The sequence below is a fragment of the Salmo salar genome, chromosome ssa08 (genome assembly GCF_905237065.1).
Source record: "Salmo salar chromosome ssa08, Ssal_v3.1, whole genome shotgun sequence".
In the NCBI taxonomy this organism is placed as follows: Eukaryota; Metazoa; Chordata; class Actinopteri; order Salmoniformes; family Salmonidae; genus Salmo; species Salmo salar.
In genome coordinates this window covers 5,744,459-5,888,637 of record NC_059449.1, presented here as the reverse complement: position 1 = coordinate 5,888,637, position 144,179 = coordinate 5,744,459, and the positions used below count along the sequence as shown (strand labels likewise).

Genomic DNA, 144,179 nt, shown 5'->3' with positions numbered 1-144,179 from the left:
AAAATATACATTTTATCCAATTTAAATTCAGGCTGTAACACAACATGTAAGCTACACATTTTTAAGTAAATAGCTGTATTAGACTGAAAATACTTGTGAGGCTCTCCATGCTCATTAAATGCTTAAACATATTTTCTGCTACTTCACACAAACCCGTTTTAAATGTCTCCCTTTCTAACTGTTTTACACTCCCTGAGACCAATCAGAAATGTTACCTTTCCCAGATTTTCATAAAACATCTACACATTTGGTCTCCTGTTTCTGCATGACCACATTTTGCGCCAGGCAAAGGATTCGCCTATAGGCCCGCTTCAATTCGTTCGGTGCAGCAGAAGGGGGATTTGGTGGGGGGAGGGGTGTGGTGTGGTGCCCACAAAAATTATTCATGTAGGCTACACTGTCCCGCAAAATCATCCCTTTGTCCTGCATTTGGGTATTTTAAATCACCCTAGTAGCCAGTGAACCCACAGCACTAAGTGAGCCAACCGGGCCTGATGTAAGCGTGACATATCCAAACTCCACGGTATGTCCCCAGGTTACTCTTAGACGGCCAGTCGAGTTAGAGTGAGAGAAATGAACAAGACAAGTGCGGGAAAGGAGAGAGGGAAACAGAGAAAAGAGAGGGAGAGAGATTTGCATAAAGAAGACTATGAACGGGGGGCTACTAAGGAGAAGGCGACACAGGGAGGAGGCACAGGGCTTGCAATTGCTGTTGTAACCAGCCGGCGCAGGTCCAGAGGTCTGTGACGTGTTTCGAGACGTTTTGCAGTGTTCTAATTTTTTTATTCTAATGCCTCTTAAGGAAAAAGCAATCCAAAAGTTACTGAATATAATCCGATTGCGTTACTGAGTTTGGGTAATCCAAAATTGACATTACTGATTACAATTTTGGACAGGTAACTAGTAACTGTAATGGATTACATTTAGAAAGTAATCTACCCAACCCTGTTGGTAAGTGACTGGCGGCGGCAAGCTGGCAGGTATTTATAGAATGCAATATATATTTTATATTACAGTTTTCCACAATTGTTTACACACGTTTGCTGACTCTTTGGCCCATTTTCCCAAAACTCTAAACACAAAACCACAAACAAAACTCTACAAATCTCTGGCAAAAGCAAACACTGCATTCAAAACTGTTTTATCTCTTTCCAAAATGTTTTTTTTTTGCATCAAAATTACACACACGCATCATATGAATAGATCTGTCTACCAACCAACAACACACTGATGTAATCAACACAAAACATTACTATGAATATCCCATCAGTAGGTTTATGCCTTTTGCATTTTCAGTGTTACATTGTAGCCGGTTGTAAAATACTGTTACAGTAATATATACCTACTCAAATATACATAAACACACACAAATGTAATACAGTAACAAAAACTTTTTCATTTATTTCCAAAATGCAGTATTTTTCATCACTTGTGTCTTGTATATAACACTTTACACCCAACAGGAGAAAACCAGGAAAAACATTCAGTAAGATAAAGGGTTTTCTGTACAAAAAAAAAATGCAAATGGCTCATTCTTTCAAAACTCTAAACACAAAAAGACAAAAACACCTGCAAAATGTAAGAAAAAAAGACATTAGGCTGCATCCTGCCTCCTATTTTGGTCTGGCCACAGCACCTCCTCTACATTACAAGCGATATTCTCCCTGGCTAAACAGCGGGGCCATGCCGAAAAAAATATTCAATTGGGTTTAGGAATGGGGAATATGGTGGGAGGTATAGAACAATAATTTGTAGGTGGTCGATGAACCAGTTGCGGACGAGTCCCCCCCTCTGCTCTGGTCCCCCCCTCTGCTCGGCTGGAATGAGGATACCATGTAGTGTGTTCAGGAATGTGATGTGAAGGGCGGTGTTTTAGGGACCTAGGTTGGCATGGTGATGCAGGACACCTTGCTGGATAACGGCTGCGCACATGGTGATATTCCCTCCACGCTGTCCAGGGTCCAACACATTGGCATGGTGGCCAATAATGTTCCATCCCCTTCTTTTGACTACGTTGAAGCCAACCTCAATGTAAAAACAGTTGAAGTCATAGTTTACATACACTTAGGTTGGAGTCATTAAAACTCGTTTTTCAACCACTCCACAAATTTCTTGTAAACAAACTATAGTTTTGGCAAGTCGGTTAGAACATCTACTTTGTGCATGACAGAAGTAATTTTTCCAACAATTGTTTACAGACAGATTACTTCACTTATAATTCACTGTATCACAGAAAATTCCAGAAAATGATGTCATGGCTTTAGAAGCTTCTGATAGGCTGATTGACATCATTTGAGTCAATAGGAGGTGTACCTGTGGATGTATTTCAAGGCCTACCTTCAAACTCAGTGCCTCTTTGCTTGACATCATGGGAAAATCAAAAGAAATCAGCCAAGACCTCAGAAAACAAATTGTAGACCTCCCCAAGTCTGGTTCAGCAATTTCCAAACGCCTGAAGGTACTACCTTCATCTGTACAAACAATAGTACGCAAGTATAAACACCATGGGACCACGCAGCCGTCATACTGCTCAGGAAGGAGATGCGTTTTGTATCCCAAAGCTGAACATACTTTGGCGCGAAAGGTTCAAATCAATTCCAGAACAACAGCAAATGACCTTGTGAAGATGGAAAGGACCTGGAAGAAACATGTACAAAAATATCTATATCCACAGTAACTCGAGTCCTATATCGACATAACCTTAAAGGCCGCTTAACAAGGAAGAAGCCACTGCTCCAAAACCGCCATAAAAAAGTCAGACTATGGTTTGCAGCTGCACATGGAGACAAAGATTGTACTTTTTTGAGAAATATCCTCTGGTCTGATGAAACCAAAATAGAACTGTTTGGCCATAATGACCATCGTTATGTTTGGAAGAAAAAGGGGAAAGCTTGCAAGCCGAAGAACACCATCCAAACTATGATGCACGGGGGTGCTTTGCTGCAGGAGGCACTGGTGCACTTCACAAAATAGATTGCATCATGAGGCAGGAAAATTATGTGGATATATTGAAGCAACATGATATTGTGACACAAAATCACAACCTGTGTTATGGCTCGATCACAGACTCTGTAAAATCCCAGCTTCTCCTGTGCTTTATAGCCAGGAATTATGGGAGGTAAAATATTTTTGTAGAGCAGGGTATCCCCTCAAGTTAACCCCAGAACATATCACTATTAATTAACACTGTTTTGTTAACTGTGGAATGTAAGAGGGTTAAAGGCGTTGAACAACTCTTCTATTCTATCCTATGTGATGAAGTGCCACAAATTAAAGGGGAACTGGAGAATAAGTCACAGGGGTAACAGTATGATGCGGCTCAAATATCACCCTATCCCCATAGTGCACTACTTTTGGCCAGAGCCCTATGGGCATCTCCCACTGCTCCTTACCAGTGGCAAGGCTAATATTGGACACATTGTCATGAGGTTATATTTGCCTGTGGGCTCTGAGGACAGTTCTTTGACCTTTCTGTCTAACAAAGATGGACGTAAAAGACAGTAGGATCCACGTGGTAGCGTGACCTTTGAAATGCCAAACGGAGTACCGCTCCATTCGTATACGATGCCTGGTGATAGTACAGAGTTCTATGATAAACTGGTTGGGATTGCGTGTGGTAGTGTGTATTTGTGTTTGATTCATGTGTTTTTGGGAGGGGGGGCATGTGCATTTGTGTGTGCGTGTCCTTGCATGGGTTTGTGTGTCCGTACACATGCTCTACCAATGTACCTTTGTGCTTTTATTGTATCAGTCCATTTGTCATAATGAAAAATAGAAAAGACTGATGACACACTGTGTTTTTATGACATTTAAATAGCAATTGTTAAGGAACTTGCTCTGACAAATAGTGCTCCCTCACCACACTGAGCTCCCGGTCTGTGAAATGTATGGCCACATGTACTGTATACACACACAGAATAATGCAATTCTCCATATGGACTTCCAAGAGTAAGCAGGGTCATCTCCATGCTCTCAAATTACAACAGTACCCTGGTTAGGTGTGGTGTGTGTGTGTGTACCCATCTATGTCAGTCCACTCTGTAATTTCAGCTTCTTTCTCCCATCCAATGAAAATGTTTGCAACATTTAACGATGGCACTAAACCACCCATCTGTGTCACACAGACACACATAATTGTCTAACAGATATCCCACTAGGCTCAGAAGTAATTTCAACTATGTGTGTGCCAACATGGCCATGCTCGTATTCGTAATCGTATCCGTAAATTGCCAGTTGACAGTCGGATGGGATGACTCTCGTGATTGGAAAAAACTGAAGAGTTTTAATAGGCGCAAGTAGATGTTGGCAAAATACCTCCCTGCATGTTCTCATTTCAAAAAGCTGCTGATTAGGTGCAGCGCACGGAGGGGTGTGTCTGTGTCTCCGCTCGGCTTGCAGCAGGCAGCCAAGTCTGCTGTCACTCAGTCAGAATGCGCATCAGAGTTTAATATTTTTTTCCCTACCCTTGTCCCACTTGTTATTATTATGCACATTGATAGCTTGCTAGAAAACGTCCTCGCCGTGTGATGTATCATAGCAGCAGACAGCAGCAATCTAAATGTTCAGCCTGACAACATGCGAGGGAAATTAGGAAATGTGATTGGGTGAAATTATGAAGTGAGTAGATAGAGTGAAGCTGTAGCTTATTTCTCCATCTAATCAAACCTGCAGGGTCAATGTACAGCGCCCTTGCCTTTACAGACAGGCAAACTAGCCAGTTGAGTTACTTAGACTGCATAGAACGTCGCACATGACTGACTGACATAAGAAAGATGGGCGCTGGCACACTTTTTGATTTTTTTAGGACGGATAATTAAAATAAATACTCTGATCATAATCGGATCCAGAAAATTGCCCATATCCATTACGATACTCGTTTTCTTCGACTACTCGGCACACCCCTAATTTTAAATGATAGTTTTGACGTTTGGTTGCGTTATCAACTAATGTGAATTCAACATGAAATCAACAAACAATGTCACCATGTAATTGGATTTAGGTTACAAGTTGGGTGCAAAATTCCCTTACGTTGATGACGTATTTCAAATCCAATCAGCTTTCCACATTGATTCAACGTCATCATATTATATTTTTTGGGTTGAATTGAGGTGGAATCAAACATTGATTCTACCAGTTCAACACCTAGCCCCATTCCACTGTAACTCTATTGCCCCATCGCGACACAAACATGGCAATGGCTGCTGTCAAAACAAACTTTGACAATGATGTACAATGCAGAGGGGATTTTTGGCAACATGGCAACACACATCCCATATCAGTCATTGTCAAAGTTTGTTTTGACAGTAGCCGTCCCCATGTTTGTGTGGCGATAGGGCAATAGAGTTACAGTGGAATGCAGAGTAGGTCATTGGGCCATTAGGTTATGCAGTGATCTGTTGGGGCTTCTTAGGTGGGGAGTTACTTGACCTTGGTGTTTGTTGGAGATGGTGGTTGTCCAGAAACAAAACCTAGCCCCTACACTAATGCAGTTGTGTAGATTTGTAAGAATTTCATTAGTTTGGCAAATAGTACATCTCTATCAGAGGGCAAGATGGAGCTACTAAATAATGCATTGAAATACTTAGATTGGGTCCATAACGAAAGACGGAGAGTACAAAAGACACACACACACACACACACACACACACTTCTTTACCAGTTGCCCGGTAGTCCTGCGAGCGCTTGTTGCTGTCAGGTCATTTCATTAGACATCTGTCAAGATGTCGTTGATTCATGTTTAATTTCATTCAAAGTATCGGTGTGGCGAACAGAACAGAACACAACCATCATTAGATTGAGAGAGGGAAAACATAATTCAGGTCATGGTGAATTGATAACACCCACTGTGTGTGCGTGCGTGCACATGAATGCGTGTTTGGGGGATAGGGAGTTGAAAAACTTAGCGGGGAGAAGCCCCGTGTGACTTTGGTCTGGAGAGTCTACTCCAGTTGGTTCTGAGAGAGGTTGGTTTGCCCATTAGGATTTCTCATGGCTGAAGTGGGATTATTTCACTGGAGAGTGGTGGTCCTGAGGACCTGGCTCTCATCTTTAGTGCTGATGTCTGGGTCTGACCACACACACACACACGCACACGCACACGCACACGCGCACACACATAGATTAGCAAGCATTCAACTTTTATATTACTCGAATTGCTCAGACACGACTCCCAAAATGCCATGCTACAAATGAGAGCCTTTACGCTTTCTCAATTTCCACACTTTGACATTCAGGAGGCAATTTCATTACTCTGTGACGAGAGTCTCAATTATCGGCTCCCTGTCTCCAGCAAGATTGTTTGGGTAAACATTGCTATTAAACGCATTTACATGCAGCTTTGTCACTTTGGGGTTATTTGTTTTTATTGCTCATTTTGTGTTCACCGTTTTCATATTGTTTGGTAAAAATAATACAGTTTGTTTTGATGAATGTGAAATCAATGGCTGACTGAACAAAAAACATCAAAACATTACAATACTATATACACGGTATATCACCATATATATTTAGGCCTTTCAAATGATCATGAACATATTGTATTGATTGCCATGAGAAAAGCCCTTTTGATTGACTTAGTGGACCACGTGTCCATATAGATATCGGCCACAGTATTGAATAGGATCGCCATCGCCATTTTAGGCATGATCTCCCATGCATTAAAACACATAGGCCCTTAGAGCCACAGATGTGCTCAACCTCCACAAGACATGTGACCATCATGCCAATACCAAAGATGGATGAGTTTCGAATGAGGATGGATCACTTAAAGCACCTTCCCAAGTGCTCAAAGCACTTTATAGACCTATTATAAACTGGTGACCTCATGCTAATGTTGAGCATCGGATGCTATGGTAGCCATTTTATGCTATAATGCTCACCACCCATCAGCTATAATAGTGAAGGATACCCCCCACTTTTGCTCCAACCATATTTACTGAGTACACCAAACATTAGGAACACCTTCCTAATTTTGAGTTGTGCCCCTCCCATGTTGACTCCAATGGTTCCCACAGTTGTGTCAAGTTGGCTGGATGTCCTTTGGGTGGTGGACCATTCTTGATACACACAGGAAAATGTTCAGTGTGAAAAACCCAGCAGCGTTGCGGCTCTTGACACAAAACGCTGCGCCTGGCACTTACTATCGTACCCCATTCAAAGGCACTTATATTTTGTGTCTTGCCCATTCACCCATTGAATGGCACACATACACAATCCATGTCTCAATTGTCTCAAGGCTTAAAAAATCCTTCATCTACACTGATTGAAGTGAATTTAACAAGTGACATCAATAGCGGATCATAGCTTTCACCTGGATTCACCTGGTCAGTCTGTCATGGAAAGAACAGGTGTTCTTAATGTTTTGTATACTCAGTGTATATTATTTTTGCATCACCGTGGCAGTATTCAAAGTCGAGGTAAAATTGGGAAACTGGGAGTGCTGTCGAATCTCCATTTTTTTTTATTGAATTAATTTACCTGACTTGTTCCTTATCTGTAGGCTAGCAGTCAGAACATTTTCACTCACTTCGAGACCTTACAGAGATACCCTTTTTGTGTGCGTTTCCACCCCAATTTCTATGCTAAATGAATCAATGATTTTGAGACTCATCTGAACCAGCACGTGAGTAATATGCTGTAGCTCATGTGTGACTCTATTGGTTAATAACGGCTGGATAAGCTAGAGAGAATAAAAAAGTACTGAACATTATACAACAGTGTCAAATGGTGTGTCTAGTCAAATGAATTGTGAGCAGATATGTTTGAGGAAACTGTTGGTATGATTGATCTTTGACTCAAAATGGCCACCAGAGTGTGTTGGACATGGTTTCTGATGCCCTGTTCAGAAACTACCTCTAAACCAATCAAGCACCTACCCCTTATGGAGCCACACATGTCCTGGTCTCTTCCTAGTCTCTTTGATCATCTTCTTTATGTAATTCTAGCCAGGTTCAAATGTACTTCTTGCTACTATAGGGCAGACCTGGGTTCAAATAAAATCGTAATTTCAAATACTTAATTGCCTGATGCAATGGGATCAAAAGACTCGTCACAAAAGTGCAAACCCCGTCCACCTGGTACTCCAGGCCAGCTAAAGTGACCGCTCAAAGTATTTAAAAACATTATTCAAATAGTATTTGTACCCAGGGGTATCTGTGTGGGACTTAATACATTAAAAAAGCCTACAGGTTTATTTCTGACACTTGTGAAATAAGGATGGGCTCAATAAGCACTGAATGAGCACTTCTGGGGGGGGGGACTCTAAATCAATGAACACCTCATTCATATTTCACTCAGAGATCAATACAGAAAAAGGCCTTGCAGAACCCTCTCAAGTCATCTGTCAAAATATTCTGCCACCAAAGTTTGCGAGCAGCACCTTGAGAAGTTACTATATCAATCGTCATGTTTATTTTGGAATGGAAAGGAGGGTAAAAAAAAGAGGGTGGGGGGGAGAGGATGGTTAAGAGTGATTTGGGAGATGATTGATCTCTCTCGCTCTGTGCCTCGCAGGCCCCGGAGGGTTTTTGCGGGGAGAGGGCGGTAGAGGAGCGTTTGATGAACTTCTCGCTCTTTGAGGTGTACCACTTAAGACCTCTCTGCATTAACGGGGGCACTCACGACACTGCATGACCATCCATACTCCTACAGTAGGCCACAGAAAGAAAAACATATAATAGATACGCGTAGGATTCAATCCGATCGTGCTTTGTTGGCTGTCCGCCATTTAAAGGTCATTCCCGATTTGAGTTGATATATGCGGTGTTTACTGTGAATGCCGTCTCTGCGAATGTGGGAGCATTGCCTTTGAAAAGTGCCTAGCCGACAAAGCGTGATGATTCAATGCAAGGTGTAGCTCAGTGCTCTATACAGCCAACAATGTGCCTTTTAAAGGCATTTTCACAGGTGTTCGCAGTGATCTAATTTGTGGTAAATGCTGGGCATGTTGGCTCAAGCATAAATGACCTTTTAACGTGTGATATAGTGCGCAGAGCTTTAACATGCCTTGAATTGAACCTCTGTCATAGGGAGAGTGATCGCAATGACACACAACACAGTATTTTTCAGTTCTCATTGTTTTTATTAGTAATCAGTATGACATCACCATTTGGCAGATTTCACCCTTTTCATCATTGAGCATCTCAAAGGTTTAAAATGATTCCCTCTCCTATATCATCACTGCTCTGAAACCACAAGATAGCCGGTATATGGCCTTGACCTATCTGCTTTCACCAGTCCAGTTCTTACGTATCAGTACAGACGGCAGAAAGGAGACAAGGACAGGAAGCACCTTAAGCCTATTGAGATGCAGCCTTCCAGTTGCCCTCACATGGGGAAGAGCAGGAATTCACTGAAGAAACCGTGGTTGTTTACACTATCGTATAGTACGTAGCCTTCTGTGAGATTCACGTGCACCACATCACCCTCCTCCAGCTCTACAGTAAGGCCATTGGCTAAATAACTATGACCTAGATGATCATTCCATTCTATGTTAAACATTATAAACTGAGTGGTTCGAGCCCTGAATGCTGATTGGCTGACAGCTATGGTATATCAGACCGTAAACCACTGGTATCACAAAACATTTATTTTTAATATAGAAGTTGCCCCTAATAACTGATATTTTGTCATCACCATAATGGTTATGCTCAGGACTGGGGTTACCTAATCTGATCCCAGATCTGTGGTTTAAAACCCAGCTTACCCTTTTTCCCCCTTTCACCAAGCTGTGTGGGCAGAATGTAGCCTCGAGGTTAGAGCGTTGGGCCAGTAACTGAAAGGTCTCTGGTTTAAAAACCGGAGCTGACAAGGTGAAAAATCTGTCGCTGTGCCCCTGAGCAAGGAACTTAATAGTAATTGCTCCAGGGGCGCTGTACAATGGTGACACTGGCCGTGACCACGCTCCCTGCGAGTGTGTCAGAGGGAGTTGGGATATGCAAAAAAATAACACCCAAAAATCCAGAACACACTTGTGTAAAAGGACATATAAGCACCCCCCAAATTATTATCATGGTTGTGTGATTACCCATGATCCTTCATATCACTGTGCCACATAGGTCTGCGAACGCTTTGCAAGTTTCCATCAGTAGCCTCGACAAACTGTTTTGATCCCGCCGACCGCCTAACTTTCGCAAATAGCCTCGCCATTTTGAATAAAGGGAATAACGAATGGCACTGGATTGTTTAGGAAGCGCACTCACCCTGGAGTGATGAGGAGAAAACGGTCTGGAATTTCCAAGCGCTCGTGGGCAGTTACCAAGTGTTACATGCTTACATTTGCAGCCACGGCCTGCAGTTTTTTTTTTTTTTTTACAATTTAACTGTGAGATTAAGTTTAAGCCAACTTCAAAAGGTGGTTGGGCATGCATGGCATCGGACCACCGAGTTTGGAAAACTGTGCCTTAAGCCACATACGGGACATGTGCGCTGTGAGTGGCAGTTGAGATGACGTTCAAAAAGCATTGGGTGTTCACAGTGGGGGCCAACTGGCTATCCTTCAGGAGACTTGGACAGATTTTTTTCCACTCAATTTCACAAATGATGAGTTCTCTTGCTGCCACTGCTAGCAAGCTCTAGTAGGTGAGAATATACCTGTGATCGCTCTCTAAGGGGCTTTATTGGCATGGGAAATATATGTTAACATTGCCAAAGCAAGTGAAGTAGATAATATACAAAAGTGAAATAAACAATTAAAATGAACAATAAACATTACTCACAGAAGTTCCAAAAGAATAGACATTTCAAATGTCATAATATGTATATATGTATTCAGTGTTGTAACGATGTGCAAATAGAAGTACAAAAGGGAAAATAAATTAACATAAATATGGGTTGTACTTACAATGGTGTTTGTTCTTCACTGGTTACCCTTTTCTTGTGGCAACAGGTCACACATCTTGCTGCTGTGATGGCACACTGTGGTATTTCACCCAGCAGATATGGGAGTTGATCAAAATCGGGTTTGTTACGAATTCTTTGTCGATCTGTATAATCTGATGGAAATGTGTCTCTAATATGGTCTCTCGCTCGCTCTCTCAAATATGCAGCAGCTCAGTGCATCGAACACTATACCTGGGCTGTGTTTAGACAGGCAGCACAATTCTGATCTTTTGTCCACTAAATTGGTCTTTTGACCAATCATATCTTTTCACATCAGATCTTTTTCAGAGCTGATCTGATTGGTCAAAACACCAATTAGTGCAAAAAAATATCAGTATTGGGCTGCCTGTCTAAACACAGCCCAGGTGGCACACAACAACTAGAGTCAGATAGATCCAGGGATGCTGTCACTTTGCATGCCCCAGCTCTGCACACTAAAAGTCAGCATGCCTCCCTCCAATAGTGGGTGAATGAAGATCCACATGCCATAAGAAATGCTCTATATCCCCTTGCATTTGTCTATAGAAGCTGCAAATTCAAGTAATTTGTCTGTACAGCACATCATGTAGATGGGTTTATCTGATAGTGGGTGTTATTGTCAAGACAATTCATGTGGTGTAGATGTTAGTGGATCAGGGCATATGGGCAGCCAGAGGTGTCTTGCATGAACACTTTTTGAATGGATACTGATGACCATATGCTATATCTTTGCATTCATTTGGTGTTATTCAATCACCTGTAATGCTGGTCGAACAAGCCAATTATTTATGTGTGAAGTTCACACAGCGCAGGCAGTTCATAAAACTGGGTGATAACATGAAATAATACCAATAAAAACTAAAATGCCCATAAGGCCTTGCTGTGTGGGGGCGTAGCTATCCCAATTAAACAGACTAAATTAAGATATATGAGCCACACAGCCAACGATGGCCATGCAGCAAACAAAGAGAAGCTAACTTTCTATTTATCAAACTTTTCTATACGTCGCAGAGACACCGCCCTCGGCAACTTTCGTCTACAGTCTGCTTCGTTAGCCTTACTGCTCGAACACACCCAGTGTAATGGACACATTCCCCTGCTCAGATGTTGTTGCATGCATCAACCAATGGTTGAATGCCAGGTCATCGACTGTGCAGTCGGGCACCAGATCACTATACAAAACGATGTGGTTAGGTGATACCTAAAATACCTATCCAGGCATTGTAAGATATGGCATGTGTCAGCAACATCTGAGCAGGGGAGCATGGCCTACATCTCTGCTTTGTGTGTTTACCTGATGTAAGTATTTGGCTGGTCAACTTAATATTAAAGAAATACTTAATTAGTCTCTGTGTTAATGGTCCATGTTTAGGCCCAAGCCATGGTTGTTTATTGGCACACTAGTTTTCACGCTCTCCGGAGCCGATGTGAGCAAGACCTTCAAACAGGTCAACATTCACAAGCACGCGGGGCCAGACAGATTACCAGGACGTGTACTCAGAGCATGCGCTGACTAAACGGGCAAGTGTCTTCACTGACATTTTCAACCTCTCCCTGACCAAGTCTGTAATACATGTTGCAAGCAATTTACCATAGTCCCTGTGCCCAAGAAAGAGAAGGTAACCTGCATAAATGACTACCGCCCCGTAACACTCACGTCGGTAGCCATGAATTGCTTTGAAAGGCTGATCATGACTGACATCAACACCATCATCCCGGATACCCTAGACCCACTCCCATTCGCATACCTCACCAACAGATCCACAGATGACGCAATGTCAATCGCACTTCACGCTCAGCACTAAGGACTCGGGGACTAAACACCTCCCTCTGCAACTGGATTCAGGACTTCCTGACGAGCCAACTCCAGGTGGTAAGGGTAACCAACAACACATCTGCCACGCTGATCCTCAACACTGGGGCCCCTCAGGGGTGCATGCTTAGTCCCCTCCTGTACTCCCTGTTCACCCACGACTGGGTGGCCAAGCATGACTCCAACAAGTTTGCTGATGACACAACAGTGGTAGGCCTGTTCACCGACAACGATGAGACAGCCTATAGGGAGGAGGTCAGAGACCTGGCAGTGTGGTGCCAGGACAACCACCTCTCCCTCAATGCAAGCAAGACAAAGAAACTGATGGTCCAAACACACCAAGACAGTCGTGAAGAGGGCACAACAACATATTTTTCCCCTCAGGAGACTGAAAAGATTTTGCACGGTTCCCCAGATCCTCAAAAACTTATACAGCTGAACCATCGAGAGCATCCTGACCGGTTACATCACCGCCTGGTATGGCAACTGCTAAGCACCCGACCATAAGGCGCTACAGAGGGTGGTGCGTACAGCCCAGTACATCACTGGGGCCAAGTTTCCTGCCATCCAGGACCTACAGTGGGGAGAACAAGTATTTGATACACTGCCGATTTTGCAGGTTTTCCTACTTACAAAGCATGTAGAGGTCTGTAATTTTTATCATAGGTACACTTCAACTGTGAGAGACGGAATCTAAAACAAAAATCCAGAAAATCACATTGTATGGTTTTTAAGTAATTAATTTGCATTTTATTGCATGACATAAGTATTTGATACATCAGAAAAGCAGAACTTAATATTTGGTACAGAAACCTTTGTTTGCAATTACAGAGATCATACGTTTCCTATAGTTCTTGACCAGGTTTGCACACACTGCAGCGGGGATTTTGGCCCACTCCTCCATACAGACCTTCTCCAGATACTTCAGGTTTCGGGGCTGTCGCTGGGCAATACGGACTTTCAGCTCCCTCCAAAGATTTTCTATTCGGCTCAGGTCTGGAGACTGGCTAGGCCACTTCAGGACCTTGAGATGCTTCTTACGGAGCCACTCCTTAGTTGCCTGGCTGTGTGTTTTGGGTCGTTGTCATGCTGGAAGACCCAGCCACGACCCATCTTCAATGCTCTTACTGAGGGAAGGAGGTTGTTGGCCAAGATCTCGCAATACATGGCCCCATCCATCCTCCCCTCAATACAGTGCAGTCGTCCTGTCCCCTTTGCAGAAAAGCATCCCCAAAGAATGATGTTTCCACCTCCATGCTTCACGGTTGGGATGGTGTTCTTGGGGTTGTACTCATCCTTCTTTTTCCTCCAAACACGGCGAGTGGAGTTTAGACCAAAAATATATATTTTTGTCTCATCAGACCACATGACCTTCTCCCATTCCTCCTCTGGATCATCCAGATGGTCATTGGCAAACTTCAGACGGGCCTGGACATGCGCTGGCTTGAGCAGGGGGACCTTGCGTGCGCTGTAGGATTTTAACCTCTATGGGCTAGGCGGGACGAATTCGTCCCACCTACGTAACAGCCACTTGAAGCCTGTGGCGCGATTTTCAAAACCTTAAAAATCCTATTACTTCAATTTCTCAAACATATGACTATTTTACAGCTATTTAACCTCTATGGGCTAGGTGGGACGCTAGCGTGCCACCCGTGGTGCACTCCATCAACAGCAGGTGCATTTCAAGAGCGGCAAATTTGAATCCAAATAAATGTCAAAATTCAAATTTTTCAAAAATACAACTATTTTACACCATTTGAAAGATAAACATCTCCTTAATCTAACCACGTTTTACGATTTCAAAAAGGTTTTACGGCGAAAGCATAAATTTAGAGTATGTTAGGACAGTACATTTACAAGAGTTGTGTGTAATGTTTTGTCAAGTCAAAGACAGGGTCAACAAAACCATAAAACCAGCTAAAATGATGCACTAACCTTTTACAATCTCCATCAGATGACACTCCTAGGACATTATGTTAGACAATGCATGCATTTTTAGTTCTATCAAGTTCATATTTATATCCAAAAACAGCGTTTTACTATGGCATTGATGTTGAGGAAATCGTTTCCCTCCAATAACCGGCAGTCAAGTCAGCGTCACAAATTAAATAATTAAAATTAGAAAACATTGGTAAAATATTATATTGTCATTTAAAGAATTATAGATTTACATCTCTTGAACGCAATCAACTTGCCAGATTTAAAAATAACCTTACTGGGAAATCACACTTTGCAATAATCTGAGCACTGCGCCCAGAAAAATACGCGTTGCGATACAGACTAGACGTCATGTTGGGGAGATCTAAAATCGAAAATACTATGTAAATAATCCATTACCTTTGATTCTCTTCATCAGATGTCACTTCCAGGTATCACAGGTCCATAACGAATGTAGTTTTGTTCAAAAAAGCTCATCATTTATGTCCAAAAATCTCCGTCTTGTTAGCACATGATCTAAGCCAGCCGGACTTCTCGTCATGAACGAGGGGAAAAAATATATTTACGTTCGTTCAAACATGTCAAACGTTGTATAGCATAAATCATTAGGGCCTTTTTAACCAGAACATGAATAATATTCAAGGTGGACGAATGCATACTCTTTTATAACGTATTGGAACGAGGGTACCCAACATGAACTCGCGCGCCAGGTGTCTAATGGGAAATCATCGTTCCATGGCTCTTGTTCGGTCAGATCTCCCTCCAGAAGACTCAAAACACTTTGTAAAGGCTGGTGACATCTAGTGGAAGCAATAGGAAGTGCCAAAATATTCCTCAGCCCCTGTGTTTTTCAATGGGATAGGTTTAAAGTCAATACAACACATCAGGTATCCACTTCCTGTCAGAAAATGTCTCAGGGTTTTGCCTGCCAAATGAGTTCTGTTATACTCACAGACACCATTCAAACAGTTTTAGAAACTTTAGAGTGTTTTCTATCCATATATAATAAGTATATGCATATTCTAGTTACTGGGTAGGATTAGTAACCAGATTAAATCCGGGTACATTTTTTTATCCAGACGTGCAAATGCTGCCCCCTAGCCCTAACAGGTTAAATACAAGACTCTCGTTAATCTAACCACACTGTCCGATTTCAAAAAGGCTTTACAACGAAAGCAAAACATTAGATTATGTCAGCAGAGTACCAAGCCAGAAATAATCAGACACCCATTTTTCAAGCTAGCATATAATGTCACAAAAACCCAGAAGACAGCTAAATGCAACACTAACCTTTGATGATCTTCATCAGATGACAACCCTAGGACATTATGTTATACAATACATGCATGTTTTGTTCAATCAAGTTCATATTTATATCAAAAAACAGCTTTTTACATTAGCATGTGATGTTCAGAACTAGCATACCCCCGCAAACTTCCGGGGAATTCGCTAACATTTTACTAAATTACTCACGATAAACGTTCACAAAAAGCATAACAATTATTTTAAGAATTATAGATACAGACCTCCTCTATGCACTCGATATGTCCGATTTTAAAATAGCTTTTTGGTGAAAGCACATTTTGCAATATTCTAAGTACATAGCCCAGGCATCACGGGCTAGCTATTTAGACACCCGGCAAGTTTAGCACTCACCATAATCATATTTACTATTATAAAAGTTTGATTACCTTTTGTTGTCTTCGTCAGAATGCACTCCCAGGACTGCTACTTCAATAACAAATGTTGGTTTGGTCCAAAATAATCCATTGTTTTGTTCGTGCGTTCCAGACACTATCCGAAATGGTAAAGAAGTGTCGTGCGAATGGCGCAATTCGTGACAAAAAAATTCTAAATATTCCATTACTGTACTTCGAAGCATGTCAACCGCTGTTTAAAATCAATTTTTATGCCATTTTTCTCGTAAAAAAGCGATAATATTCCGACCGGGAATCTGCGTTTAGGTAAACAGAGGAAAGAAAACAAAGCATTCTGTCAACGCGGGCACGCGCCTGAGTCTCACAGTACTGTAACCAGCCACTACCCAAACGCGCTACTTTTTTTCAACCAGAGCCTGCAAAGCCACGATTCAGCTTTTTGCCGCCTTCTGAGAGCTCATGGGAGCCGTAGGAAGTGTCACGTAACAGCAGAGATCCTCTGTAATGGATAGAGATGGCAAAGAAGGCCGAGAAATGGTCAGACAGGGTACTTCCTGTACAGAATCTTCTCAGGTTTTGGCCTGCCAAATGAGTTCTGTTATACACACAGACACCATTCAAACAGTTTTAGAAATGTTGGAGTGTTTTCTATCCAAAGCTAATAATTATATGCATATTCTAGTTTCTGGGCAGGAGTAATAATCAGATTAAATCGGGTACGTTTTTTATCTGGCTGTGAAAATACTGCCCCCTATCCATAACAGCTTAACCATTCGTGATGTCCGGCTTACACTGTCCGTCTGCTTGTTCTTGTAGTGGTCTCAAGGTTAATTATTCAGGTTCAGGCTCCCGACCACTTTACACACCAGCAGCAACCCGGCATGTTTTGGTCTAATGTACATTTCGTTACCAAGGCTTTTATCTTCAAGTAAAAAGGGGGCGTTCCATCATGCCGACACAACGTCTGTGCTCTCTTGGGCCTGGTTACTGACTGGGCACAAGTTTATATGAAAAACAATTATCTAATTTAGAAGGCAACGGTATTCTGTAGACAAAGGCCTTTCTTTGGTGGATACTGAAAGTCAGAGAGGGAAAGTTCCCTCCTACTTAAATTTACGACCCAGTGTTAAGGTGTCGAGACTGGCACAGCCCCCCTTCCCCTCTTCTGTGGGAGAGAGGGGGTCTGGCTATCTTCAAATATTTGCCTAGCTGATGGGTCCTTTGATCCACTGTCAGGAGAGTCATGACACTGTTAAGGAGTGTAAGGTGGACAACACCCATTAACCCCTAGTTAACTTGTCATTTCAAACAGGCTTGACGAAGCTAATAAATACCAGTGTTTAGGGAGGCGGTGAAGCAAGGCTATAAACAAGGACAGTTGAATATGGTATATATCCAGATTTATAAAAAGTATTTTTGCCTGTAAGGGATAGTGTGGTAAGTTGAGTCAAATATTTACTTGAGTCACTCTTGTTTCTAGGAAACCATACACAAAACTAATCTTGTGACCAAATATTTAGGAAGAGGAAGGGTAGGGTAAGTGATATTGAACAGAGATCTATATCTCAATGTAGGCATACATTTAAGATATACAATATACAACATTCCATGAATGAAAGTTTGACCTACCATCACCCACTTACGCTGTCCCAATGCTCAACTTACCCCATACCGGGGGAGAGTTGTGCCAAACAAAACACCACTTTCTTTTGGAGAAGCTATATTTTCTTAACTGTTATGCTTACACTAATTCTGGTTATTTCCAGGGATACACAAAACCCTGAAATAAATGTAGACGTATCTTTGTTAGAAAGAATACTTTATTTCCCTTTATGTAGTGATACTGAATGTAATAAAAAACGTCTCAACTAACACCACTCTCCCCTGCATCATTCACTGACAACATTTTTATTTTTTTTTTAGAGATAGTGGTCTGAAAGACTAGTGATGATGTGAAGTTTAAAACTCCAGATGAAAGTTTAGAATAACTTTGTTATCCCAATCTAAACCTATGAATGTGAGGTTCCAACCTTATTGTTTTGTTTCAGCTTGAGGCAGCGATTCAGGAACGTGTAGGTATGACATCATCTGTAGAACATTAGTGGGCTGTTGTATCATCACTCAGTTAGCGGAGCATAACTACAAACACATATTCACCACCTGTGAATGTGTGATTACTGCAGGCTTAGTGGTGACTGCCCTCTAGTGCAGAAAAAGCATAACACAATCTGACACTGGCACAGTCTTGAAATAATACACACTGATTCTATGTGATGCTTGCATGTGGTGATTCAAAATGAATTTATCATCAACTCAGCATGCACACACACATACAAACACAGCAGCAGACCACGCAGCAGCAGATCATCAATACTATATTTACTCATCACAAAAACATGAGCTTTTCCTGATCTGGCCTTTCCGGGTCTTACTTTGAGGATTGGAAGTAAAAGAAATGTATAACCTCTACTAAAGCACCCAGTAACACACAGTGAATACTACACAGATACCTGCATACATCATAATTTAGAATATATATTTTAGAGGACAACTCACCCATAATGTCCTAAGGCCCTATCAATATCACTTAAACAATTGAATGTATGCTGTCAATAGTAATTGTCAAGTGTCAATGGGATTTGTTAAACACCGCCATCTGGTGGGGTTTCAGTGCTACTACAACAACAAGCTGATCCAGTGACTAACCACTGCACTCGAGGCAGAAACGCAGCCTACTCCAAACTTCACTCAGTAATTCCTGATCCTATAAATGATGTTCCTCATTAATTATTTAAAGTCTTAGATAATTAACCCTTTAAGTATAAAACAAATATATATAAAAAAAATGTTTGATAAAATATTGATTTTGGCCTTTACTACTAAAGCCCATAGAAAAGCATTGAATAACAGATTGACAAAAAAAGGACAGTAAAATAATGAATCATAAGAAACAAAGTCTTGAAGTGTCTATCCTAAATCTAGGAGATATAAGATAACTTTTGTTCGTTTTTTTACACATATTTACTGTGTAAAAAAAAAAAAAACTTTTATACTTCATACCTGAACAAAACTACCTTCATACTTACATTCGTTTTTTTAAATTGGTATCGGTTACCTTCAGACGAGTCCCGTGACACTTGTGGGGGTTGTTAAGTGAAACGGAATCTCCCCCGGAATCTGCCCTTTCCCATTAGTTTATAGGTCAAACCGTTCGGCTGCTACAGACGTTTTCATGAGAAGACCGATTTTCGGGATGTCTCATGGTCTGACAAACACTGCTTTGTCACCTTTTACCGCCAATGCGGAAGTGTGACACTGGCGGATGCGGTGGATTGAGACACATAAAATGCAAAAAAAAAAAAAAGATATCTCTATTTTAAATTGACAGACTTTGAATGAGATTCTTATGTAATTTAGATTGACGCACCGGTTCGTCAATTGACTCCAGGGTTAAACATTTTAAGCAATTATAGTCGCGACTTTGTTTATTAGAAAGAGCCCCACATGCCATTTAGGAATTAAATTGGATCTGTGGAGTTTAAGATTAAGGGAAGGCATGAATGATTGTGAAATAGCTAGACTATAAACGGTCCCCAACCTCTGTTCCAGGCACAGCTATTTTTTAATCCCACTAATGATTAAGGTTAGGATTAAGATTAGTAATCTGATTCTAGATCTGTGATTAAGGGAACATCTACCTCAGCTATATATTCTCACCCTATGTGTCACCGAGCAGCGATTTTTTTTTTTTACTCATCATTCTTAACCACGCTACAGTTGAGACAGGTCAGGGTAGGAGAATGGGTCTCAATTGAGAAAAAGCATAATCCCAAAAGACACACAAAAGGTGGTGTTGCACCATATATGTAACAGCCATTCTGTCATATGCTTCTTCTATTTTAAATCATGAAGAAATGTAAACCAAATAAAAAACGTCAACATATTTTTGTCAAGTTGGACCAAATCATTGCAACAATTATTTGTATTGTGCAGAAATGTCATTTTTTTTTTTACATAACATGGAAAGCTGGTTAAGACATTTGACGAAACAGAGCCCTTGGTTTCAAATATCTACAATTTCCACTCACCTGAGAATAACTATAACAAAAAGTATTTATAAACACACAACTTTAATTTGCATTTGTTTGATACCGTTCCATTTATTCATTCCAGGAATTTCAATGAGCCAGTCCTCCACATTTCTCCCTGTTCCAGCCTCCACTAATATATATTAAAAAAATGGCATTAAGTTACATCTTCCATATGAAATTGGCCAGACTGTGCTCCTAAGAGTTTTCAAAGTGTTTTCCCCACACATTTCTGTTGATAAATGACGTGATTCAAACTCTAATAATTCATTAGGATGGCGGGGCAGACATTTTAGAAGTTCTGGAGGAGTCTGCTCAAGCAGGAAATGAAGGCCCACAGGGGACCATGATGTGCAAAAAAGTGAATTAAATGGGCACAACTTTTCCCCATTTATTTATTTTGTCATTTTTCAGGTACGACCATTAAGATGTCTCTGTCTGACAGGCGATAATACACCATGTCAAAGTTTACGGATTGTTTAACAATTCTAATTCTGTCACCGAGGGAAAACAAATGTTATATTGATTTTGTTGACATATGGGTGGACTGAGTTTGCCCCTAGAATGCCTTACTTACAAAAGAACAGGTCTGAATAGGCAGCAGCCAAATCACAAAGGGTTTCTGAGAAGAAAAAGCTCCCAAACATTCAATTTCACACCTTGAATAAGGCCAATTCTAACTCTAATTGATATCATCAGGCCAAAAGTAACTCTAACTCACCGTTTCCCAAACTCGGTCCTGGGGTCCCCAAGGGGTGCGCATTAGTTTTTTTGCCCTAGCACTACACAGCTGATTCAAATAATCAAAGCTAGATGATTAGTTGATTATTTGAATTAGCTAGCTGTGTAGTGCTAGTGCAAACATCTAAACGTGCACCCCCTGGGGTCCCCAGGACCGAGTTTGGGAAACCCTGCTCTAACTGATAACATCAAGCAGTTACGTAATTATATGATTCATAAAAGTAACTCATTAACAATCTTGCACTGTACATTTAAAGGATGGGTAACAAATAAATGTATGTAATTAATTAACTCATTCATTCATCCTTTCATAAATACATCTATAGTACAGTACTACTGACACAAAGGCCGGTTTGGCCCAATAAAGGGTTAAATATACTGGAAACACAATATTCAACATCTGCTCAAAGCCTTTTTTAAGGACATTTGTAAGACTCTTCCTGTGCAATAAGAGGTGACTTTTAAGTGAACCGAATAGATGTGTTGCATCCCAAATGGCATCCTATTCCCTATATAGTGCACTTATTTTTACCATGGTCCATAGGGCTCTGGTCTAAAGTAGCGCACTATATAGGGAATAGGTTTCAATTTGGGATGTAACCATGAACTCATCAGCTCTTTGAGAGCTAGCTAGCTAAGTGAGGCTCTTTCAATGAAAATGTGTTATTGATGTGTATGACCTGATGTTGCATGTGATGTGTCATGGAAACTCTCTATAAGGGCTGAGACATCAATCAGGTGTAAACAAAAGATCTTTTTGAAGAATGTGTATGTTTTTCCGATTTCTTTAAAAGACTGGACCACTAATGAGAGCTAATGTAAAGTGAACCCATTCTATAAGACTGGGGGAGTGTTTCCAGTGTATGTGTGTCAAATCAAATTGTATTAGTCACATGCGCCGAATACAACAGTGAAATGCTTACTTACGAGCCCCTAACCAATAATACAGTTTAAAAAAAATACAGATAAGAACAAGAGATAATAGTAACAAGTAATTAAAGAGCAGCAGTAAAATAACAATAGCAAGACTATATACAGGGGGGTACCGATACAGAGTCAATGAGCAGGGGCACCAGTTTGTTGAGGTAGTATGTACATGTAGGTAGAGTTATTAAAGTGACTATGCATTGAATGGGGGGGGGGGCACTGCAAATAGTCAGGGTAGCCATTTGACTAGCTGTTCAGGAGTCTTATGGCTTGGGGGTAGAAGCTGATTAGAAGCCTCTTGGACCTAGACTTGGCGCTCCGGTAGCACTTGCCATGTGGTAGCAGAGAGAACAGTCTATGACTAGGGTGGCTGTTTGCACTACCCTCTGTAGTGCCTTGCAGTCGGAGGTCAAGCAGTTGCCATTCCAGGCAGTGATGCAACCAATAGGTTTGGTCGTGCCATTTTCAGGACGGTCTTGGAGTGCTTGGACCATGTTAGTTTGTTGGTGTGGACACCAAGGAACTTGAAGCTCTCAACCTGCTCCACTGTAGCCCCATCAATGAGAATAGGGGAGCGCTCTGTCCTCTTTTTCCTGTAGTCCATAATCATCTCCTTTGTCTTGATCATGTTGAGAGAGAAGTTGTTGTTGTCCTGGCACCACACGGCTAGGTCTTTGACCCCCTCCCTATAGGCTGTCTCATTGTTGTCGGTGATCAGGCCTACCACTGTTGTGTCATCTGCAAATTTAATGATGGTGTTGGAGTCGTGCCTGGCGGTACAGTCATGAGTGAACAGGGAGTACAGGAGGGGACTGATCACGCACCCCTGAGGGGCCCCTGTGTTGAGGATCAGTGTGGCGGACGTGTTGTTACCTACCGTTACCACCTGGGGCGGCCCATCAGGAAGTCCAGGATCCAGTTGCAAAGGGAGGTGTTTAGTCCCAGGGTCCTTAGCTTATTTATGAGCTTTGAGGGCACTATGGTGTTGAATGCTGAGCTGTAGTCAATGAATAGCATAGCTGTTCCTTCTGTCCAGGTGGGAAAGGGCAGTGTGGAGTGCAATAGAGATTGCATCATCTGTAGATCTGTTGGGGCAATATGCAAATTGGAGTGGGTCTAGGGTTTCTGGGATGATGATGTTGATGTGAGCCATGGCCAGCCTTTCAAAGCACTTCATGGCTACCGACATGAGTGCTACGGGTCGGTAGTCATTTAGGCAGGTTACCTTAGTCCCTGTGCCCAAACTATGGTGGTCTGCTTAAACATGTTGGTATTACAGACTCGGACAGGGAGAGTTTGAAAATGTCAGGGAAGACACTTGCCAGTTGGTCAGCGCACGCTCGCAGTACACATCCTGGTAATCCGTCTGGCCCTGCGGCCTTGTAAAGGTTGACCTGTTTAAAGGTCTTACTCACATCGGCTGCCGGAGAGCGGGATCACACAATCTTCTGGAACAGCTGGTGCTCTCATGCATGTTTCACATTTATTTGCCTCGAAGCGAGCATAAAAGTAGTTTAGTTCGTCTGGTAGGCTTGTGTCACTGCGCAGCTCTTGGCTGTGCTTCCCTTTGTAGTCTGTAATTGTTAGCAAGCCCTGCCACATCCAACGAGCGTCAGAGTCGGTGTAGTATGACTCGATTTTAGTCCTGTATTGACGCTTTGCCTGTTTGATGGTTCGTCGGAGGGCATAGCGGGATTTCTTATAAGCTTCCGGGTTGGAGTCCCGCTCCTTGAAAGCGGATGCTCTAGCCTTTAGCTCAGTGAGGAGGCTGCCTGTAATCCATTGTTTCTGATTTGGGTATGTATGTACGGTCACTGTGGGGATGACGTCATCGATGCACTTATTGATGAAGCCAATGACTGATGTGGTGTACTCCTCAATGCCTTGGAAAAATCCCAAAACATATTCCAGTCTGTGCTAGCAAAACAGTCCTGTACCTTAGTGTCTGCTTCCTCTGGCCACTTTTTTATTGATCTAGTCACTTGTGCTACCTACTTTAACCTGTTAGGGCTAGGGGGCAGTATTGACACGGCTGGATAAAAAACATACCCGATTTAATCTGGTTACCACTCCTACCCAGTAACTACAATATGCATATACTTATTACATATGGATAGAAAACACCCTACATTTTCTAAAACTGTTTGAATGGTGTCTGTGAGTATAACAGAACTCAAATGGCAGGTCAAAACCTGAGAGATTCCTTTACAGGAAGTGGCCTGTCTGACCATTTCTTGAACTTCTTTTCCATCTCTATCATTTACTAAGGATCTCTGCTCTAACGTGACAGTTCCCACGTCGTCCATAGGCGCTCAGAGCCCGGGAAAAAACAGAATGTCGTCATTCCAGCCCCAGGCTGAAACACATTATCGCCTTTCTCAAGTGGCCGATCAAGGGACACTGGGCTTATGCGCGTGACCCCGACCGCCCCCGCCTTTGGGATTTTTTCCTCTGTTTGCCGAAAAGGAGATTCCCTGTCGGAATATTATCGCTTTTATACGAGAAAAGTGTCGTAAAAATTGATTTTAAACAGCGGTTGACATGCTTCGAAGTACGGTAATGGAATATTTAGAATTTTATTGTCACGAATTGCGCCATGCGCGCGACACTTCTTTACTATTTCGGATAGTGTCTGGAACGCACAAACAAAACGCCGCTATTCGGATATAACGATGGATTATTTTGGACCAAACCAACATTTGTTATTGAAGTAGCAGTCCTGGGTGTGCATTCTGACGAAGACAACAAAAGGTAATCAAACTTTTATAATAGTAAATATGATTATGGTGAGTGCTAAACTTGCCGGGTGTCTAAATAGCGAGCCCGTGATGCCTGGGCTATGTACTTAGAATATTGCAAAATGTGCTTTCACCAAAAAGCTATTTTAAAATCGGACATATCGAGTGCATAGAGGAGGTCTGTATCTATAATTCTTAAAATAATTGTTATGCTTTTTGTGAACGTTTATCGTGAGTAATTTAGTAAAATGTTAGCGAATTCCCCGGAAGTTTGCGGGGGTATGCTAGTTCTGAACGTCACATGCTAATGTAAAAAGCTGGTTTTTGATATAAATATGAACTTGATTGAACAAAACATGCATGTATTGTATAACATAATGTCCTAGGGTTGTCATCTGATGAAGATCATCAAAGGTGAGTGCTGCATTTAGCTGTCTTCTGGGTTTTGGTGACATTATATGCTGGCTTGAAAAATGGGTGTCTGATTATTTCTGGCTTGGTACTCTGCTGACATAATCTAATGTTTTGCTTTCGTTGTAAAGCCTTTTTGAAATCGGACAGTGTGGTTAGATTAACGAGAGTCTTGTCTTTAAATGGCTGTAAAATAGTCATATGTTTGAGAAATTGAAGTAATAGGATTTTTAAGGTTTTGAAAATCGCGCCACAGGCTGGCAGTGGCTGTTACGTAGGTGGGACGCAAGCGTCCCACCTAGCCCATAGAGGTTAATTTTAGCTTGTAAGCAGGAATCAGGAGGATAGAATTATGGTCAGATTTGCCAAATGCAGGGCGAGGGAGAGCTTTGTATGCATCTCTGTGTGCGGAGTATAGGTGGTCCAGAGTTCTTTTTTCTCTGGTTGCACATTTAACATGCTGATAGAAATTTGGTAAAATGGATTTAAGTTTCCCTGCATTAAAGTCCTCGGCTACTAGGAGCGCCACCTCTGGGTGAGCGTTATCTTGTTTGCTTATGACGGAATACAGCTCATTCAATGCTGTCTTAGTGTCAGCCTCTGACTGTGGTGGTATGTAAACAGCTAGAAAGAATACAGATAAACTCTCTCAGTAGTGTGGTCTACAGCTTATCATGAGATACACTACCTCAGGCGAGCAATATCTCGAGACTTCCTTAGATATCGTGCACCAGCTGTTGTTTACAAAAATACATAGACCGCCTCCCCTTGTACTATCCTGCCGGTTCATCGTATAACCAGCCAGCTGTATGTTGATAATGTCATCGTTCAGCCACGACTCCGTGAAGCATAAGATGTTACAGTTTTTAATGTCCCGTTGGTAGTTTAGTCTTCCGCGTAACTTGTCGATTTTATTCTCCAAATATTGCACGTTTGCTAGCTGAATGGAGGGAAGTTGGGGTTTATTCGATCGCCTATGAATTTTCAGAAGGCAGCCCGACCTTCGGCCACTCTTTCTCCACCTCCTCTTCATGCAGATCACGTATATCCTTTGCGTCTGGCTCGTCAGTGTCAAAAAAAGGAATTCTGCTAGTCCGTGGTGAGTAATCGCAGTCCTGATATCCAGAAGTTATTTTCGGTCATAAGAGACGGTAGCAGCAACATTATGTACAAAATAAGTTATGAACAACACAAATAAACTAACAAAAAAACACAATTGGCTGGGGGCATGTAAAACGTCTGCCTTCTTCTCGGGCGCCATCTTCACCTGTGTGTGTGTGTGTTCACGTGCGAATGTATGAGTTAACTGCCAGAGCCAATGCTATCTGATTTTATCAAGAGATGCATTGAACCTAACCAGACACACAGGTCCAGACACAAATGAACATTAAAAACCCCAATCTATCCCTCGGTCTTATACTCATATGTGCCTCTTAATCTATAGGGTGATTGCAACAACAAAAAAATCCCCCTTCTCTTAGAACATCTTGATTCAACAGTGCATTCCATTTTATATGAAACACAAAATAAAATACAAGGAAGTAGTCAGGCACTTTTTCTTGCATGACAATGTACTTTTCAGACAAATAGCTCACTAATAACCCGGTTCATAATACACCCAAAACAAACAGTTTTTCCTACAGTGTGGTAACGCACGGTTTTCCTCATTCCAGCAAAGAGTATGTTTTAATTTTTTGGTTGACTGTTGGTTAAAGAGCAACATAATGCGAAAAACTACTTCTCTGGTTGAAAACTACCTATGTGGCATTGATATAGTGAACGTAAGACACTGGCCCTGTTCGAAAGCATCAAATCCATGATGCACTGTGGGTAAAGGGTGACTGACTGACTGATCTACAAATAATAATGAGTAGTTATTTATGGTCCAAGGTGATTTATAGATCAGTCAGCCGGCCGTCACCTGCTCTGACGGCTGCAATGTCGAACAAGCCTACCCACATTGAAACACACACCCAAGACCCAAGTCTCGCTTTTGTTAATGAGTACCAAAAGAGCCGAGATGGAATCGGTAAATTCAGCCCTTCTTTAAATTCATCCTTCCCTATCACTGCAAAAGGAAATACACGGATAACTGAGTAACACCATTTACTAATTTATAAGGGCTCAATTCAATCAAACCCACTCAAACCATAATACTTGAAATCTTTCTGTGTTAGATTTAGCCTACCTGAAGTGCCAGGTTTGCACTTTAGGGACTTTTCTGTTGGTTCCATTGCAACAGACAAGCTCAGTCAAGCACATCTGAAGTGAAATTATTTAAAATATTATTGAACCCACAACAGTTTGATTGGATTCATTCAAGACAAGGACTGACTAGTTTGTGACCTTCCACTGTTCAGAGCCTCAATCAGAGATAAAGCAGAAACATACTATGGCTTCACTCTGAATGTTTATCAGAGACGTTAATTATCTGAAAGTTGTTCCTCTCACTGGCATTGTCATTGAATATTGACGTCAAACCACACCTGCATAAAGCATAATCATTCTGAGTGAGTCTGTGGTGCGGTGATCCTTTATCTGCAACTGATTGAATTGGGGCCTTGTACATTTTCAGTTGTAAAGCTTTTCTTTGATCCAAAAAGTACTAGAAGGAAATAGCAGCAACATTTGTCCATGGTCAATATGTACAGTTCATGACAAAATGCAGTAGCTACTGGATATTTTTGCCAGAAAAGAAGGGGAAGAAGAAAGTTCATAAAATCTATTGTATGAGACCTGTCTGCCCTTGACCAGCACAAAAACATCCTGTGGCGTTCTGCATTAGCATCGAATTGCCCCGTGATATGCAACTTTTCATGGAAGTTAGGAACAAATATACACAAGCAGTTAGAAAAGCTAAGGCTAGCTTTTTCAAACAGAAATTTAAAACCTGTAGTACTAACTCAAAGAAGTTCTGTAAAGTCCATGGAGAATAACAGCACCTCCTCCCAGCTGCCAACTGCTCTGAGGCTAGGAAACACTGTTACCAACGATAAATCCACGATAATTGAGAATTTCAATAAGTATTTCTCTATGGCTGGCCATGCTTTCCACCTGGCTACCCCAACCCCGGTCAACTGCCCGGGCACCCTCCACAGCAACCCGCCAAAGCCCCCACCATTTCTCCTTCACCCAAATCCAGATAGCTGATGTTCTGAAAGCGCTGCAAAATCTGGACCCATACAAATCAGTCAGGCTAGACAATCTGGACCCTCTCTTTCTAAAATTATCTGCCGAAATTGTTGCAACCCCTATTAAGCTGTTGGGGCTAGGGGGCAGTATTTTCACAGCTGGATAAAAAAACGTACCCGATTTAACCTGTTAGGGCTAGGGGGCAGCATTTGCACGTCTGGATAAAAAGAATGTACCCGATTTAATCTGGTTACTAATCCTACCCAGTAACTAGAATATGCATATACTTATTATATATGGATAGAAAACACTCTAAAGTTTCTAAAACTGTTTGAATGGTGTCTGTGAGTATAACAGAACTCATTTGGCAGGCAAAACCCTGAGACATTTTCTGACAGGAAGTGGATACCTGATGTGTTGTATTACATTTAAACCTATCCCATTGAAAAACACAGGGGCTGAGGAATATTTTGGCACTTCCTATTGCTTCCACTAGATGTCACCAGCCTTTACAAAGTGTTTTGAGTCTTCTGGAGGGAGATCTGACCGAACAAGAGCCATGGAACGATGATGGCCCATTAGACACCTGGCGCGCGAGTTCATGTTGGGTACCCTCGTTCCAATACGTTATAAAAGAGTATGCATTCGTCCACCTTGAATATTATTCATGTTCTGGTTAAAAAGGCCCTAATGATTTATGCTATACAACGTTTGACATGTTTGAACGAACGTAAATATATTTTTTCCCCTCGTTCATGACGAGAAGTCCGGCTGGCTTAGATCATGTGCTAACAAGACGGAGATGTTTGGACATAAATGATGAGCTTTTTTGAACAAAACTACATTCGTTATGGACCTGTGATACCTGGAAGTGACATCTGATGAAGAGAATCAAAGGTAATGGATTATTTACATAGTATTTTCGATCTCCCCAACATGACGTCTAGTCTGTATCGCAACGCGTATTTTTCTGGGCGCAGTGCTCAGATTATTGCAAAGTGTGATTTCCCAGTAAGGTTATTTTTAAATCTGGCAAGTTGATTGCGTTCAAGAGATGTAAATCTATAATTCTTTAAATGACAATATAATATTTTACCAATGTTTTCTAATTTTAATTATTTAATTTGTGACGCTGACTTGACTGCCGGTTATTGGAGGGAAACGATTTCCTCAACATCAATGCCATAGTAAAACGCTGTTTTTGGATATAAATATGAACTTGATAGAACTAAAAATGCATGCATTGTCTAACATAATGTCCTAGGAGTGTCATCTGATGGAGATTGTAAAAGGTTAGTGCATCATTTTAGCTGGTTTTATGGTTTTGGTTACCCTGTCTTTGAATTGACAAAACATTACACACAACTCTTGTAAATGTACTGTCCTAACATACTCTAAATTTATGCTTTCGCCGTAAAACCTTTTTGAAATCGTAAAACGTGGTTAGATTAAGGAGATGTTTATCTTTCAAAGGGTGTAAAATAGTTGTATGTTTGAAAAATTTGAATTTTGACATTTATTTGGATTCAAATTTGCCGCTCTTGAAATGCACCTGCTGTTGATGGAGTGCACCACGGGTGGCACGCTAGCGTCCCACCTAGCCCATAGAGGTTAATCTGGTTACTAATCCTACCCAGTAACTAGAATATGCATATACTTATTATATATGGATAGAAAACACCCTAAAGTTTCTAAAACTGTTTGAATGGTGTCTGTGAGTATAACACAACTCATTTGGCAGGCAAAACCCTGAGACATTTTCTGACAGGAAGTGGATACCTGATGTGTTGAATTACCTTTAAGCCTATGCCATTGAAACACACAGGGGTTGATTAATGTTTTGGCACTTCCTATTGCTTCCACTAGATGTCACCAGCCTTTACAAAGTGTTTTGAGTCTTTTACTGTGAGATCTGACCGACAAGAGCTTTGGAACGGTGATGGCCGATTAGACTCTGGCGCGCGAGGTCATGTTGGGTACCCTCGTTCCAATACGTTATAAAAGAGAATGCATTCGTCCACCTTGAATATTATTCATGTTCTGGTTAAAAAAGGCACTAATGATTTATGCTATACAACGTTTGACATGTTTGAACGAACGTAAATATATTTTTTCCCCTCGTTCATGACGAGAAGTCCGGCTGGCTTAGATCATGTGCTAACAACACGGAGCTTTTTGGACATAAATGATGAGCTTTTTTGAACAAAACTACATTCGTTATGGACCTGGGATTCCTGGAAGTGACATCTGATGAAGAGAATCAAAGGTAATGGATTATTTACATAGTATTTTCGATTTTAGATCTCTCCAACATGGCCGTTTGTCTGTATAGCAAAGCGTATTTTTCTGGGCGCAGTGCTCAGATTATTGCAAAGTGTGATTTCCCAGTAAGGTTATTTTTAAATCTGGCAAGTTGATTGCGTTCAAAGAGATGTAAATCTATAATTCTTTAAATGACAATATAATATTTTACCAATGTTTTCTAATTTTAATTATTTAATTTGTGGTGCTGACTTGACTGCCGGTTATTGGAGGGAAACGATTTCCTGAACATCAATCCCATAATAAACCGCTGTTTTTGGATATAAATATGAACTTGATAGAACTAAAAATGCATTTATTGTCTAACATAATGTCCTAGGAGTGTCATCTGATGGAGATTGTTAAAGGTTAGTGCATCATTTTTGCTGGTTTTATGGTTTTGGTGACGCCTGTCTTTGAATTGACAAAACATTACACACAGCTATTGTCAATGTACTCTCCTAACATAATCTAACTTTATGCTTTCGCCGTAAAACCTTTTTGAAATCGGACAACGTGGTTAGATTAAGGAGATGTTTATCTTTCAAAGGGTGTAAGATAGTTGTATGTTTGAAAAATTTGAATTTTGACATTTATTTGGTTTCAAATTTGCCGCTCTTGAAATGCACCTGCTGTTGATAGGGTGCACCACGGGTGGCACGCTAGCGTCCCACATAGCCCCAAGAAGTTAATAGCCGGTTCAACCTCTCTTTCGTATCGTCTAAGATTCCCAAAGATTGGAAAGCTGCTGCGGTCATCCCCCTCTTCAAAGGGGGTGACACTCTAGATCCAAACTGCTACAGACCTATATCTATCCTACCCTGCCTTTCTAAGGTCTTCGAAAGCCAAGTTAACAAACAGAGTACCGACCATTTCGAATCCCACCGTTCCTTCTCCGCTATGCAATCTGGTTTCAGAGCTGGTCATTGGTGCACCTCAGCCACGTTCAAGGTCCTAAACGACATCATAACCGCCATCGATAAGAGACATTACTGTGCAGCCGTATTCATCGTCCTGGCCAAGGCTTTCGACTCTGTCAATCACCACATTCTTATTGGCAGACTCGACAGCCTTGGTTTCTCAAATGATTGCATCGCCTGGTTTACCAACTACTTCTCTGACAGAGTTCAGTGTGTCAAATCGGAGTGCCTGTTGTCCGGACCTCTGGCAGTCTCTATGGGTGTGCCACAGGGTTCAATTCTCGGGCCGACTCTCTTCTCTGTATACATCAATGATGTCGCTCTTGCTGCTGGTGATTCTCTGATCCGCCTCTACGCAGACGACACCATTGTGTTAACTAAGCTTCAATGCCATACAACTCTCTTTCCGTGGCCTCCAACTGCTCTTAAACGCAGGTAAAACTAAATGCATGCTATTCAATCGATCACAGCCCGCACCTGCTCGCCCGTCCAGCATCACCACTCTGGACGGCTCTGACTTAGAATACGTGGACAACTACAAATACCTGGGTGTCTGGCACCTCCAATCCAAAATTAAATCTAGAATCGGCTTCCTATTTCGCAACAAAGCATCCTTCACTTATGCTGCCAAACATACCCTCGTAAAACTGACCATCCTACCGATCCTCGACTTCGGTGATGTCATCTATAAAATAGCCTTCAACACTCTACTCAACAAACTGCATGCAGTCTATCACAGTGCCATTCGTTTTGTCACCAAAGCCCCATACACTACCCACCATTGCGACCTGTACGCTCTCGTTGGTTGGCCCTCGCTTCATACTCGTCGCCAAACCCACTGGCTACAGGTTATCTACAAGTCTCTGCTAGGTAAAGCCCCGCCTTAGCTCACTGGTCACCATAGCAGCACCCACTATCTCACTTGTCACACCCCAAAGCCAATTCCTCCTTTGGCCGCCTTTCCTTCCAGTTCTCTGCTGCCAATGACTGGAACGAACTGCAAAAATCTGACGCTGGAGACTCATATCCCCCTCACTAGCTTTAAGCACCAGCTGCCAGAGCAGCTCACAGATCACCGCTCCTGTACATAGCCCATCTATCTACCTACCTCATCCCCATACTGTATTTATTTATTTATCTTGCTCCTTTGCACCCCAGTATCTCTAATTGCACATTCATCTTCTGCACATCTACCATTCCAGTGTTTAATTGCTATATTGTAATTACTTCGCCACCATGGCCTATTTATTGCCTTAACTTACCTCATTTGCACTCACTGTATATAGACTTTTTGTTTTCTTTTGTTCTACTGCATTATTAACTGTATGTTTTGTTTATTCCATGTGTAACTCTGTGTTGTTGTATGTGTCAAATTGCTGCGCTTTATCTTGGCCAGGTCACAGTTGCAAATGAGAACTTGTTCTCGACTAGCCTACCTGGTTAAATAAAGGCGAAATAAAAAAATACATTTAAAAAAAAAAATGAGCACCTGCGAAACCAATAACTGTTATCAATAGGCAATCCCCCTTGATCAATAGATGTGACCCGATAACACTCCAGACATCAGCAGTCCACACACAGAATTGCCCTCAGCATGGTATGTTTGCACAATGGGTATGAATTAATATAAATACACCAAATCTCTTAGTAGCAAGATATACTGCGAAAAGACAGCTTAAAGAGCAGGTAAGATGCTAATTTCTGTACTATATCCTTACTACAGTACATGGTACACATACTGCTGATGTCTTTATGATATACACATTACTGTATCAGAAAAGTGGTTGAGCTTTCTAAAAGTTATACTTTATGTTTTATTCATTTTCTTTGTTCCCTCCTGCTCCTCTTTCTGTCCACTGCCTCTACATTTCCTACCATTGATACAATCAGGGATCTGAGAGGCATATGGTACAGCAACATCTTCCCACGACATGGTCTCCGTCTACTTTAGAGGTTTGTTGACCAATCAGAGATCGACAACAACCATGACATCATCCAAACCCATTTCGATCCAGCCAGAGGTGACTATTGCTTTGGTTACTTCAATAATAATGAGTTTCCTCCCAGCTCTGACCGATCCAAAGAGGCAAGCTTACTACGCAATGGGGGATATCAGTAAGGCTAACTCTTGGACCTTGCCTGAGTATATCACTCAAAGCTACTACAACTCACTGAAGTCAGGGAACAGAAACAGGGACAGGATTATTGTCAGGGTTGTCCGGGCCAATGGGTCAAATCAGTTCAGCTTGGACGAGGTCTTTGTCACTCAAATGTATCCGCTCAATGACAACCAAGCAAAGTCCTTTGATCCAAATCACACAAATAGCATTGGCTTCGACCTCTTACGAGAAATTCATATGTTACAGATGGTCAGAGGGAGGAACAACACATTGGCCGGTTTGGAGGCATTTCTGATGCAATCAGGATATCAAATGTGCCCGACACCTGAATTTCAAGTCTGTTCCGCAGTCGGTCCGATTCCAAAGGCTTCAGATGGTGGAAATCAAGACAGAGGATGATTGTCACTTGATCAAACTTGAAGTCAAACCTGCCGAGAACGGCTACCTGAAAATGAGTTGGAGCAACCTACCAAAGTCCATCATGGACCGTTACATGGTGGTGTGACTTTTCAAGGATGATGCTAGTCCGACCAAACTAGCTGAGTCCCCTGTCGGCAACAACACATCCTGAACCTCTGACGTTTCCTTGGCCCTGAACCCCGGTCTTCAGGTCAGGCTGCATAAACAGAAATCTCTCTGGAACATGACTGACATGGAAGTCTGGCGTGGTGCTGAATTTGACAATGCGGACGGGTTGATTCCCATTGTTGTGAAAGGCTATGACACTAGTCTGCAGCTCTACATTAAAAACGGCTACGCCTGCGCTTGCCTGTTTCTGAAGACGTCCTTCGCTGACTGGAAGGAGGTGTTTAATTACTCGTGGGTAGGGTACTACTCTGCGAACAGCGTCAACAACAACGAGCAGCAAACCTACCAGTGGGCAGTGTATTTTACTACGAGACTTCCTTAGAGGAGATACCAGCATATGATGTTTATTTTTACGAGTTCAGCATGGCCATTTCTCCAGGTTCCCAGGCTCGAATCATGCTGTTGAACAACAATGAAGTAGCACGTATGGTAGCCTGGGAAAGTCGACCTTAAAAACCAAAGCCCACGATGAAATGTTTTATGCTATGATAATGTTGGGGTCTTTGAAGCAAATCTTTATATAAAAAAGTATTTAACCGTTGAATCATTGTTGACATGTAACTTTAATCAGACAATAAATGTACTTTTTCAAGGAAACATGAATTTGAATCTTGAGTCTGATTACAAATCACCTGTTTTTATTTGGCACCCTTGTTTCATGAATAATTCTGACCTCATTTTCTAAATAAAATGCAATAGTAATCAACTGTACTAAATAAGCTATATCTATCATTAACGTGTTCATAATGTTGAAGTTGATGAATATCTGAACATTGCAAGAATACATTTATCAGTATGCAGTCATGTTGAAGTATATGCATTCAACTTTTACAATACACTTGAATTTCAATTGGATCTTTAAATAAATGTAATACCTATTAGAGTTGTAGTTTCACAGTTTTTTATAGAGTGGTGCATGTGGTGAGTGTGAATGCCCCAGATGATCTGTTTATAGATAAATAGTTAAGTCTGTTAAGACCAATGTTTGAAGTCCATGACCTGAAGCAGCAATGTAGCATTATGCCAAGTTGAAGCTAAACTGCAATATCATGATTAACGAGGAATCTCAATAACTCAAACATGGTGAATTTTGATTAATGAACCTCGTTTGTGGGTGGTAACCAAGATGTAATGCGACTCAGTTTCAATGTTAATATGATAATAGGGAATATGTGTTACTGCATCGGCCTAACACGCTGACTACACCTATGCAGGCTAGACAATTTCCTGATTATGTCACTCGAGACCATTCCAGAACAATAGGTGGCACTGAGCGTTATCGAGACAGGATTGTTGTTAGAGTTGTCTGTAGAGATTTGACGAGAATTTACCATATTTTTATTATACATCACCTTCCATTTCAGTGCAATCAGCCAAATATGGATTATGATCAGACAAATACCTTTGTGATACACATCAACCTTATTAGACAGATCTGAAATTCGAAATATGATATAACTTCTGAATTAAGCAGGATACAAAATTAACACATACATGCACAGTGAAGCCAAGGAATACAGTTATAATGAAACCTCAAGCTGCGAAAACACATGAGGTTGTTGATTGCTGGTATGAAGTTTGAGGTCAATAGTTTAGGGTGGGGGAATGCCGGAATTAGATGGAGCGACCTAAGCGCAGAAGGTTATGGACTTGGGGGTGAAGGTAGCACTTTTTGAAGACAACAACGGTCAGACTCAGTCAACATCTACCTCAGTCTCCACAGTCAATGGAGTCTATGACACTTGGGTGATTCTAAACCCCGGTCTTCAGGTCAGGCTCCTCACAAGTAAACCATGGTGGTCCAGTGATGGAAATCTGGAGGGGCTCTGAGTTTGACGATGGCAATGCAGAGATGTCTGTTCAGATTTGAGTGTTCGACACCAGTCTACAGTTCTACACTAAAAAACAGCGCCCGCAAGGTCCCCCTGCTCAAGAATACATATACATGCCCGTCGGAAGTTTGCCAGTGAACATCTGAATGATTCAGAGGACAACTGGGTGAAAGTGTTGTGGTCAGATGAGACCAAAATGGAGCTCTTTGGCATCAACTCAACTTGCCGTGTTTGGAGGAGGAGGAATGCTGCCTATGACCCCAAGATCACCATCTCCACCGTCAAACATGGAGGTGGAAACATTATGCTTTGGGGGTGTTTTTCTGCTAAGGGGACAGGACAACTTCACCGCATCATTTGACGGGGCCATGTACTGTCAAATCTTGGGTGAGAACCTCCTTCCCTCAGCCAGGGCATTGAAAATGGGTCGTGGATGGGTATTCCAGCATGACAATGACCCAAAACACACGGCCAAGGCAACAAAGGAGTGGCTCAAGAAGAAGCACATTAAGGTCCTGGAGTGGCCTAGCCAGTCTCCAGACCTTAATCCCATAGAAAATCTGTGGAGGGAGCTGAAGGTTCGAGTTGCCAAACGTCAGCCTCGAAACCTTAATGACTTGGAGAAGATCTGCAAAGAGGAGTGGGACAAAATCCCTCCTGAGATGTGTGCAAACCTGGTGGCCAACTACAAGAAACGTCTGACCTCTGATTGCCAACAAGGGTTTTTCCACCAAGTACTAAGTCATGTTTTGCAGAGGTGTCAAATACTTATTTCCCTCATTAAAATGCAAATCAATTTATAACATTTTTGACATGCGTTTTTCTGGATTTTTTTGTTGTTATTCTGCATCTCACTGTTCATATAAACCGACCATTAAAATGATAGACTGATCATTTCTTTGTAAGTGGGCAAAAGTACAAAATCAGCAGGGGATCAAATCCTTTATCCCCCCACTGTATATGACACAGTTCTGAGAAAATTATCAAAAACTGAGTGGCAATATGTGGTAAATAAAGAAGCATTCTTCTTGAGGTCGTTTCATGCTGTATAAATAGTGAGGAAAAAGCAATCACTGAAACTTGGAAGGGAACAAATGATCAACAAAATAAACAACATTAAATTAAATAGAATCACACATAATTGAGGTTAAATCACAATTCAACTTGTACATACAGTATATTACTCTTTGCTCCTTTTTGTGTTTGAGTCGATTTGATTCCAGCTCATCACAAATCAATTCCAGCTTGCTTTTGCAACTTGGTGATGGTGTGTCGTGACAATTGCATGGTGTGGGTTTTTAACATTAATATGGTGGTGTGTAAATGTATGTAACCTGATCTGTGCTGTGTGTGTGTGTGCTTTGATTGAGGCCAAGGTGGTGTGATCGTTTATAATGTACAAGGTTGATGAATGGCTGAACATTGTGAAAATACATCAGTATGCAGTAGACTTGAATTTCAACTGTCTTTACACTTACGAGCTTGATGACATTTAACTTTGATAGGGAGGTTTATCTAACAGAACTCTTAATGGTTTTGTTATTGAGATCACTTGTCAAATATGAGAAGCTGATTGGCAATCAATTTCAGCCATCATTGCAAAACAATTGATTTGGAAAAAATGGACAGATGAAGTCGGAAGTTTACATACACCTTAGCCAAATACATTTAAACTCAGTTTTTTTAATTCCTGACATTTAATCCTAGTAAAAATTCCCTGTCTTAGGTCAGTTAGGATCACCGCTTTATTTTAAGAAGGTGAAAAGTCAGAATAATAGTAGAGAGAATGATTTAATTCAGCTTTTATTTCTTTCATCACATTCCCAGTGGGTCAGAAGTTTACATACACTCAATTAGTATTTGGAAGCATTGCCTTTAAATTGTTTAACATGGGTCAAACGTTTCGGGTAGCCTTCCACAAGCTTCCCACAATAAATTGGGTGAATTTTGGCCAATTCCTCCTGAAAGAGCTGATGTAACTGAGTCAGGTTTGTAGGCCTCCTTGCTTACACACGCTTTTACAGTTCTGCCCACACATTTTCTATAGAATTGAGGTCAGGGCTTTGTGATGGCCTCTCCAATACCTTGACTTTGTTGTCCTTAAGCCATTTTGCCACAACTTTTGAAGTATGCTTGAGGTCATTGTCCATTTGGAAGACCCATTTGCGACCAAGCTTTAAATTCCTGACTGATGTCTTGAGATGTTGCTTCAATATATCCACATACATTTCCTTCCTCATGAAGCCATCTATTTTGTGAAGTGCACAAGTCCCTCCTGCAGCAAAGCACCCCCCACAACATGATGCTGCCACCCCCGTGCTTCACGGTTGGGATGGTGTTCTTTGGCTTGCAAGCATCCCCCTTTTTCCTCCAAACATACCGATGGTCATTATGGCCAAACAGTTCTATTTTTGTTTCATCAGACCAGAGGACATTTCTCCAAAAGAGTACTATCTTTGTCCCCATGTGCAGTTGCAAACCGTAGTCTGGCTTTTTTTAATGGCGGTTTTGGAGCAGTGGCTTCTTCCTTGCTGAGCAGTCTTTCAGGTTATGTCAATATAGGACTCGTTTTACTGTGGATATATATATACATTTGTATCTGTTTCCTCCATCATCTTCACAAGATCCTTTTCTGTTGTTCTGGGATTGATTTGCACTTTTCACACCAAAGTACGTTCATCTCTAGGAGACAGAACACATCTCATTCCTGAGCGGTATGACGGCTGCATGGTCCCATGGCATTTATACTTGCGTACTATTGTTTGTGCAGATGAACGTGGTACCTTCAGGCGTTTGGAAATTGCTCCCAAGGATGAACCAAACTTGTGGAGGTCTACAATTTGTTTTCTGAGGTCTTGGCTGATTTCTTTTGAAATCATGATGTCAAGCAAAGAGGCACTGAGTTTGAAGGGAGACCTTGAAATACATCCACAGGTACACCTCCAATTGACTCAAATTATGTCAATTAGCCTATCAGAAGCTTCTAAAGCCATGATATCATTTTCTGGAATTTTCCAAGTTGTTTAAAGGCACATTCAACTTAGCGTTTGTAAACTTCAGACCCACTGGAATTGTGACACAGTGAATTATAAGTGAAATAATCTGTCTGTAAACAATTGTTGGAAAAATGACTTGTGTCATGCACAAAGTAGATGTCCTAACCAACTTGCCAAAAGTATAGTTTGTTAACAAGAAATTTGTGGAGTGGTTGAAAAATGAGTTTTAATGACTCAAACCTAATAAGTGTATGTAAACTTCCGACTTCAACTGTATGTTATACACATGATATTTCTACAGTTGACTTTGATGTTTACCCTGACTTGCTTTACTTAATTGCCCCTAAATAAAGTTGGATGAATAACATTGTATCGAATTGAATTAAATGAAACACCAGAAACAAATAAAAAACACAAGGCACCGAAATGTTTTTTTTTATTAATAATTTATTGCCAGTAGGAAAGCGTGAGCTAATGGCAGTATTCAATAAAAACCTTAACAAGACCATAGCACTGCTCACACCCACATAGACATCTGAAAAAGTCAAGTGTCTATGGATAACTTTGCACTATAAATATATTGGGTCCCATTTTCGTGGTGGAAAAATAAAGAGGTTCCAAAGTCGCCATGTACAAACAAACAAATAAAAAATAGAACAACACAAGAATATGCAGTCGCTCATCGAAGACCCTTTTTGAAATGAGCAGGAGACGATCAATTTTCAACAGATACATCGTGTTTTGGAAAAGCAGAGCTCTTCTCTTTTGTTAAACAAGTTTCAGTTTTTTCTTCTTGTGAATGAAGGAACAGTAAGGCTGATAATGTAGCACACCATTTAACTTGTGTTTTTTTGGGAAAACAAAAGCATAAAATATCTACAAAACCTAGTAAACCTTGAAATCAAAACTGTACATTTAAATTTACATTGAAAATGAACAAGGATTTGTATCAAAAATCAGTTTGCACGGTTTTACCTCTACAAATACAGATATCACCTTGAATTCTGTTTTATTTATCATAATCGTTATTGTGTCAATGGTTTTCTTTTTTTCTTTGTAGTTGTACATCAATGTATTTTTCCGTCAGACATTTCTTGTGCATAATTGACATTTACCTAAAGCAATGGCACAGCCAACTCAAACACGGGTATTTTTCCAGTACTGCAGGAGTTGGACAGAGTAGATAGAGGAGGCTACGGGGTCCAGTGCTGAATGATATCTCCTTGAAGACACTGCCGCCCAGCCAAGCAGCCAGTAGTAAGACCAGTCCCAATTACTCCTGTTTTGGTGAACAAATTCATTGCTCTGTGTGTATACAGTGCCTTGCGAAAGTATTCACCCCCCTTCACATTTTTCCTATTTTGTTGCCTTACAACCTGGAATTAAAATAGATTGTTTGGTGGTTTGTATCATTTGATTTACACAACATGCCTACCACTTTCTAGATGCAAAATATTTGTATTGTTAAAGAAATAAGACAAACTGAAAACTTGAGTGTGCATAACTATTCACCCCCCCTCCTAAGGGCAATACTTTGTAGAGCCACTTTTTGCAGCAATTACAGCTGCAAGTCTCTTGGGATATGTCTCTATAAGCTTGGCACATCTAACCACTGGGATTTTGCCCATTCTTATAGGCAAAACTGCTCCAGCTCCTTCAAGTTGGATGGGTTCCGCTGGTATACAGCAATCTTTAAGTCATACCACAGATTCTCAATTGGATTGAGGTCTGGGCTTTGACTAGGCCATTGCAAGACTTCTAAATGTTTCCCCTTAAACCACTCGAGTGTTGCTTTAGCAGTATGCTTAGGGTCATTGTCCTGCTGGAAGGTGAACTTCTGTCCCAGTCTCAAATCTCTGGAAGACTGAAACAGGTTTCCCTCAAGAATTTCCCTGTATTTAGCGCCATCCATCATTCCTTCAATTCTGACCAGTTTCCCAGTCCCTGCCTATTAAAAACATCCCCAAAGCATGATGCTGGACATCATCCCCACAGGATGATGTTCTCAGGGTGATGAGAGGTGTTGGGTTTGTGCCAGACATAGCGTTTTTCTTGATGGCCAAAAAGCTCAATTTTAGTCTCATCTTACCAGAGTCTCACAAATGCCTTATTTTTTTTCTATAAGAAATTGCTTTTTTCTGACCACTCTTCCGTAAAGCCCAGCTCTGTGGAGTGTATGGCTTAAAGTGATCCTATGGACAGATACTCCAATCTCCGTTGTGGAGCTTTGCAGCTCCTTCAGGGTTATCTTTGGTCTCTTTGTTGCCTCTCTGATTAATGCCCTCCTTTCCTGGTCCGTGAGTTTTGGTGGGCAACCCTCTCTTGGCAGGTTTGTTGTGGTGCCATATTCTTTCAATTTTTTAATAATGGTTTTAATGGTGCTCTGTGGGACGTTCAAAGTTTAGGATATTTTTTTATAACCCAACCCTGATCTGTACTTCTCCACTCCCTGACCTGTTTGGAGAGCTCCTTGGTCTTCATGGTGCCGTTTGCTTGGTGGTTCCCCTTGCTTAGTGGTGTTGCAGACTCTGTGGCCTTTCAGAACAGGTGTATATATACACTGAGATCGTGTGACACATCACGTGACACTTAGATTTCACACAGGTGGACTTTATTTAATTAATTATGTGACTTCTGAAGGTAATTGGTTGCACCAGATCTTATTTAGGGTCTTCATAGCAAAGGGGGTGAAGACATATGCACACACCACTTTTCCGTTTGTAATTTTAATTTTGTTTTTGAAACAAGTAATTTTTTTTCTTTTCACTTCACCAATTTGGACTTTTTTGGGGAAGTCCATTACATGAAATACAAATAAAAAACAATTTAAATTACAGGTTGTAATGCAACAAAATAGGAAAAAACGCCAAGGGGGGTGAATACTTTTGCAAGGCACTGTATGTATAAGTGTGTATGTGTCAGTGTAGTGTCTCTTTGTGTTGTGTGTAGTTGTAGTGTGTACATACACGGGTAGAGGGGGTTAACATAAGGTAGAGATGGAGGGGTGGGGGGGTGAGGGGCTTCAGGCACTTTTGTTTGGATCCAGTGTCAGACTTCAGTGTGCTGTTGGGAGTCCAGTGCGGGGATGGCCAGCCGCTCAAAGTGTCCCTCGTCACCGCTCTCATAGTCGCTCATCATGACCTCTGACTCCTCGCAGCACGCCGACATGTCCGAGCAGGAGGCCGTGGATGTGTACAGGGACATGGACATGTTGTCCAGCGCCGGCGCCTCAAAGTCCCCCCGCCCGTACCCCATGGGGTAGCCGCCCCGGTAGCTGCTGGCGCCTCCCATGGTGGAGGTCGGGGTGGAGTTGGTGGCGGCCGTGGAGCTGCCGCGGCCCAGGCTGCCCTCAGCGTCGCTGGGGTAGTGGTGGTGCGGTAGGTACCGGTTAAGGCTATAGAGCTGGGGTAGTGGTGGGCGGTGGCGCACCCCCGAGGCCGAACTCGAACCTGGGCTGCCAGGAGGCGCCAGGTCCCTCCGGGGTGGTTCCAGGGTGGCGTAGCGGTCGCCATACTCGGGTAGCGGCGGCGGGGGCAGGTCCTCGTGGGTGGGGAAGTCCTCTGGCGGCAGTGGGAAGTCGCTCTCGATGTCGTAGCCGCCGGGGTAGTAGTCAGTATCGATGGCGTTCGGGTCACTGTACAGGGGGGCCGGGGACTCCACGACCTCATACTGCGGGAACTCCTGGATTCCAGGAAGTTGAACACTTGGCATCCAATCAGATGTGTCCCAGTGATAGCCTGTTGGACAGGATGCAAATAATTAGATACCACAGGTCCCACCACCCTACACCTCAAAGCACACACACACACTCGCACAGATCAGATTACATACATTTACACAACAGCAGCATGTTAGTGTTAAAAACCCACACCATGCAATTTTCATGACACACCAACTCATTCAGTTGGATGTGTTAAAAAATAAACAAAAATCACAAAACAGTTTAAAATGCACACACATTCTTTGCAAATACACACGTACACTCACATAGTATAAACAAATACTGATTAAGATACACTTGAAACAGACACTTTTACTGCATTTATGGAGTGGTTTATGCTGATATCATTTCAAAATGGGGGTGAATACGATTAGTGTTTTTCAAAGCAACGTTTCAAACATTGTCTTTAAAGTTGGCTCTAAGTTTTTTAGCATCAGACATCAAAGGAATCTGACTGCTATTAATAACTTCATTCAACGTGGGACTGTTATAGTTACTGGGGGAAAGTGGGGACACAAAACTCATTTTAGGGTCTACGTGAAGGATTTGAATTGAAGTACTGTGACAAAATTAGTTTCCATGTTTAGTTTATAACTATCGATATGATGTTGTTTCGACCAAATAATGCTTACACATTTCCAGTTATATTTCCTCACAGCATCTACGTCATGCAAAGGATTGTTTTGTTGGTTGACAGTAAGGGGGGTGAACACCACTGGGCTTCAGGCCAAAAAATGACAAAACAGTCACCTCTTGGGTTCTTGAGATCATGAGCCAAAAAAGACTCTTTAGACGAGGCGAGACGGGAGAAGAGAGAGGGAAAACAAGTCAAGTTAAGAACCTGAGAGAGAGAGAAGCCCAGAACAAGAATGAAACATGAAAAAAACACCTTCTGCTCTGAGTAAAGATACACGCTTACAATACAAAACAACAGTAGTGCCATTTTCTTAAACAGTCAATCGAGGGGCGAGGGAAATTAACCTAGGACCTTCCAAATGACACTTTTGCTGCTCTGTTAATTGGCCAATCGTGTGAGACATTTCAATTTTGAGACTCAAATTAGGCAGCGCGATTCAAATTACAATAATTTGGATGACAATGAGATGAGGCATATCATTGGATAAGGAAATGGCATCTCGGAAGCCTAACTCATCATCCTGACACTGAGGACGGAGCACGAATCTACCAGACTTGGGTTAAAATAGCATTCAAAATCATTTTAAACGGTGCTTACCTGTTGCAATGGAACCAATAGAAATGTGTTTTTAAAGTGCAAACTCCGCCCACCTGCTACTCCAGGCAGGCGGAAGCAAACACTCAATGTACTTGAAAGATTTCAAATAGTATTTGAACCCAGGTCTGGAAACTATGGAACGCCACCACACAGAACCACCACAGACGACTAACAAGTATTGAGGTGATAGTAGTAAAAAAGTACCTTCTTCCACCGAGTCAATAACAGAGTTGACAAGGTGGATAACCGTCACTATGGAGGCTTGTGAAAGGTAAGGGAAAGGAGCAGATGAGGAATATTTTTACATTAGTACAAATTATTTGGGAAAAGAAACCAAACAAAAATGGAAGAGCACGTTTGCGTCGAGAAACGTTTCCCTACAAAAACATTTTTTTCCCCTGTGTTGCTCTGAAACGTATGGAGTTTTTGGTTGGGGGGGGTAGGACAAAGGCGGGAGGGTAAGACTTTGACTACATGATGTTGAAGGATGTCTAAATTGGATGTTTGGGTTTCAATGGTTGGTCACAAACACAGATGTGGAACGGGACACGGTGGAGAGGGAGTTTGGTCTTTGTGCAAGAAAACACATAGCAACAACATACGGAGATGCTAGGGGTGCCATTGACAGTATGGAAGGAAGGATCAGAGAAATTCTCAAGGATAAAAATGCCTCTCCAGCCCTAAAATAGCTAAGACTATATTTTGTCCAAATACAATCTAAAAAAATTACAAATAATACTTCACAAAGAAGTTGAAATATTTTCTATATAGATATACTGTAAAGATATCTATGATTAATACATTAGATCTATGTATCAGAAATCCAGCAGGTTTTCATGGTCAGGTTAAGGGTAAGTACAGATGAAGGTTGTGGTGATTGATGGCAAACACATTCCCCACAACCCAATGTGAAATGAGGGCAGATATGGGAGAAGAACCATCATATGTACTTTATACCCTTGCTTAATTCTCTTCGCTGTCTTCTTCAAACATCCATCCGTGGCTAGATTTTGTTTTAAAAGAAACACATGCGAAAAGAGAGACAAACAAAAAAAGGGCCATACAAGTAAATAAAAGGAAATAACTTAAAATCATGTTTTGATGCTAATTTGCTAACTTCCTTGGCTAATGCTAATTTCCCCTCTTGCCACTTCAGTGGGGAAGCCTGTACAAGCAAGCCTGTTTTGCGGCTAGGGCTGAGTAGAGGGCGAGAGAGAAAAAAGAAAGAGACCGACAACAGAAAGGCTTTTTTATTCCTGGAGAATCTGGCAAAAACAAAAAATCTCTTTGATCGCTTCCTTCTGAACCGAGGTGATTGAGGACTTACAAGCTGACCCCTAGTTAAAACCGTGTTCTGGGTCTGTGGACCGATTTGATCCAAATGGGAACTGAAGCCCCGCAGCAAAGAGGGAGAGAAAAGAACACATGACCCCACAGAGCCACCACTGCAGCCAATCACGGCATGCAAAGAGCGATGATTAGCATGTAGCATGTATACAAGTCAACTACAGCCAAGGGGCCACTCTACAAAAAACTGCAGTCATACAAGAACCAGACAAGTTTTCCATAAGCATCCCCACGTGTGCTTTCCACTGCAAACATGCAAGAGTCTGATGTACTGCTTCGGAATTCATAATTATACAACCAAAGTAAAAGTACATATTTAGATCTATATTAAGAACAAATATGGGTCTGTAAGACGACCAACCTTCCTTGGTTCACTTCGGGTATAAATCAATCTAGTCAATACATTAGGACATTTATCAATGAAAAGAGGTTGACCATTTCTGTTCAGATACATACCGTTATCGTCACAGGACTCGGACTGGAAGGAGCTGAGGGACTGGACCTCAGACATACTGCTCCTGGTGTTGTAGTGACAGGCACTGTCCTCCACTGGCTTCTTGGTCAAACAGTGATCCAAGTCTACTACCTTAGCTGGAGTACAGAAGCACATACACACAGACAAACAGAGATGTAAGTTTGTGAAGTAGTATGTCCGGAAGAGACTACACGCAGGGATTTGCTACATTTCTACTGTGATCAAGTTAGAGGGTTTTTGTACTTTGGATTTAGTATTGGACACGAGGGTTGAGAGATATTTGCCCCTTTAATGACTAGATAGATAATTCCAGACTGTACAATTGATGTCCTTATTTATAATATTATTGTCACATTCTCATAAAAAAATCTCAGTATGGCGGAAAAATAAGGCTTTGTTAATTCATTTAGACATATTGATACAGCCTAACTGATAGAACTGCACAGTTTTGATTTGTAAAGTTCAAAAAGAGTATAGTCTGGCATATTATGATATACCGTCTCTTGCACTTCAAGATAATATCAAATATCACGATAGTCGATTTTATCATATATCGGCCCAACCCCATTGGACACACCATGAATGATGTGAAGGTAATTCCACCAATGAGCCTGACAAATCTATAGTAGGGAATCCACAAATATGAATCAACAATAATCGACTGAAGTAAAGGAGCTTTACCGTCATACTCGTAGTCCCAGCTGGGCTTCTGGATGGAGTCGCTGTCGGAGACCGAGTTGGAGGGCGGCGGCGGAGGAAGGTTGGGCGCCACGCTGCACACGGCAACCGTCTTGCGGTGTCCGTGCATCGTGTCCGGGTTGAACGTGCTGAACTCGGGGTGCTCGGGGATGGCCGAGCCCTCAAACGAGTTGCGGTCCAGATTGTTGCGCGAATCGCTGGGGATGCTGGGTGTGTACGAGCTGGGCCGAACAGGCACCTGCGGCGGAATGTCAGAGTAAATGTTCTTACAGAGCTTTGCGTCAAAGTAGGGCCGCTGGAGGAAGGAGTGCGGCGCTCCTAAACCTCCCGGGCTGCGCATGTCGTCGTCAGACTTGGACTTTCTTCGGCACGCCCTCTTGCGGATGACCACGAAGAGGACGACCAGGAGGAAAATGGAGGCCACAAAGACCACAATACCGATGACTTCTTCAAGGCCGATGTTCCAGGAGGTGGAGATGAACTCGTTACGGACCTCGGAGCGGAGTTCGCATAGCCATCCAATGTAGCCCAGGGAGCAGTTGCAGGTGTACGAGCCGTAGGTGTTCTGGCATTGGCCACCGTTGGAGCATGGGTTCTTCAGGCACTCGTCCACATCACTGAGGCACCTGCACCGCGACAAAAAGGACAGGGAGGATCAGGAGACAGTAAAAGATAGTAGTTTGGCAAATCTCCTACTGGAAAAACTGTGGCTTTGAGAAGTAAGATGGCCGCCCTTTGTGCACACATACCTGTCACCCTGGAATCCCTGTTCACACTCACACACAGGACCATCCAGGCTGTCAATGCACTTCCCACTGTTTTTACAGGGGTTGTCTGTGCAGTATGGCCCCACCTGGCACCTGTAGCGAAAGATACGTATTCAATACAGCAGCCTAGACCAAAGAGTAATGAGAAATAACCGTATTATTTCCTGACAGTCACTGATCCAATGCTTAATCCTAGTATTTTAGAAAAGTATCTATACGTGTGTATGTGATTTCAGCTCTGCGGAAACGCTCAATGCCATTTCCTACAGAGCAACGCTTCCGTTTTTTATCAACATGAGCTTAGGCTCGATTTTCATTTCAGATTGAGCGAATGGAGTGCTAACATATGTTACTCTTGATGGAGAATACTGAGCTCTGGATAGGAGCAACAAAAAAATTACGGGACGATGGATTTGGGAACGCAGATAAGCTGAGATTGTTTCCTCCGCCAAATATTTATACAACACATGCCAAAACAGAATATTTTTTAGAAAATGTTATCCAAACATTGAAATTGGTAAGAGGGCATCATTTTTAATACCATGCTTATAACAAGTATTAAATCATTATATCTGTCAGCAAAAGTCAGGAAAAATGGCTCGTCTGAGCTCCCAAATCTATAATTCCATTTTAACCCTTAAACAGTCACTATGTTAATAAAAGTATCATATCTATACGAAAGAGACAGATTCATACCGTTGTCCTGAGTACTGCCCTCTGCACTGGCAGTAGAGGTCGTCGCCGCGTGGCACACAGGTTCCCCCGTACAGGCAGGGGTTGGAGGCACATGGGCTGATGCCAATCTCACAGTGAGTACCCATGAATGAAGCCTTGCACTTACAGAAGTAACCTGGTGAAACAGCAGAGAAGGCATAAGAAAAAGGTTGGACATTTCATTGTAATTGTGTGTTCACAGGGCTGTAGGGAAAACAGGTATGGATTGAGGAATGAGGATTCCAGCTGTATACTTCAACTTTGGGTTCAGAAACACACATTCGGATGATAAAGAAATCATCTTCAAATAATCAAATATTGGGCATTATAAGCAGACTAGGTTGAGGAGCATAACTAAGCAACTTGAATAAACACGACACCAAGCAACAAAAACCACAACGGGAGCTTCGTACCTCCGTTGGCCAGTGAGGAGCAGCTGCCCCCGTTAGTACAGGGGTTGCTGGAGCAGCCCTCGGTGGCGGGCGCCAGCACGCACCCGGGCGCCACGTCCACCACGTCCTCCAGCACGGCGTGGGCACCACGCGCCTTGGTGTTGAGCGGCAGCTCTTGGCCGTTGAGCACGATGGCTTCCACGCAGCCTCGGAGCCCATTGGTGACGGGCAAACTGCGACCGTGGCGCCCGGCTGTGGAAGAGGGGTGCTGGCGCACATGCCCGCCAAAGTAGACACTGTTGTCCAGGTTGAGTGTGCGCAGAGTACCAGGCGCTGTGCCCGAGGCGGCGTGCACGCGGTCCAGGACTAGCTTGGCGTAGTTGCCATCCACCTCAAGGGTGACCGTGTGCCAGTCGCCGTCGTTGACCTGGGTGCTGTGTACAGAGACGATTCCAGGGCCGCTGCCGCAGTCAAACTTGTACTGCAGGCGGCCATTCACAATCTGACGGAAGGAGAAAGGGAGAGAGAAGTTATGCCCTGTCCAGATAGAACCGCTAGTACCTACCCACCATAGGAACTTCTGTAGCTCTAACCAGACTGAATAAGTATCAGCAATATGGCAAAATGTTCACATAGCCAAGGCGGGACTACCATAATTAACCAATAAGGAACGAGGGGGTGTGGTATATGGCCAATATACTACTGCTAAGGGCTGTTCTTAACTGGTTACAAACGTAATCAGAGCAGTAAAAAGAAATGTTCCAGCAGGGCAGAAATTTGACGAACTGACTTGTTGGAATGGTGGCATTCTATGACGGTGCCACGCTGAAAGTCACTGAGCTCTTCAGTAAGGCCATTCTACTGCCAATGTTTGTCTATGGAGATTGCATGGCTGTGTGCTCGATTTTATACACCTTATACACCAGCAACGGGTGTGACTGAAATTAGTCGAATCCACTAATTTGAAGGGCTGTCCACATACTTTTGTATATATAACGTATCTTACCGTATGACATTGTCTTGTGATATCATGTCATATTCAAATCAGTAGGCTAACTCCCTTGGAGCACTAGGCAGTGTCCCAAATGGCACCCTATTTCTTCTATAATGCACTACTTTTGACCAGAACCCTATGGGCCCTGCTCAAAAGTAGTGCACTACGTAGTGAATAGCTGATCCTCTGGCACCCAGACAGTACCCCGGTGAGGAATGTGTGAGAAAGTGCTTTCCGCTTCCCTCTCAGCATTCCCTGAAAATAGCACGGCTGTGTGTGTTGTTCTACATGCAGCCCCACCACCGCATTCCCAGAGCCCTTTCACGTGAGGATCATAAAAGACAACCAGCACACCGCATGGCGGCCCCCCAAGGGGAGGTCCTGGCAGCTAGCGATTATCAGGCCGTTATCCTACACAGGATAACATGGGCTAATACGGGGATTGGGCATGGGACTTGGAGCTGGAGCAGCAGACTCAGAATAAATAGGACAGTACCCACAGCACAGACAAGAAAGTGGTTTGTTTACTGTGATTTCATGCCCAAGCTGGGAAAAATACTACGGTGGACTTGAAATGGTGTGGGAAGGAGATTTTTTTTCTTGTAATCTGTAGCTGGTAGCTAGAATCTGGCGTTTTCTCACATGGACACGCGCACACCGTGTTTGACCTTTGACCCACCTCCAGGATGCTGTAGTCGGTTCCCTTGGCATACATGACGGTGGCGTGGCTGGAGAAGGTCCTCAGCCTGAGGGACAGCTTCATCTCCTCCTTGTTCTCATTCTCCATCAGACGGTACTTGACATAGCCCGTCCCGCTGAACGTCAGGGACTGGCCGTCTGGGGGGGGGGGTAAAGATAAGTATGGGGGGAGAGATAAGAGGAGGGAGAGACCGATAACTAGACAGTGAATACAGAGACAAAACAAACAAACAATAGGTTCATATATACTCATTTGACAGCTTCATATCAGTGGGAGAGAGATAGGGAGAGAGGGGTAGTAGAGAGAGATATGGAGAGTGGGGGAGAGAGAGAGAGTCAGATAGGATGAGAGGTGTGTCTGCTCTTACCGGAGCACTTGCCCTGCTTGGCACCATCTGGACACACACAGCTATACTTGGCCTCCTTCCGGTCTGCCACACACTCCATGCCCTCTGGGCAGGGGTTGGCATCACACAGCTTGTTCGCCGTGGGGCATTTGCCACCTGGAACAACAATGTACACGGGTTAAGAGCATGATGAAGCCAGAATGGGGTCAGGGGGTAAGGGGGGTGTGTGTGGGGGGATGTGGTGGTTTAGGTGTATGTGTGTGTGATGGGGTGGGAGGGGTAAAGGTGTGTTTGTGTGTGTGTCTATTTATGCACATCTATGCCTATGTATGTGTGTGTGTGTGTGTGTGTGTGTGTGTGTGTGTGTGTGTGTGTGTGTGTGTTTGTTTAGGGCCATGTATGTATTGGTGCGTGTCTGTCAGTACCTTCACATTGACAGGTAGCCGTGCGCTGGTGTCGTGGCGTGACGAAGCTGAGGCGGGCCGTGCTATAGGTGGACATGGTGGTCTTGTCCAGGCTGATGACCTCGTCGCAGAAGTGCAGTGGGCAGTCCAGGCCGGCGCACAGCTTCTTGATCACGCGCACGAGGCGCACGCCCGTCATTTCCTCGATGACCGCCGCAGACGAGTTGAGCTTGCGGAAGACCACCTGGAGGAGCAATAGTGAAGACGTTAAAAAGACTGAAAGATCAACTTGGAAGTCCTTAAACAGACACATTCATTGAAATGTTCATTGAAATGCAGCGAATTCGGGGTGGGGGGGTTCCCGGGACTCTAATTCGGGACCAGCAACCTTCAACACTTTAGCCAATAGACCAAGAGATCTACTAAAGTTGATACACGTTCTTTTGATGTGTACTGCCTTACGATTGCATTTGACTATTCTTCATGATGAATTCTAGAGTTTTGATTCTATTTCACAACTGTAAATACAATCTGTCAATTTCCATGGTTGCCCGTCTTCTATTCTTACTTTTATGTTAGTGGAAGACAGACCACCATTTTAAAAGCTATTCATACATTGTGTGCCATATTATATGTTATGCTAAAGCTAATATCCCTATCATCATTATTACAAGCATTATATTGCGTTAAATTACTACATATGTTATTGGTATTATTATCAGTATCATAACCGCATTGGCTAGTAAACAAAGTAAGTGCTGATCTAGAATCAGTTTTGCCTTTCAGATCACAATTAATAGGATGATATGGACAGGGGGAGGACCTGATCCTAGATCAGCACTCCTACTCTGAGACATTTGGTGAATACGAGCCGTGGTCATGGTTCTTACCTCCTGTGGTTGGTAGGGACTCCCGGACTTCTCCAGAGCCAGTAGAACATCCAGGTCTCCTGTCCCCTGCTCGGAGGGCTGCAGACTAACCAGCTGTGCCTCGCTGCGTCTCACCCCCGCTATATTCCTCAACGCCCGCTGGAACGTGCGCCAGTAGTCCCCGATGAACTCCTCGGGCGCGATGCCGGCGAAACGCACGGCGATGGAGTTGTCCAGCGCCTGGCGAGTCGCTTGGCGCACGTGCACGTTCACGTCGGCTGTCGCCGAAAAGCGCCCGTCTGTGACGGTGATGTTGAGCGGGTAGTGGCCCACGTAGAGCGGGCGCCGGGCTATGACTTTGCCGTCCGCGGCGGAGACGGTGAACAGAGCGTCTTCGGCGTTATCCGTGGATGATGGAGGTGCGAGACTGTAAGTTAGCGTGTCGTAAATGTCCTGGTCGGTGGCGTGGATTTTGCCGAGCACGCCGCCAGGGTATTCCTCGCCGGCGACAGAGATGTAGATGTCCAACGGGAAGACGGCGGGCGGGTAGACGCTCTCGTCGATAACCCGGATGCTGATGTAGGCCGTGGAGAGGAGCTGGGGCTTGCCGTTGTCAGCCACCTAGAGGAAGAAAATGGAGGAGAGAGGGATAAGTCACACGTTGTGTCTGGAGAGAGAGAGAGAGAGAGAGAGAGAGAGAGAGATTGTGCGGTGACCCAACTAAAGCTTTCATATTGATTATCAAAAACTTAGGCCTAGTTATAAAATGTCTCCAAAACTTCGACACAATTCACTTATTTTACTGCTTTCATTCATCAAGTTAACAAAAGTACTTCTAATAGAGGTCGACCGATTAATCGGAATGGACGATTAATTAGGGCCGATTTCAAGTTTTCATAACAATCGGTAATCTGTATTTTTGGACACCGATTTGCCGATATTTTAACTAGGCAAGTCAGATTAAGAACACAATCTTATTTTCAATGACGGCCTAGGAACGGGGGTTAACTGCCTTGTTCAGGGGCAGAACAACAGATTTTTACCTAGTCACCTCGGGGATTCGTCTTTGCAACCTTCCGGTTACTAGTCCAATGCTCTAACCACCTGCCTTACATTGCACTCCACGAGGAGCCTGCGTGGCAGGCTGACTACCTGTTACGCGAGGGCAGCAAGAAGCCAAGGTAAGTTGCTAGCTAGCATTAAACTTATCTTATAAAAAACTATCAACCTTAACATAATCACTAGTTAACCTGTTGGGGATAGGGGCAGTATTGACACGGCTGGATAAAAAACATACCCGATTTAATCTGGTTACTACTCCTGCCCAGTAACTAGAATATGCATATAATTATTGGCTTTGGATAGAAAACACCCTAAAGTTTCTAAAACTGTTTGAATGGTGTCTGTGAGTATAACAGAACTCCTATGGCAGGCCAAAACCTGAGAAGATTTCAAGCAGGAAGTGGCCTGTCTGAGAAGTAGTGTTTCATCTTGGCTCTTTTTATTGAAGACTCAGGATCTGTGCAATAACGTGACACTTCCTACGTCTTCCATAGGGTCTCAGAGCCCGGGAAAACGTTGAACGATATCGAGGCAGGCTTTGGCTGAAACACTTTATCGCTTTTGGCAAGTGGCCACTCAGAGTACTATGGGCTTAGGCGCGTGCCCGCTTCGACCGAATGCTTTGTTTTCCTTTGTCTGTTTATCTAAACGCAGATTCCCGGTCGGAATATTATCGCTTTTTTATGAGAAAAATGGCATAAAAATTGATTTTAAACAGCGGTTGACATGCTTCGAAGTACGGTAATGGAATATTTAGAATTCTTTTGTCACGAATTGCGCCATGCTCGTCACCCTTATTTAGCCTTTAGGATAGTGTCTAGAACGCACAAACAAAACGCCGCTGTTTGGATATAACGATGGATTATTTTGGACCAAACCAACATTTGTTATTGAAGTAGAAGTCCTGGGAGTGCATTCTGACGAAGACAACAAAGGCAAGAACATTTTTCTTATAGTAAATCTGACTTTGATGAGTGCTAAACCTGCTGGGTGTCTAAATAGCTAGCCCTGTGATGCCGGGCTATCTACTGAGAATATTGCAAAATGTGCTTTCACCGAAAAGCTATTTTAAAATCGGACATATCGAGTGCATAGAGGAGTTCTGTATCTATAATTCTTAAAATAATTGTTCTGCTTTTTGTGAACGTTTATCGTGAGTAATTTAGTAAATTCACCGGCAGTGTTCGGTGGGAATGCTAGTCACATGCTAGTCACATGCTAATGTAAAAAGCTGGTTTTTGATATAAATATGAACTTGATTGAACAAAACATGCATGTATTGTATAACATAATGTCCTAGGGTTGTCATCTGATGAAGATCATCAAAGGTTAGTGCTACATTTAGCTGTGGTTTGGGTTTATGTGACATTATATGCTAGCTTGAAAAATGGGTGTCTGATTATTTCTGGCTGGGTACTCTGCTGACATAATCTAATGTTTTGCTTTCGTTGTAAAGCCTTTTTGAAATCGGACAGTGTGGTTAGATTAACGAGAGTCTTATCTTTAAAATGGTGTAAAATAGTCATATTTTTGAAAAATTGAAGTAATAACATATCTAAGGATTTGAATAACGCGCCACAGGATTCAACTGGCTGTTGAGTAGGTGGGACGCAAGCGCATAGAGGTTAACTACACATGGTTGACGATATTACTAGTTTATCTAACGTGTCCTGCGTTGCATATAATCGATGCGGTGCCTGTTAATTTCTCATCGAATCACAACCTACTTCGACAAACGGGTGATGATTTAACATGCGCATTTGTGAAAAAAGCACTGTCGTTGCACAGGAATATTTAGACTTAGGGATGCCACCCATTAGATAAAATATGGAACGGTTCCGTATTTCACTGAAATAATAAACGTTTCGTTTTCGAAATGATAGTTTCCGGATTTGACCATATTAATGACCAAAGGCTCGTATTTCTGTGTGTTATGTTATAATTAAGTCTATGATTTGAAAGAGCAGTCTGACTGAGCAATGGTAGGCAGCAGCAGGCTCGTAAGCATTCATTCAAACAGCACCTTCGTGCGTTTGCCAGCAGCTCTTTGCAATTCTTCAAGCATTTCGCTGTTTATGACTTCAACCCTATCAACTCCCGAGATTGGGCTGGTGTAACCGAAGTGAAATGGCTAGCTAGTTAGCGGGGTGCGCGCTAATAGTGTTTCAAACGTCACTCGCTCTGAGACTTGGGAGTGGTTGTTCCCCTTGCTCTGCATGGGTAACGCTGCTTCGAGGGTGGCTGTTGTCGATGTGTTCCAACGTTCGAGCCCAGGTAGGAGCGAGGAGAGGGACGGAAGCTATACTGTTACACTGGCAATACTAAAGTGCCTATAAGAACATTCAATAGTCAAAGGTATATGAAATACAAATCGTATAGAGAGAAATAGTCCTATAATTCCTATAATAACTACAATCTAAAACTTCTTACCTGGGAATATTGAAGACTCATGTTAAAAGGAACCACCAGCTTTCATATCTTCTCATGTTCTGAGCAAGGAACTTAAACGTTAGCTTTTTTACATGGCACATATTGCACTTTTACTTTCTTCTCCAACACTTTGTTTTTGCATTATTTAAACCAAATTGAACATATTTCATTATTTATTTGAGGCTAAATTGATTTTATTGATGTATTATATTAAGTTAAAATAAGTGTTCATTCAGTATTGTTGTAATTGTCATTATTACAAATAAATAAATGTAAAAAGAAATCGGCCGATTAATCGGTATCGGCTTTGAAAAATCATAAATCGGTCGACCTCTAATTTCTAACAATGTATGAGCCCAAATAACTGCCACTATTTCGGCAATAATGTTAAAGCAGACTGACCCAACTATCACTCTGCAATCCCCATATCACCCCTACACGGGTAATAACGGGTAATAACATAACTATGCTAGACCTATGATTGACTATCACTTCTTCAGTTGCATGTTAGTTTGCTTGTTTATTATACTCTAGTATAGCCAAATCATTGGCTTATCTTCCAAGAGTGCTTAGCCTGTTAGGGCTAGGGGGCAGTATTTGCACGGCTGGATAAAAAAAATGTACCCGATTTAATCTGGTTACTAATCCTACCCAGTAACTAGAATATGCATATACTTATTATATATGGATAGAAAACACTCTAAAGTTTCTAAAACTGTTTGAATGGTGTCTGTGAGTATAACAGAACTCATTTGGCAGGCAAAACCCTGAGACATTTTCTGACAGGAAGTGGATACCTGATGTGTTGTATTACCTTTAAACCTATCCCATTGAAAAACACAGGGGCTGAGGAATATTTTGGCACTTCGTATTGCTTCCACTAGATGTCACCAGCCTTTACAAAGTGTTTTGAGTCTTCTGGAGGGAGATCTGACCGAACAAGAGCCATGGAACGATGATGGCCCATTAGACACCTGGCGCGCGAGTTCATGTTGGGTACCCTCGTTCCAATACGTTATAAAAGAGTATGCATTCGTCCACCTTGAATATTATTCATGTTCTGGTTAAAAAGGCCCTAATGATTTATGCTATACAACGTTTGACATGTTTGAACGAACGTAAATATTTTTTTCCCCTCGTTCATGACGAGAAGTCCGGCTGGCTTAGATCATGTGCTAACAAGACGGAGATTTTTGGACATAAATGATGAGCTTTTTTGAACAAAACTACATTCGTTATGGACCTGTGATACCTGGAAGTGACATCTGATGAAGAGAATCAAAGGTAATGGATTATTTACATAGTATTTTCGATTTTAGATCTCCCACAACATGACGTCTAGTCTGTATCGCAACGCTTATTTTTCTGGGCGCAGTGCTCAGATTATTGCAAAGTGTGATTTCCCAGTAAGGTTATTTTTAAATCTGGCAAGTTGATTGCGTTCAAGAGATGTAAATCTATAATTCTTTAAATGACAATATCATATTTTACCAATGTTTTCTAATTTTAATTATTTAATTTGTGGTGTTGACTTGACTGCCGGTTATTGGAGGGAAACGATTTCCTCAACATCAATGCCATAGTAAAACGCTGTTTTTGGATATAAATATGAACTTGATAGAACTAAAAATGCATGCATTGTCTAACATAATGTCCTAGGAGTGTCATCTGATGGAGATTGTAAAAGGTTAGTGCATCATTTTAGCTGGTTTTATGGTTTTGGTGACCCTGTCTTTGAATTGACAAAACATTACACACAACTCTTGTAAATGTACTGTCCTAACATACTCTAAATTTATGCTTTCGCCGTAAAACCTTTTTGAAATCGTAAAACGTGGTTAGATTAAGGAGATGTTTATCTTTCAAAGGGTGTAAAATAGTTGTATGTTTGAAAAATTTGAATTTTGACATTTATTTGGATTCAAATTTGCCGCTCTTGAAATGCACCTGCTGTTGATGGAGTGCTAGCTCCCACGCTAGCGTCCCACCTAGCCCATAGAGGTTAGAAGGCTAACCAAATGACATACAGGCTACAGCAAAAATCCAAGACACATGTTGAAAGTACTCCATCTTTGCCAGTAATTTTGCTGTATGCAGCTCCACTTTCCCACAGTAGAGGGAGCTTATGCTCTTCCATTCTCCTAATGCTGAATCTTCCCCATTCATCAATACTCAAGTCAAAATGTACTACCTGCAGAAAGACTAAGGGCCTACGTGCTCAGACAAATAAACATCCACCTGCATTTGAAAGGCATTTACACAGCCAGAGATGCTACAGCAACCTCTGGAGCGTTCAGGAGGATTACCAAACGTTAAGAAACAAATACACAGTGTAGAATAGATAGAATTGTCGGTCAGACAGAATAGGGAAACCGTCTCAGCTCTGTTCAATATATTTCTATCTGCAACATTCAGAACGTTAGTCTGAGTCGAGAAATCGCACTTCTTTCTCATCCGCCTACTCCTTTTCTCCTCAGAAAGAGAGGACAGTAGTTCACCGACTGGCAACACGCGAGCTGGCTGCGGCTCTCTCCACTATGCCTCTCATGTGAGATATTCTGCCTTGCACTCTGATTCACTCGGTGTGAGAGAGGGCAGCAGGATTTTTTTTTATACATGGTGATTATTTAGATTTGACGCTATAGATCTTGTTATCATTTTGATGTTTCTAAGAGAGGTTTATCACAGTGGGCAGCTGCAGAGCAGGCTATTGTCCACAGAAAGGGAGAGAAAGAGAGGTAAGTAGAGGGGGTGGAGAGAGTGATACAGATAGAGAGAGTTACAAAGAGAAAGAGAGATACAGAGAGAGAGAGAGACACAGAAAGAGAGAGAGAGACACTGAAAGAGAAAGAGAGTTACAAAGAGAGAGAGAGAGAGATACAGAGAGAGACACAGAAAGAGAGAGAGACACTGAAAGAGAAAGAGAGAGAGATACAGAAAGAGAGAGAGAGGGAAAGAAAAAGAAAGTGAAGGAAACACAGTAATAGAAGGAGAGAGAGTGACCAACCAACACTCCATACGCTCCTATAGTACCTGGACATTCAGTAGGTAGTTCTCCTTGGTCTTCCTCTTCAGCTCTTCCACCACCAGCAGCGCCCCCTGTTGGTTCACCTCGAACACACCCCCCTCATTGCCGTTGATGATGGTGAAGGCGAACGGCGGCCCATTGTGCGTGGCGTCCCGGTCGGTCACGATGAGCTGGACAACGCTGGTCCCCATTGGACGATTCTCCTGCGAGAAAAGGAAGTGGTTTAGACTTAGTATTCAGGGATACTGTGGGCAGTAACGACTGCTGTGTGAGAGAGCAGGAGAGGGGATTTGATGTGGGAATCAATCTTTCTCTTCCTCGAAGGCTAAGTCATTTTTTACTATCATCTTTCGAATCCTTACACCTTCAGTCATCTCACCACTTCTTTCTTCACTTCCACCCCTCATCCCTCCCTTCTTCTCTATCCTCTCCTCTCACCAACTCTTCTCTCAATCTTTACCAGCACCTTTCCCTCTTTGCCACCTTCACCACCCTCCTCCCTCCCACTCTCTCCTTCCATCCATCCCTTTCTTCTCACCTGGATGATGAGGCTGTAGTTGGCAGGGGAGAAGAGGGGCGGGTTGTCGTTGACGTCAGACACGTCGACGTTGACCGTGGCGCTGCTGGAGCGGGCCGGAACGCCGTTGTCCGACGCCAGCACCGTCAGGGTGTACCCCGATGTCTGATGGGGAAGGGAGGGAAGAGGGGTGGGGTGGCGAGAGAGAAAGGGAGAGAGGAAGAGAGAGAAAGAGAGATAATTAATACCTCTATCACGCTCTGTACTGCTTTTGTAAGCGATTATGCAAAGCTGACTGGTAAACTGGCTCTGCTTTTCCGTTTGATTGCAGTCTACAGTGCAATTAAGGTGTCACTGAAGACAGAATTAGATGTCCACACACACACAAATGCATATATTTAGACACAGACACACACATAAATGAATATATGAAGTAGCATAAATACATTGACACACACACACGAACTTCGAAGATATTTCACAGATATGCATTTTAATGAATTTACATCAATGCCCATCCATTATAAAGTTGAATGTTTCACCATACCGTCTCTCTGTCTAGCTGGCGTGCCACTTTGACCTCTCCCCTAATTGGGTCAATGGTGAAGGGACTGCCCTGGTTCCCCTCCACGATGGAGTAACGCACGTGGTTATAGGCTGGCCCGTCTGCATCCTCCGCCATCACCTACGACCCGAGAGAACAGGAGAGAGGAAGAGTTACGACCAGCTGCCGAGGACGACACACACACACACACACAGATGTAGACTTACACACGCACCTGCTCTGACACGAGACCGTGGGACACAGATGTTCACACACACACCTGGCCGGTATTGAAACGGATCATAGGGGAAATCAGGGAACGGACAGGATTCACACGTGTGTGACACGGGAAAGCATAAAAATCCTGTTTAACGACGGATCATTTATATTCGGGTTGATTAGACACAGTTGACAAATGGACACGGGGGAAGAAAGAGGGAGAGGAGGGGTGAGGGGCCAAGGGAAGAGGTGTTGGGATGTATAGAAAAAGGGGGAAGGGGAGAGAGCGAGAGAGAGAGTAGAGGGGGACATTGAGAAAGGGACGGCTCAGTGAGTCACCTGTCTTTAATTCATTAGTGTGTGTGTGTCTGTTACAGTAGGCTGAGCATGAAGAGCGGAGGGAGGTCCTCGTTTAACTCTGCCCCACCAGAAGGTGATCTAACTCAGCAACTGATCCGTGACGGACAGATACAGAGAAAGAGAGAGACAGAGAAATACAGAGAAAGAGAGATACAGAGAGAGAGAGAGATACAGAGAGAGGGTACTGACTGAAAGACTAGTTAAGATAGAGGGGTGAAATAATGGGATGAGGTGTGCAGTGATTGAAAAGGTATTTTATGAGCAGGAGGGAAACGGAAGAAAAATGACAAACGCGACATAAGCACACTGCCTATACAATGGTAGGGCAATCACCGCAATACAAAAACATTTTGTAGGTTCGAACACAACGCAAACAAACTTTAATATATTCCTTTAGCAATTTTGTATGCTTTTTGTTTTCTAGTTGCGAAGGGAAACACCAGACCAAATGATCGGAACGGTCACTCATCGGTCAACTCACCGCCACAACGGTCTTGCCGGGCTCGGCATCCTCGGCCACCACGGCGGCGTAGGTGGCCTGGCTAAAGGCGGGGCTGTTGTCGTTGATGTCCGTCAGGTTGATGTTGACCGTGGCCATGTCGCTGAGCGGCGGCGTGCCCCCGTCCGTGGCCTCCACTGTCAGATAGTACTCGTGGGACACCTCGAAGTCCAGCGGCTCGATGACGAAGATGTCACCTGGAGGGGAGACGGGAGAGGGAGGATAGGACGGTTGGATTAGAAGAAGGTTCCACCACTGTCCCAATGTACACAACAGAAATGTCATCCGCTACGTCCCCTTTGAAACGCAGGTTGACGTTTACTGAGTGATCTCCCCATAGATAGGCCAGCTGCAAAGTTGAAATTGGCTATTTTGTAAAAATTCATGAAAACACACATTTGTTTTTTGGTCTTAATTTAAGGTCAGGCATTGGGGTTAGCAGTGTGGTTAAGGTTAGGGTTCAAATCCGATTAGATGACTTTGTGGCTGTGCCAGCTAGTGACCACTCAGAACGGCTGCCTCCAGAACAAGACTCATTACGAAAAAAAGCTAAACCTGCCACACATACACACAAAGATAGTAGTCATAATATGGTGCGACTGGGGAGACATATAAAGGAAGAGGAGAGGTGGAGACAGAGAGAGAGATACATAGAGAGAGAGATGCAGAGCGAGAGAGAGAGATACAGAGAGAGGGAGAGATCCAGAGAGAGAGAGATACAGAGAGAGAGATACAGAGAGAGAAAGAGAGACATACCAGTCCGAGGGTCGACACTGAACATGCCGTGCTCGTTCCCGCTCACGATGGCGTAGGCGATCTCCCCGTTGGCCTCGATGTCCCGGCTAGCGGCGTGCACCCGCAGCAACTGCGTGCCCACCGCCACGTCCTCCGAAACGCCCGCCACATACTCGCGGTGCTCGAAGACGGGCGGGTTGTCGTTGATGTCCAGCACGGAGACCGTGACGCGGGAGAGGGACGAGAGGCGGCGCGGGGAGCCCCGGTCGGAGGCGCGCGCTTTGAGCTCGTACGCGGCTCGCGCCTCGCGGTCCAGGGGCTTTTTTAATACAACGACGCCGGTACGCTCGTCCACGGAGAAGTGGCCGTCGGCCGAGTCGGCGAGGGAGTAGAGGATCTCGCCGTTCAAGCCTGGGAGGAGACAGAGAGAGATAGAGATGTGTTAAAAACACATAGACTAAAATAAAACTAATGTGTAGAATCTGATATAAAAGCATTAGACTAACATTATTCTGAGTGACAGTTCATTATCGTTTTGCCTTTGTTGGAAAGCAAAACCATGAACAAACCAAATGGGAAACAATATAAAGCTGCATGTACTTTCTCAGCAATACAGTCACACACTCCTGAGTAACAATACTTTGTCATATCAGCCTTTCAACACAATATACCCTTTTCACCGACCAAAAGCATTCACAACGCAAACATCAAATCAAATGTATTTGTCACATACACATGGTTAGCAGATGTTAATGCGAGTGTAGCGAAATGCTTGTGCTTCTAGTTCCGACCATGCAGTAACATCTAACAAGTAATATAACCTAACAATTTCACAACAACTACCTTATACACACAAGTGTAAAGGAATGAATACGAATATGTACATAAAAATATATGAATGAGTGATGCCCGAACGGCATAGGCAAGTCACATCGCCCTCATAATAACAAACACCTTGCCGCTTCCCGACAGGGCGGTACAAAAACGAGACGGAGACGGATGTGGACAATAACCATAATGCCTTTTTGCAGGTGGCCCACATCTCTCTCTCTCTCTCCACACACACACACATTTCCCTCCTCTGCGCATCTCATTACGACTAAAGAGACGCTGGCTGTGTCCCAAATGGCACTCTATTCGATAGTGCACTACTTTTGACCAAACGGGCCCTGGTCAAAAGCAGTGCACTACAATGGGAACAAGGTGCCATTTGGGATGCAATTTTTGTCTGCCGGAGCACGGTTTATTGCCACCTGTTGGTTCCAGTCACCGTCGCTTTTATCAGACCAAATTACTCGGCCGACGGAAATTGCTTGATGACGTCTAAGTGGATCGCGCCAAATCGTTAAGCAATCTCGACTCCCGTCACTAGACGATTATACTTCATATCCAGTCTTCTGGAGGTTTCCTCCAAGACTGTGAGTCTGATTCAACCAGACCCGATTTTGTAATGTTTATGCAGTACCTTATAAAACTATGTTACTACTTTTATCTTGCATCCCTATCTGGTGTCCAAAATCAGTCTGCCATTTTACCTAACCACTTAACCATTTTACTTAACCACAGGCAAACAAAATGTCTACATGCTAACTGACTATCTCCAAATTCTGAACCGTGGGTTTGATTAAACTGTGCCTTCGGAAGACAGCATTCGTTGAAACTTTATCAACAGCGGTAACAAAGACGTTCCTCCTCAGCCCAAAGTGGGAAGAAAGCTTGTTTGCGTCTAGTATGAGCCACATGAATGCTGTTTACCCAATAGAACGAGGGACAGCACAGACAAGGAATAGAAAGAAAAGAAACCACTTCAGAAGATAACAACTGGGGAGAGATAAGAAGAGATAGGGGATAAAGAGGACAGAGACGGGAAGAGATGGGGGGATAAAGAGGACAGAGACGGGAAGAGATAGGGGGATAGAGTGGGAAGAGATAGGAGATAAAGAGGACAGAGACGGGAAGAGATAGGGGGATAGAGAGGAAAGAGATGGGAAGAGATAGGGGACATAGGGGATAGAGAGGAAAGAGATGAGGGGATAGAGATGGAGTGATAGGGGATAGAGAGGAAAGAGAGGGGATAGAGATGAGAAGAGATATGGGGATAGAGAGGAAAAAGATAGGAAGATATATGGTGATAGAGAGGGGATAGAGAGGCTAGAGATAGGGGGATAGAGAGGCTAGAGATAGGGGGATAGAGAGGCTAGAGATAGGGGGATAGAGATAGGGGGATAGAGAGGCTAGAGATAGGGGGATAGAGAGGATAGAGATGGGGATAGAGAGGAACGAGACGGAAAGAGATATGGGGATAGAGTGGGAAGAGATAGGGGATAGAGATGGGGTGATGGAGAGGAAAGAGATAGGGTGATAGAGAGGATAGAGATGGGAAGAGATGAAAGAGATGGGATAGAGAGGCTAAAGATGATAAGAGATAGGGGGATAGAGAGGATAGAGATGGGGATAGAGAGGATAGAGATGGGGGATAGAGAGGAAAGAGATGGGAAGAGAGGGTGATAGAGGATAGAGATGGGAAGAGACAGGGGAGAGAGGAAAGACATGGGAGGGGATAGAGGGGATAGAGGGGATAGAGAGGCTAGAGATGGGAAGAGATAGGGGATAGAGATGGGAAGAGATGGGGTGATAGAGGATAGAGATGAGAAGAGATAGGGTGGTACAGAGGAAAGCGATAAGGGGATAGAGAGGAAAGAGATAGGGGATAGAGAGGAAAGAGAGGGGATAGAGAGGAAAGAGATAGATGGGAAGAGATAGGGGAGAGATGGGAAGAGAGAGGGGATAGAGAGGCTAAAGATGGGAAGAGATAGGGGGATAGAGAGGATAGAGATGGGGGATAGAGAGGATAGAGAGGAAAGACATGGGAAGAGATAGGGGATAGAGAGGCTAGAGATGGGAAGAGATAGGGGGATAGAGGATAGAGATGAGAAGAGATAGGGTGGTACAGAGGAAAGCGATAAGGGGATAGAGAGGAAAAAGATAGGAAGATATATGGTGATAGAGAGGAAAGAGATAGGGGGATAGAGATGGGGATAGAGAGGATAGAGATGAGGGGATAGAGATGGGAAGAGATGGGGTGATAGAGAGGAAAGAGATGGGAAGAGAGGGGATAGAGAGGAAAAAGATAGGAAGATATATGGTGATAGAGAGGAAAGAGATAGGGGGATAGAGATGGGGATAGAGAGGATAGAGATGAGGGGATAGAGATGGGAAGAGATGGGGTGATAGAGAGGAAAGAGATGGGAAGAGAGGGGATAGAGATAGGAAGATATATGGTGATAGAGAGGAAAGAGATAGGAAGAGATAGGGGATAGATGAGGGGATTGAGAGGATAGAGATGGGGATAGAGATGGGAAGAGATGAGGGGATAGAGATGGGAAGAGATGGGGTGATAGAGAGGAAAGAGATGGGAAGAGATAGGGGATAGAGATAGGGTGATAGAGAGGAAAGAGATAGGGGATAGAGAGGCTAGAGATAGGGGGATAGAGAGGATAGAGATGGGGATAGAGAGGATAGAGATGAGGGGATTGAGAGGATAGAGATGGGAAGAGATGGGGTGATAGAGAGGAAAGTGATAGGGGGATAGAGAGGAAAGAGATGAGGGGATAGAGAGGATAGAGATGGGAAGAGATGAGGGGATAGAGATGGGAAGAGATGGGGTGATAGAGAGGAAAGAGATGGGAAGAGATAAGGAGATAGAGAGGATAGAGATGGGAAGAGATAGGGGGATAGAGGAAAGAGATGGGTGATAGAGATGGGAAGAGATGGGGGGATAGAGAGGAAAGAGATATGAAGAGAGCGTGAGAGAAAATGAAGAGAGAGAGAGAAGAAACAGAGAAAGGAATGTGCCAGCATAACTTCTCCCTTAAAACGCCAATAAAGGTCACCAACCAGCTTCATGGTTTGTCAGGTTCTTTCCCCCAGACCGATAAGAAACCACTTTGAGAAACACCGCCAAGGCAGTGGGAACACAGCAGGGACAATGACGCGAGTAAGTATGAAAGTGCCAAATATCTTCAACCCAAATGAGCCGGTCTAGATAGCACAACTGGTGCAGGGAACTGGCAGTGCTCAAAATGTGTCAACATTTGAAGCAAAGAGATACTCTGATGCTCAAACGTTGATGATATCCCGCCCGAATAGTGAATGAATCCTCTATCTATCTGACAATGGAGGTCTGACACGCACGCAGGTGCACACGCACACACTCAGTCAATGTCCGCTGGACTGTGTGACCTGGACTGTGGCAAAATTGGTATTTTGTCTCATCAGAGTCGTCATAGATGGCCTTGACTTTGTTATTTCTCTGTGTGTGGAACTCTTCAGTTCTCCTGGCAAAACGGGCATACATCAGCCAATACACATTTTACAAGGCTGGAGATAAAGATACGAACTCAACAGATCTGTGTATGAGATACCAACACGTGTGAAAGGAATGCAAATGTCTCTCATTCAAAGGGCTTTATTGGCTCGGGAAACATGTTTACATTGCCAATGTAAGTGAAATAGATCATAAACAAAAGTGAAGTAAACAATATTTAAAACAATAACAGTAAACATTACACTCACAAAAGTTCCAAAAGAATAAAGACCTTTGTCTTTGTTACAGTGTTGGAACGATGTGCAAATAGTTAAAGTACAAAAGGGAAAATAAATAAACATAAATATAGGATGTATTTACAATGGTGTTGGTTCTTCACTGGTTGCCCTTTTCTTGAGGCAACAGGTCACACATCTTGCTGCTGTGATGGCACACTGTGGTATTTCACCCAGTAGATCTGGGAGCTTATCAAAATTGGATTTGCTTTTGGACTTTTTGTAGATCTGTGTAATCTGAGGGAAATATGTGTCTCTTATATGGTCATACATTTGGCAGGAGGTTAGGAAGTGCAGCTCAGTTTCTACCTCATTTTGTGGGCAGTGTTGCACATAGCCAGTATTCTCTTGAGAGCCAGGTCTGCTTACGGTGGCCTCTCAAAATAGCAAGGCTATGCTCACTGAGTCTGTACATAGTCAAAGTGGTCAGGTATTGGCCCTAAACTCTCTGTTTAGGGCCAAATAGCATTCTAGTTTGCTCAGTTTTTTTGTTAATGCTTTCCAACGTGTGAAGTAATTATCTTTTTGTTTTCTCATGATTTGGTTGGGTCTAATTGTGTTGCTGTCCTGGGGCTCTGTGGGGTCTGTTTGTGTTTGTGAACAGAGCCCCAGAACTAGCTTGCTTAGGGGACTCTTCTCCAGGTTCATCTCTCTGTTGGTGATGGCTTTGTCATGGAAGGTTTGGGAATCGCTTCCTTTTAGGTGGTTGTAGAATTTAACGGTTCTTTTCTGTATGTTTATCATTTGCGGATATCGGCCTAATTCTGCTCTGCATGCATTATTTGGCATTTTACGTTGTACACAGAGAATATTTTTGCAGATTTCTGCATGCAGTCTCAATTTGGTCTCTCTCTAATTCCCTCTCTCTCTCCCTCCCTCCCTCCAGCTCCAAATGGTCCGAAATGTACCTCCAGCTAAAATTGGGGGAGGGAGGGTGAGAATCTAATTTTTCCACTCTTCCTTTCAGATATCCTTTATGTTAGCATGGAGGTAGGGCGGACTTAAGGAATTCCGTGCTAGTGTGCCAACCCTGGCGGGAAGAGCTGTCGAAAAAGTAGGCCCCCGTTTTGACTTTCTGAGTGAACGAGCGACCCAGTTCTTTCATCCCATTCAATCTGTCAAAACTGTCAGTTTACCTGAAGGACTGAAAGAGAGGGAGGAAGGACGGGGGTGAGAAAGGGAGAGAGAGAGAGAGAGAGCATCTCTTCGTCCATACCTAGGCTTTTGAAGGGAACAGGCTGACACGCTCCCCTAGTCTAGAACACCTTGCCCTGTCAGAGGAGTCATTACCAAATGCCAGTAAAAGAACCAGAACCTATCTAGTCAAATTGGTAGTGCCGCTAAAAGTGCCAATCGTGTCCCATTTTAGGGGAGTTCGCTAGTATCTGAGCTCTTGAGTTCAAATGCGGCAGCCACACTAACGCTTTCAACTGTCCTCCATTTGAGGGAGTTCTGGGGTCAAAATCAGTTTCATTTCAAAGCGGCTGCTCCTGCGGGTTTCCTGAACGATGATGTACATATATGCCATGTAGCAGACTATTTCATCCAAAGCCACTAACAGTAGTGCACGCATACATTTTCGTATGGGTGGCCCCAGCGGGAACTGAACCCGTGATCCTGAAGCTGTAAGCGCCATTCTCTACCAACAGAGCCGCACAGGACCACAAACGTCATAGAAGACTATGAAGAGAACGTGTGGGTTGTGACTTACCCACCGGCAAATGGCAAATAGAAAACGGCCATTAGGCCTTTTCAGAATCGAGTGCTCGATGAGAACAGAATTTCATTCATTCATCATTTTACGCCATAAGAGTCTGGTGTAAAACGGAGTGGGGATTACTGTGATACTGTGGAGTCAGCATTGCAGGGGAAAAGCAAAGCAGCCATACTTCTCAAACAACTATGTCTGTATTTCTCAGCAGAAAGATGAATTATTAAGTGACTCGCCTGTTCACAAATAAAGATGACGCGGTTCAAATTCGACTAAGTTAACTGACGGATAACGTCGAGCTCCGCGGTGGCTACCGGACGTGGGCAGAGTCAACAGAAAGACGCAACATACTGCACATTGTGCACAACGTCGAGAGCACCGGGTGTACAGCACTAGACCAGAGAGCTTAGCATTGCCTGGTGGAAGACTGGTCAAATAAAGAACAATAAACAAAACAGATCAACTCATTTGTAAATAAACAATCAAACAAACGTACCGGTGTCGAGGTCGGTGGCGAGTAGCCGCGCCACGAAGGTGCCAACCTCTGTGTTCTCGAAGACGGTGATGGCGTAAGGGCCGGAGGAAAAATGTGGCGCGTTGTCGTTCACGTCCTCCACGGTCAGGTGCACGGCCGCCTCACAGTAGCGCCTGCCGCCGTCTAGTGCCCGCACCGTCAGGCGGTACTCCTCCTTCTCCTCGCGGTCCAGGGGCTGCTGGGTCTTCAGTTCACCTGGGAAAAGTAAGACGGAGAAAGGCAGATGTCAATCAACGGGGCAGGTAATCACACACAAACACGTCAATCACACACGCTCGTTAAAAGCGCTGACACACACACACACACACACAAACACACAGCCAAACACACACGGGCTTGTTAAAAGTTATTGCAATCCAAAAACACTTCTACACGCTACGGCGCTTGCGGGTTGCACTTTAAAAATCTATTATTCGACAAGGGCAGATAGCGTTAGAACTGCATCCTCTACCTACCCCAGGCCCCTTCCAAGAAAGCATCAAAATAAAACGCAAGTCAAGCTAAATGGTCTCTAAGCCGTTTAGTTCGGTGTAGAGTGCCCCTCCTCTCGACCAATTTAATGCAGCCCACCGGCTGGCTTGAGTAAAAATAATAACTGAAACCAAATCGATACCGTGTACAAATGATAACGGACCTACATTTCTAACGTCTCTTAAGATAATTCACTCTGTCCATCGTGCTAACAGTCGCCAAAACAAAGGTTAAGGTTGGGGGAAGCTGATCTGTAACTAGGGGTGAAACTTCACTTCAGCATTTAGTTCCGAAAACCTTACAACCTTGTCATGCTCATCTCCACACACACCTCTATTTTTAAGTTGGCATTAGCCACTTCAGTGCTTTCAGAAGTAACACTTCTCACAGATCACTGAGTCAGACAATGTGTGCCTGCATTCGTGCGTGTTCTGAGACCTCATATCCTCTTGTATGCCACAAACCCCTTCCCCTGATCCAAGCATCCAACCCACATCCAACCAACTAATGGTTTTCAGAAGAGGACGGAGAGAAATAAATAAATAATTGACAGAGAGGATGGGGGGGTGAGGGAAAATGCAGGAGGACAGGAGTAGTTGGCAGCTAAGAGCAGCTGGGAGGTGTCCTGGGATATAGTGCATGCCAACATTACCGGGGCCTCGCTGGACACACACGTGCGCCCACACACACACACAAACTGCCGTTACTAACGAAGCCTCTTATGGTTCCTCGCATGCAATAATCAAATCCAATTTTATTGGTCACATACACATATTTAGCAGATGTTATTGCTGGTGTGGCGAAATGCTTGTAATCCTCCTTCTCAGCACGGAAAAAAGGACCCCCTCTCGATACTCTGACTAAATCCTTCTCCTTCAATTTGGGCCAAACTAAATTGAAATGGCCGGATTCTTCGCTCTTCTTCTCTCCCTCCTCGCTGGCTCATACGGAGGTATCAAAGTACGTCTGAACTTGAACCACAATAAAAGGGGCTGCTGTTGTGCTGTAAAAGTATGGGGCTGCTCTCTCGTTCTCTAGCCTACTCTACACTGCCGGTGTCTTGTTTCTTCACAACCCTCTCTCGCTCTCCCTTCAGAAATAAACCAATGTACCATTTATTTTTTTAGTGTGGGGGTTAACGGGAGCTAACTGGTATTGTGTTTTCTAAGGCCTGACTCGTGTCATTCCATTTTGTCTCCACTTTCTGCAGAGGAGACTCGAAACCATCAGGCGAGAACAATGTCGCTTGTATGTTAGATGAAACTCGGGTTCTTAGCGCCATTACTCGCTAACCCTCCGGGAAATGTTCTGGGGGCAAAATACATGAAAATAATCATCAAAAAGGATGCGACGTAAACAAAATCCACCTTGCCACTAGGGACACACACACACACACTGGGGTGGATGGATTATGATTCAATCAGAAAGTGTGCATGACTGGTGTGCATGACTGGTGCATGACTGGTGTCCACACTGGGATGTTATTACTGTGTCTGTTTGTGACGTTACAGAGGGAGACAAAAGACAGGGTCCATGAGTGTAGTGTTGCCAGGGTCAAACATCAAATCATGACATTGTAAAACTGGTGTGTGTGTGTGTGTGTGTGTGTGTGTGTGTGTGTGTGTGTGTGTGTGTGTGTGTGTGTGTTGGTCAGGTGGTGGTGGAGATTTACATTTACATTTACATTACATTTAAGTCATTTAGCAGACGCTCTTATCCAGAGCGACTTACAAATTGGTGCATTCACCTTATGATATCCAGTGGAACAACCACTTTACAATAGTGCATCTAAATCTTTTAAGGGGGGGGTTAGAAGGATGTGTGATTGTGAGATGTGTGGTTAGTGTTACACGTCATGCTGCCATCACGCACCCATGGACATTTGATAGTCATAATAGTCAGAATAACCTTGGACATGCCGTGAATGTAAACTGGATGAATGTGAGTGCAGTGCAGCAATTTGAAATGACTCGAAACGACTCTACATTGTGGCAGACGAACCTGTGGCTATTTTGATTTTGATTAGCTGTATGGTAGCATGGGCAGACTAGTCAACACATTGAGTGTGTTGAGGTGTAACACAGACAGACAGGAAAACAGACAGACAGACCAACGCACACACACACACCTGTGTCTGGGTCGATGGTGAAGAGCTCGGCTCCGGGTCCCTGGAGCTCGTAGGAGATGTGGGCGTTGGAGCGGATGTCTGCGTCTGTGGCCGAGACCTGCAGGATGAGCCTGCCGGCTGGGAAGTCCTCGGGGACCCTCTCTGTGTAGAGGGACTGGGGGAGCGGAGAGAGGGAGAGGGGAGAGAGAGAAAGGGAGGATGAGAGAGTGTGTGGGAGGGAAGAGGGGGAAAGACATCAGAAGGGAGAAAAAAGATTGATGGTGGGGGCGGACAGAGAGAAGTAAAGGTAGAATATGCAAGATTAAGCATAATTCAATAGGTATATTAACAAGAAGGGAGGAAATGGATAGAGGGGTAGAATGAAAAGACATTACAATCGACCGCAGTATGCACTTAAAACATAATACAATCAGCAATGGAAATACATTAGCTGGTAAAAATAGCCCTCAATGTAAGAAAATTACCCCTTAATTTTCGCTTGCCTTTCTTCAACAAGAAGCCTTTCCAAACCTCTTATTTTCCTCCCTCGCTCCCTCCTTCCTTTCTCCCAGATACTTGTCATGCATAGCGTGTACCCCCACACGCAGATAACATGGCATTTTTTAGTGGCCTGCCTTCTCTCTTTACCTTCTCGCAAACGGGGCTGTTGTCGTTGGCATCCAGGACTTTGACCTCGACCACGGCCTTGGCAGAAAAGGTGCCGTCGGTGGCGGTGATATTTAGGAGGTAGTTGTCGCGCTCCTCGCGGTCCAGTGGCTTCCTGACAGACACTTTCCACTCGTTCTGGAGGTGCTCGATCGCAAACTGTCCTAGAGGGTCGCCTCCTGTATGGGTAGAGAGTCATTGGGGAGAGTTAATGGGGCGGGTCAATGCAGAGCGAGTCATTGGGGAGAGTGGCATTCAAACTAATGAGCAATGCGCCACAATATGGCCCCTGCCTCTGGTTTCGAGAGGGCTAGTGGTTTTGTGTGTGTGTATCTCAAGGGTGTGTGTTTGTGTTCTGTACTGGATCACACATCAATGGCGAAAATAAATATATATAAGATGCATCCAAGCCTTTCTATCAGGGTAAGTCTTAGAATCAGAGAAGATCTTATCCTGCAAGTGATAGCGGAGCTCAAAGAGGAACTGCATCCATGTCTACCAGTTATCGCTTCCTATTTCAAAAGCTGTCCGCTGGTCAGAGTCGTGCTCAACCCCCGGGATCTTTATAGTGCCTGAGCAAATGTACCTCAGGTAGGGTTCATATTATTCATTTATCATAACCACTTCAACTTGCAAACCAACGTTCATGAAGTATGTTTGGTACACAGGAAACCATAATAAGGAGGCAGTTTTTTTGTGAAGTAGGAAATGTGCATCCAAGCTAATATGAGAGCTCATTTCTAAAATCTCTGGTAATTAAACGTGGCATAGTCATTCCATCCGCTAATGAGCACCAGAGGAAGTGCATTTCCCCCATCAATTTCAAAGCGTCATCGAAAGAATTAAACATTAACTTTTTCTTTATTTCTTTCTGATGACCTACATATTTGCCTTGAGGTTTCGCAAATTAGTCGATTCAAAGTGTTTACAAATAAAGAATACGCATTATATGTTCAGAGAGCAAATATGATCTTCATATTTAAGCGGGTGTAAATGTCTAATCCTCTTTTGAGCAGTGTTTATTAAAGCTGTTTATTAACACAAACAGGGAAGGCTATCAAGTCATGAGCTGTGAGCAGAGCAAATACTGGTATTGTTAGAGATAAAAACCCACCTGTGATAAAGTAGCTGACTTGTTTGTTGATCTCCTCCGTGTCGGCGTCCGTCGTGCTCAGAATGGCAATGACTCCACTGGGCGGAAGGTCGTCTTCGCTCACCGTGCCCTTGTAGATCTCGGCAGTGAAGCGCGGCGGGTTATCGTTGACGTCGGCCACGGTAACCTCCACAGTGGCGCTGGTCACCAGCTGCACCTTGTCTCCGCGGTCTGTGGCCAGCACGGCAATGGTGTACTTGCTGGTCTTCTCGCGGTCGAGCTCTTTCAATGTCGTCACCCAGCCTGTCTCACTGTTGACGGCGAACAGCTCAGAGATCTCAGCCAAAGTTTGTTTGGGGTCCAGGCTGTAGATGACTTGACCGTTGGTGCCCGAGTCCTGGTCGGTGGCTTTGACCTGGATCACCGGCGTGCCATCTGGAAGGTTCTCCACCACCACCGCCTCATACGGGTCTGACTCAAAAACAGGCTTGTTGTCGTTGAGGTCCTTGACCTGGATGTTGATGTCGACAGAAGCCACCGTTTCGTAGCCCTCCTGTTGGCTCTGGGCTTGCAGCGTGAGCTGGTACCACTTCGTGGTCTCGTGGTCCATACTCTTCTCCAGCTTCAGGGCCCCAGTGTCCCGATCCACCACGAAGACCTCATTCTGGTTACTCTCCGGGGTGTTGCCCTTCACCAGGCTGTAGAACACCGGTTGTTCACTCTCCGCCTGGATGACGTCAATATCCGTGCCGATGAGCATGTCTTCGGCGATGGTGAACCGGTAGTGTGGCTCTGCAAACTTGGGGACCGGTACCTCAGGGGCCACTATCCTGATGTAAACGCGGACGACGGATTGCTTGGAAGGACTCCCAGCATCCTTTGCCCTAACGTAGAAAGCATAGAGGTCGTTTTCGAGTCCGATGAGGCTCTCTTTGGTGACAATGACTCCACTGAAGGGGTGGATTTCGAAGTTCTCCTCCACGTTTTCCACGTCGGCTTCGATAGTGTAAGCGATGTCAGCGTTGCTTCCCTCATCCATGTCTGACGCAGCGATTTTCACCACAGTGGTTCCCCTGGGGACATCCGATGCTACATTGGCTTTGTACTCCACTGCCATGAATTGTGGGGCATTGTCATTGATATCTGTCAAAATCACATTAATAATGCAGAAGCCTACTTTGCCGCCACCGTCCTTTGCCATGAGCGATATGGGGATGACCTTCTCAATGGCGTTCTCGCGGTCTAGGATCTCCAGGGTGAAAATCTCTCCATTTTCATTGACAGAAAACTTGTCTTTGGCAAAATCGTTGACAATGTGGTAAGTTAGGCCCCCGTATGTGCCAGCGTCTTCATCTGTGGCTTTGGCCTCAGCAACTAACGTTCCGACCGGCGAGTTCTCAGTGAGTTCAACTACATAGTCGAGCTGGGGGAAAGTGGGGTTGTGGAAGTTGGCACCGTTGACTGTGACTTTGACCATGGCCGAGGTCCTGAATACACCATCTGACACGGACACGTTGAGGTTGTACAGTGGCTCCATCTGTAGTTTACGGTGGTTGGAGATGACGATGGCCCCAGTGTTTTTATCCATGGCAAAGTTCTGGTCCTTATTGCCAGACAGAATGGAGAACTCAAGCCTGCCGGCGTCTGAGCTGTCAGCATCGGACGCCTGGACATGGGTGACGAAGTAACCGCGGGGGGCCAATTCGCTTACTGTGGCTTTGTAAGAGCTCTCAGTGAACACCGGAGCGTTGTCATTCAGGTCAGTGACATCTATGGTCACAGTGACATGGCTGGAGAGGGCAGGCACTCCTCCGTCCACTGCGCGGACAGTCAGCTTGTGTTGCTGCTTTTCCTCCTGGTCGAGCATGCGAGCAGTCCAGATGATTCCCAAGTCACGGTCAATGCTGAAGTAGTCTGAGCTCTTTTCCTTGTCTTCAACTAGCTGGTAGAAGAGCATTTTGTTGTTGCCAGTGTCGAAGTCTGTGGCGGCGACTTGCAAAACTGCAGTGCCGATGAAGGAAGCTTCAGAAACACTTGCGTTGTAGGACTTTAGTTGGAAGACAGGGGGATTATCGTTGACGTCTTCCAGAATGATATCGACAAAGACATCAGCGTGGGCCCCAGTCAGTGAGTCTGTGGCTCTGACACTCAATTTATAAGCGGGGTGGATCTCAAAATCTAGAGGTTGGATTACATGTATGACACCTGTGTTGAAATTGATGGAAAACTGACTGAAGGCATCTCCCTCAGAGATGGTGTATACTATCTTGGGGCCTTCAGAGTCAGTAGCCTGGACGTGAACTACAGGTGTGTGTAACTGGATATTTTCAGGAATTTCGATGCTGTAGAATGCCTTCTCAAACACTGGCATGGCTTTGTTTACTATAGTTATGGGCACTTCCACTTCTGCCGAGAGGGCTGGTTCTCCTGCATCTTTGGCCACAACGTTGATGACGAACTCACTGTTGAGGGAGTCTTTGTCTAACTGTTTTCTGAGAGAGATTTCTCCCGAGGGGCTTATCTGGAAGTGCTTGTGGTGTTCTTTCAGGTGATAATGGATTTCAGCATTTTGACCCATGTCCCGGTCCACTGCTGTCACCTGACGGATAGCCTGACCCTCCTCTGCGTCCATCTGGACCAAGGCTTGATAGGGCAGGTTGACAAACATGGGCTGGTTGTCATTCACATCTTCTACGATCACCGTCACCAGAACGTGGGCCACTTCAGAGGAAGCGTCCTCCCTGGTCACCTCCACGACGAGGTCGAACGTGTCCTGTGCCTCGCGATCGAAAGGTATACCTGTGGTGGAGAGCACTCCGGAAGTGCGGCTGATTTTGAACCTCTTGTCTGGGTTCAGGACGGTGTAGAAGAGGGGTTCGTTGATGTGGTTCCCCACAGCGGCAATGACCGCTAATGTTTTCTTCTCAGAGGAGTTCTCTTTGACGTAAGCCTTGTAGGAGTCCCTAGTGAACTTCAGGCTGCTCTCCTTGTTCTCACGGATGTTTATCTTTATCGATGCTGTGTTGGCGAACCTGCCGTCTGAGACCCTCACCCTGAGTTCGTACCTGCTTCTTAGCTGGGTGACGTTCTGGATAGTGATGATGCCTGTGTTGGGATGCATCTTGAATTTCTCCCCGATGTTCCCCTCTGAGATGGAGAAGAAGAGTTTAGAGTTTGGTCCGGAGTCTGCGTCTGATGCGTTGACTTTGATTACCTCGACACCTTTGTAAGTTGGCACGATCACTGATGTCTCGTAGAGCTCCTGGCTGAACTGCGGCGGGCAGTCGTTGACATCGATGACTTCGACGGTCACGTTGGCGGCTGTCTCGGCGAACAGACGCGGAATTCCGAGGTCATGGACCTGAATGGTAAAGCGGAATACACTCCTTTGTTCGTAATCCAGAGTGGTTGTCATTCTAATGGCTCCCGTACTGGAATCGATGGCAAAGTAGTTGTGAGCGAACGGCTCGACGATCTGATAGACAAGCATGGCATTGGCATCGCGGTCAGCATCCAAGGCGCGGATGACCAGCGGGGTGTTTTCTCTGGTCAAGACCACACTGTTGATGGAAGCCGATTCGCTAATCATGCCTGTGAACTCTGGCTGGAGGAAGATGGGGGCATTATCGTTCTCGTCCTTCAGATGAATCAGCAGAGTGGTGTTGCTAGCAAGACCCGCCATGTTGGTTCCCTGGATGGTCAGTCTGTACTCAGGGGTCATTTCATAGTCCAAAGCCCTCGAAGTTACAACCACACCGGAGTTTGGGTTTACATCAAATGCGCCATCAGTGTTTCCACCTTTGATTTGGTAGAACACAGAGGACTGGCTGGTTGCTGTGATCATGGTTACAAAACTGCCGGGGAGGGCCAATTCGCTGACCTCTGCAGAGAACTCCTTGGCAGTAAATCTGGGTGTGGCATTGTCCGACACGGTGACAGCGATGTGGACGGTGGCGGTTGCAGTCAGCGAAGGGGTTCCTTTGTCGGTTGCCTTCACAGCTAGTTCAAACTGGTTCTTGCTGCTTCGGTCCAGCTCCTTGGCCACGGTAACAGTGCCCAGCACCGGATCAATGGCAAATGAGTTTGCAACATTTCCTGTTCCAAAAAAAAAAAACACAAGAAGATTTATTAATGTGGTTACTATGGCATTGATTTTCATTCCAGCCAGAAATGTTTGCATTTCTTAAACATTAAAGCCAGGGTGCAATTTTAGGCTTCTTGATTACCGTAAATTGAATTAACTAGAGTCAATGTCAGCGCCCTCGAGGAAATCTAATTAGCATAATAAAAAATCCCCATAAAAATCTGTCAATTTAAGCTAGAGATATTTTTTGTTGTTGCAGCGGATGTATCCACTGCATCCGCCGATGGCGCAATTCTGCATCTGCTGTGAAAGGTGACAGAGCTAGAGCGGTGTTTGTCAGACCATAAGACATCCTGAAAATTGGTCTTCTCACAAAATCGGCTGTAGCATCCAAACAGTTTGGCCTACAAACTATTATGACCCCTCTATGGAAGGATGAGACTCTCACAAACAATTGTGTTCTCTGTTTTGCTCTACGACCCCCACAAGCGTCTTGGGACACGTCTGAAGTCAGTACAGCCGATCTGACAACTTCCCTCTGTGGAAAAGTGAGACTATCACGAACATCGTGTTTTTCTCTAGGATGCCCACAGGCCTCACAAGACTCGTCTGAAGGTTCCCCGGTATAATTTATTAATGGAAGTATATATGGAGACTGTTTAGAGCCATAAATAATGGGTTAGATATATGTCCTATATCTTTCAGATATAGAACAGGCACTTAAGAACAAACTTCCTTTAGAATTTTTTTGGGGGAGGGGGTATCTGTTGTTCCATGTAGTGAATCTGTTATTCAATGCTTTTGTTTGGACTAATAGCAGTAAGAAGTAGGAAAATAATTTTCTTTGTATTCTTTCTTTTTTTTACTTTTAAAATTCTTAACAGCAAAATGATCCTTGGTATGACCTTCTTAAAACAATTCAAATTCAAGATGAACCACTCTGATTAGCATACTCCCTGCTTTTGTCTAAATGGGATACAGCCTAGGAGAACTTACACAGCAGGTTAGGACAATTAACGTAGCAGGTTTGGAAAATTAGGTTAAGGTTAGGAAAGGGGTTAGGGTTAGCTAAAATGCAAAAACAAATCTACTTTTGATGTCAATTTGACAAAATCTAGACATGACCCCCTTCATTCCCTCACCCCCCAAATGGCCATAGCTCTCGAAAAGCATTCGTGGAGATTGCCTACACCAGTCCACCTCTGCTTTGAAAACCTGACTCATTCTCCGGCAAGATACATTTCAATGAGCTTGAGTCATCTCAACTATCTGAAAAATGTACATCCTAAACAAAGAACCCAGCCAATGACTACATGCCCGACCCTCTCCCAAAACACAGCTTATCTTACAGGGGAAACAATGGTGGGAAATTCAGAGGGGGCATCGGCCCGAACTCCCACATGCTTGGAGATCCTCTGACAAAGTCCTCCTACTTTGTGTGAAGTATTCCATTCACGACCGAGGGTCAGTGGGCAGGGGACCTCTGGATGCCCTGCATACATTTTCCCCAGGCCCCTTGCGTTGGTATCGCTAACTGGGCTGCAATGCATACTTCTATCATGACTGGCCAGAGACTAGGGAATGCCAGTATGGCTGACATGTTAAGAATGTGGCTCCGGGGTGAAGTTTCGCCTAGGTACCGATCTAGGATCAGCTTCCCCTCGTCAAATCCTAACCATAACCATTAGTGTGGAAAATGCAAAACTGATCCAAGATCCGAATCTAGGGGCAACCTCATGCCACTCCTAAGAATGTAGTCTAGGGCGCCTGTGGTGCTGTTAGCCAACCTGACTCGATGCTGTAGATAACCTCTGCATTCTGTCCCTTGTCTTTGTCCAGGGCGGTGACCTGGAGGACTGCCGAGCCCAAGGCAGCCGACTCGAAGACGCGCCCGGAGTAGGGCGAGCCCACGAACCACGGCGCGTTGTCGTTGGTGTCCTCCACGTCCACGATGACGCGCACCAGGTTCCTCTTGACAGGGATGTCCTGGTCACGTACCTGGGGAGGGGGGAAAGAGAGCGAGAAAGAAAGAAAAAGAGACAGAGAGAGATGCAGAGAAAGGAATAGGACAGAGGGGGAGACAGATAGGGATACAGAAAAAGAGAGAATTAATGAGTTGTAATACAATCTGAAGCAAACTCTTCTTTCCCTCAACAGTAACTTCATTAAAATGACAACACGTCAAAGTAACTATTTTTCTTAATTTGTCTTAATTCCCAGTGATCCAAACAAGTAAACAATGAATGGGCGGGGGGGATCACTTTGGATGGGTGCTGCATGGTTAGTTCCAAATGGCAAATACCAGCAAACAAACAAACAATTAATCAATACAGGCTGACTGCCCATCTGTTGGAATTGGAGAGTGGCTGATTGAGAGAGACACACACAGTGGCTGAATAGGAGAGAGTGTTCTGAAACCTATGTTACTCTCTCAATAGAGAAAGTGGCTCAGAATCAAATCTTTCATAATATGCTAATAGAACACCGACATTCCTTTTATCTGTTCCGTTTCTATGGTAATAATGATGATATAACGACATATTCCGATTGGCTGGGCTGAGTGGGTTCGTTAAGGGCGTACAGTCCATGTGTTAATTGTCTGAGCACCACACCACTTTGACCAAGGCTCTAGCAAGTTTTTCCAGCACACTCAGCACTGATACCAGAATAATAACACACATTAATAAATAGGTAGATTCTAGAACATCCATGAAATCCGTACCATAACAGTGAGAGTGTGGCGCCGCATGGTCTCGTGGTCAAGCCGCTCGGCCGTGTAGAGGGCACCGCTTCCCGGGTCCAGACGGAACTTCTTCAGGCTGAAGGGGTCGGTGCTGCTCAAGAGGGTAAAGGTCAACTTGTTCTTATCGTCTTCGTCCGTGGCACCGATCCGGAGCACCTCGGTCTCTGGCGGCGTGTCCTCTGCCACAACCACCTCGTAGCGCGGCTGGGAGAACTGGGGCCGGTGGTTGTTGGTGTCGATGACACGGATCAGCACCTGGTGGGAGGAGGGGAGAGGGATGGTGGATGTCAGTATAGTGAATATTTGAGTCAGGGTCAATCAGAGAGTAATGCATGATGTTGTGAATATTTGAGTCAGGGTCAATCAGAGTAATGCATGATGTCGTTGACTTTTCACTGTCTCTCAGTCATTGTTTCTCTGTCTCCACTCTTCACTCACGCTCTCTCTTTCTCCATTCCCAAGAGTGCTCTTTTCATCCTCTACTTCCCATCTCTCCCTCCCTCTTTCTCCATTCCTGACTCCCTCTTCCCCTCTCTACATCCCTTTCCATCCATCTTTCAAGTAATGAGCAGTGTTGTGAAATACTTTCCACCGGATGGCCACTTGGCACTGCCGACAAGGAAAACAAGAAATCAATGTGGGATAACCCTAATGCTTTCAGGTGAAATCACGTTGAGAGAGCATTGAGGGAGTGTTAAAGAGGCGGTGATAAAGTTACAGGTGATCGCTTGATTAATGACATCAGAGTAAGCCATCAGTTGTGAAACGTAAAATGCATTTAGAAATATATTGCAGATTCAAAAGGTTCACCAACTATTTATCACACGGATAATGTGAGTTTCATAGTTCAAGGATGAGGATTGATTATGAAAAAATATATATCTGCTCATACATTGAGGTACACCTTAATAGGAACGTATAATACATTGACAGATATATGAATGCACACGATCTTTGATAAAAGTGCCATTGTGTAATTCCATAACACAGCATCATACTCGAAACATATATTGCAAAATATATTTTCCACACAAAGACCGACCTTTTTGTCACAATACCACAGTTGGCAATGTGGAATTTTCCCCCCCATCTCATACAAAGAATCACATCCCTGGTCCCTAAACAAAAAATCCAGCGAGGCTTGTTTTTATCAATGTGAGCCACTCGTCTACTGGACTTCCGACGAGGGATTAGGGCGAGCCCATGGAATGGCTGTGGCTGTAGCTGGCCCGGCGGGGTTTTCCACGGCGGCAAAACAAAAGGAAAACACAGATTGGACACCTGGATGCCAGCCACCAGGGGGCAATTTCACCTTTATTTATTGAACCAGGTTGGCTAGTTGCAGGTTGGCAACTGCGACCTGGCCAAGATAAAGCATAGCAATTCGACACATACAACAACACAGAGTTACACATGGAATAAACAAAACATACAGTCAATAATACAGTAGAACAAAAGAAAACAAAAAGTATATATACATTGAGTGCAAATGAGGTAAGATAAGGGAGTTAAGGCAATAAATAGGCCATGGTGGCGAAGTAATTACAATATAGCAATTAAACACTGGAATGGTAGATGTGCAGAAGATGAATGTGCAAGTAGAGATACTGGGGTGCAAAGGAGCAAGATAAATAAATAAATAAATACAGTATGGGGGTGAGGTAGGTAGATGGATGTGCTATGTACAGGAGCAGTGATCTGTGAGCTGCTCTGACAGCTGGTGCTTAAAGCAAGTGAGGGAGATATGAGTCTCCAGCTTCAGAGATTTTTGCAGTTCGTTCCAGTCATTGGCAGCAGAGAACTGGAAGGAAAGACGACCGAAGGAGGAATTGGCTTTGGGGGTGACCAGTGAGATATACCTGCTGGAGCACGTGCTACAAGTGGGTGCTGCTATGGTGACCAGTGAGCTGAGATAAGGCGGAGCTTTACCTAGCAGAGACTTGTAGATAACCTGTAGCCAGTGGGTTTGGCGACGAGTATGAAGCGAGGGCCAACCAACGAGAGTGTACAGGTCGCAGTGGTGGGTAGCGTATGGGGCTTTGGTGACAAAACGGATGGCACTGTGATAGACTGCATCCAATTTGTTGAGTAGAGTGTTAGATGCTATTTTATAGATGACTTCACCGAAGTCGAGGATCGGTAGGATGGTCAGTTTTGTAATGTCCCACATGGGAATAACACATCCAGCTGGAACCCGTATACCTGAATCCCACTATATAGGGCCAAACTGAGCCAAGCCGAGCTGAGCAATACTGGGCTGGCCTGGTTGCACATCCGTCATAGTAGCTGGAAGCTTGCTGTAAAAGACAACGTGAAAACGAAATATTTGAGCCGGCACAGATCAAATGGCGCAGATGTTATTGCGGGTGCAGTGAAATGCTTGTGTTCCTAGCTCCAACAGTGTAGTAGTATCTAACAATACACACAAATGTAAAAGTAAAAGAATGGAATTAAGAAATATAGAAATATTAGGACCAGCAATGTCGGCGTTCAGGCCTATCGTAGGAATCGTAGTCAAGAGGACAGAAATAGGCAACTCACTCACTGCCAGCACCTCTGCTCTACTACGCTGTCAAAAATGTCCGTTGGTGCCTCTTGACAGCAATGAGAGCATGGAAAACACTGCCAGCAGAGTGCAGGAGACAAATATAGCCTAATCTGACGGGTGCGATAACATAAAAAATCTGTCGTGAGGTTGGCAGGGCTGGCTGGGTTCACAGATGCCCATGTCAAGCAGTGGGGAGTACAGCTATTGGCTAGGTTGCATACTAGTTAGGCAGTGCTTTAGCTTCAGAGCTGGCAGTCTCAAATGTTAGCGGTATGCTAACAGTCAAGAGTTGTATCAGTCTGCAAGTGGATTGGATGAAAGTTAGCTTCTGAAAGATATTATTCTCAGTCCAAGTAGAATTGCATACCGCTGTGTACTGTACATTGCAACTGTACAGTTGCATCTCTAATCTATCCCTCTCGCTTTCTATCGCATACAGTTTTGTACAGAACTGGCAGTTATCGAGATGCAGGCACGTCCACAGATAGGGCTCAACCTGTGCCCGAGCACCTGCCCTTTTGCCCTCCTAGGAATTACTTTTAATTTTAATTTAGATTCTCTTTTCATTTTTGGTTTTCATCTAAAATGTAACAAAGTGCTCATCAAACGAGCAAATTTCATAAGCTCTTGAATCTCAGAAATGTCCCCCCCTGCCCAGCCCGAAGAAGCTCACTTGTTTGACTTGCATGTAGGGGCCACTAGCTGCGAGACGTGAATACTGGTAGGAGGCTACTTTAGAGTTGTATCTGTCATATGTGTGTCTCTCACTGTTAGTGACATAGAATGGGAAAACTTGACTGCGTCTTAGTAAGTGGCAGATGTCAGCAGCAGAACAAACTCACATCAAGTAAAAATGAGTTGGTTTCAACAGCATAGCGAACTAGCTAGCAAATTTACATCATCATTCGCTCCGATCAACTGATAAGACCCTCTTTTCCCAATGTCAATCATCTCTCGTCATCTGGCATTAGCTTGCTTACAATGTGTGATGTTGGCTGTTGTTTTAGAAAATAAATAGGTCTATACATTTGGACATTTTGGCTAGAGAGACATTTGGTATGTTATGAATTTTGAGCTCTGAAAGTTACGTCTGTGCACGGTCCTGTCTAGATCCTTCTTGAAACTGTACTCAGTGTGACCATAAAGGGGTCCCCAGTGGGGTGTGTGTAGTGTTATGGATAGGACCCTCTTGGCAGCCCACCAGTCTCTCTCTCTAGTCCAGGCGTCTCGTTTCATGTCACGCCAGACGTCACACTGTCTAAGGTCCCTGGGGCCTCTGCGATCCAGTTTGCACACACATACAAACACTCTCAACCCGCCACCGAGCCCCTACACAATGCATTTCAATCTGGACGGTGGCAGATAGCGCAGTGAGCAAAAGGAGGGCCCTTCACAAGCGGCTGGGCCTGAGAAGAAAAAAAAGAAATAGAAAAAGAAATCCCAGGCGAGTGTCCGCTCCTATCTGCCCAACCATCCACCAAGTGAGTCTACATACCGTCAGAAAGACAGGAAAGGGGGGAAACGAGACCGAGAAAAAGACGAATGTCCACTATCATCTATCCATCGGTCTATTTAAAAAAAAAAACACACATAGCCTCTTCAAGAAACTTCAAAGGGGTATTACCCCCGAATATGCATGATGCAATGTGACTGGCAGTTGAAAAGATGGCAAAGGAGAGAATTTCTCACTTTCGATACCTTCCTGAGGGACTCGGGTCAACGCAACAAGATTGGGACTGAGACAGCGAACAGAAACATATGACAGATGAAGAGATTAAAGGATGAAGAGAAAGATATAAAAAAGGAGAGATATTGAAAGGGAGAAAACGGCTGAGCGGAAAGCCCGAATCACGATGAGTAAGAGAAGAAAAGAGAGGGAGAGACAGAAAGAAATAGAAGGTGAAATTCAGAGAGGAGACAGTGAGAAAGAAAGAAAGAAAGAAACAAAAGAGAGAGAAGACAGTGAGGGAGAGAAAGAGAGAAAAGATAAAGACATAATACATCCAATAGGAAGAAAGAGGGGAACAGATAGCTCCAAGAGAACAAAAACAGAGTTAGATAGAGGAGGTAAAAATGGACAGCGTCTGCATGAAAAGGAGATACAGAAACAGTGAGAGAGTGAGGAATGAGACAGACAGAGAAAAGCACACAAGACAAATATGGAAAGTGAAAGAGAGAGAAAGATGGAAAAAGAAAACCGATAAATGGGAGCTGAGGCAGATTGTGGACAGAACAGCCTGAAGCACTACTGCAGAGCAGGAGGATGGTATGGGGGGCTGGCAAGGAGGCAGGGGAAAGGAATGGAAGGGAAGGAAGGGGGCAGCCTGCCTGGGCTGCCTGGCTGGCACCGCTCCCTGCCGATGAGGTGCCCAGGATGGAATGTTTCTCTCCGCTCCTGCTTCGGATCAGCTGACCCCCACACACACACAGAGAGAGAGAGAGGCCGCTTTGGAGCAAGAGGCAGACAAACAGAGAGACAGACTGGTCGTTTGGTAGGTAGGTATAGGCAGGCAGACAGACAGGAGAGAAAGATGGACAGAGAGACAGACAAACTCCCACATAACAGAACACCAAACAGAAACACTTTACTTCAATATGGTGTCACTTAGCCAGTCAGAGACCTAGGAACAGGTCAGCAAGGTAGCTGGAACAGGCATATAAGCTTAGGTCCAACCACGACCGCACAACAAACAACACCGCGAGCGAGAGCCAGCCAGCAACTTCCGAGAGGGACAGAAAGGGAAAATGGTGCCAGAGAAGAAAAAAAGAGCGAGAGAGAGAGAGTTCACACCTCCCCCACACAGACCTCCAACGCAGACCCGTGCGCGGCGTCCAACATGGTACACGTGAGGCAGAAAAACGCCACCGCCCTCAGCGGGTGCCATGTCCGGGTAAGGCGGGCAATGATGCCCCCCCTGCCAGGAGGCAGGTTTTTGGGTCCGGGATGTTGGCACGGTCCAACCTGTAGCTACATGCTTCTCGAAATAGGATTAAAATAGAACACGACCAACAGAGGTCCAGTGTTTCTTGTTTAGGCTTTATTCTCCCTCAACAGAATACATAATAATAATGATCTGTGCATGGTGGGACTGAGGGGGAGGGAGGGAGAACCTCGAATGTGGAAGGGAACAGAGAGGGAGAGAGAAAGGAAGAGAGAGAGAATTGAAAGAGGGAAAGAAAGAGAGATGGAGACCGATAGAAACAGAGCGAGAGACTGATAGAAACAGAAAGAGAGAGAGGGGGAGAAAACAAGAAAACAAACAAAGGCATTCCTTGGAGAGAGGAAGAAGGGAGGAGAGAGGAAAAACGAAAGAAAATAGGCCAGCTAGTCTGGCAGAGGCAGACACCACATGACTTTGAATTGAAGGAGAAGATAAGTGAAACTGTGTGTGCGCGTGTTTCGTTTCGACTAAACGAATGGCATACTCCCGGCCACAGGGTAAACAGCACACCTCCGTCACAGAAAACTAAGTACCCAAAACATCCCTTTGTATCTTAAATCCGTTGTTTGGCATGTTCTGTTGTTGTTTTCTTCCCCTCGGTTTACATGCAACGTCACAAAAATACGTCTTACTTGGGGTTCATCCACAAAGTCAATTACTCTGTTATTTCCATTGACTCATCTCTCCCCACACACAGAAACCCTAAAACGGGCCAGAACCCCACACTCCCCAACACGACCCATATTCCCTGTATGTGTGCTCATCCGCGGCCAGCGACTGATTTTCTCTGATGTCTAACTAAGAAGGTTCGGCTCCACAAAGGCCTTCACACACCCCTCACAGTAACGAGAGGCGACTTGAAAAACGGGGTGCACTGTCAGCGCCATGGCTAATTGTGTTATGTAATTTCTCCCCTTTGTAACGCCATCCCACTGGTCAAAACATGAAGGCGTCCCAACTGGAACCGTATTTCCTATAAAATACACGACTTTTGACCAGAGCCCTATGGTCAACGCCCTCGCTGTCGGAGGAAAGAACCGATCAGGGAATCAGCGATACCCGATATTTCCTTGTTTTCTGACGGACATGTCTTCTGAACTTGACTAAATCTGACTAATAAATCAATGTATGGACTGGGACAGAAGAGAATGAAGGAGGGGTCTGCTGAAGTGAATTTTCCTTGGAGATTGTGTGTGTGTGTGTGTGTGTGTGTGCATATGCAAGCATGTACAGTGCCAGTCAAAAGTTTGGAAATGCCTACTCATTTAAGGGTTTTCCTTTATTTTTACTATTTTCTATATTGTAGAATACTAGTGAAGATATCAAACATATGAAATCATGTAGTATATTTTATATTTGAGTTTCTTCAAAGTAGCCACCCTTTGCCTTGATGACAACTTTGCACACTCTTGGTATTCTCTTAACCAGCTTCATGAGGAAGTCACATGGAATGCATTTCAATTAACAGCTGTGCCTTGTTAAAAGTTAATTTCTGGAATTTCTTTCCTTCTTAATGCTTTTGAGCCAATCAGTTGTGTTGTGACAAGGTAGGACTGGAAAACAGAAGATTTGGTAAAAGACCAAGTCCATATTATGGCAAGAACAGCTAAATAAGCAAAGAGAAACGACAGTCCATCATTACTTTAAGACATGAAGGTCAGTCAATCTGGAAAATGTCAAGTGCAGTCGCAAAAACCATCAAGCAATATGATGAAACTGGCTCTCATGAGGACCACCACAGGAAAGGCAGACCGAAAGATACAGTTGAAGTCGGAAGTTTACATACACTTAGGTTTGAGTCATTAAAACAAGTTTTTCAACCACTCCACAAATTTCTTGTTAACAAACTATAGTTTTGGTAAGTCGGCTAGGACATCTACTTTGTGCATGACACAAGTAATCTTTCCAACAATTATTCACAGACAGATTATTTCACATAGAATTCACTGTATCACAATTCCAGTGGGTCAGAAGTTTACATACACTAAGTTGACTGTGCCTTTAAACAGCTTGGAAAATTCCAGAAAATGATGGCCATGGCCATGGCTGATTTCTTTTGATTTTCCCATGATGTCAAACAGAGGCACTGAGTTTGAAGGTAGGCCTTGAAATACATCCACAGGTACACCTCCAATTGACTCAAATTATGTCAATTAGCCTATTAGAAGCTTCTAAAGCCATGACATCCTTTTCTGGAATTTTCCAAGTTGTTTAAAGGGACAGTCAACTTAGTGTATGTAAACTTCTGACCCACTGGAATTGTGATACAGTGAATCATAAGTGAAATTATCTGTCTGTAAACAATTGTTGGAAAGATTACTTGTGTCATGCACGAAGTAGATGTCCTAACCGACTTGCCAAAACTATAGTTTGTTAACAAGAAATTTATGGAGTGGTAGAAAAACGAGTTTTAATGACTCCAACCTAAGTGTATGTAAACTTCCGACTTCACTGTATGCACGCACCACTTTTCAGTAAATATTTTTTAGAATTTTTTGAAACAAGTCATTTGTTTTCATTTCACTTCACCAATTTGGACAATTTTGTGAATGTCCATTACATGAAATCTAAATAAAAATTAATTTAAATTGCATGTTAAATGCAACAAAATAGGAAAAACGCCAAGGGGGATGAATACCTTTGCAAGGCACCGTAACAGACAGACTGTTCAGGCCTTCATGGTCGAATTGCTGCAAAGAAACCACTACTAAAGGACACCAATAAGAAGAAGAGACTTGCTTGGGCCAAGAAACACGAGCAATGGCCATTAGACCGGTGGAAATCTGTTCTTTGGTCTGATGAGTCCGAATTTGAGATTTTAGGTTCCAGCTGCCATGTCTTTGTGAGACGCAGAGTAGGTGAATGGATGATCTCTTCATGTGTGGTTCCCACCATTAAGCATGGAGGAGGAGGTGTTACGGTGTGGGGGTGCTTTGCTGGTGACACTGTTGATGAAGAATTTAGAATTCCAGGCACACCTGACCAGCATGGCTACCACAGCATTCTGCTGCGATACGCTTTCCCATCTGGTTTGCGCTTGGTGGGACAATCATTTGTTTTTCAACAGGACAATGACCCAAAACTCCTCCAGGCTGTGTAAGGGCTATTTGACCAAGAAGGAGAGTGATGGAGTGCGCATCAGATGACCTGGCCTCCACAATCACCTGATTCAACCCAATTGAGATGGTTTGGGATGAGTTGGACCGCAGAGTGAAAGAAAAGCAGCCAACAAGTGCTCAGGATACGTGGGGAGTCCTTCAAGACTGTTGGAAAATAATTCCAGCTGAAGCTGGTTGAGAGATTGCCAAGAGTGTAAAGCTGTCATCAAGAGAAAGAGTGGCTACTTTGAAGAATCTAAAATATATTTTGATTTGTTTAACAGTGTTTTTGTTACTACATGATTCCATATGTGTTATTTCATAGTGTTGTCTTCACTATTATTCTACAATGTAGTAGTAGTAGTAAAAATAAAGAAAAACCCTGGAATGCGTAAGTGTGTCCAAACCTTTGACTGGTACTGTATGTATTTGTGTGTGTGTGCTTACATATGCAAGCATGTATGTATTTGTGTGTGTGTGTGTGTGTGTGTGTGTGTGTGTGTGTGTGTGTGGCGAGAGTCTGTGTGCGCATTTGCCTGTGCGCGTCTCTCTCTCTCTCCACATGACAATAGGGCGCTCTGTGATGGATCTGAAGCCTCCATTTAGCGATGCTTCCGTCGGCGGGCTGTGGAAAACATAGCCGCCTGCTTCGGCGCCCCAACCCAGCAGGCTGAGAGGGGCTCGGGGGCGCACAGTGCCCCATGATAAAAGGCTCTATTTACAGGCAGAGGCAACAAGTAGAGTTTTTTCCCCACAACGGATCTCTGAATGCTTTTGAGAAGAGGCACAGAACCATTGGAATATTTCCAGAGTCGATAGGCCTGAGACTGTGACTATGGATAGGGACCTGGGTTGAAATTAGAGGTCGACCGATTATGATTTTTCAACGCCGATACCGATTATTGGAGGACCAAAAAAACCCGATAACGATTTATCGTCCGATTTTTATATATATATATATATAGATTGATAAATAGAGTTTATATATATTTGTAATCATGACAATTACACCTATAATAACTACAACCTAAAACTTCTTAACTGGGAAAATTGAAGAACTGGGAATATTGAACCACCAGCTTTCATATGTTCTGAGCAAGGAACTTAAACGTTAGCTTTTTTACATGGCACATATTGCAGTTTTACTTTCTTCTCCAACACTGTGTTTTTGCAGTATTTAAACCAAATTGAGCATGTTTCATAATTTTTTTGAGACTAAATAGATTTTATTCATGTATTATATTAAGTTAAAATAAATAAAATGACACGTTGATAATTATGACACGTTGACTATTTCTCTCTATACCATTTGTATTTCATATACCTTTCACAATTGGATGTTCTAATAGGCACTTTAGTATTGCCAGCCTAATCTCAGTAGTTGATAGGCTTGAAGTCATAAACAGCGCTGTGCTTCAAGGATTGCTAAGAGCTGCTGGCTCATGCAGTAAAGTTTGAACGAATGCTTACAAGCCTGCTGCTGCCGGGTACTGCTCAGTCAGACTTCTCTATCAAATCACAGACGTAATTATAATATAATAAACACAGAAATACGAGCCTTTGGTCATTAATATGGTCAAATCCAGACACTATCATTTCGAAAAAAAAAGGTTTATTCTTTCAGTGAAATAAGGAACCGTTCCGTATTTTATCAAACGTGTGGCAACCCTAAGTCTAAATATTGCTGTTACATTGCACAACCTTGAATGTTATGTCATAATTATGTAAAATTCTGGCAAATTAGTTCGCAACAAGCCAGGCAGCCCAAACTCTAGCATATACCCTGACTCTGCGTGCAATGAATGCAAGAGAAGTGACACAATTTCCCTAGTTAATATTGCCTGCGAACATGAATTTCTTTTAGCTAAATATGCAGGTTTAAAAATATATACTTCTATGTACTGATTTTAAGAAAGGCATTGATGTTTATGGTTAGGTACATTCGTGCAACGATTGTGCTTTTTTCGCGAATGCGCTTTTGTTAAATCATAACCCGTTTGGCGAAAAAGGCTGTGATTTTATGATAACTTAACAGGCACCGCATTGATTATTTACAACGCAGGACAAGCTAGTTAACCTAGTAATATCATCAACCAAGTGCAGTTAACTAGTGATTGTGAAGATGGATTGTTTTTTATAAGATAAGTTTAATGCTAGCTAGCAACTTACCATTGCTCCTTGCTGCACTCGCATAACAGGTGGTCAGCCTGCCACGCAGTTTCCTCATGGAATGCAATGTAATCGGCCATAATCGGCGATTACCAATTGTTATGAAAACTTGAAATCAGCCCTAATTAATTGGCCATGCCGATTAATCGGTCGACCTCTAGTTGAAATAGTGTGTTTTATTTCAAATACTTTGATTGAGCTTGCCTGGCACAATGGAATGAATAGGATAGTCCTAAAAGAGCAAACCTGTCACTAGGCATGCACAATGAAACACTTTGAAAGTAAACAAATGCTATTTGAACGCCAGTCTGGACTATGGATTGGAAACGGAGAGGCCAATAAGTAAAAAATTTCACTATTAACATATCACATAATAGCAATATCATTATGTATCTGCCATGAGTTGGAGGTGACTAGTTGTGGATTTTCATAAAACCTTTACAGCTCGGCACGCCTCTAACCTCAAAAGATTGTTCATCTCGGGATTAAAGAATGTGAAGTGGACCTGCACTTTTCTTTAGCCCCAGTCTTTTCAGGAGACCTCAATGTACTTTCGTGTCTCCCGAGAGAGAGAGAAAGAGAGAGAGAGAGGGAGAGAAAGAAAGAAAGGAGTGCAGTGAGAAAAGGAGAAGAAAAGACATGCAGGTTCAGTGAGGGGGAAGGAGGGGTGTAGCTGCAGACACGGGCTGTGGAATGCACACTTTTTAAAAAGCGCCTGGCTAGACAGGCACCGTTCTTCCGCCCTCCTCTCTTTCTTCCTCCCTCGCTCCTCGGCCCTTCAGAAATGAGACAATGGAAGAATCCCGGAGCTGGTCTGCCAAGAAAGCGGTTCCGAACGCTCCTTGCCTGTATCCCAAATAGCACCTTGTTCCCTATAAAGTGCATGATAGAGTGAATAGGGTTCCATTTGGGATGTAGACCTCTTCTGCCGCCGGTAGATGTGGACAGAGAGAAGAAGGAATGTCCGCCAAGCACATGTTATGACGTTAGGGGTCAAGTTTGGAAAAGCGAGCGCCTGGAGTATGTGCAGTGTTGACCCACGCGCGAGTCTAATCAAAAACAGGCAATGGATGGGCGCATGGAATTTCTGACCTCACTCTAGATCCAACTCCTTGCTTAACCCCTCGTCTGTCTGTCTGTCTGTCTGTCTGTCTGTCTGGCTGGCTGTCAGACAAAGGGAGTCACAGCTTAATTTACATTTGGCAAGATTACCGAAATCAGAACTATAAGCACTGAAATGGATGGAGAAAGAATGAAGACTCATGCAAACCATGTTTATGTTTCCATAATGTCATGATCGTCGTAATAGATGGACCAAGGCGCAGCGGGTACGTGAATGCTCATTTTTATTAATCCAAAACGAAAAAACGATAAACGGACAACAAAACAGTCTTGTAGGCAACACACAGCAATACAAGAAACAATCTCCCACAAACATACTCCTAATTATAGGACCTTCAATCAGAGGCAACTATAGACAGCTGCCTCCAACTGAAGGCCCCAACACCAATTAGCAAAACATAGAAATACAAACGACTAGACAGAACATAGAAATAAACTAACATAGAACAATAACCAAAAACCCCGGAATACATACATCTAACACCCCTCTACATACACAACCACCCCGAACCATATAAAACAAATACCCCCTGCCACGTCCTGACCAAACTCAAATAACAAATAACCACTTTACTGGTCAGGACATGACAGTACCCCCCCCAAAGGTGCAGACCCCGGATGCACCTGACAACAAAAATAAACACCTAAACTAAAGGGAGAGAAGGGAGGATGGCTGCCGTCACCGACGGCTCCCGTGCTACACCCCCCCTCCCCAAACCTCCTACAGTGGAGGTGGCTTAGGCTCAGGCCTTAGTCCCCTACCTGACCAGTCCACCCCCACTGAATACCTCTGCCTGAAGCCTGTCACTGAGGACCCTGGACTGTACTCTGGAAGCTCCGGACTGTGGGAGGACTCTGGGAGCTCCGGACTGTGGGCCGACTCTCTTGGTTCCGGACAGTGGGCCGTCTCTCTTGGTTCCGGACAGTGGGCCGTCTCTCTTGGTTCCGGACAGTGGGCCGTCTCTCTTGGTTCCGGACAGTCTGGACGAGGCACTGTTGCCGGAAGTTCTGGACGAGGCACTGTTGCCGGAAGTTCTGGACGAGGCACTGTTGTCGGAAGTTCTGGACGAGGCACTGTTACCGGACACTCTGGACGAGGCACTGTTACCGGACACTCTGGATGAGGCACTGTCGTCGGAAGCTCGGGACTGGGCTGACGCACTGGAAGCCTGATGCGTGGGGCTGGTAGTGGAGGTACCAGACTGGGGACATGCACCTCAGGGCTAGTGCGGGGAGCAGGAACAGGACGTACTGGACTGGGCTGATGCACTGGAAGCCTAGTGCGTGGTGCTGGCTTAGGAGACGCCAGACTAGGGACATGCACATCAGGGCTAGCACAAGAAGCAGGAACTGGATACACCGGGCCATGGGTAAGCACTGGAGGTCTGGAGTGCACCTCTTGCACAACCCGTCCTGGCTGGATGGAAATAGCAGCCCTGCATGAGCAGAGTGCTAGTACAGGGCGAACTGGGCTGTGCAGAGGCCTGATGGTTGCCGTGCGTAGAGCAGGCGTCAGGTAGCCTGGGACTAGGAGGCGCACTGGTGGCCAGATGCGCTGTGCAGGCATCCTCCTTCCAGGCTGGATGCCTACTCTAGCACGGCACTTGCGAGGGGCTGGGATCGCTCGCACCGGACTGTGCGTGCGCATGGGCGAGATCGCGCGCACTACCGCATACTCCGGCGCTCTCCACTCCAAATGCTTCCCATAATAAGCATGGGGAGCTGGCTTAGGGCTCACCCTTGGCCCAGCCAAACTACCCGTGTGCCCCCCCCCCCAATTGTTTTTTATTGGGGGTGCCTCTCGTGCTTCCCCATCGGCGCGTACAAAGCCTCATATCAGCGCCTATCCGCTTTGGCTGCCTCTATCTCCTCCGGTGGGCGACGGTATTCCCCAGCCTGGTGCCATTGTCCAGCCCCGTCCAGAATTTCCTCCCATGTCCATGATTCCCGATAGTCCACCTGCTGCTTCTTCCTCCGCTGCTTGGTCCGTGGTTGGTGGGAGATTCTGTCACGATCGTCGTAATAGATGGACCAAGGTGCAGTGGGTACGTGAATGCTCATTTTTATTAATCCAAAACAAACACCAAAAACGATAAACGGATGACAAAACAGTCTTGTAGGCAACACACAGCAATACAAGAAACAATCTCCCACAAACCCCAAAACAAACATACTCCTAATTATAGGACCTTCAATCAGAGGCAACTATAGACAGCTGCCTCCAACTGAAGGCCCCAACACCAATTAGCAAAACATAGAAATACAAACGACTAGACAGAACATAGAAATAAACTAACATAGAACAATAACCAAAAACCCCGGAATACATAAATCTAACACCCCTCTACATACACAACCACCCCGAACCATATAAAACAAACACCCCCTGCCACGTCCTGACCAAACTCAAATAACCCCTTTAGTGGTTAGGACGTGACACATAATCTATTCCTTTTCCTCCAATCACACAAGTCAATCACCTTTGTATTTTGTGAGAAACGCCACTATGCACTATTTAAGCGAGAATAAAGACATGAAAACACAAGCATCCAAAACTACGGCACGCAATGGGAACCCTCATGCAAACTTAACTCTACCATTTCATTTCAGAAATGTTTCCATAATCCTTTCCTCCGTAAACACAATGATCTGTACAGCCAAAACCATCCAAACCTCTGAAAACACAACAGGAACTCTCCTCATGCAACCCCAACATCTCATTCCCATAAATGTTTCCATAATCGTTCCCATCACAAAAGTCAATCATCCTACCTCATAGGATCCATGACAAACTCTACCGCCATCAACAAACATTAACGTTCCAATTACCTGGGTGCTGACAAATCTCGTCCCGTCTGTTGCCTCCACTGTCAGGTTATAATTGGATTTTTGCTCAGCATCGAGGGGCCTCGCCACGATCAGGGTCCCACTGGCCTTGCCCACGTCAAAGCGGCTGTCGTAGTTCCCACCTGGTGGAAACGACGGAAGGAAGGGTTAGGCGGGCGCACAATTAAAATGGACAGGAAATGAGTGGGGCTATCATCACCTGTTTAAATTATGACGCAGTACTGGAGCTAGGTAAGCTAACAGTAACATACGGTTCTGTTTGGCTGTGGCGTTAGGCAAGCGGAACTTATACATAAATGACATGTAATCCATGTATAATAATAATAATTTCAGTATTTATCCATACTGTTGCTTATATCAATATTATAAGCAACATTATCCCTATTGTTGATACATACAGAAGCACATATGTACTGCACTGTGTATCAACAATGTAAAAACATTTCCCAGTACTTATATTAACTTTCCAGGCTCATTATGGAACCATATGTGCAAGTGGTATGATGTGTATACATCAATCACATACAGTTAGTTGCATGTGTCAATAGATTCCACAAGACACCATGAATGAAAAACATATGGTACATAGACAAAATGGAGCCATATATTCATGTTTATGTGCGGTATATGTGTTTATGTAAATCTGTTGTCACACGACCACAAGAATGACAGAGACAATGCACAAGCTCAACCACAGGCATTTGACAGCACAGCTGGGTTCAAACACTATTTGAAATCTTTCAAATACTTTGAGCCTGCATGAAGTGTAGGATGGGCGGGGTTTGTACTTCTGGGACTATCCTATCGGTCTATTAAGCCAGGCAAGCTCAGTCAAGCACACCTAAAGAAGTTTAAATGATTTCAAATTGTTTTTGAACCCAGATCTGCATGACAGACATCACAGTCAACAATCTCCAATGGTATAAGAGAGATCACTTAATATAGCCAATGACAGCAGAGAGATCCCATTACAGCAGATCTACCTTCCGCTGTACAGTTGAGGTCGCAAGCCATCTGAACGATGTAAAACACTTCCCCCGTGTCTCCTTCTGGACAAACCAAATCCAGTAAAAGAGAGACATTCCCAAAGGAGAAAAGAAGAGAAGAGCAGCAGAGAAGCAGAAAACATAGAAAAAGAGAGGGAAGGCGTCAGTCAAACGTTGGTTAGAAGAAGGGAGAAGGGAGAAGTATTTTCAGGAAGTTTATGCAGTAGAGACGTTAACAGTCACCATGCAAAGAAGTCACTATAAGAGACTCAATTATTACAGTGAGCAAGGAGAAAAATAAGTTGTACATTGGTTTGTTTTTGGGTTTGTAGGCTACACACTCATATTCACTTGCTAGGGTTAGTGCTAAGAAGAATGCTACAAGAATCTATGTCTTCCCTTGACTATACAACTAGATTCATCTCCTTCTAGAATGCATTCAACTAACCCACATACACACGCATGCAGACCCACACACAACCTAAAACAAAACCCTGCACCCACTCGTCAAGGTTTCACCTGTGATCTCGAACCAGACTGGCGTGTCCGACGTCTCCGTGATGATGACCCCCACCATGTGCGCCACGGGGTCGCTCTCCATCACTGAGAAGAAGAAGGGGGGCTCCTCAAAGGCCAGGGGGGGGGGGGCGCTGGCCGCCACCTCCGGCTTGGGGATCCACTCGATGTGCAGCCGGCAGGTGGACGACTTCTGGGGGCGCCCGTTGTCCACCGCTTTGATCTGATAGAGGGAATTAATTGATTTGAATTGATTTGGGTAAGTAAATTATACAACAAAACACATTGGACTCCCAGGGGATAGCACTTAAAAGCATTAGTTAAAATACTTTAATTAAAACACAGGGAGAGAGAGGGGGGAGAGAGGAAACAGAGAGAGAGAGAGCAAGAGAAATAGAGTGAGAGACAGAGACAGATAGGCCAAGGGGTCAAAGAACGGTCAGCCAGCCCACATGGAAAAAACAACAACCGAGCAGAACACCTGTTACCATGGCGTCCCCCGTTAAACAGATGTCCGGGGAGATTACTGTGTTAAGTGTCTAATTCCGTCAAGTGAGATAAATCTATCACAGGCCACACTGGCCCAAAAGTACTGTGACTATCCTAAACCTCAAAATGCTATCAACAAATGCAATATGGCATGTACATTGGAAATGTAAAAGTAAACCAATGTGAAGAAATCAAAGCCCCCAGTCCGATATGTCCAATAATTCTCTAAAACCCTGGCTCTAGTTTAAGATGTCATATAACTCAGCATGTACATTGACATTCCTCTAAAAGCAAAAGAAAATCCTAAGCCTAAATGACTTCTCCCTAACTATACTGAACAAAAATATCAACGCAACTTGTCAAGTGTTGGTCCCATGTTTCATGAGCTGAAAGAAAAGATCCCAGAAATGTTCCATACTCACAAAAAGCTTTTTTCTCTCAAATCGTTGTGCACAAATTTGTTTACATCCCTGTTAGTGAGCATTTCTCCTTCGCCAAGATAATCCATCCACCTGACAGGTGTGGCATATCAAGAAACTGATTAAACAGCATGATAATTTCACAGGTGCACCTTGTGCTACCAGATAATTTAGTGTTAATTTCTCTCCAACGTTGTTTTAGAGAATTTAGCAGTACGTCCAATCGGCCTCACAACCACAGACCACGTGTAACTACGCCAGCCCAGGACCTCCACATCTGGCTTCTTCACCTGCGGGATCATCTGAGAACAGCCACACTGACAGCTGATGAAACTGTCTTTAATGAAGCCCTTTTGTGGAGAAAAACTAATTCTGATTGGCTGGGCCTAGCTCCCAAGTGGGTGGGCCTATGTCCTCCCAGACCCACCCATGGCTGCGCCCCTGCCCAGTCATGTGAAATCCATAGATTAGGTCCTAATGAATGTATTTCAATAGATTGATTTCCTTATATGAACTGTAACTCAGTAAAAAAAAAAAAAAAATTGTTCCATGTTGCGTTTATATTTATTTTCAGTATAAAATGCAGAGGAATTTCCTAGCGAAAAATCCAGAGAATAAAAACGATGAATCCAAATGCGCTAGGCCACTTACGGTGAGGATGTCATACTCCCCTGCAGAGGAGAACTTCTTGGACGACACCAGACCCGTCTTTGGCTCGATGAAGAACTTCCCGTGCTCATCTCCCTCCTCGATGGAATACGAGATCTCCGAGTTGGCACCCTCATCGCGGTCCGAGGCGATCACCCGATACACGGGATCCCGCTTCAGAGCCCGGTCCTTTTCCGTTTTTTCCCGTTCCGGAAGCTTGATCTTGTAGATCTTCTCCAGGAACTGCGGCCGATTGTCGTTCTCGTCCAGGACTTTGACGATGACACGGACCGTGGTGGATTTTGCGGGAACCCCGTGGTCGGTGACGGTGATCTATTAGGGAAAAAGTTGGGAAAAACATGGAATTAAAATGGGAGTATGGAAATTATGTTGCCTGTGACTTGATTCCGAGCAACAACAAAAAAGAGCAGGAAATATGGAATTAGAATGGGAATTCCGTGAGACAAATTTTTGGGAAAACATGGAATTACAATTGGAATCATATGTTTGAGACTGTGAGAGGGAAAGAGAGAAACGTTGAATGAAAAGCTTCAAAGGATCTATGTGAATTAAGTGTCATCACATTTTGAACGGACATTGGGTTCCATATTCCCATGCAACCTTGGAAAGAGTGTTGTCACGTAAACAATTCCAATTAAAGCGATGTTTAAAACCAGTTTAGCGAAACAATGCATATACTGCAGAGAGAGGGGACCAGGCAATAATGGCGCACATATGTGTAAGCTGTAAACTCTGCATCTTGTGAATATGTAATGACCGGAGCTCCGACGTTTGAGGACGTTCCTTATTCGAAGTCCTTGAATTAACCAAAGAGAGCGGAGGTAAAAAGCAAACTCACTTTCTTCTCTCCTCTTCTGCCTCGCTTTCTCCCCCTTTCTCTTTCTCCCCCCTACCTCTTCCTCCCTCTCTCCATTTCATTGCTGTGCTCACAAATGTTTCTCACTTAGTCAATTGGCTGCCAAAATTGAACCAATTCCTTCCGAGATTAGCGAGCTGTCAAGTAATTTTATTCAAAGACCCACGCTGTGCTTCCGGGAACCAATATGCGAAGGGAACAGGCTGTTATTCACTCACTCGCTTATTGAAGTTGAATTGTTCCTTTCCTTCTTTCTTTCTTTCCCTTTCAGTCATTCTTTTTTATAGTGAATGGATTCAATGAATGTGAGAGGCAAGTCATAATTTGGCGTTTTTTTCGGAGACGAGCGCAACAAGACGGTCCACAGACCACACTCGCTTTGCTGCTTTGCTTTTCTGCCACAGAAGGATGATACTCGTCATTATTTTGGAGATGTAGCAGGTCCAGTCTCTTTGGTGAGCAATGTGCCCCTGAGCAAGGCAGTTAACCAACTGTACCCCGGGCGACCCAATTTGTGGATGTCGATTAAGGCAGCCCCCCAGCACCTCTCTGATTCAGAGGGGTTGAGTTAAATGCGGAAGACACATTTCCGTTGGACAACTGACTAGGTATCCCCTTCCCCTTTCCCAATGTCTCCTTGGTGCTCCAAAAACAACATATTCCGTTAAATGGGTTTACCTGATGAATGTATCACCATCCAACCAGACACAAGGAGAAAAATATACTTTTTATGTATGCTTATGTATTTTTTTTTTTTTACCTTTTATTTAACTAGGCAAGTCAGTTAAGAACAAATTCTTATTTTCAATGACGGCCTACGCCGGCCAAACCCGGACGACGCTGGGCCAATTGTGCGTAGCCCTATGGGACTCCCAATCACGGCCGGTTGTGATACAGCCTGGATATGAACCAGGGTGTCTGTAGTGACGCCTCTAACTGTTTTCTTCCTCACAGCGAAATAAGTATTAGGTATCAAAACACCAGCCTGGTCCCAGATCAGTTTGTGCGGTCTTGCCAATTCCCATGGTCATTGACACATAGCACAAACTGATCTGGGACCAGGGTTAAAAAAAAACACACCAGTGGCATGATGTGTTAACCCATTTGGAGAAGTTTGTTTAAAAATAGTTCAAAAATAATAATGAAACACTACAGCCCATAGTTTGCTGGAGAGACTTAAGTTGGTTTTAACATTAGTTATAACACTTGGTAGTTTGAACACTCAGCTGTTTTAACACTTTATTAATTAGGCCTGGCTTAATGGCTGAATGGTGTCTTTGAAATGAAATGCACAGCCAGCTTAATGTACACAGCCAGCAATAAGCTTAGATGACCCAAACAAACACAACACTTAAATCTCATGAGTAACTGAACTGGGGTTCGTCTATCTCACAGCCGGGAGAGATGTGAGCAATTCTGAGCTTAAAGCGTCAGAAATAAAAATAAAGAGCTGAACAATAGTCATTTAAAACCATCTGCTCAGCGCTTTAGCAAAAACACTTTGGGGTTGTGGTCACACGCCATTTGGCACTAGCAGCGACAATTAGCGGCATAATGTGTTTTTGTTTTCCTGCGCCTAGTCGGTCCAAGGCCGCCCGAGCTATTTGCCCGAACAAAATTAATTAAATGGGACGACAAGGACCATTCGAGTTCGAGGCGGCGTGCGCCTCTCGGGAGCAGTGTTGCCGGTGCGTTGGCCCGTATTCTCATATTCTGTAATGAACATTGCCATTACGGGCAGATGAGTTCATTTGGCCCCGTTTTTGGATTATATTTGTGCATCCCAAATGGCACCCTACATCTACATAGTGCACTACTTTTGACCAGAGCCCTAGGTGTCCTGTTCAAAAGTAGTGCACTATATAGGGAGTAGTGTCATTGGTACACACGCTTTGTCCACAGTTCCCTGTTCCCTTTGTGAAATCAAAGCAGTGGATTGAAAAAAGCTGAAAATGAGGACCCGGGCTAATGTGAACAGCTGAACTCGGCTGTGTGTGTGTGTGCATCCCATATTATATCTGATTCTCGATATAGTGCACTTCTTTCGACCAGGGCCCACAGGCCTCTGGTCAAAAGTAGTGCATTAAATAGGGAATAGGGTGCCATTTGGGAAGCAGGCTGAATGGTAATTATTGCAGAGCAACCGAAGAGACAAGATAGGAGCATCAATTACAAAAACTAACTGAACTCTGTAATACTGTACGGGGAACAAGTGGGTTAACTGCATTTCTCAGGGGCAGAACGGCAGATTTTTACCTTTTCAGACAGAGAGTGAGTGAGTGAGTGTACATGAGCGCTTGTGTGCGCTTCCGAGCCGTGCTAGACAGTTGCTCATCAGCACATCCTACTCTTTCTAAACAAAGCCTTTACCAGAGGCCAGTCTCTCACTATGTCAGACAGACAGTCACAACAACGTGAAGACCGTGTCACAGTGGTTCTCAGGCTTTTCGTAATTAAATGTTTACACTAGGCGCGTATTGTTGCATATCTGCAACAAACCCCTGGTCAAATGGAGGCCAACTCTCAAGTCTGATGTAGTGAAACGTTAGTGCCTAGACACTTCAGAGGGCATTAATAAAGAAAGTGGCTGAGACTATAGAAACTTGGGAAGTTGGTATAGAGATATGCCTATGACCAGAACATTAAACTTGCCTCTCTTTCAGGTCTGGGCGAGCATGTCCTAACATGTCTCCCTTGTTGTTTCCTCTCTCTCCCTCCCTCCCTCTCCCTCACTCTCAATTCAATTCAAGGGCTTTATTGGCATGGGAAACATATGTTAACCTTGCCAAAGCAAGTGAAGTAGATAATAAACAAAAGTGAAATAAACAATAAAAATGAACAGTAAAGTTTACACTCACACAAGTTCCAAAAGAATAAAGACATTTCAAATGTCATATTATGTCTATATGCAGTGTTGTAACATGGTGCAAATAGTTAAAGTACAAAAGGGAAAATAAATAAATAAACATAAAAATGATTTATTCACTGGTTGCCTTTTTCTTGTGGCAACAGGTCACAAATCTTGCTGCTGTGATGGCACACTGTGGTATTTCACCCAGTAGATATGGGAGTTTATCAAAATTGGTTTTGTTTTCGAATTCTTGTGGATCTGCGTAATCTGAGGGAAATATGTGTCTCTAATATGGTCATACATTTGGCAGGAAGTTAGGAAGTGCAGCTCAGTTTCCCCCTCATTTTGTGGGCAGTGTGCACACAGCCCGTCTTCTCTTGAGAGCAAGGCGGCCTTTCTCAATAGCAAGGCTATGCTCACTGCGTCTGCACATAGTCAAATTTTTCCTTAAGTTTGGGTCAGCCGGGAGGGGGGGTGGGTGGGCGGGTGGGGAAAGGGATGGGGTTTATGATAGGGTGGGGGTTGGTAGGTGGTGGTGTGTGTGTGTATGTGTGTACGTGCTTGCGTCTGTGCATGTGTGCACATGCCAGCGTGTATGTGTGTGAGTGGCAGTGGGAGTGGGTGAGGTCTCTGAGTGAGCAAATGCCAAGCTTATCTTGGGGAGCCTGGCATTTGCAAAACTGACCTAAGATCAGCTTATAGGACAAAGGTGGTGGGAAGGTGGGAAGACCTCAAATCTTGGTCTGAAACCCCTTTATCCACCGCCACCTGATATATACTGCTCTAAAAAATAAAAGGGAACACTTAAACAACACAATGGAACTCGAAGTCAATCACACTTCTGTGAAATCAAACTGTCCACTTAGGAAGCAACACTGATTGACAATAAATTTCCCATGCTGTTGTGCAAATGGAATAGACAACAGGTGGCAATTATAGGCAAAAAGCAAGACACCCCAAATAAAGGAGTGGTTCAGCAGGTGGTAACCACAGACCACTTCTCAGTTCCTATGCTTCCTGGCTGATGTTTTGGTCACTTTTGAATGCTGGCGGTGCTTTCACTCTAGTGATAGCATGAGACGGAGTCTACAACCCACACAAGTGGCTCAGGTAGTGCAGCTCATCCAGGATGGCACATCAATGCGAGCTGTGGCAAGAAGGTTTGCTGTGTCTGTCAGCGTAGTGTCCAGAGCATGGAGGCGCTACCAGGAGACAGGCCAGTACATCAGGAGACGTATAGGAGGCCGTAGGAGGGCAACAACCCAGCAGCAGGACCGCTACCTCCGCCTTTGTGCAAGGAGGAGAAGGAGGAGCACTGCCAGAGCCCTGCAAAATGACCTCCAGCAGGCCACAAATGTGCATGTGTCTGCTCAAACGGTCAGAAACAGACTCCATGAGGGTGGTATGAGGGCCCGACGTCCACAGGTGGGGGTTGTGCTTACAGCCCAACACCGTGCAGGACGTTTGGCATTTGCCAGAGAACACCAAGATTGGCAAATTCACCACTGGCGCCCTGTGCTCTTCACAGATGAAAGCAGGTTCACACTGAGCACGTGACAGACGTGACAGAGTCTGGAGATGACGTGGAGAACGTTCTGCTGCCTGCAACATCCTCCAGCATGACCGGTTTGGTGGTGGGTCAGTCATGGTGTGGGGTGGCATTTCTTTGGGGGGCCGCACAGCCCTCCATGTGCTCGCCAGTGGTAGCCTGACTGCCATTAGGTACCGAGATGAGATCCTCAGACCCCTTGTGAGACCATATACTGTTGCTGGGTTCCTCCTAATGCAAGACAATGCTAGACCTCATGTGGCTGGAGTGTGTCAGCAGTTCCTGCAAGAGGAAGGCATTGATGCTATGGACTGGCCCGCCCGTTCCCCAGACCTGAATCCAATTGAGCACATCTGGGACATCATGTCTCGCTCCATCCACCAACGCCACGTTGCACCACAGACTGTCCAGGAGTTGGCGGATGCTTTAGTCCAGGTCTGGGAGGAGATCCCTCAGGAGACCATCCGCCACCTCATCAGGAGCATGCCCAGGCGTTGTAGGGAGGTCATACAGGCACGTGGAGGCCACACACACTACTGAGCCTCATTTTGACTTGTTTTAAGGACATTACATCAAAGTTGGATCAGCCTGTAGTGTGGTTTTCCACTTTAATTTTGAGTGTGACTCCAAATCCAGACCTCCATGGGTTGATAAATTGGATTTCCATTGATTATTTTTGTGTGATTTTGTTGTCAGCACATTCAACTATGTAAAGAAAAAAGTATTTCATAAGATTATTTCTTTCATTCAGATCTAGGATGTGTTGTTTAAGTGTTCCCTTTATTTTTTTGAGCAGTGTATATACACACACACATACACACACACACACACACACACACACACACACACCTACTCATTCAAGGGTTTTTCTTTATTTTTACTATTTTCTACATTTTAGAATAATAGTGAAGACATCAAAACTATGAAATAACACAGATGGAAACATGTAGTTACCAAAAGTCTTAAACAAATATAAATATATTTTACATTTGAGATTCTTCAAAGTAGCCACCCTTTACACCTTGATGACAGCTTTACACCCTCTTGGCATTCTCTCGATGAGCTTCATCAGGTAGACACCTGGAATGCATTTCAATTAACAGGTGTGCCTTGTTAAAAGTTAATTTATGGAATTTCTTTACTTCATAATGCGTTTGAGCCAATCAGTTGTGTTGTGACAAAGTAGGGGTGGTTTATAGAAGATAGCCCTACTTGGTAAAATACCAAGTCCATATTATGGCAAGAACCGCTCAAATAAGCAAAGAGAAATGACAGTTCATCATTACTTTAAGACATGAAGGTCAGTCAATCTGGAAAATGTCAAGAACTTCAAAAGTTTCTTCAAGTGCAGTCGCAAAACCCATCAAACGCTATGATAAAACTGGTTCTCATGAGGACCGCCACAGGAAAGGAAGACCCACAGATACGTCTGCTGCAGAGGATAAGTTCATTAGAGTTACCAGCCTCAGAAATTGCAACCCAAATAAATTATTCACAGAGTTCAAGTAACAGACAGATCTCAACATCAACTGTTCAGAGGAGATTGCGTGAATCAGGCCTTCATGGTCGAATTGCTACAAAAAAAACACTACTAAAGGACACCAATAAGAAGAAAAGACTTGCTTGGGCCAAGAAGCACAAGCAATGGACATTAGACCGGTGGAAATCTATCCTTTGATCTGATGAGTCCAAATGTAAGATTTTTGGTTCCAACCGCCGTGTCTTTGTGAGACGCAGAGTAGGTGAACGTATGATCTCTGCATGTGTAGTTCCAACCGTGAAGCACGGAGGAGGAGGTGTTATGGTGTAGGGGTGGTTTCCTGGTGACACTGTCAGTGATTTATTTAGAAGTCAAGGCACACTTAACCAGCATGGCTACCACAGCATTCTGCAGTGATACGTCATCCCATCTGGTTTGCGCTTAGTGTGACTATCATTTGTTTTTCAACAGCACAATGACCCAATACACCTCCAGGCTGTGTAAGGGCTATTTGACCAAGAAGGAGCGTGATTGAGTGCTGCGCATCAGATGACCTGTCCTCCACAATCACCCAATTTTATTTTATATCATCTGTATTTAACTAGGCAAGTCAGTTAAGAACAAATTCTTATTTACAATGACAGCCTACCCCAGCCAAACTTGGACAACTTGTGCGTCGCCCTATGGGACTCTCAATCATGACCGGATGTGATGCAGCCTGGATTTGAACAAGGTAGTGCAGTGACACCTCTTGCACTGAGATGCAGTGTCTCAGACCACTGCGCCACTCGGGAGCCCAAGGTTTGAGATGAGTTGGAACGCAGAGTGAAGGAAAAGCAGCCAGCAAGTGCTCAGCATATGTGGGAACTTCTTTTGGACTGTTGAAAAAGCATTCCAGGTGAAGCTGGTTGAGAGAATGCCAAGAGTGTGCAAAGGGTGGCTACTTTGAAGAATCTAAAATATATTTAGCTTTGTTTAACACTTTTTAAGTTACTACATGATTCCATATGTGTTATTTCATAGTTTTGATGTCTTCACTATTATTCTACAGTGTAGAAAATAGTAAAAATAAAGAAAAGCCCTTGAATGAGTAGGTGTGTCCAAAACGTTTGACTAATATATATATATATATATATATATATATATATAGAGAGAAAAGAAGTGTACGAATGTCGCTGTGCATTTTAATTTGGCCCCAACATGAAAGAACTGGAGGAGCGCTTTGAGCTTGTTAACATTTAATGTGGTTATTTAACGTCTGCTGGAGCATTTCTTCAAACGGGACAAATGAACAGCATAATGATAATAAACGGGCTCTGGCTATGTATTCGTAAAAACAGGAGCCTGTTGGAAAAACACACTGACTATCAGCTCTCTTTATCTCTAATTCTACTGTCACACACCAACCAATGCCCCTGAGATTAACCCTCAAGGGTGGCTTTTGACTCTGGAATCTGCTCGGTCGTAGGCACAGAGGGCTCCTGACCTGGTCACTTTAACAAATTAAAAGGGATTTTCTGTCGAAAGCTTCAATTTAGTTTTCCTCTCTCTTGAGGCCTCTGCAACTCGGCACTCAAATCTAAGAGTAGGCCATTTAATTTATCATAGATGTGGTTGGAAAGAATGAGAGAGAGGAGGGAGGGAAAAAGAGAGAGCGAGAGAGAGAGAGAGAGAGAGAGAGAGAGGAGAAGCAGGAGGCAGTAAAATGTCTTCCTCGGGGGAGAACAGATCTCTTCCCTCCTCTCCTCCACTATCTTTACTCTCCAGTCCCAGAATAAAATGAGTGCGTCCCACTGTGTAAATTGAGTATGAAAACACAGGGAGTGGCTGGCATGCGGGCACACATCGGCATTAATTGGCATCCAATGAACCTCGAATTGCATTAACTCCTATGACGATAATTGAGCAGCGCCCAATCTGGTTAATCGATCTTGGCACAAAATTAAATGTGCTGGCGTTAAACGTTTGGTTAGGTTGGGCAGAGGGAACGGAATGAAGAGGGGGGTCGGGGGTGGAAGGAGGGTGGGGTTAGAGAAGATAGAGAGGGAGAGACAGAAAGAGAGAGAGAGAGAGAGACATAGCAATAGAGAGAGAAAAAGTGAGTATCCACAAGTTTAAACATCAACCCGGCGTTGAAGGTTCGCTTCCTGCCCCGGCTTGCCTCCCTCGATCCCGTGATGGTACACTGGAGAAGAACAAAGGCACAGTCACCCTGATTCCCCCCTGGAAATCTCAAACGGCGGAATCATGATCCAAAACCCAAACCCCCTTCCGCCGGTTAATGTGGAACTATGCGCTGCGTCTCTGTGCCCCAGCTTGTTTTGGTTGGCAATGCTTGGTGCTCGGCCAAAGTACGTTGGTTGGAGGTTGAAGACAGCCAAGCCTAAAGTTTAGAGAGGCAAATAAAATGGTTTCTTTTGGCCTTTTGGCCGTTTCGGCTGAAGAGGTTGTCCTTGAGGGCCTTTCTGATGATTAGCAATGCTGCTAATGCTTCTCCAAACAAACACGAGGGCTCACACAGACGGACAGATAAGGAAGTAGACCATTTTTTTCATTCCCCCTCTTCTTTCTCCCTACCCCTCTTTCTGTTAGTGGTAGACCAGACAAAACAAGGTGCTTACCTCAAGAATGTGCTCGTCCTGCTGTTCTCGATCCAGCTTCCTCGAGGTAGTTGTAACAAGACCTGTTGAGAGAAAAAGAGAGGTTTGTTAGTACTATGGCCCCAATCAATGTATCAATGTTGCGTCAATGTTATATTTTCTTACTACAGGACAATGTGATATCCATTTTCTTGACTTCATGCAATCATGAAAATGAAATCACAAAACCATAGAGAAAAAGGCATATTTGTAATGGCAGACAAACTTCATTACAAGATGCATGATGTGCTTCCTAAAGCCAAACTAACACTAAAGCATGAAAGGGCCAGGGTAAATAGCTGATTTACAATGTTTGTGAAAATCAAGCCCTCCATTCTTTGTTTCCTTGGTTATGTCATCCAACCCTTCTTCTAAATGACCTGTGAGAGGAGGAAGGGGCTGAGATACTGACCCTTAGAAAGGTCTCCAAGCCCCCGGTCACCTCCGCGCCCCAGACAGGTCCACTGTCAGGCCACCCCGTTCGCCACAAGTGAAATATCGCGGCGGTCCGCTAACGGGCTCTGAAACAGTGGTGGCCTCGAAACTTTAACTGAGGCTTATAACGCAAGCTGAACAAATACAGAGGCAGGCAGTCAGAGGCAGACACAGTCAACTGCAGCCCCAAGCCCGAGCGCCAGAGTCTCAAGTCGTCTGTGTAGGGGTTTCGAATGAGATCCCATGGTTTGTTTTAAGGATTTCGAGAGCCCCCGATTTCCACTGTGACTGCAATTATTTTCACACAGGGGGGGATGGTGTTTCTCTTTTTCTGAGGGCTACAGCAGTAGTAGGGACTTAAAGTGTTGCGTATCCTGGCTTACCTAAGAATAAAAATAAACGCAAAACTCATGCCTCGAGATCTGACCCGATTTGAATCAGATTCAACCAAAGGACAGGGAGAAGAGAGATTCTTTTTAAATATATGGCTACATTATACGAGCAGTCTCTTCTCCTCAAATAATAAGCAGTGTATTCTCACTCCCGGCGTAATTGTAACCTTGCAGTAGACATGAGTGCAGAGTAGACGTGCCAGAGCAGACCGCACCAGAGCCGGCTGGTCGACCTGATTATCATAGCAAAAAAAGGATTTCCGAAACCCGAGCCCATCAATGGCACATATGGTGCAAACCAGAATAGCAAGCCCACAACTTACAGCACCTCTCAAAATAGCCCTGCACAGCAAAGGAAGGACTCAACTGAGCCAGACCTCCTCCGGGCGTCATACTATCCCCTAAAAAGTAACAATGTTCATTTGGAATTTAAAATAAATAAAAACAAAGCGGCATTAGCGTTAGAGAAAGACAATGTTTCCCTTGCGTGCTAAGCTAGTTTGTGTTTGTAATACATTGAACAAAGCTAATGAAGGCATTACAAGTTGGAAATGCTTGTCCAGGAAATTGGGAGCGATTAAGAAAGGAAGGACTCTTGACAACATGCCACAGTCAGGACAAATGCAAGAACTAAGTCAATGGGCTACACTGTACTGTTGTAATAATGCTGGGTAGTTTGGCGATGGGTAGTGTTATGGGTTGATACTAGCAGCTAACTGTGACATAGCTTTTAAAAGGTCACGGCGAACAAGGCTCTTTGTAAAAGAAGGTAAGGCATATCGGTGGGGCTGTCCTGAAAACCGGCCAATTTGCAAGGCATCTTAATGGACATAAACAAAGTGATCGTATTACCCCCATTTCCCAAAGAATGAAAGAGAGTGGCTCACACACACACACACAATAATATTACCCACATTTCCCAAAGACTGGCAAAGAGAGGGGGTTGCGCTCTCACACACAAACACACGTTCCCCTTTGTTAAGCTGCCAAGTGTGCCAGGCTGAAAATCCTCCACAGCTTTAATTGAAGGGACGGGGGTTGACTCCTCTGCACCTCCATCCTAGCGAGAAGCTAAATTTAACTGAGGTAGAACTCTTAGGAAAGGTTGCTCTAAATTGATCCGGATGGCTGGAGCTATCTTTCTTTTTTTCTATCTTAGCTGTCTCCTAGCTCTCGGGAGCGGTCCTTTGATGTGGGGTTATAAGCGTCAACAACTATGAAGTAGTACTCTTAGCTTAGCGTACGTTCCAATCTTTACCTGAGCCACGGCTCCAGGCTTCCAGCCTCTGAAGATCAATTCTGCCTATGGATTGGAAATACACTGCTGCCTATAAGTACTATACATAGTGTACTAAACATTAAGAACACCTTCCTAATATTGAGTTGACCCCCCATTCTCTTCTCAGAACAGCCTCAAATCGTCGGGGGGTGGACTCTATAAGGTGTCGAAAGCGTTCCACAGGGAATGCCCGGCCCATGTTGACTCCAATGCTTCCCACAGTTGTGTCAAGTTGTCTGGATGTCCTTTTGGGTGGTGGACCATTCTTGATACCTACAGGAAAATGTTGAGCGTGAAAAACCCCAGCAGCGTTGCAGTTCTTGACACAAACTGGTGTGCCTGGCACCTACTACCATACCCTGTTCAAAGGCACTTAAATCTTTTGTCTTGCCCAATCTATGTCTCAATTGTCTCAAGGCTTAAAAATCATTCTTTAACCTGTCTCCTCCCCTTAATCTACACTGATTGAAGTGGATTTAACAGGTGATATCAATAAGGGATCGTAACTTTCACCTGGATTCACCTGGTCAGTCTATGTCATGGAACAGTCGGTGTATAGCTATAGGGACTAGTCCTAGATACAGAGTACAGACAGAAGTCAACATGACTAAGTTGTGTTAATATTGGAGGAGCTATACAGCTGTTGGTAGGCTACATATAGGCCTGCCAACAGGCTACATATAGGCCTGCCATCAGGGAGAAGCTTGCAGTTCCAAACCCCAAAAACAGTTCACACACACACACACACGCAAAACACACACACACGCAATCACACACACACTGGACAGCAGAGAGAAGGTTGCCGTTCTAATCCACAATATAGCGCTCCAAACACACACAAGCCTCCTCAGGAGTGGGCTGAGCCGGAGCCGACAGTAATTACAGCCAGGCTGTTTTGAGAAGAGGGGAAAAACAACAGTTGCAGAGGAGAGGCACTCCGCAGCATGTCCTTCAGCACAACCGCGTCTCCAAAATGGAGGCCGGGGGAGCTGTCCGGGACAATGCTGGGCTGGGACGACACAACCCAGGTATCACTGCAGTGATTAGCAGTCTAGCAAGGTGACACATATTTAGCTGTCGACTGCAGACGTGTGGGAATGTTGTTGGTGTCTGCAGTAGGTGGTTTAAACCCTCCCCGGTTATGAACGAGCTATATGAGCGCCTTGAGATATTTACCGTAATTGTTGACAAACTAGCAAAAATCTCCCCGAGATTTCATTATTTGATCTAGGTCGGGATTGCTGTTTTTCTGTTCTTGTGTCGAGGGTAAAACAATATATATAACGGCCCAGGGCAACTAATTTTTCTCATGAGAAAACATTTAACCTCTCCTAGCTTCGAGTGCCGAAGACAACAATTTCAACATCTTCATGTTTCATTGTAGAATCTACCAACTAGCTCCAAGCTAGTCTCCAGGGGAGATCCAACCAGAACCCAAAATGGAGGTTAAAAACAGCAATTTGTTTCCTGCACTTGTTGCTCCGTCACACAGCCAACACAGCCCAAGAAAACCGTAATTATCCCAAAGTGTGTGTCGCACAGCAAAGTATCCCAAAGCATGGCCGATTTGTGTGAGGGGTTCTAAGATAGGGCAGGATAAACACTTAGAGTAGAGATGGGGTTGTTCGGGTGTTACTTTAAAGGTGAGCTGCCACAGAGCCGTTGACTGGGGACCATTGATGGGCATCCGCAGATGTATCATTTAGCTAGGGGAGGAATGCCGCACTTCACACAGCTTACAAAAGGCCCCTGCGTTCCCCATAAGAGCCCACTTCACACGTACTAACAGGGATTCAGACAGGGACACAGATTCACACAACAAGATAGAAACCACCACACACTCGGACAGGGACGTACTGACAGGCACACACACAGGCACTGTGTAAGTGGACTCAGACAATACCCTCCCGTGACCCTCCCACACCTGCTGCTAAGAGGGGGTCTTTGTGAAAATGGCTAGCATTTAGCGAAGGAGAGAGAGAGCGACAGCTAAATCACTTCAAAACGAAAATGCCTGCCTCGCTCCCCTATGCACACACACACACCCACCCCAAGGAGGGATAGGGATGCTTCAGAGGACCATGCTCCCTACCTCATTACCCTCCTACCAGGTAGCTAATAGGACTCATCTAATGGATATTCATAAGAGGGGATATAAACAAACAATTACTGCGTCCCTAATGGAAACCTATTCCCTACATAGTGCACTTATTTTGACAGTGGGCCCTGGTCAAAAGTAATGCAGTAAGTAGGGAATAGGTTTCCATTAGGGATGCAAAAAGAGGGACCCCTACTATGAGCTCAATGTCTCTCTGTAGACGGTTCTCGAGTAGGACGGATACAGGAGATCTGTGAAAATATATCATCTCCAAAACTAATATTCATATGATGGAAGCCGAGAAATTTTGGAAGCTTGGGAATTTTCCCTGACAGGATGTGCAGGACTGCCGATAAGCGGAAGCACAAGGAAGCGCAGTTGCTTACGATCATAAACAGAAATAAATATCGACACTGAAGGAACGCAATTTCGTGGACCAATTTTTATAAGGTCAATGTCATCTGTTGTCGTGGTACATTGAAAGCCTATCAGAGCCACCTGGGTGTTACTGATTCTGATTCCCATGGTTAAATGTGACGGGGGTCGTATTCACAGGGCACCAAACGGAAGACAACTGGCTAAAACAGTGAGGGACTTCTCCAAGGAGAGGCACAAATTTTCATCTCCCATTGCAAAACGTTGTGCTAACGGTGTGCCTATAGGAATGCAGCCCTTGTTTGTTTTTTTATGGGGGGGGGGGTTCTGTCCAGATGTCTGTTTGAGCGTGTGATTGATGTATGGTTTGGTGACGAGGATGAGTAATTGGATACTGTGGAGCTGATTACCAGCTGGGGTCTACATACTGGCTATACTGTTTATATTATGCCTGAATGTAATGTGTCTGTCTTCAATTTACAGGGAGGGAGGGACGGACGGACGGACGGACGGACAGACAGAGAAAGAGAGAAACAGGGAGAGGGAGGTAAGAAGAGAAAGGTAGAGCAAAATAGACAGTGAAAGACCGGAAACACTTTGTGTGTGAGTGAGAAAACACCAATCCCCAGGCAGATGACAGCCATGTTTTTTTTTTTTTACATCGGCTCCTGTGTACATTCCCGTTCTCAGTCACGCGCTGAAGACAGACAGTCTGGTCGGTGTGCAAGGATGTAGATTCAGCTGTTCCCAGAGAGGTGAGGGAGGTGCTTAGGAGCTTAGGAGGGGGCGAGCCGGGAGGAACAGGTGTGCTAAGAGCTCATACTTAATGAACCTCGAAGCCTTGTAGTGCTATAGGCCTCCCTCACACTCACAGACGGACACACACTAGGCAGACACACACACACACACAAAAAAAAAAAAAAACACCCCACAAAATTTCAGGTAGCTAGAAGCTATGGATTAGTTTTCCCTGAGAAAAGTATACTCCATCCCTTTCCTTTCTTGCTCCTTTAACAACATTTGGTGTCTTGTGCCAATTGTTCGGCCCCCGAATAGCAGGAAACGGCAGGAAGTTGTTGGTGGTAGTATCCATTTCCTATCTGGCTTCCCCTCGCTATCAGCCTGGGCGCTTTGAAAAACGCGGTGCACATTGTCAGATGTTTTTTCTCTCCCCTTTTCTAATAGAGAAGGCGTCGGTGAAAGCTGATACGAGTATATCATGGAGTGGATGATTTGAAGCCCGGACCCCACCGGCTATTTATTTTTTTCCTGTTCTAACGGCTTTTCATACAACTACCGGCATTAGAAATGCATATAAAAGCTGTCAGAGGAAACCATGCTTGCCAACGCAATTCCGAGATATTCCTTTTCAATTTACTACAATGACTGGCTCTCTGATCCGGACTCGCTGGGAGGAGGCGTTGAGCCCTCACGTTCAATGGTGGCCAATTTCTTTTTTTTTTTTATCACCTGGGTTTATCTTTCCCATTAATTTCAATACGTGGGTCAACTGCTACCACCAAATGCGGGGGAAACAATGTGGTATACACAACTCTGTCCCACACAGGACATGCCATTGTCAGGACTAAAAGAGGAGGCAGAACTAAGTGAATGGGCTATGCTGTACTGTTGTCAATTGAAGAACATTGAGCTCCTCATTGTGAAATGGGAGGTTTTGTGTGTTTGCGCTCCAAGGCTAACTTTCATACAACAGACTATACAATAGTCTCTTGGGCAAGGATAGTGTTTGATCCTAGAGAACCTTGAACCTATCGTCATAAAAGAGAGTCCTAGAGGGATCGTAGTTAAACACTGAAATACTGAACCAGAGACTATTGGTGCTCTTGCTCTTACAGATCACAATGATCATCACCTTTATCATAATCATCAGCACATGATGACACGGTGTATCACCTTTGGACTACATAGGATTGCCAGCTAGTTAGAATTAGGCTATTACAGACTCTCTGCGATATTCTTGTGATCTTTGGCTGACCTCTCCCTCCCTGTTTCCTGAGTGCAACTGTATTTCCGACGAGAAGTCACGGCTGTTTGAGCACGACCTCCAGTTCCGACATTGTTTAAAGCCCAGTCCAAACCGTCGCAGCAGGCTGCCTTCGTCATTTAAATCCCTCTTTCGCCAGGTATCATTAACAGTAACCGTCTTCCTACTCTCACTCTATGCAGGTAGGCAGCTCACGTCCACCTCTCCCTGACGACCGCCCGAGAATATCGCCCCGACGTCACTTTTAAACGAGAGGCCAAAGCTTTGTAGCGATTTAAAGAGTGGAGAGTGTACGTGAGAGTGGAAGCTTGTACAGAGCAGGAGGTGGATAACTCGGTAACTCTACTCCTATAAGAGCTCGCTGGGGGTCAAGCCGAGTGAGGGTGGGAAAAGAAATGTATTTTCCGACCGGAGCTGTGTTTGAAAAGGACGCTGAACCCACAGAGAGAGAGGGGGAGGGATGAATGAGAGAGGAGGAAGGGAGGGAATCCTGTGGTATGTGTATCATGATAAACCTGATCCGCTTCAACACAGCGAGCGGGTGGGTTAGCACTAGATCAGGTGAAGGAGAAAGGGGGAGAGTCGTTCACACCAGCTCTGGATACACACCACTGAGTTATGTGAGGAGGCACATACAACTCTACAAACATAGACTGCACACATACATTGATGGCCAAGGAGTCAATCTCACAAAGCAGACAGTATTCAAGTGACCCAATTCTCCTTGGCGTCTTCGAAAGACTGGGGAAAAGAAAACATTCAAACTTCCAAACAGCGGGGAGGAACTCTTTTTATTCCAGACCAAGCGAAACCCCAAAACCCATGAATTCCCATTGTCAGCTTTCTCCGAATGGGATTGCCATGGTGTCTTGTGAGAGAGAGGGAGAGAGCTGGCCTTGCACTTAAATTAAACCCCCAGAGTTACAGGGAACTAAACAGCCGGACTTGTTTACTCTGCAGAAATAAAGTAAGCCTTTCATCCAGGGATTTCGCCAGCCGATACAGAAACTGAACAGGAAAAAGGGCAAGGTGACACAAAAGCAGCCAGGAGATGAAGCCTTCATCTGCGTTTGAAGCCCTCGGACTGTCAGGCAATAAGCTACAGGAGGAAAATGCTAGCTTCAATGATAGCTAGCTAGCTAGCTAAGCTACACGTGTCTGCAGGGCTCACCAAAATAGGGAAAAGGGTGACCCAAAAGTGGCATGAGAAGAAGCCTTCATCTCTCTGCATTTGAAGCTGTCAGACTTTAAAGCAGAAAGCTGAAGGGAAGAAATGTTAGCTTCAAAGCTAATAAGTTAGCTAGCTACACTTGTGCATGCAACGTTTGCCAAAACCCACACATACAACACACATGATTTTTTCCTTTATTTTTTTTCCACCCCTTTCTAGAGCTTTGTAGATATGCCAAAACAGGGCCTTGCTCCCGTTGCTGTTTTTGAACATATAATTACAGAGCGTGCTGTCCTGTAATATGTGGGGAGAATGTCATATTGAGTTGATAATGTCGACCGGGTATGAAGCCAATGTTCATCCGTCTTAATGGTAGTGATATGGAAAATAAAAAGATAATGTGTCCCTTTCTCTTATGAACATTCTGTGATGATGTTTCAGCAACAACTGAGATGCACTCTCTCTCGCTCCATATAAATGCGTATAGAAGTGATTTAGTTAACTTTATCTTTGAACAAATGTGTCCCATTCACTGAATATTACATTTAATGTATTCAGCAACAGTTGAGATGCACTCAAATCTCTCTCTACCTTCCCTCCTGCACTCTCACTCACTCTCTCTTTCTCCCTCCCTCCCTTTCCTCCAGAGAAATTACACAAACATATACGGGGGCAGTGATTTAGTTAAAGTTTCTCTTTGTACAAGCCACCTCTTTGTCGAACCTGACGCTAGGAGCCCTGGTGTTCCACTGATAAAAAATGTAAAACACTTTGATATGCATGAACGGGTTTCATCCCTCGCTCACCACCGTCCTTCGTGTAAACCATTTGAGAAGACCTACAAAGCAACAGGAGAAGTGAATGCGTGTTTGGAACATAAACAGGTAGACTCAGGAGCCCTGTAAAGCTTTGAGTTTCATAAATACCCCATAATCCGGAAGGGGGGAAATATTTGCTGGTAATATGTAGGCTAAGTAGAAGCATTTGGTTCAAAGGGCAAGTTGAAATCTGCTCTGCGGTAGCTAAATAGGGTCGTTTTTGGAACATCCAAGAACAATGCGTCGAAAGACCGTGACGCATCTCGGATACGTTAGGAAGAAAGAACGTGGCGTTTCAATCCAGCCTCTTTGAATGGGAGGCAAAAACACCCAACTACAATACACTACGGTGGAAGCGACTATGGGGCCGACCTAGAGCAGCTAACCGGAAAATAGACAGACGGACACGTCAATTCACTTTCTCAGACACACCTTTGGGTTTTCAACAGTTGAGCGGTGATGTGCTTTCCATCTCAGAGGTCAAATGAAAATCATTGGATGTCAGCCCAAATCAATGGCCGGGGTCAAATATGGATCTGCCCATTGATCAGAGGGCACTAATGGAGCTCTTAAGGGAACACAGTATATTAGAATCAGACAATCCTGTTAAAACGTTGGGTGAAATTAAACCTCTTCGGCTGATCAGATCCTATGTGATTAATCACCGGTGTGCATTCGTGTCTAGGCTGGTCTGCCCTATATACTTTATTCAACAGGTACTAACTAGAGATAGGATAAACTCAAATCGAGGCCAACTCCTAAAATCCAACAACACCTATTATCTTGACAGCATGAGTCTGGCGAACTCATCTCTACTAGTCTATACTGGGAATCACTTCAAGAAAGCCTGCTCCACTTCAAGAATGCCTGCTCCGTTGCAAGATAAATACACTTTACCCACTGTGTTCAGGATGTCTTATCTGTCTAAGTGGAATTACAGTTAGACACACACACACACACACACACACGCACACACACACACACACACACACACACACACACACAGACACACACACACACACACACACACACACACACACACACACACACACACACACACACACTCACACAAACCTTCCACCTCCCACACAACTCCCACCTTCATTATCAAACCTATGCCTCAATGATCTAAATGCAGCCAAATGCGCCTTAGAAAGAAAAGACAAAAAGAAAAGAAACGTTCCTTCTTTCTCCCCTTACCTTTTTTTTCGTCTCGCCTTGGAAAGCTAGAGAGCACATGCTACATGACAAACCCTTATTTGGTCAAGAACATTTACATTGGCCCCTGCTATAACAAAAATAACCACAGTTTGTTGATGGGAGGACCGCCTTGGAATACGGGACCACACAAGTCAATGGGGGAAATTGGGGGAGACGATTGCTCTACCGCCCATTCCTCATGTCAGTTTAAATGAGTACTTGCATTTAAAGCAACAAGAGACTAGTATGCAAAACTCAGAGGAAGGATTTAAATGAGTTTGTTAATTAGCAGTTACTGAAAGACATACAAGGTTGCACAATGCAATCAAAGTAAACAAGCTTGTTTGTAATAAGCATTCTGTGTTAATTATTAAAAGGGGACATACAAATATAATTTTGCTGATTGACTTGATTCAGTCTAGCAAACTTTTCATATTGAGCTGCTGTTATGCCTTGTAGCGTCTAACTGCTTTGGTAACCCAACTGTAATTACATAACTGGGCATGGGGACTGCAGATAAGGCATTTGAAGTCCAGACTGAATTGTAATGAAAGCCAACTGAACAAAGCCAAGCTCTATGATATTATACTAATAAATCACATTCATGTATAATAACATGGTATCTGTCCAACTGAATATAAAGTGTGAACAATTCCTCAAAACCCCACGAAAAATAACACAGAGTCCTCTGAAAAAACTACAACATCCACATTCAAAAACTTCGGCTTCCATTTCAAAAGCTTCACTTTGCAACTTGTACTCCTTTTACTACTATTTCCGCTCATGTTGAAGTAAAATCACTGTCTGCTCCAGTGGGCTTCACCCCCTCAAGAATAACGATGAAATATTCAACGTTCGTCCATTTTCAGAACACCATGTGAACACACTGTGTGGGTAGTGGGAAAAACCCCTGTAGACATCACTCCTATCGACCATGCTAGAGTCATGTGGGCATACTGGAGATACCGAAGGCTTCTTATAAAACAAGAACAAAAATATTGATATAACCTAGATAACCTACAACTGCCCCCATGTACCCTCAAAGTCTCAAAGGGCAATTGAACATTTATTCTTTATGTAGAAGCGATATTCACGACCTTGTGAGAGGAGTTGGATTCTTTCAAGTGATGAAATTAGACATGACATTACATACACTTGACTCTCAGTTGGTATGTAGCCTATTGCCTACAATCTGTTAGGCAATGGTTAATTGATTGCTGGCCACACATACGTGGGAGGATAAATCCAAGGTGCTGTACATGCTTCATGTTTCATATTACAGAACACACGCAATGGAATAGACAAAGCCAATGTGAAGCAAAAGACAAGGCCATTTCCAATACATTTCATTGTACCACAAATGGATAACACTAATAAAACGTATGAACTTAACTTGTTGTTTTCTGTCTACCTTTACTATTCTGTCAATGCACTTCATTTAAAGCATAGTAGCACTACACATCTTTGCCTGCGAAAATTCAATTCCACCTTGGGAATCAATAAAGTTAAATTCAGCAAAAGTGGCGGCCTTTGCCTTGGTCTTACCCATCTTGGAGTTGATGGCGAAAAATCCCTGCGGGTTGCCACTGGTGATCTTGTAGGAGAGCTTGTCGCCGGCCCGGGCGTCCGGGTCCACCGCCTCAATCTGGATGATGGACACGTCCTTGGGAGAGTTCTCTGCAACCGACGGGTAGTAGACCGGCTCAGAGGTCTGCGGCGCATTGTCGTTGACGTCCTGGACCGCTACGTAGACCTCCACGAAGGCCGAGAGGGGCACCACGCCGCCGTCCGTGGCGTACACTGTCAGCCAGTAGTGCTGGGTGGTCTCGTGGTCCAGGAGTTCCTGGGTTCTGATGACCCCTGGGAGAAAGAAAAATAAAATAATTAGTTCTTAGGGCTCTCTTATGAAAGATAAATAAATATAATTTTTCTATATGTAAACAACCATAGGGATAGCCCCCTTTTTTTCAATTTTCGCCTAAATGACATACCCAAATCTAACTGCCTGTAGCTCAGGCCCTGAAGCAAGGATATGCATATTCTTGGTACCATTTGAAAGGAAACACTTTGAAGTTTGTGGAAATGTGAATAGAATGTAGGAGAATATAAAAAAATAAAAAAACAGTGTTTTTTTTACCACCATCTTTGAAATGCGAGAGAAAGGTCACTATTATAGCCGTCACTCTGGTTATAATTCCGATAGTGTCCACAAGATGGCCGCAGTGCATGTGCAAAGTTTCAGATGGATAACTTGAAGAATGACTGACCTACAAGACTTTTAGTGTGAAGTCCCCAGAGTCATTTGGGCAAATCGTGAAGGAAACATTCACATTCATATTCCATTTTTCTGCAAGAATATCGTCAAATCTGTATACTTGGACTTTGATTCAGCTTTCCAAGTATTAGTAGCCATATTATAAGTTCAACATTTGCAAAACAACCAGTTTTCATAACTTCATAAGTCTGGATATCCTTATAATTGTTGTCCAAAATGAAAAGGCATGCTGTCATACAAGGTTAGTACCTACATTTTACGACATATACATGTTTTCCGGATACTCCCATAAGCCCAGCTCATTGGCTATCTAGCTAGCTTTGTTTGACCCCGATTGGTGCTTATTTGAGAAAGATACAGCCGTTCAAGTGATGACCGCCTGAGTCATCGGCGTGCCATGAAGGCGTAGCTCTCTGACCAAATATGGTGTCCTATAGGATATAATACACCCCTAATGAAATAGTGAAGTCTTGTTACCTTCTAGGATCTCTGAGGAATAGATACGAACATGATTTGACTCGTTCAAACAACGTTTAGGGTGAGATTTTCACAGATACCTTTCTTTGCAAATGGAACGAGTGGAAATACAAAATTGATCGTGCGTGCTATATGGACCTTTTTAGGATATGAAAAGGGATTTTATTTAACAAAACGACACTTCATGTTATCTCTGGGACCCTTTGGATGATAAATCAGAGCAAGATTTCAAAATGTAAGTACACATTTCACCTTCAGAGGTGAATTTATCAAACCTATCGCATTGAAAAAAAGTGTTTTGTTGTTAGGAGGTCTCCTCAAACAATAGCATGGCATTTTTTTCGCAGTAATAGCTACTGTAAATTGGACAGTGCAGTTATGTTAACAAGAATTTAAGTTTTCAGCTGAAATAAGACACTTATATGTACCGCCGTGTTTTTTCTCTAAAATCTGCAATCTTGACATAACGCGCTGCATGATTTACAACTGTCCCATTGACAGAACGCCGATCCTTAAGAAGATCTATGAAAGAGAAATTAATATAATTTTTTTATATGGAAAACCATTTCACCCCCAGCTTTTTAGATGGAAATTGTCTTAGTCCATACATCTAAAAACAATAAGGCCAGCACTCAAAAAGTAGTTCAAAGAGCATTCAGCTATGGGGATCACACACAAGAGCATTCAGCTATGGGGATCACACACAAACGCTTAGGAAAGGTTGGTATTGACATCAGCCCCTGCTGTCTGTTTCTACATGACAGGCCTCGTGTTTTACAGCAGGCCATATGCCATGAGGGACCTATAGTTTTCAGCTGAGCAAACAGAGGAGCTTTCAAAGACCTGTTAGGACTAACATTTCACAACAATACACCCCCCCCCCCGATGACTGAAAGGAGATCAGTGGTGGAAACATCAAAACGACACTCTAGGAAGCAGGCTAGTCAGCAATCCTTCTCTGGATGGGTGCACTGTTGTTTCCCTTGAGGATTACCCAACGTTTATGATGTGGTTTCTCATGCACATTTTATTTGGGGCTTTAAAAATATATCTGATCATTATGCAGGCTTGTGTTGTGTCATGTCAGGGCTAAAGCGATAGGAAATGACTCAGTTGTTAAGCAGACAATCTCTAGAAAATCTCTTTCCACACGATTTAAGTAAACATTAACATTTAACAAAAAAAAAGGTCACAATGACCTGTAATCGAAAGCAATAAAAAAGTGAGATCATTGGCCCGGCCCACCGCCGACGATAATAAATTATAATAAAGCCAGGGTGTGGGCCTGGTTCCCGTGTATAGGCAAGCGGTAATCGCATACTGCTGTGCACTAGATATGGCAGAGAGTCTATAACTGTCCTAGTGTACCATATACCGAAGAATGATAAGACACTGCTCCATTGCACCTCTCCTACTTTTCCTATGATCTGCCTTTCAAATACCTTTGTTGCTCCCTGTAACTCAATCACTTGCACTGCAGGTCTGTAACCGAGAGAGGCCTACCTTTCGCCTCAGGGGGGAATGGAAAGATTCCCGAAAAAAGAAAGAACTCCAAAACACCTGTCACTGACATTTCACTTTTCAGGGGTTTCAGAGTTTTTATTCACCTTAGATTTACTATATCTTATGTCTGAGTCTGAGGTGCTTTTTGTCATTACTCATCATTACTGCTAGCCAGGGATAGCGGTTAGCTTGAGGCGTGTAATAAGGCAGGGAGGCAGTGCGGCAAAGGGGGAAATGGATAGCACTGTAACACTCCATAACACTTCCTACAGCCATGTGGGGGTATAACCTGACCCAGAAAATACTCACACCCCTTGTCTTATTCCACATTTTGTAGTGTTACAGCCTGAATTTAATTTAATCTTTTATTTTTTTTGTCACCTACACACAATACCACATCAGGTCAAAGTGGAATTATGTATTTTGAAATTTCAACAAATGAATACAACATTTAAAGCTGACATGTAGTGAGTTAGTAAGTAAGTTTTCCAATTCCTCGAAAAGAAAGGCACCTATTGGTAGATGGGTAAAAAAAATGCAGATGCTGAATATCCCTTTGAACATTGTGATGTTATTAATTACACTTTGGATGGTGTATCAATACACCCAGTCACTACAAATATACAGACGTCCTTCCTAACTCAGTTGCCGGAGAGGAAGGAAACCGCTCAGGGATTTCACCATGAGGCCAATGGTGACTAACACAGTTACAGAGTTGAATGGCTGTGATTGGAGAAGCCTGAGGATGGATCAACATTGTAGTTACAAAACTGTAGTTACAACATTGTTGTAGAAACATTTATGGAATCACTACTGTAAGTCGCTCTGGATAAGAGCATCTGCTATATGACCAAAATGCTAAAATGTAGTTACTCCAATATACTAACCGAATTGTGAAGGGGAAAAGAAGGAAAAACATGCATCCTGTTTGCAAGAAGGCACTAAAGTAATACTGCAAAAATACTGCACTCTCCATATTTTCAAGCATAGTGGTAGCTGCATCATGTTATGGTATTAGGCTTGGACGGTATACCGTATATTTTAATATTTGTAGTTAATTTATAAGTAAATACCTGCAGTCAATTTGTGCAATAGGTTAGGAGATAAAGCAGACCGCGTTCTTCATTTCATCTGTCACATTATTTTTCATTATGAAGCTTACCGTAGTTCTCCAGAGCAGTTGAACCAGTCGCGTGTCTGTTTGTAAATAGCACAACAGGAGAAAGTGGGAGCAGCTGAGTCCAGCTGTGTATTGACAGGGATCGCGTTTTATATTGAACGTAGCCAGTTTTTTTTGCTTCAAAAGAGTGATCAGCGACGTGCAGCTATAGTTTTCCTTCACAGAAAATACATTAGTGCAACACATTCGGCAGAAAATAGCTTCCTTTTCATCAGACGACAACAGAACAACAAGTAAATGCCCTAACAATGAAAAAGCAAAGTATTTTTTGCAAAAAAACAATGCATGGCCAACATATTTCTAATGTTTATCATAGAAAAAATGTAACCAGCTACATTTCCTAATGTTTTTCTTAAAGTTAATATTGCATTTTACCTGAGAAAAGCAGGCTGGCTACACAGAGAAAAGTAGTTACACGTCAGTCAGAGCACTGAACATTTCATGAATTGCTCATTCGTGAATTCTCATCCGAGTGGAAAAGTGCAACTGAAGCACAACATTTGTTTGATGCTGAGCAAAAATTACAATAAGAAGCATTTTAGATCTGCATTTACAAAACATAGCAATATATTTCTTATGCTTTTTATTTTATTTTTTGTTGCGAAAAAACAATTCTGAGACAGGTCGATCCCTAAGTTTAACTTGCTAGTTATCTAAGTAAGTAGCTGAATTAATAAGGTCACGGGGCATCATATTGTGTTAGCTTTCTGCCGTGTTTGAGAAGCCAAAGCCCTTTGAATGAGTTATCTGTACAGCTACCACTGCAGCTTGATTTCCTAGCGTTTTTTCTCCTCTCCGTTCTATGCCCATCTGCTCCTCCCCCATCTTCTCCATGCACAGCAGGCAGGCCCGTTGCCCTAGCGACTCCCAGACTCCACAGACAGTGTGTACACAGTACTGTTCTGCCTTCCGGACAAGCATGCGTCAAAACTTGTTCATTTGCATAATATCTCTCGTTCACATTCGCTTGTAAATGTCCAAACTCACCAAAAATGACATTCGGTAGCTCTTACCTACATATGTATAACTTTATTAGCTCGATAACTTGTGCTGACTTTGTTAGCATTCTGGTAAAATATGCCTAATGGGCTTTTTTGTGTTTTGTGGCACCCCTTGTGTACTAAGCCAGTAATATGGATACCGCCCAACCCTAATGAAGCTAAGCACAGATAAAATACTAGAGGAAAACCTGGTTCATTCTGCTTTCAACCAGACACTGGGAGACAAATTCACCTTTCAACAGGACAATAACCTAAAACACAAGGCCAAATCTACACTGGAGTTGCTTACCAAGAAGACAGTGAATGTTCCTGAGTGGCCGAGAAACAGTTTTGACTTAAAACTACTTGAACATTTATGGTAAGACCTGAAAATGGTTGTCTAGCAATGATCAACAACCAATTTGACAGAGCTTGAAGAATTGTTGAAAGAATAATGGACAAATGTTTCACAATCCAGGTGTCAAACGCTCTTAAAGAGACTCACCCAGAAAGAGTCACAGCTGTAATCGCTGCCAAAGGTGCTTCTACAAAGTATTGACTCAGATGACTTAAATTAGATATTTCTGTACTTTATTTTACTACATTTGCAAACATTTCTAAAAACGTGTTTTCACTTTGTCATTATGGGGTATTGTGTGTAGATGGGTGAGAAAAATATATATTTCATCCATTTTGAATTCAGGCTGTAACACAACAATTAATTAAGTAAAGGTGTATGAATTAAGTAAAGGATTAAGTAAAGTGGTATGAATACTTTCTGAAGGCATGCAGGGTGTAATATGGTCGATGTCATATGGGCATACAGGGTTGTCAAGGCTTGCTGGCTGGCACCGAATGTGAAATGCACCCAAAAGGGCCATTGTGAGGTGGAAATCGTAAAAATAAAAAGAAAAGCGATTATATAACGAAGTAAACAGATTACAAAAATATATATATTGCCAAACAGAAAAGTAGTCAAAATGTGCAAGTGTGAGTTTTTTTCTCACGGAAGCACTGTCGACTACTCACTGCACTCGTTAAGATAGCTTCTGGGAGGAACAGATGTGCAGGGATTTGCAAACGTGAAGCACGAATAAGAAACGTGAGTGCTAATCTGACTGCTAGCGTCCTGCGAGAGCATCGGGAAAGAGTATGAGTGAGTGTGTGAGAGGTAGAGAGAGAGAGAGAGAGGGTGGAGACTGGGAAAAGAAGGAGTGAGGATGAGATGGAGAGAGCGGTTGAGTGGGTGAAAGAAAATGGAGTGAGAGACTGTGTGTGTGTTGTACTTTTCCGTGTCTGCGTGTAAGGGTGAGAATGTGTGCTAATCAGACTAAGTGTGTGTAATAGAAGGTGAAAGAGAAAGAGGGATGAGACATTTGATGCCCATGCTTGAGTGCTCATCCGTTTGACTGGGAGACACTGGCATAACAGAACCATTCCACTCACTCAGGAGTGTCAGGCTTTTAAGCAGCCCGCTGCCAACCCTAAAGCCATTGGCATGGAGAAGAATAGTTTATATTAGTGCAGTTCTGCACTGGTACAGGTGGCTAACAACAAGACTACATAGTCATAAAGGACCTTGACCCAAACTCACCCCTCACAGGAAACGTAAACAAACTGTGGTAGATAAGGTCAATTTGTACGATAGCATTGTAATGGTCGACCGGCAAAAGTAAGAAAGTCCAAATCTTTTTTTATAGTTTGATGAGGCTTTGACGCCTAGAATAGTTCAATTTAAAGAGAAACCATTTCGATGAAGCTCTAACTGAACACAATGAAAATTTCAGTTGGCATCTACTTTTTATTCAAACATGAATGTGTGACTGGCTTTAAATAAACCTACCAGAAGACAAAGCATCTATCGAAACATATCAAATCAATAGTTGGCTGCATAATTACTCACAGAGTGTATAAATGATGAATCAGAAGGATTTAGCCACCACACCCATACCATTTCATTCCATTCGCTTAAGCCACCAGCATAGAGAAGATGGCTTTATATACTGAAGTTCTGCACTGCTACAGCAATTATCACTGAATTATAACAGTGAATTATTGTAAAGCACAGAACACCGAAAGAGTTATCACAGTGAATCATTGTAATGTTTGTTTATGTTTCAATTAATCCCGGAAAGGATGGGTTGCCAATTAACGATTTGACAGGAAAATAAAATGTCATTCATTCATTCTAGTGGTGGCTAACAAGACTACATTGTCATAGAGGACCTTGACCCTTAAAAACTGTGGTAGGTAAGGCCAACATGTACAATAGCATTGTAATGGTTGACTGGCAGAAGTAAGAAAGCCCAAATCTTGTATCTTTTTTTATAGTTTGATGAGGCTCTGACGCCAAGAATATGAAGTTCAATTCAAAGAGAAAACCATTTCAATTAAACTATTGCTGAACACAATGACAATTTCAGTTAACATATACTTTTCATTCAAACATGAATGCATGACTGGCTTTAAATAGAACGACTAGAAGACAAAGCATCTATTGAAACAATAGTTGGCTGTATAAATGTGTATAAATGATGAATCTGAGGTGTTTAGCCATCGCACCTATACCTCTAGGCTAATCAAATGAGGAAGTTGCAAAATGTGCCCTTGAGGCAATAAAAACAGTTGACAAAGCCTAGGCAACCTACCCAGCCAGACTTACTCTCTCTCCTTTCTTTCCCTCTTCCTTGCATACCCTACGGCTACACCTTCCACAACCACCTAGCACAGCAGTTAACCTGTTAGGGCTAGGGGGCAGCATTTGCACATCTGGATAAAAAAAATGTACCCGATTTAATCTGGTTACTAATCCTACCCAGTAACTAGAATATGCATATACTTATTATATATGGATAGAAAACACTCTAAAGTTTCTAAAACTGTTTGAATGGTGTCTGTGAGTATAACAGAACTCATTTGGCAGGCAAAACCCTGAGACATTTTCTGACAGGAAGTGGATACCTGATGTGTTGTATTACCTTTAAACCTATCCCATTGAAAAACACAGGGGCTGAGGAATATTTTGGCACTTCGTATTGCTTCCACTAGATGTCACCAGCCTTTACAAAGTGTTTTGAGTCTTCTGGAGGGAGATCTGACCGAACAAGAGCCATGGAACGATGATGTCCCATTAGACACCTGGCGCGCGAGTTCATGTTGGGTACCCTCGTTCCAATACGTTATAAAAGAGTATGCATTCGTCCACCTTGAATATTATTCATGTTCTGGTTAAAAAGGCCCTAATGATTTATGCTATACAACGTTTGACATGTTTGAACGAACGTAAATATATTTTTTCCCCTCGTTCATGACGAAAGTCCGGCTGGCTTAGATCATGTGCTAACAAGACAGAGATTTTTGGACATAAATGATGAGCTTTTTTGAACAAAACTACATTCGTTATGGACCTGTGATACCTGGAAGTGACATCTGATGAAGAGAATCAAAGGTAATGGATTATTTACATAGTATTTTCGATTTTAGATCTCCCCAACATGACGTCTAGTCTGTATCGCAACGCGTATTTTTCTGGGCGCAGTGCTCAGATTATTGCAAAGTGTGATTTCCCAGTAAGGTTATTTTTAAATCTGGCAAGTTGATTGCGTTCAAGAGATGTAAATCTATAATTCTTTAAATGACAATATAATATTTTACCAATGTTTTCTAATTTTAATTATTTAATTTGTGACGCTGACTTGACTGCCGGTTATTGGAGGGAAACGATTTCCTCAACATCAATGCCATAGTAAAACGCTGTTTTTGGATATAAATATGAACTTGATAGAACTAAAAATGCATGCATTGTCTAACATAATGTCCTAGGAGTGTCATCTGATGGAGATTGTAAAAGGTTAGTGCATCATTTTAGCTGGTTTTATGGTTTTGGTGACCCTGTCTTTGACTTGACAAAACATTACACACAACTCTTGTAAATGTACTGTCCTAACATACTCTAAATTTATGCTTTCGCCGTAAAACCTTTTTGAAATCGTAAAACGTGGTTAGATTAAGGAGATGTTTATCTTTCAAAGGGTGTAAAATAGTTGTATGTTTGAAAAATTTGAATTTTGACATTTATTTGGATTCAAATTTGCCGCTCTTGAAATGCACCTGCTGTTGATGGAGTGCACCACGGGTGGCACGCTAGCGTCCCACCTAGCCCATAGAGGTTAAGGCTGCACAATAAAAAGAGCTAACGGCTAACGCTGTTCCTACAATTCTGCCTTCTCATGTAGGTGTGTGAACTGCAAAGTGTGTTCATTTCAATCAGTCTCCGGAACAGTTCCACCGTGACATTTACTCAATAGCTAGTTACAGCGGGGAGGCTGGAAGAAGTCCGCTGCACAACACATAGCCGCTGAGTGTTGTTTTGACAAAATGGTGAAATAACATGGTTGTGCTTCGAGGCGCCAAGGAAAATGGCAGAGGAGGTCTGGAGGTCTGAGGACAGAAAACATTTAAGTAGATTGGATAAAGCCAGCTGATCCAGGGAAAAAACAAAAATGTACCACACAGTGGGGGTAGTAACTGCGGAACTATACTATGATGATCCCTATTTAGTTCAGAGGATGAGGTGTACTCAGTATTTCTGGCATGTATAGGACCAAGGTCCCTGTCATGAAAGGGGGTAATTAGTGGGCGGGGGGCTAAATTGGGGAGAGACAAACTCTTTTCCCCAGAAGGCCTTGTAACTACAATGGCGCCGCCACAAATAGAGGGGATTGCACATGTCATGGATATCAAAAGCTGGCAATTGAAACAAATTAGAGCGCCAAAAAGATTACCAGTTGTCAAAAAAGGATTAGGATTTACAAAATCCTGTTTATCCCCTGTGCTTATTTTCATATGGTAGCACGCCGTCTACTTCAGAAACTGAGTCAATATCAAATTTTTCTGGCATTGAAAATGTGTAATGAGGAATTAGCCTGCAGTCAACTTTACACAGCCCAGAAAAAAACTAGTTTCACAGTTTTTCTATTGTCGACAAAGATATTTAAAGAAGTCGAGATGGTCTTCCGATGACCTTCACAACAAGAGGCCGTACAGGAATAATTTACGCGCTTCGGAGACCATGAGAGAACAAAAACGTGTCTTCTCAAGACCGAGAGATCGGCTCTTTCGGCTTACGCCAGCACTCTCTTGGTCTGCACTTGAAAAAGTCAGACGTCTGCTTTGAACTACCTCTTGGTAATTCTGCTCTCCTTTCCCCTCGCATTCCTCAGCCTTCATAGGACTCCTGCCTCACATGCCTACATAAACTTTCTCAGTCCCCCCCTCCCCCCTCTTCTCTTTCCACCGGCACTGGTGAAATGCTTCAAATTCCTCCACCACGTAGAGCCCTGGGTGTATTAGAAAAAGAGTCCTGAGCTAAGCTTCCCATGCCCCCGCAACTTAAATCAAATCATCTCTTTGGTTCCAAGAGTTCTCAGAAGCTAAGCCCTGCACTTCCAACATTTTTCAGTCCATACTGTAAGTATTAATTCCTGAAACTTTTGAAAAATTCACAAGGCTATGAAGTGCAGCCAAAGGAGGAAAAACTCCACCTCATGGGTTGACCACATAGCCTACAGGGCTTGCTGTCGCACTCATCATCTTTATTACTTTATAGAATGGTGGATATTTCTGAATACTGCAGACAGCTTGAGTTACACATGGTAACACATCGGCTAAAGGCTTAGAATCACCATGCAAAAGAGGACTTAGCAGGCTATTGAAGTGTCAATCAGGGTCATTGACCAAATATGGTGGAGCTTTGAAGAGTGACCAGCATTCCGTGGGTATTCAGTACATTAGTGTAGATCCGGGAAAACAATCATCCAAACAGCTGAATGATGAGTTCACACAGAGTCTCTCAACATAAAAGTGCATGTCTCTCTGCTTGCGGTGTGATTATCGCACGGCAAGCGGTGCCGGAGCACCAAACCAAACCATAAGACTGCTGAATAGTTATTAATCAAATGGCTACCCGGAATATTTGCACCGACTCTATGCACACTCACTGGACTACCCACACACTCATGCATACTACACCGACTCCGACACACAAACACATGCTTACAAACACAAAACATGCCACACGCACACACCAACACACTCACACTTTCACACACACTGCTGCTACTCTGTTTATTATCTAACCTGATTGCCTAGTCACTTTCACCCCTACCTACATGTCCCTATTACCTCAATCATCTGAACTACTTCGTACCCCAGCACACTGACTCGGTACCGGTACTCCTTGTATAAAGCCTCATTATTGTTATTTTATTGTGTTACTAATTCCTTTTTTTCTCTTCATTTTAGCTAATTTCCGTACCTTTTAACTCTGCATTGTTAGGAAAGGGCTCGGAAGTAAGCATTTAACAGTAAAGTCTACACTTGCTGTATTCGGCGCAGGTGACAAACAAAATGGAATTTGATCTCTCTTTGACCCGATGATCCTCTGAGTTGTGCCCCCACCAACCACTTCCGCTTCATGCATCTTTGTGCATTTTGTATACAATCGCCACCGGAGGCAAAAACCAGCGCTATCAACAGCGGTGCTTAAGGGAAATGGTACCTTAAAACTTTAGACAAACTGAATCATTTTAGACAACTTAACAATGTGGAGCAGTGTGCTTCACTCTACATACTGACCTAATCGTATAGTCTTAAAAGGAGAGGGCACTAACTAAAACTGCATTAACAGACCAGTGGCACATTCATGTTTTAAAGCGGCATGGATATTCAAAAATATAGCTTCATGACACTGCGTAATAAAATAAGAATCCTATTCTAGATTCTCTGGCCCAAGGAAAAAAATGAAAGAATGGCTGCATTCATCTGGAGTGAGGGGGATAGGGGAGAACGTAGCAACATAGACAGTGAAAGAGAGAGAGTCTTTAATGAACAAAAGGGGAGTGATGCAATGAGAACATGCCTGATGGGAATTTTCTATTTTTTTCAGGCAGAATTTAGCCCATTAATTCCAGTTGAGGAAGCCTATTGGGACATGCCCAGGCAGTTTCCATTGTCACAGAGTGCAGTGTTATTTCGAAAGCCTCAGAGCGGACCTATGAGCTGGGCACCTGGTTTAATATCAGGTTATAAATTTAAGACCTGTTACCTCCCGGCCCTCCGGTGCCATGCCCCGTTCCTCTGACAATAGCGGGCGCGATGCACCGTCTGTCTTCCCCTTATCGCAAAATGTTTATGAAGCCCCCTGAGATAGTTGCCCACTGACACTGACTGTACTCAATGCGCTGCGGTAAATGGTTCCCATGGAAAGGTCTTTTTTGATGACAGATAAGGCGCTTTGAAATATAGGCCAGCTCTCATTTTCCAAGAGGCTGCCGTGCTGACATTTACAAAGGTTGATTATTTTTTCATTCAATTATTATTGTATTCGGAGATTAGAGTGGTATATAGGCCTATATACCACCTATTTGGGGTGGCAGGTAGCCTCGTGGTTAGAGCGTTGGGCCTGTAACCGAAAGGTTGCTAGGTCGAATCCCCGAGCTGACAAGGTACAAATCTGTCATTCTGCCCCTGCACAAGGCAGTTAACCCACTGTTCCTAGGCCGTCATTGTAAATAAGAATTTGTTCTTTACTGACTTGCCGAGTTAAATAAAGTTTTAAAAAAAATCAGCTTCAGCTGGCTGCACATTCCTGGTCCTGTCGCCCCAGCAACGGCGCTCAAGCAAAGACCATTACAAGTCATGTGGCTCTTTAGAGTGTGCTGAAGAAGTCACACTTCTGGCTTGAGCTTCTGCGTATAGAATCAAAAAATAGAAGGGGCACGGGTGCTTGGGTTCAATCAATCTTCCATGAAGCTTTGGTTGTGCAGACACAGCTATCGCTTCCCACTATCGCCCCACTCACCCTGGGATAGTGAAGGCAGCCAAACATGAAAAGACAAAACCATTCGGCACATACCTCCCTTATCTGGCATCACTGAGGGTCAGCCTTACCTCACTCTCGACAGGAAGGGCAATGGGGGCACAATTTGGGGAAGACAGGGGGAGGAAGGCCCAATTTGAAGAGGGGAAAACACAAGCTCACAGAACTTTGTCATTACACATCAAACTATTTCATTTGCCTCCACAAAGAGCTCTTTCAGCACACCGGCTGCCTCCAACTTGAAGCGAAAGGGCAACGCATACATTATCCAATGAGTAAAGGGCAATGCATACATTATCCAACGAGCATCTGGACGGAAGAGGAGATTCACTGGGGCTGTTTGAGACTGGTTCTCTTTTTCCTACATAAATGCAAACACACCGCATGAAGGCCTACACATTTGTTCACCTTTACTACTAGTATATTTTAAGCCGTCAGACTTTCATCAATATGCATTTTCACCTCTTTTTTCCATGCTCTTCTTCCTCCAGTTAAGTTAATCAGTGCAAATTGAATTATCACATCTTGGTTGTTCACCATAATTCACAAAGTAGGCTAACAAACTTAAAGACATGCCTTCAATAGTGCTGCCAAAACAGCATCAGAACTAGCAGTTCCTGGAGAAGAAACACAATGAGAGAGAGTCTGGTCGAACTAGCTCTTTAAGTCAAAGGCTGAAATACAAGGTATTAGGAGTTCTAACAGAAAGACATGCTTAATTGATCACTTCTCTGACCTCATAAACGGCAGTCAATCCTTTAGTGCAAGCACCAAGTCTAATTGATCTACTTGGAGAACTGTCTGCATCGACAACAATGGACCAGTAGGGGACTTATAGGGCCTAGGCCTATAGCTTACCTCACCACTAATCAAGCACAGCCCATGACAAACAACGCCATCCACCCTTCCCTCTTCCCTAAGCAACAACAGCTGCATTACTGGCTTTTTTATAGGAACGTCGGTGAAAAGCATTTATAGTGCACAGCAGAGTGAAGACCACTAAGAGTTGATCTCAATTTAGATGCACAGAGAGAATGGAATGTCCAGTGGCTTTGTCCCAAAATGAATACCACTCACCAGCTCGGCAACCCCACAACAACAACTTCTACTAGTGATGAGGGGGTGTGTATTATCATTTTTTAAAGATACATATAGTATCGACAATATCGCAATATAGTTTTGAGCTAGATGGCTGTACCTGCACTAAAATACCTGCACCAGTATTTTTCCTTCATAGCTTGTTCTCCATCTTTTTAAATAGGGAGCCATTTTGTTTTTAGCACTTTTATTTCTATGACTGATCAAAACTTGTTTCTTCATGGCTCTCTCTTGCCTCTCTGCAGCAGACCTATTGTGAGCAATATGTTTGGAACATCGAATCGCAATGAAATCACAGTATAGATTCGCAATATATATACAGTAGAATCATGAGAAATACAATAAACACTGTATTGGCACCTAAGTATTGTGATATCTTATTTTGAGGTCCCTGGCAATTCCCAGCCCTAACTTCTACGCCCAACCACAACAACCACCCTCTCTCTTGAAGCCTGAACTAGCCTACTTTGTGAAAGGCGTCCATCTTGTTGTTCTTATCTCTGTATCATGACCTCAAGCTCCAGCTGTTTGTTCCTTTTTCTAACTGAAGGTTTATTAAATCAAGGAACTAGATTTCATGCCTGGCCCTGGAAACATCAATCAGGTTAGCGGCATACCTAGCTGGCCTTAAGTGTGTCAGGCCCCCATAGCCCGATAACCCCAACAGCAGTGTCTGAGCACACGAGGCCAGAATTAGCCTGGACTGCACACAAAATCTCACCAGGGCTCCACATAGCCCCCAGCTCTAAACATGTTTGTGTGATGTGCAGATGTAAATACAAGGGCCAGAGATCCAGATGGGCCCGGGCCAGACGTTTGGCAGATATAGCTGTCTACAGTCAGACAATAAGAACTGGATAGGGGGAAACCATGTTGATTCCTATCTTAGAAGTAACAACTTTCTGGGTTTTGCTAATCTTGTCTTGGCCTAAAAATGGCTAAATTACTGCTGTTAGCAAAAGCAAACCCTGAAACGGGTAAAAAAATATGTTGAAAGCTGAAGTTAAATAAATTAATTCACGCCTCTGTTCACTGAACTAAATTATGCTAGTAACTAACTATAAAGTTCAAGATTTAGGCTTAAGGAGATAAACTGCGAGCCAAAATTGTATTTTCTTGGCGGTAAGATGAGAGGTATGGGAGTCAAATTGGCACTAAAGACCTTTTCATTTGCACATTCCTCATCACTACCCCTCCATTCTCAAACCCAGGGTTTCAAGAGGATAGAGGGAATAAATAAAGCATGCATACGGAGAACATGAGATTCCAAAAGGCATTTAACTTAACCAGCCACAGATGTTAGCCAGCCTTCCCATACTAGCCCCCTCATAAAAACTTTTCCAGAGCTTAAGGTGTGTGTGGCTTCTGGCATGTACCCTTCGGTTTTAGCACTTTTTCATTTGTTTTCTTCTCTCCCCAACCCTTGTTTTTCTACTTGTCAGAAAGCACTAGCTGTAGCTGCATGACTAGGTGAAAGTGATGCTGGGTGTGTTTGACATCGATTTCTTGTAGAGCATAATCCTCATGTGGTAACCTTGCACCCCCCTCTGCTCAGACCCAGACCAACCCCCCAAACCACCTTCAGTCAATGCATGAATTCCCAGGTGGCACATCGTTGCCTTGGGCATATTTGGTTTGCTACCAGCTCTGGCTGTGATCCCTAACAATGGGACTGAATAGCAGAACAATCCTATCATTGCCACTCCTGATAAATCACTCTGAAGGCCATGGAGGTCAAGGGCAGGAGAGGAAGAGCAGGTCAGGAGCTCCCGGTGACCTGCATCCAATACATTCAGGAGTGGGATATCAAACAAGAAGTGGGTGTCTCTTACGGAATCAAGAACACTTCAGACATTCGTCCTAGGATCCACAACCCCAAGCCAAGGGCCGAGTCTCAACTAACAAACCCCAGAGCAGAAATCTCTGTTGCCTAAATATAAGGCACTTCGTTTCAAATGTCAATTCCCTAAAGAGTGCATTGTGTGTGAGAAAGTTTCTACAAACTTTGATGAGTGGGACCCGAAGCCATTTTTAAACCAATCTCAGATGAGTTTCAAATTGCATTTCAAGAATCAAAGGCTCGCTCCAGTTCGCTCTATTTACATTTTCCCTCTGTATCTTTGAACAAAAGAGGTAGAATTATCTACAAGCAACAATCTAACAACTACCCCAGAGAGAACAATCACACTAAGACTGGACAGGCACAATAGCCGACAGATGGTCCTTAAGGAGCAATGCTTCATGCCAGCTCATCCCGTCATGCTAAATTTACCAGCAAAGAAAGTGTGATTTCCCCACAGGTTCATGGAAGGCCCAGCTAATTTACTCCGCTTAATAAAGTGTATGCCTTCACCTGAATCTAAATTAACATTCTCTCGTCAATTTCTCATTTAGTTACTTTAAAATCTGTAAATTACATTTCCAGAGACTTTGCATTGAACTTCCAGACTTAGGGGATAGACTACATATATGCTAAAAACCTAATGTTTTTTGCATCAAGTTTCACCGGCCCATTTGTACATTAAATATGTATATTCCTATGCAGAAATACATTTTAAAAGAGAAAAACTGGCACTAAGCCACCCAGAGTATGGCACCTATGTTTAAAATGAAGGGCAGCAAGTCAGGTCTGACGCACCCAAAATGGGGTGACCAGTAGTTTTTTTGTGGCAAAACGGTTTTAAAACCTTGGCACAGGTGCTTTAACGTCTGTGAGCAGCTGAAAAAAAGTATTACTACTTTCTTTGTAAGATCACAAAGAGGCCAGCAAGCGCATATCGCCAGCAACACAAACATTTAGATTTGCAATACTAAAGGCAGATATGACAATCACAGAAAAATAACTCTTTCATTATACAAACAAGTTCCATCTCATGTGGGATGAGCCAGCATGAAGCATTATTACATTTGCATATGACTAGTTTTTCAACATTGAAACAAAATGCAGTGTTAAGCACAACAGTGCTTGGGTGGGAAAGGGGGAGCCAGTGGGTAAAATCACTAAGCAACCCTCTTAATTCCACGGCAACTAGTTTGGAATGTCTACTGCAGGTCTAGGAGACAGCTGCTCCAGCTGTTCCTGCCATCAATTCTCTTCGCTCAGACAGAAAAATGAAAGGAATCAGGAAGCTTAGCAGTTCTCCAGGAAGCGAACCTCACCTCTATTCACCATTTACCCCCACCACTGATATTTCAGGGGGGGGGCATGGGCAGAAGAGCACAGTCTGCACAGATACAGGGGATTGCACCCCATTTCGCATCCCAGTCATTTAAAATTCATGCATGCCCATTTGGTGCCTTAAATAATAAATTATAAACAAAATGGGCCTCCACATAGAGGCAATATGGTAATGACAGAGGAAAAGAAAGTGAGAAACTCACCAGTCTCTTCATCAATGGTGAATATCCCTAGGCCAGAACCGTCCCGTATGGAGTAGCGTATTTCTCCGTCTCTTCCTTTGTCTTCGTCCTGAGCCGATACTTTCATTACGGAAGTCCCAATGAGGACGTCCTCTTTTATAAATCCCTTATCCACAAACGAGGGGAACCACGGGCGATACAGATTCTCGTTTACGTCCACTACATCCACCTCAATAAAGCATGTTGATGATAAGGAAATGGGCTTCCCTTTGTCCTTGGCCTTCGCCGTGAGATTGTACACCTGCTTTTTCTCGTAATTCAGATTCTGCAGGATGCGTACCGCGCCGCTGACTTTGTCCACATCGAAGTTGCCGTCCCCGTTATCGATGAGGCTGTACCGTACCTGACTGAACAGCCCGACATCCGGGTCGTGAGCCTCCAGCCACATAATCACAGTGCCGATCGGGAGGTCCTCCCTCACTTTCACGCTGTAATTTGACGGGATGAATTTGGGAGGATTGTCATTGACATCCTCGAGAATGACCTTTAGCAACACTGTAGACACGAGTTGAGGTTCATTAACGGCCTGGTCACATGCAGCAATCTTCAGAATGTAAACCGGGTGCACCTCGCGATCCAGCGGCTTTTTCACCGTCACTACTCCAGTCAGCTCGTCAATGGCAAACTGGTCAGTGTCGGCCACAATCGAATACCTGATTACTCCGTTATCTCCCTGGTCCTTATCGGTGGAATCCACCTGGATGATTTCAGTGCCCACTGGTGTGTTTTCACTTATTTCCAACGAATATGAGTCTTGCAAGAACTGCGGACTGTTATCGTTAGCATCCAAGATCTTAACGTCTAAAAGACGGGAGGAGGACTTCTGGGGTATTCCTAGATCGTAGACTGTGACGTTCAGTGTGTAGTGGTCCGTCGTTTCCCTGTCCAGTGGAGTGTGAACCAAAAGCCAACCGGTGTTCATATCTACAATGAAACGACTCTCTGTATCTCCTCCTGAAATAACGTACACCAGTTTTCCGTTAAAACCACTGTCTGTGTCAGAGGCGCTTAGATGGACTAACCTAGCCCCAACCGGAAGGTCCTCTTTGACCTCAATGACACTGGGGAAGGACTCTGCAAACTGAGGGGAGTAGCGGTTAACCGAATGGATGTCCATGAAGTTATCGTCAGGCTCAGTTGGAGCTTGGATCTTAGTGCCATGAAGCAGCTTTTCTGCCAACATGGTAGCAACCCCAGTATCAACACACTTCAGTTGGACAGGCTTCCGAGCTGTGATGACAGTGATGTTCATAATCATTGATTCAGTCTCATGCTCTCCATCACTGGCTCTGATGTGTAAGCTATGGAAGGACACTTTAGCTGCCTCCCCTTCGCTCAGTGTTTGTTTCAAAGAAAGCACACCCGAGTTGGAGTTCAATTCAAAGAGATCAAGATCATTCCCAGCTTTTATGTCGTACCGCACTAGCTGCAATTCGTCAGCGTCAATAGCAGACACCGTCGTTATCTGCTCTCCCACACCATGGTCTCTAGGCACCATGACATCACAGTCGACGTTTTCGAATAGAGGCTTATTGTCATTCAGGTTATTCAGTGTGACAGTAACTGATGCCTCTACCTCCCGTCGGAAAGGGATACCCCAGTCTGAAGCCCTAATTTTGAGATTGTAAATCCTTGGCATCAGCTCATAATCCAGCTCCTCTGAGGTGCTGATGACACCAGAGAAGTAGTCGATGACAAACGGCTGCGGGCTCACGTTGGCAATGCTGTAGGTCACATACCCGTTCTCGCCACTGTCTAGATCAGTGGCTTTCACTGCTAACACGTTGGTCCCTACGGGTACGTTCTCGTCAACGGTGGCCTTGTACGAGGTCTGTTGGAACTCAGGGGCATTATTGTTAACATCTATAACGTCAATGATAACCTTAGTCACTGCCTTTTTGTCACTGGTAATAACTTGTAGTTCAAATTTTGTGGCATAATCCGCATAGATGGGTCCAGTTGTGGTGATTAAGCCAGTGTCTGGATTAATAGCAAAACGATTCTTCTCTGCCTTATATCTGAAAGCATACTTCAACTGTGGATACTTTGGCAAGGCAGTTACCATAGCAACAGGTGTATGGAGAGGGGCAAACTCACTGAGATTGACCCTATAAACAGCATGTTCGAATTTAGGGGGGCCCACTTTAAACTGAGGGGATGTTACATGTACCACTTTCGCTGAGGAAAACTGTGGGGGGCTTCCTTTGTCCTTGGCCTGTAACGTGAGGTTGTATCCGAAAGTCTGCGTGTCCCAGTCTACATCCTTGACAGCTTTGATTTTGTACTCCTTGCTCCCGGGACTGGTTCTCATGGCCTTAAACTGCTGGAGGGGGTCGCCCGCCACCACGCTCAACGACGCGATCTCCCCGTTTGGTCCCTGGTCGTTGTCCTCAACGGTCACTATGGCATAGGTGGGGTCGCGGTCAGCGCCCGAGGGCGCCAGGGTGACGGCAGTGATGACAGGCGCGTGCTCGTTGGCCTGCTCCACCCTCACCGTCAGCTTGGCCATGCTACTGAAGCCACTGCTCCCGTAGAGCTTCATGCCTCGGTCTACCGCCAGGATCTCCAGGTCATACAGCTTGGTCTCAGAGTGATCCAGCTTGCCCGTCAGCGTCACCACCCCGCTTGTGGGGTGGACGGCGAACATATCTGTCCACTCCCGGAAGCTGTAGTAGTACTCCCCGTTCGTCCCAATGTCGGCATCCGTGGCTGTGACCTTGGCCACACTGGTCCGTATGGCCGTGTTCTCGAGCAGCGAGATGCTGTAGGAGGTGGGAGAGAACAGAGGCCTCAGGTCGTTGGTGTCCTGGACCTGGACCTTGACTTGGGTACGAGCCTCCACGTTGGTGCCCCTCTCCACAGCTTTGACAGTGAGCAAGTAGTGGTCTTTGACCTCCCGGTTCAGAATGGCAGTGCTGCCTCCTTTGGTCCTTATCCTCAGGAAACTAAAGTCTCCCAGGACGTAGTCCTCTGCTTTGAAAAGGTTCTCATTGTCTCCTGACACTATTTTGTACCGTATCTCCCAGGTGGGGTCTGTGATGTAGATGCCCATCTTCGCATGACTCTCCAAGTAGGTCTTAGCAGCAGAGTTCTCGTATATGGTGGCATTGTAAACAGAGTGAGTGAACTGCAGGACCAATTCCTTCTCCGTCTTTTGGTTCCCTGTGCAGCCGCAGAGGAGCTGCAGGAGCAGCACGAGCAGTGAAGTCAAGTATTTCCCCATTTTCGTACCGTGTTCTCTACCAAACCACCTGGAGACACACAAAACAGAAGGTTAGAATCAAGCAAAAAAAAATAACATAAAATTAAACATTTAATTAATTTTTCAGAAACTCTCAATAGGGATGGCTTTAATTTAAGAGCATAATAAAATACGTCTTTATGCTAACAAGTAAAAGGGCTAAATGTTGAACCTTCCTAAGAGAATTGTGGTTTTACAGTGGCACGGTGAATGGCTGCTGTTAATATCTGCTCAACAAAGGTCTCTAACCTTTTTCCTCTCTTTACTGTGAGCCTCAATGGACTCCTTTAAATGGCATGACCAAATGATGGTCAGGCTGATGAATGGGTGTTATGTTAGAGGGGAAGAGGGAGAAAAGATATAGGCCAAATAACTTATTTATCTTAGCCGGCATTCCTCTTAATATTTCAGCAACAGGTTTAACAGAAAAGATACACTACGTAAATATGTTTTACTGTTTCAAAGCACAATTCAGAGACCAGTCTCTTCACTTCAGAACATATACTCATTTAATTCAACCCTCGATGTAGAAATGATGACGGAGGTCATTGGTAATGACAAAATAGCTGTAAGGCATTCAACTCTCACTTATTCCATTACAGGTCAAGCGAAAACGGACTTCAAAGCTGTGATAAGCAGATTTCACAATTCCTTCTACCAGCCTTAAATTGCACATCTTTGAAATTCTTTGATCTACATGACATTATAAAAAATAGCTCAAGCAGATACATTACACGAAGAAAGGGTTGGAAATGGTGAAAAAGTGGTACTGTTCTCGCATAACTAGATATGCAAACTGACTCTAAATTGATGGTCTAATACGAAAGGAGGTGACATTCAGGCATACAGGTTTGTGCTCATACTGGATTTCACATGTATATTATAAGTACATTATTATGCCTGGAAATAGTGTATGATCAAAACAACTGAATTCTAGCCAGAAAAGCTGTTTCTATACTGACTCTTGGGCCTTAGTTTCCGAGTTTGGCTATTTTCTGTCTAGTAGGCTGTGCTATAATAAACACAGTGCTGCTCTTTGGGCTTTTAGAGGGTTGCCATCTGGAAAAGCACATCACATCCTATTGACGGACACTGGTGTCCAGCTGCCTTTTGATCTGTTCAAAATACATGCTGAATGTATGTTGGCAATAGACTACAGCTATACATTTTATGGGGCTAGTAGCATAATGCATGCATGAGAACTTTCAACAACAAAAAAGTATGCCTTGAGGATATATTCCCCCCCCTGAGGATTAGGATACATGTACAATGTTTGTTTTTTAACTAAGTCTGTATACACATCCAGGAAATGTCATCTGCTGAACTGCACCGTGCACAGCCGTGCGCGATCCCTGGCAAATCAAAGAATGAAAAAATAAAATAGATATTTACATGTTTTCCAATGTTATATAGAATAATGAACTTTTTTTGCTGAATTCATATTCTTGGAAGATGGCAAAAAACAAAAACTAAACAGCTTCGTGAAAATCATTGCTTGCTGTCTGTTGTTGAATTGTCCAACACATCCACCAACGGTAATCATTCCTATTCATTTCACGTAGACACCGCAGCCGTGCGCGAGCCAGATGTATGGATTGTTTAAAGAAATGACAACAATACCCGAACCGCTAACACAACACAATGTGTAAAACAATTCCCACAAATAAACAAAAGGCGTAAAACAGTGACCAACTTCCAAAGTCTCTCATTTCGATAGTAGCCGATTTAATACCTTTCCTAAACACTTTAAAACGTTAAACTTCACTGGAGGAAGGAAAGGGCTCTGATTTCAGTCCACTGCTTGAGCGTCACTTACAGAGAACTAGTCCGGTCGGACTATCTCAACTTTTAACTCCCGATTCACAAACCACAAAAACAACTTGCTTATTCACAGGGAAAGTGCTACAACAAACACATCACATTACATACCTATTGCCTCATTAACGGCGCGGATTTGGCGGTTTTTCATGTAGTTTGTAAGGTACGAATGTCTGCATGGTAACTACGTGGACTTCTCTCTCCGTGACTCTATCCACTTTCCACTTCTTCTCGTTGCTCCCTTTCTTCCACACTGAATTCGCCTAGTATCTCTCCGCGTTGCGCACGCCCGGATCTACTTTGCTGGCATGAAGATAAAACAACCAGCTCGCTCCCCCGCTTTAAGAACCGAGATAACGGTTCACTTTGATCGGCTCTATTCCCTAATCTAATTTCAATGATTTATTCCTTCCTAGGCTATTATTATGTATTTTTACGTAACCTTTATTTAACTAGGCAAGTCAGTTAATAAGAACAATTTCTTATTTACAATGACGGCCAAACCCGGACGACGCTGGGCCAATTGTATGGGACTCCCAATCACTGCTGGATATAATAATTGGCAAATCATATAAAATAGGATTTCATAGGGAAAAAGCATGCCAATACCTATGCACTATTATCCTATATGATTGCATGTTACATGCATCCATAAAGTGAACATTACAATTTATTCCCCCAATGTAGGCTTACAATGTTTTGGCACATTTACGCACGGTGCCAATAGTGTTTATGAGATAATCCAAGCAAATTGAAAATGTTTTTTGGGTGTAGGTTTGATTTTTTAAAATCCCGCTTGTGTGAATTGTGTCCCTATTAATGTAAACAATGGCCTATACAGTGGTGAGGTTCAAATAGCCTACAACGTTTTATTATGAGCCTATGTGGGAAAAAAGTGTTTTCCTATTTATAACCTCAAATTTAATTTCGATGTGTGCAACAAGAGGCAGTGCACATGTACACGCATGGTATTCAAAAAGTATCTTCATGTTGGAATATTCGTTGTAATAACTGTGCAATAATATCTTATTCCCAAATTCGTGCGCATGGGAGTGTGACCGATATGCGATTGATGGCGCTCTCTCACTATTGTTCAGGCTATTTTCTCTCCAAAGCACTGCGCTCTGGACGGCACATGCTGCTGCTCACCCATAACTTTATTGTGTGTGTGTGTGTGTGTGCGTGCGTGCGTGCGTGCGCGTGCGTGCGTAGTGAGAGTGGCATCTTGGAGATTGTGAAGCATAGGCTACCAGTAAATGTACTATTAAAGCCTCCTCGGAAGTTTATCATGTCAATAATGTTGATGATGATCATTATGAAAGACTCCTGCTATTTTCAATTGTTTTATGCAATACATTATCGTTACTCTATCAGTGTAAAGCAATGCTATTTCCTAGATCACTTACCAGACGAGCTGGATGACGCCGCCTCTCCAAAGTTCTGTTCAGATAAATCCCAGAAAATGTTGCCAAATTTTGTTTGAGAGCATGTCGCAGAAAACGATAAAGTGACACACAGGAACCAATCCGACACCGGTTATTCCACATTATTTACATTTTCAACGCCCCCGAAATCCGTAAAAGCCACATTTTCATCAAGCGTGTATGGCACTTTGGAGTCCGTCTGCGTGCACTTCGGCTGCTACATCGGTTTAACAGCAGTAGCCTACTGTTTCTACCGGGATGCCTCGGTTTTAGGAAGCAGTGACGTAACGAGGCTCACACGCCTTCGTTGCTCTCCTTGCTGATTCCCATACAAGTTCAACTAGAAAGCAAAGCGACTAGGAGTCTGAAAGAATAAAATAGCCAACAAGATTCACTCGTTGGTAATGCTCAGTTGCTTTGCTACAGGACCATAACAATTACTTTCCCTGTTGAAAATGAACTAAGGTTGTGTAGGCTATCATGTATGTGATATGGTTGCATAAGGCTGCACATTTCTGCATGAACTCATAAAATGACTGTAAAATGCAATCTATGGAAAATATGTTATATACCCTTTATATATAGGGTCAACATGCATGAAAGTGGAAAACCCAAACACGGACTGCTATTCCACCATGCAGTCACAGCCACATACCAGAAGTTAACCCCCATGCTGTGTGCAGGTCGGCCACAACCTAACACACCCTCAAGTGCACGTTTGAGTGTGATGCGAACCAGTCATCCGGTGCATGCTGATCCCTGTCCTATGTCCATTCACCAATACCTCATTAAAGTCAAATTTGCCCAAAGTCTGTGTAAAGACAGGCATGTGCTCCTTCTGTGTGTGGGGTTCTGGGGTGTTCTTTTTCTGTCTCTCTCTCTCTCTCTCTCTCTCTCTCTCAGAAACATGTGTTTACATTGCCAAAGCAATTGAAATAAACAATAGACTAAAGTGAGAAGGCACAAAACAACATTAACAAAAAAAGATTATAATTTAACAATAAATATTTCAAGTGTTCGCCCTGTATTATCAGCTATGTACAGTGTTTTAGCAATGTGAAAATAGTTGTAGTATGAATAGTAGGGGAAGATAAATAAGCTGTTTTTGCTCCACTGGTTGCCCTTTTCACATGGCAACGGCCACAAATCTTGTTGCTCTGATTGCACACTGCTCTCTCTGTGTGTGTGTGTGTGTGAGCCCATCCATGCACCCGCTACAGGGGCTTTTCATTGTTGCAACATTTCATTGTTGCCGGCTGCTGGAGGTGCGTTGGGCTGAAGTTACCTACGTCTAGGATCAGATTATCCCTCCCCAATCCTAACCATGACTATTAAATGAAGGAGTGAAGATCAGCTTGTAGGGGTAATGTTTGTTATCGCCACTGGGGTTTCAGCCTCCATTCTTTGTCAAGCCACAGTATGAGGTGTTATGGGAAAGATAGAGTAGCAGTGGTTTAGCCTAGAGCTGTAGATATACAGGGTTGAGCAAACTCGGTGTGAGATGTTGAATTTGAATGGGCACCATGTTGGCACCAAAGGTTGCAATAACTCAAAACAGAATGAATGTTAAAATGTTGTTCTTATGGGACATTTGAAGCTATCCTGAGGGATAGTTTGTCAAAGTCTTTATGCAGTATATTTGACTTTGATCAAAGGGGTTGGGTTAAATGCGGAAGACACATTTCAGTTGAATGCATTCAGTTGTACAACTGACTAGGTGTCCCCCTTTCCCTTTCCCATAATGAGAGTAATCAAACTTTTGTGTTGTCGTGAAAAGGAGGATTGACTATTGACAGACATATCATAGGGATTAAAACAAGGACTCGAGAAGAGTTGTGGTTAGGGTGCTCAAACTCCACTTTAACTTATGCCTTAAATTGTAGTACAAACCCTCTAGCTTGTCACTCGACACGGACCATGACAAGATAGCTCTTACCATGCCTTCAGCAATGTACTTCTTCCCTGTGATTTGTGTCTCCTAGCTAAAAAAAAATCTATTCAAATTTTATTTGTCAAATGCACCGAATGTCACAGGTGTAGACCTTACCGTGAAATGCCTACTTACAAGCCCCTAACCAACAATGCAGTTTTAGGAAAATAGAGTTAAAAATTCGAAAGGCACTCGCACATCTGAGCTATCTTTTTTTGCAGGTGCTTGGTAACAGTTGAATAATATGAGAAAAAAGAAGAAACCCACACACTGCTCTTGATAGTATCACCACTCTTTAATAATAAGCTTTACGTATCGGCCTGAAGGCCTTCATCAGAGGTGTAAAGACGAAGGCCTTGAGGCCGATATGTAAAGCTTATTAAAGAGCAGTGATGCCATCAATAGCAGTGTGCGGGTTTCTTCTTTTTTCTCAGGAAAATAGAGTTAAGAAAATATTTACTAAATAAACAGAATAAAACAACAATAATGAGGCTACATATAGGGGGTGCCGGTACCGAGTCAATATCTTGGGGTACAGGTTAGTCGAGGTAATGTGTACATGTAGGTAGGGGTAAAGTGACTATGCATAGATAATAAACAGCGAGTAGCAGCAGTGTAAAAACAAAGGGGGGGGGGGGGGCGTCAATGCAAATAATCTGGGTGGCCATTTAATTCATTGTTCAGCAGTTTTATGGCTTGGGGGTAGAAGCTGGTAAGGAGCCTTTTGGAAATAGACTTGGTGCTCCGGTACCGCTTGCCGTGTGGTAGCAGACAGAACAGTATATGACTTGGGTGACTGAAGTCTTTGACAATTTTTTCGGCCTTCCTCTGACACCATATAGAATATAGGTCCTGGATGGCAGGAAGCTTGGC

General features: G+C 43.7%; 1 protein-coding gene across 8 annotated transcripts; it reads right to left on the bottom strand.

Annotated features, from left to right (window-relative positions):
- Positions 1-41,982: 41,982 nt before the first annotated feature.
- Positions 41,983-141,612, bottom strand: LOC106609939 (protocadherin Fat 1). 8 transcript variants are annotated; one of them, XR_006770770.1, is made up of 32 exons: positions 140,064-140,219; positions 134,855-138,144; positions 117,627-117,941; positions 106,291-106,352; positions 96,916-97,245; positions 95,360-95,579; positions 94,838-94,903; positions 93,837-93,976; positions 79,108-79,383; positions 78,173-78,383; positions 72,323-76,396; positions 71,191-71,387; positions 70,564-70,717; positions 67,926-68,159; positions 61,138-61,527; positions 60,364-60,578; positions 59,307-59,444; positions 58,781-58,924; positions 58,248-58,445; positions 51,744-52,343; positions 50,875-51,097; positions 50,471-50,605; positions 50,083-50,240; positions 48,431-48,911; positions 48,000-48,153; positions 47,286-47,396; positions 46,519-47,162; positions 45,819-45,953; positions 45,343-45,403; positions 44,220-44,276; positions 43,532-43,567; positions 42,602-42,797 (listed from the first exon to the last, which is right to left on the bottom strand). XR_006770770.1 is itself a non-coding variant. In XM_014208975.2 (31 exons), the coding sequence occupies exons 2-31, from the start codon at positions 138,114-138,116 to the stop codon at positions 42,109-42,111; spliced, it is 14,049 nt and encodes a 4,682-aa protein (XP_014064450.2). In that variant the 5' UTR covers positions 138,117-138,144; positions 141,359-141,612; the 3' UTR covers positions 41,983-42,108. The 8 variants fall into 8 exon arrangements, 6 of the variants coding, with proteins under 6 accessions (XP_014064450.2, XP_014064449.2, XP_014064452.2 ...); XM_014208975.2 differs by lacking the exons at positions 45,343-45,403; positions 140,064-140,219 and adding an exon at positions 141,359-141,612 and having other exon boundaries at positions 41,983-42,797; XM_014208974.2 differs by lacking the exon at positions 45,343-45,403 and having other exon boundaries at positions 41,983-42,797.
- Positions 141,613-144,179: the final 2,567 nt, after the last annotated feature.

Coding starts and splice junctions, on each gene's coding strand:
- LOC106609939 (XM_014208975.2), bottom strand. CDS start 138,116: ATGGGGAAATACTTGACTTCACTGCTCGTGCTGCTCCTGCAGCTCCTC. Junction 71,388..72,322: donor AGTCAGCTACTTTATCACAG/GTGGGTTTTTAT, acceptor CTACCCATACAG/GAGGCGACCCTCTAGGACAG. Junction 61,528..67,925: donor CGCCACCGACCTCGACACCG/GTACGTTTGTTT, acceptor GTCTCCTCCCAG/GCTTGAACGGCGAGATCCTC.